The 144,179-nt window shown below is 46.1% G+C and overlaps 1 protein-coding gene across 2 annotated transcripts; it reads left to right on the forward strand.

Annotated features, from left to right (window-relative positions):
- The first annotated feature begins 6,997 nt into the window (after window positions 1–6,997).
- Window positions 6,998–97,824, forward strand: LOC111076371 (coiled-coil domain-containing protein 40). 2 transcript variants are annotated; one of them, XM_041596008.1, is made up of 6 exons: window positions 6,998–7,886; window positions 7,944–8,086; window positions 24,017–24,576; window positions 24,629–24,773; window positions 96,659–96,867; window positions 96,930–97,824. In XM_041596008.1, exons 1-6 carry the CDS (start codon window positions 7,072–7,074, stop codon window positions 97,731–97,733), a joined length of 2,676 nt encoding a protein of 891 aa, XP_041451942.1. In that variant the 5' UTR covers window positions 6,998–7,071; the 3' UTR covers window positions 97,734–97,824. The 2 variants fall into 2 exon arrangements, with proteins under 2 accessions (XP_041451942.1, XP_041451948.1); XM_041596014.1 differs by having other exon boundaries at window positions 7,953–8,086.
- Window positions 97,825–144,179: the final 46,355 nt, after the last annotated feature.

Raw genomic sequence — 144,179 nt, forward strand, 5'->3', positions numbered from 1 at the left:
GCGCACTTTTATGAGACAGACTCGTACTGGTTTTCAGGATGTCCGGAAGCAATTTATCGCTCTCAACGATAAGTTCTTGTCCCTGGAAACAAAATTCCATGGCCTCAAACTCGTGAGTGAATATCCTAGACTGAAAATCCCTTATACTGATAACAACAACCTCTTGCAACCTATTGGAGTTGGAACGCCTGCTTCTCATCTACATACATCGGAATTCTTTGCTACTCCGAGCGGTCATGCCTCGCCGTTAGTCAATCCGCCTTCAGTCGCTCCGGTGTTTCTCACACTGAATAGCAATTAAGCAGTTACTACGTCCATCATTGTCGGCTCCGCTGTGATTGCTCCCAGTGTGGATGTGCTGGCTGCTGATGATGTCCCCACCGTTCCTGTCACTGTTCCTGTTCCTTCCGTTGCTACCGACGCTGCCATCGTTTCTGCCACGAGTTATCTTTTGGGAGTGCCTCCACCTTCTCTCTCTCGCTCGGGACTTCAACTAAGAGCAGTGGTAACTCGAAAGGCTATCTTTGTCTCCCGTCTTATACCGGAGGCTACAATAGAGGATGTCAAACAACATCTTTGCTCTAGACTTAACGCCTCGCTTATTGATATAATTGTGACCAAATTCATTTTTAGACATAAGCGCAATATATCCTCCTTTAAGATTCTTCTTCCCGATTCTTTACTATGAACATACAATTATGCATGAGCTCTTACATAAAGACTCTAGAGTCCCAATATTACTGGCCCTGGTAGTTCAAAAAACTAAATAACCTTTTTATTATTCATTACCAGAACGTACGCAGTCTGTTAGGCAAATTGCGTCAAAAACATACGAATAGTGCCTCTTTTGACTTTGACGCTGTCGCTTTAACTGAAACCTGGCTTAACTCCTCCGTCTATGATCATGAAATTTTCGTTCCAAAGTTTATCACATATAGAATGGACCGTCCATCTTTTGCTGGTGGGGTTCTGATTGCTGTGAAAACGGATTTCTCATCTGAGTTGTTCCCATTCAACAATATCTATGGCATTGAATTCATTGCAGTCAAAATTTGTGTTGGATCGGTATCGATCTATTTGACTTGCTCTTACATTCCTCCCAAATCAGATGCTGAGGTTTACTCTTATCACCTTTCTGCAAATCAGACTATTGTATCTACTTTAGGTTGCAACGATCATATTATTGTCATGGGTGATTTTAACTTACCACTTCTTTCTTGGCCGCCTAGTGATGAGTCTAACCTGTTGCTACCAAATTACCACAACGATTTTATTGACGTGCTTACCGATGTCTCCCTTGTTCAAATAAATTCTATAAGAAATAGTAGGGACAGACTTCTTGACCTTATGTTTGTTTGTGATGCTGCTCTTGCTACGGTCTGCAGAGTAAGTCCATAATCACTTCCTGAAGACCCCTACCATCCAACTTTAGCCATATCCCTTGAGTGTGTCCGATCCAGTTGCGCTGCCAATCCCATGGCACCCAGCCGCATACAGTGTTTTCGGAAAACTAATTTTGCTGAGCTAAATCTTCACCTCTCGCACATTGACTGGTCTTTTCTCCACGTGTTCCCGAACATTGACGAAACAGTCAACTCGTTCTATGAAACTATTAACGACGCCCTTAATATATATGTTCCTGTCATCAAATCTGTGTCGTCAAAACCTCCTTGGTTCTCCAAGAATCTTTCTTATTTAAAGAATAGAAAAACTAGGCTCTAAAAAAAGTATCAGAATACTGGATCTATGATTGTCTTCGCGCAATATTCCTCCGCTCGTTCTCAATTCCTCACTGTTAATAGTCTTTGTTATAATCAATACCTCTCCCGATGTAGTAAACATTTCCGTAGTGATCCAAAAAAATTCTATTCGTTCGTTAATTCTAAACGTAAGTCCAATGCATTTCCTCCATCCCTCCATTATCAAACCAAATCTGAATCTTCTGCTGCTGGTATTGCAAATTTATTTGCCACCTTCTTCCAATCAACGTACTTGTCACATATCTACCACGCATCCCTACCATTTACCTTATGCCAACAAAGGGTTCAAGATCTCACATTGAGAACTACCGAGGTATTGCTAAGCTTTCCGCCATTCCAAAGCTGCTTGAGTTCCTTATTACCAGGCAATTGCAACACCTATGCAGTAGTCTGATATCTCCATCGCAACACGGTTTTTTTAAACATCGATCAACATTGACAAACCTTCTCGAGTTCTCTTCTGTCATTAACCGAGGATTTCAAAGCTCACTGCAAACAGACGTAATCACGGATTTTAGCAAGGCTTTCTACTCCGTGAACCATTATTTGCTCATTCACAAGCTTTCTTTAATTGGTTTCCCCACTAATCTTCTAAACTGGATTTCGTCATATCTTTCTAATCGCACACAACGTGTTTTGTTTACTTATGTGTTGTCGAATGTCGTTAATGTTACATCAAGAGTGCCACAAGCTAGTCATTTAGGTCCACTTCTGTTTATTTTATTTGTGAATGACCTTCCTCAAGTTATAACATACTCCTCTACACTAATGTACGCTGACGATGCTAAAATCTATCTCTCCTACTCTGATTGGTACCTGCACAAACGCCTTCAACTCGACCTAAGCGAGTTGCAACAAATCTCCTCTTTCTGAACCTTTCTAAATGCAAAACTTATGACTTTTTACCGTCGCGCTCCACATTTTGTCTCGTACGCTCTAGGAATTCATGCCCTCGAACGAATTTCGAGTTCTAATGACCTTTTCGATCATAGACTGTGTATTAATAGCCATATAGATGCAACTGTAAATAAAGCTAAGAGTGTTCTAGCGTTTATAAAGCGTTGGTCCAAGGAGTTTGATGACCCGTATGTCACCAAAAGACTGTACGTCCGATTCTGGAATATTGTTCTTGTGTGTGGAGTCCACAGTACAAGGAGCAACAGTCCATTCTCGAGTCGGTCCAAAAACAATTTTTAATTTTTGCTTTACGTAAATTTAACTGGGACTCGGATAGAATCTTGCCACCTTATCAATCGAGGCTACAACTTTTAGACCTCCCTTCATTGCGCCATCGCAGAATTTTTAACGGCGTTATGTTTGTACACAAGCTCCTAGTTGGGCTTGTTGACTCAGAAGCACTTCTTGGCCTGCTTGACTTTTCTGTTCCCCTTAGACCTACCCGTACCTTTCGTCCGTTTCGTTTACCCTTCTGTAGGTCTAATTACGCTCAACACTACCCTTTTCGAATCTTATGCTCTAATTATAATAATCTTTATCATACCCTATCCCCTGAATTATCCCTTAAAAATATAGCCAGTAAGATATACCTGTTCTTAAAATCCTCTAATTTTTAATTATTTCCTATATCCCCTTTTTTTCCTTTAATTTTAATCATAACTTATGTTAGCAGATAGTTGCTAATCTTCAATAAATAAATAAATAATGAATTGTTTCCAAATGTCATGGCTGCCGATTCAGAAATAAAAGTGCTAGCTTTGATATTGAAGCACTTGGAGCTAATAGCTGAAAAAAGTAGGATACACATATAAATGAACTGTTAAAAAATTACATCATTGCATAAGTGGAATCAGCTTTAATAAAAAAAACCTTGTCCTTAAAAGACATTTTTATTATTCAAATAAGAGAGATATTATATTTTATAGAAATAATTTAAAGTAATATATTAGGGCTTCTTTTTTTTCATGAAAGCTTATGAAGTTTTTTAGGTCAGTTTTAGAGAGTGGCCAATTCTTGACAGGCAGGCCTGCATTCGTTATGAGTATTTGAACAACAACAAAATTACTAAAATGATACAAAATTTAAGCTGTCGCCACAGTTTTGTCCAAAAAAGGTTTTGCCGTATATAGTACCACAGTTGTTCGACTAAATGCTAGTAGAAGTGTTTAGAGACAGCTCCGAACACTAATTTTGCAGCAAGGTTAGTAACGTCTAATTTCATAACATCATAACCAAAACATAAACCTACTCTTAACTACATATGTATGTACATATACATCTAAACACACTTACATACTAGAGATCTGCATGAATTATAAAAACAGGCATTCGAATTAAAAATGCTCAAAATGAATTGAGTGAATTCGAATGCTATGTCAACAGAGTTTGAGTGAGTTAGTGCGCTGACGTAAATCTCATACACACAACATTGAAACGACAAGGCACGAATTGAATGAGTGAGAGTGAGGGCAGTTTCCGAATTCAATCGAATGCATTCTATTTTTAAACCCGTACTCAAAAAAGAGTTAAGGGGTATATTAGATTTGTGGTAAAAGTGGATGTGTGTACCGCAGAGAAGGAAACGTTTCCGACCCCATAAAGTATATATATTCTTGATTTGCATCAATAGCCGAGTCGAGTGTCCGTCTGTCCGTCTGTCTGTCTGCCTGTCTATCTGTCTGTCTGTCCGTCTTGTTGAGCGCCTAGATCTCAGAGACTATAAGAGCTAGGGCAACCAAATTTGATTTCCAGACTCATGTGATATCACACTGCTACAAGTGTATTTCAAAATTTCGCCCCGCCCCCTTCCGCCCCCACAAAAAACGCAGTATTGTAGAGAATGACCATATCTACCAGATTGCCGAATCTGAATTAGATCGGATCATAATTATAGCCAGAATGAAGAAATTCATTTTAAGTTGCTTCCCCTGCCCCCTCCTGACAACGACAACGCAACTCATTTTCCTTCTCGCTCGCACACTCTGCCGCGTTCAGTGCGCGAGCAACCCCTAGCGGAGGAGCTGTAGAATCTAAATGGTACATGTTTAATCTACATGTTAGATGTATAATATACATTGTATATGTATATGTAGATAACATATGTAGCAAAAAAATGTAAAATGTAAAATTTTTTTTTTTCTAAAATTCTAAAAAATCATATGATCAAAAATGTATATACTGACTGAGTACGGGTATAAGTAGAGTCGCGTCCCCAGAAACGACTGACACGTTCCTTCTCGTTTTTGCTGTTTTTGAGTATACATATTTGTTTACGTAAGGGGAGCAAAAGAAGCAAGGATAATAAAGAAAATAAGGAAGAGCAATGTAGTTTTTGTACAGTTTTTATTTAAACTAAGTTGGCATGAAGAAAAATAATTTTGTTTATATTTTCTGGATTGGTAGATAATATGCAACGCTTTTCGGTGATCAAGTTTCTGGCATCTGAAAAAGGCTCTTTCAGAAGCCGCACTACTCGCTGGTATGCAAAATATTTTGCAGCTTGTTTTATGCAACAGGGGGAAAATATCTTTGTAAAAATTCCACCACGCTAAACAGTCAAAATCGGGTTTGAATATTACGTTAATGTTTCTATATCCTATGCATAAAGTGCACGGCAAAAATTCGAGTTATTCGAATTTCTGTCTCTGCCATTTCGTTTTGTGCACTACTTAATTCTAACTCATACAACCGAATGTTGAAAAGTGTGAAACACACACACACTCCCATTCGTATGAACTCAATTCATTGTGTGTGTGTCACTCACTCAACTCAATTCAATTCGAATGGATTCTACTGGAATTTTTTTTTGAATGGAGCTACGCAGATCTCTATTACATAACTAAGTTAACATATCTTCATCTTTTAAATAAAAATGTATTCTTTAAGAAAACATGAAAAATCATTTTCTGAGGTTTATTCTTATAGGCGAAGAAATAATAATTATCAAAACGAAACAAAACGAAAAGGAATGTGTAAGTCGCTTTTGTGGACGCGATATAAATTTTTGAGTTTATGATGTATGTAGAATTTTAAAATAGTTTACATTTATTTGCTACATCTGCTATCTATATCTCTAATATCGATTACACATCTAAAATGTAGATTATACATCTTTTCCGCAAAGGTCGTGCATTGCACAGAGCAGAGTCTGTGCGAGCGAGAAAGAGAATGAGTAGCGTGGTCTCGTGCTGGAGGAGGTGGGGGAAGACTTTGTCATGAGTGCTTCCAAAGACAATATAAGTATAAGATGCGTAACGCCATACGAAATTTCTGCACACGAATTTTGCATGCTGGCTCTAGAGCTGGCTCCAGGCTCTCTTGAAATTTTTTAGAGAGAGAGAGAGCGCTCTAGAGCCAGCCGCTCTCTTGTATGCATACAGCATACGAAGGCACACGAAGTTGGTTCTTTGCCGATGCGACAGCCGAGCCGAGTCGTCGCGACGACTGTATGTGTGCACATGCATACGTTTTTTACAGCGATGTCGAAATATACCCTTCACTTTATAAGTGTAAGTTAATTTTGCAAGACGCTTACCACCCCAATATTAAAAAACTGTTATATTGTATATATCCCTCCAACGATAATTTATTTTAAGATGGTATATTCGATAATAATGATCGGAAATACATAATATATTTATTACATGAAATTTCATGAATCACATTGGAATAATTGCCATTAGGGTATTCAGGATGCGACGTATTCAACGCCGGTATATAATTTCGTTTCTCAACTCATAAAAAGGTTTCCGTCTCGAAAATCGTCCGCTTCGCACAAGTACGCACACATACTCACTTGCTGTTCTGTGTGTACTCACACATGCAAGCGGATTCAATTTTTAGATTCGTACGCTCTCAAATTTGTGCGAGCGAGATGGCGCGAATTTCGTCGCTGGCCGAAAAATTGTCTTGCATATGGCAATTGAAATGTATGAGCGTTACGCATCTTATACTTATATTGTCTTTGGTGCTTCCATGTGCAAAGAACAATGTACATTTTTAATTTTATGAGTAGCCAGTTCCGAAACATTGGCGAAGTCGCACGAATCCAAGTCATCAGTGTCCGACATTCTTTTGAAACACAAAACACCATGACACCAGATTTTTATATATATAGAGAAACTTATTTATCACAAATAAAACAGTGGGAAAATATAAATCCAATATCTTTTATCGATACCAAGTTAGCACCAACCCTAAACTACCAAAAACCTTAGCAACCAACGTAGTTCGTTTTTTTGTTATTATATTTGTCAAACATTATTTAGGTGACAACATTTCATTTTAAATATTTACATATATATAAGCCTATATATATTTTTATCAGAAAAAATAATATAATTATTTTAAAAGAATGTCGGACACTGATGACTTGGATTCGTGCGACTTCGCCAATGTTTCGGAACTGGCTACTCATCTGGCTCCTGAACCGGAACAATTGGCTATTCTTTCTCCGAATCATCCGCTTCTGTACAAGTTTCAACGGTCATTAAAAGATCATCTGTTACGTACTAAGCAAAAGTTAGAAAATGAAATTGCCGAAATTAAGTACCAAGTTAAAGCAAAGGAGCAACGACGGGAAGAGCAGGGGCTAACATTATATGATATGCAGCATAAAATGGGTTTTCAAGAAGAACAAATTAAAGAAATATCTTTAGAAATCGATATGCACGTACAAAGCCGTCAAGTGGAAGAGTTTGGTGTGAATACTATTAAAAAAAAATACGAAGAAAAAGAAAAACTAACTAGATCTCAAAAAGCATTATATCATGAAAGGATGGTGGAACTGGAAGATCTGCAATGCTTAGGTAGTAATATAAAACAATGGGCTTTCGATGTAGAAGATGAAGTGAAAAATGCTAAACGCATTGTTAGCAGAGATGCTCAATTACAGAGACAGCTATCTCAGGAGAAACGAAAATCCGACATTCTATTTTATCGGCTAGAAATGGAAGTTAAAAAAAGAGAAAGTGAGCTACAGTCAATTTGTGAAGAGGAAACAGCAATAAAAGATATAGTAAGCATTTTAAATATGAGTATAGCAGATGCCAACACTGATCTAGAGGTATTACAAAATGAGCATAAGCGGCTTACTCAAGCATGGAGCGAAGTTATTATAGCAATACAACTAAGAGATAAAATATTATTTCAAGTTCAGGACAATATGAGGTAAGGTTAAAACAACTAATCTAACTAAAGAAGATGAAAATTAAAATATTTGATTAGAAAACATAGAGAGTCAATAAAACTAAATCTGGCCGGCATTGAAGCAATTAAGAAACAAATTGCAAAGGAAATGGAACTTAATAGAAAACTGGAATCATTTAAGCAAAGATTAACCGATGATACAAACTCTTTGCGGCGGGACTGTAAGTTATTTTAAAATCTACGCGCTTATGTTAAAGTTTTTTAAATGTCTTATATAATTACAAACTGGCGTGGTGGAATTTGGGTGTCAGGGTTTCGTTTGGTTTCGAAAAGAGAGATTAGAGTTAGAGTTAAAGATTCGTTTAAATACCCGCCTAAAACGCATTTCACTCATAGAAAGTGTTACAGTTTTGGAAAGGTTATTGAATTTCTGGTTTATCTGCATTAGCTTAATTTAAGATATAATTTATTTGAATCTCTTTATTTCAATAATACAAACTTCTATTCAAATATTTAGTAGTATTGCCATTCTGTTCCGGCGCACAAAACCAGATGGAGCTAAAAGTTGTTCACAATTCAATTTTGTTCGGATGTTTAAATTAGATCGATTTAATGCTGTTAAATTATAAATACTCTTGCTTGCTTGCTTCAAAATTGTAAGCCATGGTAAATTAAATGTGGAATCAATGAAAATTAAAATTTTGTAGAATTAGCTCTGGGAAATATTCAGACAGGCTCCGGTTTTCAATATCACAAAAATGTGTGATTTAGTTTTATAAACGAAAAGTTAGGCGCTCGCTCATTTGTAAAAAGCAAGACTTTTTCGTTTTCAAAACGGCAACATCTTTCTCGCCGAAATGAAAACTAAACGTCTTTTTATACAACAAATCGAATCTTAATTGCTAAAGAAAAAAAAAGATGACTTATTTGATGCATTTCATGAATTTGACACCATTACCAGGAAATTGTGCCCTTTTTATAAATAATAGTGAATAGAATAGTGAAGTAGTCCGAACAGTTGATTATTCTCTTTTAAACATAACATGGGCCTTTTTATATGAGCGGGCACCAACTCGTTATAACAGCAGTCAATTTTGCGCTTAACAGTGCAGGAGCAAATAAATCGGCTTTTGCGGATTTCAATTCGCCTGAAAAGTAAAACGCAAAGTGATTGTGAAAACGGCAACCTACCTGATTATGGTTAGGTTAGGTTACCTAATCTACCTGGTTATACTTTTTATAGTATGGTATGGTATTTGTGGTAAAAGTGGATACGTGTAACGCAGAGAAGGAAACGTTTCCGACCCCAGAAAGTAAATATAGATATAGATATATACATATACATTAGGCTGGGCCAAACATTTTTTTTTCGAAATTTAAACGGGACACCCCCTAGGTTTGTTACCTTGGATTTAATAGTAATTTACATGTTTTTATTTTTATTTTTTTTAATTTTTTAGAGGTTGCTACCGAATTTTACAAAAAATTTTAATCAAGCAAATTCAAACAACATTTTTTTGCTGAATGAGTTAGATAATTGGTGAAATCTATTGTATATATATTGATTCCATTCATATCGTCATTAATCAGTTATTGGCAGTAGAAAACCTTCTCAAGTTTTTGCGAAAAAGTTAACTAAATATATCAACCTAAGCTGTCTTTTTATACAACAAATCGAATCTTAATTGCTAAAGAAAAAAAAGATGACTTATTTGATGCATTTCATGAATTTGACACCATTACCAGGAAATTGTGCCCTTTTTATAAATAATAGTGAATAGAATAGTGAAGTAGTCCGAACAGTTGATTATTCTCTTTTAAACATAACATGGGCCTTTTTATATAAGCGGGCACCAACTCGTTATAACAGCAGTCAATTTTGCGCTTAACAGTGCAGGAGCAAATAAATCGGCTTTTGCGGATTTCAATTCGCCTGAAAAGTAAAACGCAAAGTGTATATACATATACATTAGGCTGGGCCAAACATTTTTTTTTTCGAAATTTAAACGGGACACCCCCTAGGTTTGTTACCTTGGATTTAATAGTAATTTACATGTTTTTATTTTTATTTTTTTTAATTTTTTAGAGGTTGCTACCGAATTTTACAAAAAATTTTAATCAAGCAAATTCAAACAACATTTTTTTGCTGAATGAGTTAGATAATTGGTGAAATCTATTGTATATATATTGATTCCATTCATATCGTCATTAATCAGTTATTGGCAGTAGAAAACCTTCTCAAGTTTTTGCGAAAAAGTTAACTAAATATATCAACCTAAGCTGTCTTTTTATACAACAAATCGAATCTTAATTGCTAAAGAAAAAAAAAGATGACTTATTTGATGCATTTCATGAATTTGACACCATTACCAGGAAATTGTGCCCTTTTTATAAATAATAGTGAATAGAATAGTGAAGTAGTCCGAACAGTTGATTATTCTCTTTTAAACATAACATGGGCCTTTTTATATGAGCGGGCACCAACTCGTTATAACAGCAGTCAATTTTGCGCTTAACAGTGCAGGAGCAAATAAATCGGCTTTTGCGGATTTCAATTCGCCTGAAAAGTAAAACGCAAAGTGATTGTGAAAACGGGAACCTACCTGATTATGGTTAGGTTAGGTTACCTAATCTACCTGGTTATACTTTTTATAGTATGGTATGGTATTTGTGGTAAAAGTGGATACGTGTAACGCAGAGAAGGAAACGTTTCCGACCCCAGAAAGTAAATATAGATATAGATATATACATATACATTAGGCTGGGCCAAACATTTTTTTTTTCGAAATTTAAACGGGACACCCCCTAGGTTTGTTACCTTGGATTTAATAGTAATTTACATGTTTTTATTTTTATTTTTTTTAATTTTTTAGAGGTTGGTACCGAATTTTACAAAAAATTTTAATCAAGCAAATTCAAACAACATTTTTTGCTGAATGAGTTAGATAATTGGTGAAAAATATTGTATATATATTGATTCCATTCATATCGTCATTAATCAGTTATTGGCAGTAGAAAACCTGCTCAAGTTTTTGCGAACAAGTTAACTAAATATATCAACCTAAGCTGAATTTCTTGATTTTCACCAATCGATAAATTTTTAACAGTAACTAAAAAAACATTAAAAAAACCTTATTATCAATATGAAATAGTTTCTGAGTTTCAATATTATTTGAAAAAACCGACGAATTAAATTTTTTTAATGTATATTTAACCATAAAAGCGTATTTTCTTTTCGTGGTAGCAACCCTCAAACTGTAAACTAACGAGAAGGAACGTGTGAGTCGCTTCTGGGGACGCGACTCTACTTATACCCGTGCTCAGTCAGTATATACATTTTTGAGTCTATAATTTTTTAGAATTTTGGTATTAAAAAAAAATTTTACATTTTTTACATTTTTTTGCTACATATGTTATCTACATATACATATACAATGTATATTATACATCTAACATGTAGATTAAACATGTACCATTTAGATTCTACATCTCCTCCGTTGCTCGCGCACTGAATGCAGCATAGTGTACGAGCGAAATGAGTTGCGTTGTCGTTGTCAGGAGGGGGCAGGGGAAGCGACTGAAAATGAATTTCTTCATTCTGGCTATAATTATGATCCGATCTAATTCAGATTCGGCAATCTGGTAGATATGGTCATTCTCTACAATACTGCGTTTTTTGTGGGGGCGGAAGGGGGCGGGGCGAAATTTTGAAATACACTTGTAGAAGTGTGATATCACATGAGTCTGGAAACCAAATTTGGTTGCCCTAGCTCTTATAGTCTCTGAGATCTAGGCGCTCAACAAGACGGACAGACGGACGGACAGACGGACATGGCTATATCGACTCGGCTATTGATGCTGATCAAGAATATATATACTTTATGTGGTCGGAAGCGTTTCCTTCTCTGCGTTACACACATCCACTTTTACCACAAATCTAATATACCCCTTAACTCTTTTTTGAGTACGGGTATAAAAATGGCTCATTTCAGTAAAACTTCCTTTACGTCAAACGTGTGCATGGTTAGGTTAGGTTTATAGGGCTGCTCGACTGAAGTCGAGGTCACTCGGAGGCAAGTCTGCCCATTGTGATGCCCACACTCGTCACGGGATATTGTCCGGTGCCTAGGGAGGTTTCGCGAACCATCCCGAGGCCTCTATAAAGAGCACCAGTTTCTCTAGAGGCATGTTTGCCAGGCTGTCCAGATCTTCGTAGAAGGCGCCACCGAGTATTCGGTGACGTCTCCCCATGAGTGCAGGACAGTTGCAGAGAAGGTGCTGGATGCTCTCTATTTCCTCCTCGTCTCCGCAGCTGCGGCAGAAGTCATGGTGGGGCAGTCTGTACCTTGTGGCCATGCGGCCGATGACACAGTGCCCCGTTATAACTCCCGTCAGTGTTCGCACCCGACTCTTCCTGAAGCTTAGGAGAGTCTTGGTGCGTTTAAGGTCGTAGTGCGGCCAGAGCGAGCGAGAGATCTCACAGTTTGGTGTGGTGTTCCACCTCCTGTCCGATCTCGTTCTGGCTCGGCCCATCATCTGCGAGATGATGTCTCGTAGTGGTCTCCTTATGTCGCTGACTGCGTCCGCCATTGGCTTGGCCGATCCATTTCTGGCACACTCGTCCGCACTCTCGTTGCCCGCTATGTCGGTGTGACCCGGAACCCACGTGAGTGTGATTGAGTGCGCGCTGATCTGGTTTAGTGCGTCCACCGTATCACGTACGAGTCTGCTTGTGGTCTTGCAGGATACCAGGGCTTTGATGGCAGCTTGACTGTCAACGCAGATTGCTATGTTCCTCGGAGGTATCTCCAAGGTGTATACCAACTTTGCCGCTTGCCATACTGCATATATCTCCGCCTGGAATACACTGCACCAGTCTGGTAGTCTTAGGGATATGTTGGTTGCTAGTTCTTCGGAGAAGATTCCAGCTCCTGTCCCTTCGGCCGTCTTTGACCCGTCGGTGAAAATGGAGAGCTCGTTCTGCCCCAGGACAGTGTTACTCTTCCATTTCTCCCTATCCGGTATGTGTCCTTTAAAGTTTCTTTTCCATGAGAACTCTGAGACACAGTAGTCACTCCACCTGGCCGTTCCACTATCTTCCATACGGAGTATAGTGGCGTGGCCATAAGGCGATGGCTTGAAGAACTGCGCGGCTAATAGCCTAGCGGCACTTGTCTCAGCCTTGCACTTAAGATGAAGGTCTATCGGTTCCAGGCCTAACATGGTGTCCAGAGCTGCCTGTGGGGTGGATTTGAGAGATCCGGTGACCCCAAGGCATGCTGTCCGTTGGACTTTACGGAGGTTCTCCAGGTGGGATTTGGTGTTAACCGCTTCCCACCATACCATGCCTCCGTATGTCAGGATGGGTCTTATTACCGCTGTATACATCCATTGGATGATGTGCGGCTGTAAGCCCCATGTTCGTCCAAAAGTCTTCCTACAGGTGTAGAAAGCTGCCATTGCCTTTTTCTTCCTTTCCTCCGTGTTTCTCTTCCAGGAGAGTTTGGAGTCAAGGATGACACCAAGATACTTGGCTTCGCTCGATAGCTCGAGTGTCGTTCCACCGATTGCTGGTAGTTTGAAACTCGGTATCTTATATCTTCGTGAGAACAGCACCAGTTCTGTTTTTTGAGGATTGACCCCCAAACCGTTCTGGTGTGCCCAGCTGGCGGTAGTGCCCAGTGCAGATTCCAGAAGGTCACTGATTGTGGGCGGAAATTTACCCGTTACCAGTATTACTAAATCGTCTGCATAGGCCGTAACCTTATATCCGCTCCTCCCCAGCTGAAGAAGGAGGTCGTTGAGGACCAGGTTCCACAGTAGAGGGGATATCACTCCCCCTTGCGGAGTACCTCGTGTGACCGTCTTTCTTGACGAGGAGGAGCCTAGATTGGCGCTTATCGTTCTGCTTCTGAGAACGCTGTCTAGCCATCCGGTTACCGTCGGGTGTGTGCCAATCTTGGCCAGTGCGGCCGTTATTGACTCGATCCTGACGTTGTTGAAGGCCCCTTCTATATCTAGAAAGGCCGCCAAGGCATATTCCTTATAGCTTAGACTCTTTTCGATATGCCCAACAACTTCGTGTAGTGCGGTCTCAACTGATCTACCTTTGAGGTAGGCGTGCTGAGCTCCACTGAACACTTGTTTGTCTAGCTTGGTTCTTATATATAGATCCATCAGTCGCTCCATCGTTTTAAGCAAAAATGACGACAGACTGATGGGTCTGTAGTCCTTTGGGGAGATGTGGTTTATCTTCCCGGCCTTGGGGATGAAGACCACTCTCACCTCCCTCCACCCATGGGGGACGTACCCAGTTAGGAGGCATCCTTCGAATATTTTCTTCAGCCATGGTAGTAGGTGCAGGCAAGTTGCTTGCAGCATGGCTGGTCGGATATCATCCGGTCCCGGTGACTTGTAGGGACTGAATGATTTAATGGCCCAGATAATCTTGTCTGGTGCCATTATATTTCGTATGAGATCCTCGATTTCCTCTCCTGGATGATCCTCAGTGTCGTTGGTGGCGTTGGATTCGTCACCGGTGACATCTGAGCAACCCGGGAAGTGAGTACTCATGAGGAGCTCCAGGGATTCTTGGCTGCTCTCTGCGAAGGTACCGTCCTGGCTGCGGAGCAGGCCTGGTGTGGTGGGTGCCTTCGACAGTACGCGTCGAAGCCTTGAGGCCTCAGTGGTACCATCTATGGCATCGCAGAAGGCTGCCCATGATTCCCTTTTCGCCCTCCTACAGGTGTTTTTGTAGGTATTGAAGCTGCGGCGATACTCGTCCCAACTTTCCTGTGTGTTTGTCACTTTTGCTTTATTGAAGAGTTTCCTCGATTCCTTTCTGACTTCGCTCAACTCCCGTGTCCACCACGGGTTGTGATTGGACTTTGGGGGTCGGCTGATCGGGCAGGATTTGAGAAACGCCATCTGTAGAGCATTAGTGACGGTCTGCGTAGCTTTCTCTAGTGCTTCCGTTTGAATTATGTCCCCTTCCGGTGGGTTAGGCAGCACCTTCTGTACGGTTGCGGAGAAGCGGTTCCAGTCTGTCCGCTTGGGGTTGCGGTAGGCCTTGGGCCTCTCCTTGTTCCATTTGATGCTGTACACTATCCTGTAGTGGTCCGAAAAGGAACACTCACTGGACACGTGCCAGTCATCGATGGTAAGGGAGTCGCTATTCGAGGCCAGTGTTATATCTATAACCTCTGCACGGTTCCTGTTGCGGAAGGTGGGGTGGTCTCCCCGGTTGCACACAACAAGATTTGTGGACAGAATGTATTCGAACAGCGACTCTCCTCTAGAATTTGTGCCCGTACTTCCCCAGAGGGAGTGATGGGCATTCGCGTCACAGCCTAAGACAATATCAAGTCCCTCCCTCCGCGCTTGGTGGATCAGGGCCCTGACATCCTCCGAGGGTGGGTCTTCCTCTTCGTACGGCAGGTATGCAGAGGCTAGGTATAGGTTTTTCCCGTCCTCCCTCTCACATAGTGCCACCGTTAGGTCCGGAGTGCTGTACCTGGAAGAAAACAGAACATTAAGCTCGTTCCTTACCACGATACAGGTTCTTGGCTTACCCGCGGGGTGTGGCGTGAGAAGGCGGTATCCGCGACCGTTCAGTCCCCGAACCCTTTCACTTACGATCCAGGGCTCTTGGATGAGGGCCACGTCCACCGCCTTCTCCTCCATAAACCGCAGCAGGTCCGCCGATGGTACACTTGAGTGATGCAGATTAATCTGCACCACCTTCATGCTGTTCAGCGGACCTGGGGTGTCGCGGTACTGCTACCGCCAGGGTGCCCATACCAAAGGATATGCGGCAGTCCGTTGCAAGGAGTTTGGCTAGGCTTTCTTGACCAATGCTGATCCAGAGTTCCTTGCCGTTCCCCTTGTCTCGCGCTATCGCTCTTGTGATGGTCCAGTCCGATGTCTCCAGGATCCGGTTCTGTGCCTTGATCAGAACGAGTGTGTCCTCATCCGTCCTCAATTTTTTTAATGTATATTTAACCATAAAAGCGTATTTTCTTTTCGTGGTAGCAACCCTCAAACTTTAAACTAACGAGAAGGAACGTGTGAGTCGCTTCTGGGGACGCGACTCTACTTATACCCGTGCTCAGTCAGTATATACATTTTTGAGTCTATAATTTTTTAGAATTTTGGTATTAAAAAAAAATTTTACATTTTACATTTTTTTGCTACATATGTTATCTACATATACATATACAATGTATATTATACATCTAACATGTAGATTAAACATGTACCATTTAGATTCTACAGCTCCTCCGCTAGGGGTTGCTCGCGCACTGAACGCGGCAGAGTGTGCGAGCGAGAAGGAAAATGAGTTGCGTTGTCGTTGTCAGGAGGGGGCAGGGGAAGCAACTGAAAATGAATTTCTTCATTCTGGCTATAATTATGATCCGATCTAATTCAGATTCGGCAATCTGGTAGATATGGTCATTCTCTACAATACTGCGTTTTTTGTGGGGGCGGAAGGGGGCGGGGCGAAATTTTGAAATACACTTGTAGCAGTGTGATATCACATGAGTCTGGAAACCAAATTTGGTTGCCCTAGCTCTTATAGTCTCTGAGATCTAGGCGCTCAACAAGACGGACAGACGGACGGACAGACGGACATGGCTATATCGACTCGGCTATTGATGCTGATCAAGAATATATATACTTTATGTGGTCGGAAGCGTTTCCTTCTCTGCGTTACACACATCCACTTTTACCACAAATCTAATATACCCCTTAACTCTTTTTTGAGTACGGGTATAAAAATGGCTCATTTCAGTAAAACTTCCTTTACGTCAAACGTGTGCATGGTTAGGTTAGGTTTATAGGGCTGCTCGACTGAAGTCGAGGTCACTCGGAGGCAAGTCTGCCCATTGTGATGCCCACACTCGTCACGGGATATTGTCCGGTGCCTAGGGAGGTTTCGCGAACCATCCCGAGGCCTCTATAAAGAGCACCAGTTTCTCTAGAGGCATGTTTGCCAGGCTGTCCAGATCTTCGTAGAAGGCGCCACCGAGTATTCGGTGACGTCTCCCCATGAGTGCAGGACAGTTGCAGAGAAGGTGCTGGATGCTCTCTATTTCCTCCTCGTCTCCGCAGCTGCGGCAGAAGTCATGGTGGGGCAGTCTGTACCTTGTGGCCATGCGGCCGATGATACAGTGCCCCGTTATAACTCCCGTCAGTGTTCGCACCCGACTCTTCCTGAAGCTTAGGAGAGTCTTGGTGCGTTTAAGGTCGTAGTGCGGCCAGAGCGAGCGAGAGATCTCACAGTTTGGTGTGGTGTTCCACCTCCTGTCCGATCTCGTTCTGGCTCGGCCCATCATCTGCGAGGTGATGTCTCGTAGTGGTCTCCTTATGTCGCTGCCTGCGTCCGCCATTGGCTTGGCCGATCCATTTCTGGCACACTCGTCCGCACTCTCGTTGCCCGCTATGTCGGTGTGACCCGGAACCCACGTGAGTGTGATTGAGTGCGCGCTGATCTGGTTTAGTGCGTCCACCGTATCACGTACGAGTCTGCTTGTGGTCTTGCAGGATACCAGGGCTTTGATGGCAGCTTGACTGTCAACGCAGATTGCTATGTTCCTCGGAGGTATCTCCAAGGTGTATACCAACTTTGCCGCTTGCCATACTGCATATATCTCCGCCTGGAATACACTGCACCAGTCTGGTAGTCTTAGGGATATGTTGGTTGCTAGTTCTTCGGAGAAGATTCCAGCTCCTGTCCCTTCGGCCGTCTTTGACCCGTCGGTGAAAATGGAGAGCTCGTTCTGCCCCAGGACAGTGTTACTCTTCCATTTCTCCCTATCCGGTATGTGTCCTTTAAAGTTTCTTTTCCATGAGAACTCTGAGACACAGTAGTCACTCCACCTGGCCGTTCCACTATCTTCCATACGGAGTATAGTGGCGTGGCCATAAGGCGATGGCTTGAAGAACTGCGCGGCTAATAGCCTAGCGGCACTTGTCTCAGCCTTGCACTTAAGATGAAGGTCTATCGGTTCCAGGCCTAACATGGTGTCCAGAGCTGCCTGTGGGGTGGATTTGAGAGATCCGGTGACCCCAAGGCATGCTGTCCGTTGGACTTTACGGAGGTTCTCCAGGTGGGATTTGGTGTTAACCGCTTCCCACCATACCATGCCTCCGTATGTCAGGATGGGTCTTATTACCGCTGTATACATCCATTGGATGATGTGCGGCTGTAAGCCCCATGTTCGTCCAAAAGTCTTCCTACAGGTGTAGAAAGCTGCCATTGCCTTTTTCTTCCTTTCCTCCGTGTTTCTCTTCCAGGAGAGTTTGGAGTCAAGGATGACACCAAGATACTTGGCTTCGCTCGATAGCTCGAGTGTCGTTCCACCGATTGCTGGTAGTTTGAAACTCGGTATCTTATATCTTCGTGAGAACAGCACCAGTTCTGTTTTTTGAGGATTGACCCCCAAACCGTTCTGGTGTGCCCAGCTGGCGGTAGTGCCCAGTGCAGATTCCAGAAGGTCACTGATTGTGGGCGGAAATTTACCCGTTACCAGTATTACTAAATCGTCTGCATAGGCCGTAACCTTATATCCGCTCCTCCCCAGCTGAAGAAGGAGGTCGTTGAGGACCAGGTTCCACAGTAGAGGGGATATCACTCCCCCTTGCGGAGTACCTCGTGTGACCGTCTTTCTTGACGAGGAGGAGCCTAGATTGGCGCTTATCGTTCTGCTTCTGAGAACGCTGTCTAGCCATCCGGTTACCGTCGGGTGTGTGCCAATCTTGGCCAGTGCGGCCGTTATTGACTCGATCCTGACGTTGTTGAAGGCCCCTTCTATATCTAGAAAGGCCGCCAAGGCATATTCCTTATAGCTTAGACTCTTTTCGATATGCCCAACAACTTCGTGTAGTGCGGTCTCAACTGATCTACCTTTGAGGTAGGCGTGCTGAGCTCCACTGAACACTTGTTTGTCTAGCTTGGTTCTTATATATAGATCCATCAGTCGCTCCATCGTTTTAAGCAAAAATGACGACAGACTGATGGGTCTGTAGTCCTTTGGGGAGATGTGGTTTATCTTCCCGGCCTTGGGGATGAAGACCACTCTCACCTCCCTCCACCCATGGGGGACGTACCCAGTTAGGAGGCATCCTTCGAATATTTTCTTCAGCCATGGTAGTAGGTGCAGGCAAGTTGCTTGCAGCATGGCTGGTCGGATATCCGGTCCCGGTGACTTGTAGGGACTGAATGATTTAATGGCCCAGATAATCTTGTCTGGTGCCATTATATTTCGTATGAGATCCTCGATTTCCTCTCCTGGATGATCCTCAGTGTCGTTGGTGGCGTTGGATTCGTCACCGGTGACATCTGAGCAACCCGGGAAGTGAGTACTCATGAGGAGCTCCAGGGATTCTTGGCTGCTCTCTGCGAAGGTACCGTCCTGGCTGCGGAGCAGGCCTGGTGTGGTGGGTGCCTTCGACAGTACGCGTCGAAGCCTTGAGGCCTCAGTGGTACCATCTATGGCATCGCAGAAGGCTGCCCATGATTCCCTTTTCGCCCTCCTACAGGTGTTTTTGTAGGTATTGAAGCTGCGGCGATACTCGTCCCAACTTTCCTGTGTGTTTGTCACTTTTGCTTTATTGAAGAGTTTCCTCGATTCCTTTCTGACTTCGCTCAACTCCCGTGTCCACCACGGGTTGTGATTGGACTTTGGGGGTCGGCTGATCGGGCAGGATTTGAGAAACGCCATCTGTAGAGCATTAGTGACGGTCTGCGTAGCTTTCTCTAGTGCTTCCGTTTGAATTATGTCCCCTTCCGGTGGGTTAGGCAGCACCTTCTGTACGGTTGCGGAGAAGCGGTTCCAGTCTGTCCGCCCGAACCCTTTCACTTACGATCCAGGGCTCTTGGATGAGGGCCACGTCCACCGCCTTCTCCTCCATAAACCGCAGCAGGTCCGCCGATGGTACACTTGAGTGATGCAGATTAATCTGCACCACCTTCATGCTATTCAGCGGACCTGGGGTGTCGCGGTTCTGCTACCGCCAGGGTGCCCATACCAAAGGATATGCGGCAGTCCGTTGCAAGGAGTTTGGCCAGGCTTTCTTGACCAATGCTGATCCAGAGTTCCTTGCCGTTCCCCTTGTCTCGCGCTATCGCTCTTGTGATGGTCCAGTCAGATGTCTCCAGGATCCGGTTCTGTGCCTTGATCAGAACGAGTATGTCCTCATCCGCCTTAATCGGGGGAGGAATCCATACCTTCATGATCGTTCTCCTGGGAATCTGATCCGTCGGGACCACGCGGAGTGCCGCTCCTGGCCAAAGTTCACCAAAACCTTGGACCGTGGTTTTGAGAAACTCAAGAGTTTCTGCATTGCCACAGGCCACTGCTTTGGCTCCCTTATACCACTTGATACCCTTGAACTCGCAGACAAACGGGTTATCTGCGCGCACAATGGCATCCTTCATGGCGGTCAGGATCTCCGATTCTGCCTTCAGCCAATTTACGTCCGATATCTTCCCCTCTGGGTGACTTTGGTCGATAATGGCTACCTGCAGCTCGGCTGGCGATCCTAGGCTGGCCAGAATGTCCTCTGGTTTCGCCTTCTTCGACTCGGAAGCTTTTGTGGAGTCGTCCGTTCTCTGTCGCTTGAACCTTGGCTCTCGACCAGTCGGTTCCACCGGTGCCTTCTGTACAGAGGGCGTTGGTGGTGCCTTGGCACTCGCCGTGTTCTGCGTCAGAGGTGTGGTCTTCCCCCTCTGCTTCCCGGACAACTTTTTCCCCTTTCTCCCTCGCGCGTTCGCAGACGATGACGTTGAGGGTTGGTCCACCTTAGTCTTCGTGCCAGCTGATGCTGACGCTGAAGTCGACGGTTTGGGGTCCTCAGTCACCGCCGCGTGTGCGCTTGGGGGGGCTTTGTCTCCGTTGGTAGGAGCGACTCCGTTAAGCCGCTCGTACCTCCGCACGTTTTGCTCGTGCTTCTTCTTGAGGCTCCTTTCCCTCGCCGTCAGCGTATCGGGGGGTCTTTGGCTAATACCACGGAGGTATTTTGCCGATGCCCTGTATCCCGACAGCCGTTTGCGTAGGGTCTCAGCCTCCGTCTTCTCATCCGTCACAGGTAGTGGACCCGAGTCGACCTGGATATTGGGAGCCGTGACTTGTGGCTCCGCCTTCTGCGGCTCCTCGTTGTATCCGAGTCGAGAGAAGGCGGTAGCCAACTCTGCCTCTGACACTGAGGGACCAGTGAAGACGAAGCTTCCGTCTGTGGTTCCCGGTTCCAGATCCTCTATCGTCCCTTTCTGCCTGCGGATCCTTCTGTTGCTTGTGGCATTACACGATTTGGCAGCCAAGCACTCCACTGCCATCTCGGGTTGCATATTTTTTGTGCAAATTGAGAAAACATTTGTAGTCATTTGTAGTTCTACCAGGTGGCATCGCTTCAAAATGTCATCGCTTCATTTATGTCAAAAACCGCTGTTCGGCTAAGTGCAGACCCATGGCAGCACAAATAGCATAACGATCATTATACAAAAAACTGTTAATTGTAATGAACTAAATTAGCATTAGTTTGAGAAGACAATAACAAAAACCACATACGTATCGTCTGAACGTGAAAACGAGTCCGATGCGCATCTGAGAATCCTGCGCTGCATGGTTTGTATTCTAATATGTTGCCTCCGTAGTTCTTCGAAGTCCAATAGTCCCGGTAAAAGCATTTTAATTAAGTTTACTGAAAAATTGAGATGTCTGTTTTTTTGAACAGCTGATTGCTGCCATGCACGGAGAGTTGCCAGACAACTGCTAGAGTAGTAGTACATTGTTTTGTTTGACTCGCACGATTTGGGATGTTTTCTTTTCTTCTTTATATCATAAAAAAAAAATATATAATCCAATTGTTTTGATATGATAAAATCAATAAAACTGCAAAATGAACCCCATTCGAATTGAATCTTGAAAGGTGTCAGCCCTAGCCTTAGATCGAATTTGGTTTGTGCAAATGATAAGAAAAAGGAAATCGCTCGGGATTCTGTGGCAAATGGCACTGCCATTTCACTAGTGATTTCTGTGTCACCCCTGATAGTCTCTAAAAAGCGCCAAGTAGCAGAACTTAATGTGGGACCAGTTATCTGTTACGAAAGAATTACTTGGCAGTTTCGGACTCCGAACCGAATTAGTACAACGACTAATTGATTTTGAGAAATCTGAAGACGTAGAGATGCCGCAAACAGCTGGAATCATAAGTCAAATTGAGGAGGAAACGCTGAGGTCACAAGCGGTGGCGATTTCACAAATGCAAAATGAAACGAGAAGGAATGTGTGAGTCGCTTCTATGGACGCTACTCTACTTTTATACCCGTACTCAGTCAGTATATTGATTTTTTAGGAATTCATCGAAATTAAACAACGATAACACAAGGGAACAAGGGTATTGTTGATTAAGAACTGAATGTTGTTTTTAAGGTAATCAGGGACGCCGAATCCAACCCAGTACTTGGTTTTTTCCTATCAGATCGAGTTTTCGCGATATACCGTTATATCCAAAATTAAGGCACTTCCCTTACATATAGTGGCATAACTTGAAAACGTTTAACCGTATTCAGCTAAAAAAAAAACAAAAACTGTTTCACAAAAAAAGGCTTAAAAAACAAAATCAATATTTTATTTTTGGGAAAACCTATTTATAGACGAGAAGGAACGTGTGAGTCGCTTCTGGGGACGTGACTCTACTTATTCCCGTACTCAGTCAGTACATACAATTTTGAGCTTATGATTTTTACAAATTTTAGAATTAAAACGAGAAGGAACGTGAGTCGCTTCTGGGGACGCGACTCTACTTATACCCGTACTCAGTCAGTATATACATTTTTGAGCATAAGATTTTTAAGAATTTTAGAATTAAAAAAAAAAATTTACATCTTACATTTTTTTGCTATATCTGCTATCTACATCTACAATGTATATTTCACATCTAACATGTAGATTAAAGATGTACCATTTAGATTCTACATCTCGTCCGCTAGGGGTTGCTCGCGCACTGAACGCGGCAGAGTGTGCGAGCGAGAAAGAGAATCAGTAGCGTCAGCAGCGCTGGAGAAGGAGAGGGAACCAACAGAAAATTAATTTCTTCATTCTGGCTATATTTATGATCCGATCTGATTCAGATTAGGCAATCTGGTAGATATGGGCATTTTCTACGATACTGCGTTTTTAGTTTTATCGTATCGTTAAAATTGTGCCTGCCACAGATTTTCGTCCTTTGTGGGGGCGGAAGGGGGCGGGGCGAAATTCTGAAATACACTTTTAGCAGTGTGATATCACATAAGTCTGGAAACCAAATTTGGTTTCTCTAGCTCTTATAGTCTCTAAAATCCAGGCGCTCATCGAGACGGACAGACGGACAGACGGACGGACGAACGGACGGACGGACGGACGGACAGACAGACATGGCTATATCGACTCGGCTATTGATGCTGATCAAGAATATATATACTTTATGGGGTCGGAAAATTTTCCTTCTCTGCGTTACACACATCCACTTTTACCACAAATCTAATATACCCCTTAACTCTTTTTTGAGTACGGGTATAAAAAAAATTTTACATTTTACATTTTTTTGCTACATCTGTTATCTAAATCTACAATGGTTATTCTACATCTAACATGTAGATTATGCATGTACCATTCAGATTCTACATCTTCGACGCTAGACTGCACTCGCGCACTTAACGAGGAAGAGTGTGCGAGCGAGAAAGAGAATGAGTAGTGGGTCTCTGGCTGAAGTAGGCGGGGAAAGCAACTGAAAATAAATTTCTTCAGTCTGGATATAATTATGATCCGATATGATTCAGATTCGGCAATCTGGTAGATATGTTTATTTTCTACGATACGGCGTTTTGCGTGTTATCGTATCTTGAAATTGTGGCTGCCACAGATTTTCGTCCATTGTGAGGTCGGAAATGGGCGGGGGCGAAATTTTGAAATACACATGAGTCTGGAAACAAAATTTGAATGCTCTAGCTCTTATAGTCTGATATCTAGGCGCTAATCAGGACGGACAGACGGACGGGCAGACGAACATGGCTATACTTGGCTGATTATATTATATCCCAATTATATTGAGTATCAAAGCTTACAAGTTACCCAGTGTTATTTTCATATCTAAAATAAAAATATTTTTAGGTCAAGAAGAAAACGAAACGCTTTTTCGGTTACAAGCAAAGCTGGATGAGTTACCAGACTTCTTAGCAAGCACTGAGGCCGATCTACAAGGTGCACTGCGTGATGGGACCAGATTATTATCGGAAATTCGGAAACTTGACTATACGTTGGACAAATATCACCAAAAAAAATTTCGAACTGAAGAAGCAATATTAAAGTTGGCGCAGGACCAACTTGTAGCGGATAAGTCTACTGCTTATAGATTGAAATTATTAAATAAGTCTCAAGAACGTCGTCGAAATATAGATTTATCATTATCAAAGGTACAAAGTCAATTGGCGTCTTCTATGCTCGACGTGGAAAAACTCAGAAGTGTAGTTTTAAAAACTAAAGCCCACAATGATGTAATTACACAGAGTCTCAACCAATCTGAGTTTAAATCTAGCAATCTTGAGACAGACCTAAAAAAAATGCACTGTAAAATTGAAGTAAAAATGAAATTGTTTGAAAAGGTCAGTAACAAAATAGAAATAATGCAAAAGTTATTTGGTGAAGCTTCCGGTAGTCCCACTGAACTGAAGGTAATATATAAAGGTGTACAAATTTCGTTCTTTAACAACTTACCAACTTCAGATAAAACAAATCGAAAAATCAATTCACACTGGTGAGCTGCAAATCCGAGAGCACCAACAATTTTGGATAATGCTGCAGAATCATTTTGTAAATTTATCGCAAAAAAGAAATGACCAGCTTAATGAAATTCAAGTCACTCGCAAACGTAAGTATAAATTGTACATAAATAATATCTTTGATATAAAAATCCCGTGTAACGACGCACAGTGGCACGTTTTCTCAAAACACGTTGCAAAATGAATAACTTTTAAGTCTAAAATTGAAAACATATATTTTTCATACTTAAAATTAAATTTAAAAATAAAAATTTAAGAAGGCGTGGGGCGGCAAAAGGCGAAGTTAAATTTTTACCCTAAAAACCATCATATAAAATATAAATAAAATTGAACAATAGGCAAATAGATTTTTTTACGACAAATTTTAATCTACACTATCAATTTGTAGAAAAAAATCTGTGGTAAGCGGCTATCTCCGCAACGCGTGAACCAAATTGCATGCTGTAAAACGATAGCCAGAGTATGTGGCACGGTTAGCACAAATAAATTTGTAGGGGGCGTGTCATAACGCCCACGGGCGTTATGACACTATTGAAAGTGTCTTAGCACGCACTCTCAAAGTGTCAAAGCGCCCGCGGTCGTTTAAAAACTTGTAAAGTGCATCAAGAATCAATGAGATTACAGATAAGAAAAATACCGTTCATTATTTTATCTCTCTAAGCATATTTCAAGTTTTCGGCACAATGACGAGCTTGGAAGAGTTAGTTTATCACTGATCTGTAAACAAGGTGCACGCGAAATGGAAGCTGTCGTTCCTTATGAATATAAAATTGTTGCTGGCTTTCGAAAAAATTCGAAGTTGTTGCTTCTTACAACCCAACAACAATTATTTAATATTAAGAGTGCATTAAAAACTAGTACGCGTTATCTTTGTTATGTAGAAGACTGTAGTGTCTACAAAACGTTGGAACAACGTTCCAAAAACTCGCTATTGCTCTGCCCGTATTGCAGACAAAGAGTTGATAGTCATATACAAATTTACCAATAAATTATAAATTCAATATTATTCAATCTCAACATTTATTTCCGAAAGATGCAGGCAAAATTTTTTTTCAAAAAAATCGTGCTCTTTTGTTTGGTCGAGGAGCGTTTTCCTCAATATCGTTGTTCAAGGATGGGGGTGTGTCAATCTCCAAGTGAGCTAATTAACTCGATGCGAAGAAATCTGCTGGAATCCAATAATAATCCGAAAAGTCGAGGGGGTTCAGTTGAGTGCTAGCCAATGACTATTTATTTGTTTTCTAAGTGCATGAGCACTGAGCATAAGCGGGCTTCTGTGTGGTGAATTCAATTACAAATTTAGTGCAAGAGCGTAACAAAGAGAGTAAAACATGAGCGTAAGGTACTACAAGGCGAGGGTCATTTAAGTGATTATTATATTATATTATGGCCTTAAGAGTTTGATCGAACATCCCGGCCCCGTTGAAAGGATTGCTTTCAAACTACCGGAAGAATTGCCAACTTGTGTACTGGCCTGCAGCAAGTTCCATTCGCGGTGCGAAGGTGCACCACGCGTACACGACCATCCCTTCCGAGCACTGTAGACTGCACTCGGCCTAGTTTCCAGCGTAGTGGGGGCAGGTTGTCCTCATGAATGATGACCATTGTGCCCTCAGTGAGATTCTTTGAGGGTGCTGTCCATTTCGTGCGAGATCGCAATTCGTTGACGTAATCCATCGACCATTGCTGCCAAAACCGTTGCTTGACGGCGGTGATCATGTCGTAGCGGTCCAAATTCGACAACTTGACGTTTTCGAGGGATCTCTCAGGCAACGAACGCAATGATTCGCCAACCAAGAGGTGACCAGCCGTAAGAGCGTTGAAGTCGTTCGGGTCTGACGAGAGTGGTGATATCGGGCGCGAGTTAAGGATGGCTTCTATCTCCACTACGACGGTGCTCAGTTCTTCAAACGTAAACCTTGTGTTTGCCAATGTTCGATTCAAGAGCCCTTTCGCACTCTTGACGGCCGCTTCCCAAAGGCCTCCGAAGTGAGGTGCCCTGGGAGGAATAAAGTGGAAATTAATAAAATCTGGCGCAAAATCTATAAATTTCATCTTGGGTCTCCTTTTTGAACATAAACCTTTTGAGTTCAAGCAGTTGATTTGATGCCCCGACAAAATTAGTGGCATTATCGCAGAAAATGTCTGCCGGAAATTTTCGACGACCTCCCATCCGCTTCAATGCATTCAAGAACGCCTTCGTTGATAAGTCCGAAACTACTTCAATGTGAACGGCTTTGGTGAGAAGGCAAACGAACACGGCCAAGTATGATTTTGTAGGCCCCTTTCCTCGAATCCGTAGATAGGTATTAATGGGTCCACAAAAATCCACTCCACAGCGTTCAAACGGTCGGGCAGGAGAGAGTCGAGATGGTGGTAATGAGCCCATAAGTTGGTGTAGCAGCTTTGGTCTGTAGCGAACACAGTGTACACAGGAGCGGACAATTGGACGTGCCAAGTCTCTGGCGTTAACGATCCAGAATTCCAAGCGAATGAGAGCGACTAAGGCCTTAGGGCCAGCGTGATAGTTGCGAATATGCAAGTGACGAATATAATTCCAAACAAGTTTAGACTGGCTGGGCAGCAGCAACGGATGTTTTTGACCGTCTGGTAGGTCTGAATATTCCAATCGTCCACCAACCTTGACGAGCTCGAATCCATTTACGAGTTCTAAAAAGGGAGTAAGAAACTTCAAACTACTCTTCAATGGTTTTTGCTTCTGAAGTAAACGAATATCTTCTGTGAAATGAGTTTGTTGAATGTTCCAAATAAGGCAGTGCGACGCAAAACGAAGCTCATTTGGTGTCGGTGAGGAAGTGGTAGGCGTCGATTGCTTCCGACATCTCTTTATGAACCTTACCATCCAGGCACTGAGACGAAGACTATGACTGTACGAGCTGACATTATCGACTATCTCGAGGATATAATTTCTCTCCTGTACCGCGGTGAACATGCTTTTCCGCTTCTCCGAGTTGACCACGTCCATGTCAATGACAAGCTGTTTACTGCTGGTGGGCCATTTCAACGAATCTTCCAGCAGAAATAAGGGACCAGAAAACCATGTCGATTTGATAAGCTCGCTAACGTTGCAGCCTCGCGACAGAAGATCAGCTGGATTTTGATATGTTGGGACGTAGCGCCACTTCCCACCAGACGTCATCTCCTGAATGTCAGAAACCCTATTCCCAACAAAGGTCGATAACGTGATTGAGTGTTGTTGCAGCCAATGCAATACGAGCTGTGAGTCGCTCCAAAAATATGACGTGATGTTGTGTTCAGAGAATATATCCTTGATTTTGTAGAACAGCTGAGACAGCAAATGTGCGCCGCACAGTTCAAGCTTCGGAAGAGACTGTTTCTTCACTGGTGCTACTCTCGACTTAGACGTGAACAATTTCACTGCGACCTGTCCTAGCGAATTCTCAGTGCGCACATAAATACAGCAGCCGTATGCCCGAATCGAGGCATCGCAAAATCCATGCAGTTGAATAGTCCTGGCGTCGGGCTGCAAACAAAACCGCTGTACCGATAGTGACGAGAGTGAATTCAATGACTCCAAACAGTTGCTCCATGCATTGCTTAGAGTCTGTGAAATAGACTCGTCCCAATCCAGTTTTAACAGCCACAACTCCTGAAGAATAATCTTAGCGACGATGACTAGCGGCGACAGCAGACCGATTGGATCGAATAGCGATGATGCAGTGGATAAGATTGTTCGTTTTGTGGTGGTGGCAAAGATTTCCTTGGGAGTGAAGGTAAAGCTAAATACATCAATTTGTTGATGCCACGTTACGCCGAGTGTGCTACTACTCTCATTCTCTGATGTGTTTAGTTTCTTAATAGAGTCATCTTCCATCACGCCTGGATGATTGGAATGCCATTTGCATAAGGGAAACTGACCATAAGCGAGGGTAGCTGTGATTTCTGTTTTGAGTTTGAGAAGAGTTTCTATTTCATCAGCCCCTCCCAGAAGATCATCAACATAAAACGCCTTTTTAACAGCCGCAGCTCCTAAGGGCCACATATCCTTACAATCATCCGCCAAGTGATGCAAACTACGAGTTGCGAGGTATGGGGCGGACGCGGTCCCATATGTTACGGTATTGAGTTGATAGGTTTGAAGCTCGGCATTTGGGGACGTTCGCCACAAAATATACTGGAATTTTCGATCCTTCTCCCCCACAAGCACCTGTCTATACATCTTAGTGACGTCAGCAGTGATGCCGAACCTATGCATGCGGAATCGTAGCAATTGCAGGTACAAATCATCCTGAATGGTCGGACCGACTAACAGAATATCGTTAAGTGACTTCTGCGATGTTGTACGGCAAGAAGCGTCAAATACGACTCTGAGCTTCGTCGAGGTGCTGCTTGGCTTGAGAACGAAATGGTGAGGAATGTAATAATGTGGTTCCTCTAAGTTTGGCTTCGGTACTATGGACATGTGACCAAGACTTTCATATTCCTGCATAAACGATAGATACTGCGAGCGAATCTCCGGTAAACGAGCAAGACGTCTCTCAATGGCATAAAATCGATTACGAGCTGTATCGACTGAATTTCCAAGACAGTTTGGGTCTTCTTGGAATGGCAAGCGCACGACAATTCGCCCACTGGCATCCTTCTGCGTTGTATCCCTATAGTGTTCCTCACAGCGACGATTAGTTGGGAGACTTTTAGCTCTTGAATCGCCGATTAAGTCAACCTTCCATAACTGCTGTAAGTTTTTGTCGATCGACTCTTCTACAGTCACCAAGCACAACGATGGCTGTATATTCTGCTGGCGTTGGTACCTCCCAGCAACAACCCAACCGAACAGAGTCTTCTGAAACGTGGGAAGATTGGGACCAATGCGAATCTGGCCAACAGCAAGAGCTCCATAGAAGGCTTCGGTTCCCAATAACAAATCAATGCGCTTAGACCTAAAGAACGATTCATCTGCCGGTAGAGTATTGGCAGGTAGGTTCCAATTTGATATATCGATCTCACTATATGGCTGGTAGGCAATGTGAGAAGTTATTCCGAACTGGAGAGTTAGCTGAGAGCCAGATGTGCGCGACTTAATAGAAGTCGTCGGACGAGCCTCAAGGTTAGTAAGGGACTCTCCGATACTGCGGATTCCGATGTGGTGTTTTTCACGACGAAGGCGAAGTTTTTGAGCGAAGTTCTCGGTTACAAAATTAACCTGCGAACACGAATCAAGCAATGCTCTACCAAGTTTGTATTCACCTGAGACATCCTTGACCAATACCATCGCTGTCGCTAACAGTATCTGATCCTCTGCTGCTACTTCCATGTGTGAATGAGACGCTGCTTGATGAGACTGACTAGCAGTAGGTGGCCAGGAGGGTAGCGATGATTGTGTTTCTTGTGCTGGAGTTGAGGTTTGTCCTTCTGACGATTGTGGTGTTTGTTGCGGCTGAGAGTGATGCAAGGTTGAATGATGATTCCGATTACAGGTACGGCAACGATGAGTCGATGAGCATTGTGCCACTCTATGGCCGTTTCCAAGACAATTGATGCAGAGACCGAGGCGTTTCACATTATCGAACCGTTGATTGCTGTTCATAGCCTTGAACTGCGAACAGTTCGTAATTTTATGACCAGAACTAGAACAAAGGGTACAAGACAAATTAGTAATGGCAAACGATGAGGTTGTATGGTGATTTGAATGACGATTAGACGAATTGGTTTCAGCCTTTCGTTGCGACGAAGTACCAGCCGAGGTTCCAGATGAATGGAGAAACTGACAGTGGCGTTCCAAACGCTGTGTGCATTTTAGCCAGGTCGGCAGAGTCTTGTAGTCCAGCGATTCCTTCCACTTAATCCGAGTTGGCTGATCACACTTCTCCATAACTATATATATGAGCATAGCTTGAGCAATATTCTCAGGTTTGCCGATGGATTCCAAAGAGCTGAAGATAGCGGAGGCTTTATCCACTAAACTACGAAGCTGCTGACTGTTAGCCCTTTCCACAGGTTGTAGTGCAAACAATGATTCGATTCCTTCTAGAAAAATAAGAGTAGAATTGTCATAACGTTCTTTGAGTTTTTCAAGAGCCTTCGGATAGTTTTCGCTGGTAACCTGGAATGCCTGAACTGTGTTTAACGCCGGCCCCTTTAGGCAGGTCAGCAAATAATTAAACCTTTCTATGTTAGACAGTCCAGACTCACGCACAATAAGTTGATCGAACGAATTTATGAAATTCTTATAATTCGCATAAGTGCCGTCAAACGTAGGCAGCGACAACCTCGGCAACGATGACCGCACTGGTGGCGGGTGGTGATCCGGCGTCAATATGCTAGCGTTCAGATCTCCTCCTAGTTTTTCCTTTATGGATAGCTTTATTGCTATGTAGGTATCTTCCAAGTCCGCACGTCCTTCATCGTTCGGACTAAGATCCTCGATGTCAGATTGAACGTTTAGAATTTTCTTGAAATACGTTTCCAAGATGCTCAAGCGATAGCGAAGCTCATCATTACAAATTGGGTTTTCCGATTTGCCTTCCACCACAGATTTGATACGAGAAATATTGCGCTTAATATTGCTCCGTTGGCGTTTCAAATCTTCGAGCGTCGTCATTTTGTTGTGTTGTGTAAATTACACGCACACAGAACTAGAGATTCCAAATTCAAATGCACGCAACAACAGCAAGCAGGCACCAGATCAGCAGCAGCAAGAGAACAAATTTAGAAGCGAGCGACGGCGACAAAAAAAAGGGTTGAGCGCAATTCCAGTCCAGAGAGTGAGCAAAAATTCCAACGACGGCAACGAAAGCGAAAGTGAAGCAGAGAAATTCGAAGAGATAGATGACTGCGTTGACCGATGGACCACAGCAGGTAGCAGCAATGCAAACGAAACGAGAGCGCAAGCGCCGTTAAATGCGATGTGGGTGATAAGCGAATGATAGAATTAAGCGAGAATGGCGAGAGCACAGTGAGAGGTTGATGAACCCGCGATCGATCAGTTCGCTTCTGATATGATTTTCAGAAATTTCGACGGCGACTGCGAGACGAAACGAAAGTGTAGTTGTTGCACTTGCAAATTATGTACCGACGAAGCTGTTTGATGGAATATACATAAAATGCGAGTTATTTAATTGTTCACAGAATTAACACACGTGCCCCACGTTGGGCGCCAAAATGTTTGGTCGAGGAGCGTTTTCCTCAATATCGTTGTTCAAGGATGGGGGTGTGTCAATCTCCAAGTGAGCTAATTAACTCGATGCGAAGAAATCTGCTGGAATCCAATAATAATCCGAAAAGTCGAGGGGGTTCAGTTGAGTGCTAGCCAATGACTATTTATTTGTTTTCTAAGTGCATGAGCACTGAGCATAAGCGGGCTTCTGTGTGGTGAATTCAATTACAAATTTAGTGCAAGAGCGTAACAAAGAGAGTAAAACATGAGCGTAAGGTACTACAAGGCGAGGGTCATTTAAGTGATTATTATATTATATTATGGCCTTAAGAGTTTGATCGAACACTTTCATACGGGAACACTTCTACTATTAGGATTTCGGCAGGTTACGAATTGGGGAGTGTTATAAGTGAAAATTGATTTTTATAATAAAAATATTTAATTTTTATTAGCTTCGGGCGTCCGTGGGCGTGGGCCCGTGGGCCCGTGGGCGTTATGACATGCACCCGTGGGAAAAGGCTATTACCCTATATTAATTATAACAAACTTATACAAAAAAAACAAGAAGGAACGTGTGAGTCGCATCTGGGGACGTGACTCTACTATACTCAGTCCGCATATACATTTTTGAGCATATGATTTTTTAGAAATTTAGAATTTAAAAACAATTTTACATTTTACTCAGTCAGCATTTACATTTTTGAGCAAATGATTTTTTAAAATTTTAGAATTAAAAAAAAATTGTACATTTTACATTTTTTGCTACATCTGTTATCTACATCTACTATGTATATTTTACATCAAACATGTAGATTTTGCATGCACCATTTAGATTCTACATCTCCTCCGCTAGGGGTTGCTCGCGCACTGAACGCGGCAGAGTGTGCGAGCGAGAAGGAAAATGAGTTGCGTGGTCGTTGGCTGGAGGGGGCGGGGGAAGCAACTGAAAATTAATTTCTTCTATAATTATGATCCGATGTTATTCAGATTTCACAATCTGGCAGATATGGTCATTCTCTACGATACTGCGTTTTAATTTTTATCGTATCTTTCCTTCCACAGAATTTCGTTCTTTGCGTAGGCGGAAGGGGGCGGGGCGAAATTTTGAAATACACTTGTAGCAGTGAGTCTGGAAACCAAATTTGGTTGCTCTAGCTCTTATAGTCTCTGAGATCTAGGCGCTCATCGAGACAGACAGACAGATAGACGGACATATAGACATGGCTTCATCGACTCGGCTATTGATGCTGATCAAGAATATATATACTTTATGGGGTCGGAAACGTTTCCTTCTCTGCGTTGCACACATCCACCTTTACCACAAATCTAATATACCCCTTAACTCTTTTTTGAGTACCGGTATAAAAACTTATTTTACGTTTAATTGTTCCAGGTTTTCACTTTCCGTTGCCTTTGCGTTAACTTTGCGTATTATCAGCTCAAGAAGTGCAAAATAAAAATTTTTTTTTCTGTTTTATAATTTAACTAGTAAAAATGTATAAAAAAAACTAGCAGACCCTCGCACTTCGCTGTTTACTAAATGAATTTAATGTTTTGGAATTCATCAAAACTAAACAATGAAAACACTAGTCGACACGACATTTCCGCTGTGGCCCAAAATAACTTTTTCTGATAGATTTCAGGAATTTACATTTTTTTAAGAATTATGGTTTTTCGTTTATATTAACATATATGTTTTTTTTTTAATTAAAAAAAATCTGTTTTTTTTCAGAGGTATTGCTTTTTATATCAAATAACTTAAGTATCTTATATCTGCATCACCTGTCCGCTTTAAAAACTGTTTCTTCCTCGCTATTAAATAAAGAACATATGGGCAGTTCCGCCAAAAGGTCCACCAGGCCAAAAATCATAAAAAGTCAATAAAAACCGATTTCTATTTAATTTTTTCCGGATATTTTTTTCTAAATTTATTGAAAGGTAACTAATTTACTTTATTCACATATAATTTCATTAACTTTCATCCTAAAACCTATGAAAATAAGCAAAAGTTCACGTTTTTGGTATTTTCTGGTATTTTTATAGACATGTTTTCTTTTACTATTATCTCCTAGGAAGAAGATGATTCTTGATAAAAGTTTCTCCTTAAAGTCTTTCTAATATATTAAACTACCTAAAACCATTATCAGAACGTTGGTCGGACCTTGGCTAACAGTATATATTTAGGCTTTTATAATCGCGGAATTTGGTAACGTAACGCCAGTAACGTTCGCCAGATGCCTCCGCGGATTTTTAACAAAAAAAGAGGAAAAGTTTTTACATTTAATAAGTTTGAAAATTAACTCTCAATACTTCATTTATTAGCACAAAAAATTTTATACAGATAGCCCTATCCAATTCGCAGAGTTTTGCCATTTTGTACCCCAACCTCGAAAACCACTTCTGTTTTATGTAACGCACTTTTAGGTCATACTTTGGCTTATATCTTGAAAACCGTACGCTCGACTATTTCCATTTTTCTGGAGAATATAGGTCTAACCAAATTATATTCAACGAGGATAATCTTTTTTTCAAATTTCAGCTTTTTGACTATTTTTTCCAACATTTTGTCGTACGAATGTAACGTAACGCCAGATAGGAACTGCCCATATGCTAGTTATTGGTGATATCAATTTGCCAGGTATTGTTTGGTCTTCGGTAATCGAGTCTAATAATCTTGTGCCCATGTCACGACATGACTTCATCGACGGCTTGCTAGACCTATCCCTGTCTGAAGACTCCTACCATCCTACATTCGAAGTGTTGGTCGATATTGGGCCTACTGTATTGGATCGAACGGGTAGGCTATCTGAACGTGTCCGCTACTTTCGTAAAGCCGAGCTTAGGGATTTTGATTGGTCCGCTCTGTACTTCTGCACTGACGTTATGAAAGGCACAAACATTTTTTACAATGTACTTGACACATTTTTTGATTCTTGTGTCTGTTTCTTGTCCGGTTAGATCTGGGAAGCATCCTTGGCTTACAAAAGAGTTATGCAGTCTAAAAAACTTAAAATCAAGACTTTATACAAAATTTCGAGAAGTTGGTTCTCTCTCTTCTCTCTCTCTCGCTATGTAATAGCTCGGTCAAATTTCTCCGTTCTTAACGATCAATGCTATAAAAATTACCTATCTCGATTCAGGATACGATTCTCACAGGACCCTAAACAGTTTAACAGCTTCGTAAATAGTAAGCGTAGAAAGTCCGCACATTCATCCTCGCTATCATTTCTCAATATGTCAGCAGACAATGATCAGGCAATTGCCGATCTTTTTGCCAAATTTTTCCTAACAAGCTATTGTGGGCAGCCGTATCCATACAGTTTACTAAGATCGAACGGCACTTCAGCCCCTTATTAAATTATAGCTTACTGCTTCACGATCTTCGACTAGCCGGTGTTTTCACCAGGTCCTGACGGAGTTCCCTGCTTAAACTATTCAAACTATCCATTAACTCTTCATGCTTCCCCCAATCTGGAAGGAATCTTTTATTATTCCGCTCCATAAGAAAGGTAGCAGGTCTGATGCTAATAATTATAGAGGTATATCTAAGTTATCCGCTATTCCTAAAATGTTTGAACAAATTTTTAACTCCGCATTTGCAACATCTCTGCAAATCACTTATATCTCCGTCTCAGCACGGATATATAAGGCGACGCTCAGCAACCACAAATTTATTAGAGTTTACCTCTTTTATCATTAAAGGCTTTCAAGGTAACTTGCAGACGGATGTCATTTACACTGATTTTAGTAAAGCATTCAATTATGTAAACCACTTCCTTTTAGCACAAAAACTTGACCGTTTAGGGTTTCCGCCTAATCTTTTGATTTGGATTTCTAGCTACCCTCTTTTTAGGTCTCAAAGAGCCCGTCTTCAAAAACTCCTTCTCTTCACCTATTAAGGTTACTTCTGGAGTAACACTGGGCAGCCATCTAGTCCCCCTACTTTTCACACTCTTTATTTATGAGCTGCCTTCAGTATTAACAAACTCTCGAGTTCTCATGTATGCGGATGATGTAAAACTCTGTATACAGTATAAAGACATTTCATTTCACTCTCGCTTGCAATCCGATCTCAATAACTTTCAGCAACAGCATGTGCAAATATGTTACACCTAAATGCCTCGAAATGCAAAGTAATGACATTTCATCGCTCTAGCCCCCTATTGGCTCCTTATAGCCTTTGCGGTGGTTCTCTTGAGAGAATAACCTTGGTTGATGATCTTGGTGTTAAACTAGACCCTGTTAATGTTTTTTTTTTTTTTTTTTTTTTTGTATTCAGGTTTTTTTTAATAACATACTCAACTATTTATCTAAACTATACTATACTACCAAGAAGGGGCGATGCTGTACGGTACCACCGCAAAGCATTGCTTCGCACAGCCGCTCCTCCTTAATCCACCGTCGCTCTCCTTTCTCTTTCTGCTCCTCGGAGCTCCCGCATGATGCCAGCAGCAAACTGCGCTGTGGCGTCCCATGCCTTAGGGTCCGAGACCATCAGGCGGACTAATCCCTCTGCGCTGACTCTGGTGCCTAGTGCCACCTCCAGCCTATGCCTCTCGTGCGTGAAGCGATGGCACTCGAAAAAGACGTGGTGGGCGTCCTTCTCTATGCCTCGGCCGCAAGCTGGGCACCAGTCTTCGGTTTCATGCCCAAAGCGCTTCAGGTATGACCGGAAGCAGCCGTGACCGCTGAGGATTTGGGTCAGGTATAAGTCAACCTGACCGTGCTTCCGATCTATCCACGCCTTAAGGTCGGGAATCAATTTATGGGTCCAGCGACCTTTCGTTGAGGAGTCCCACTTCGCCTGCCATCTGCGGATGCTCTCCTGCCTTCGTGCTTCCCTCGCCTCTCTCGTATCGACCTGTCTTGCTAGGGTGCATGAGCTGCGCCGCTGCTCTTTCCCTTGCCTGCTCCATAATCGCGATCAGTCCCGCAATGACAAGGGCTGCGTCGTCGGAGACCGTTTTAAACGCGCAGGCAATCCTGATGGCGCGGAGTCGATGCGTTGCCTCGGCACCTCGCATGTAGCTGGAGACGTTCGTCGCCTTAAGCCACGCCGGTGCAGCGTATAGCAGCTGGGATGAGATGACACTCGTGATGAGTTCCTCCTCTCCTGTTTGGGTCCCCTGGTGTTGAGCAGAATGCGCGATAAGGCTCGGCATGTCTGCGCTGCCTTTGCATTGGCGTACTCCATGTGCTCCCTGAAGGAGAGCCTGGTGTCCAGCATCACCCCTAAATACTTTAGGGCCCTTTGTCATGTGATTTGGTGGCCACCTACCATCACTTTGGCCGACTCCACCTTCTTCCTGCTGCTGAACAAGACGGCCTCCGTCTTGTGCGCTGCCAGCTGCAGTCCCGCTAGGCCGAGCCACGTCTCCACGGCTCGAATAGCCTCGTTGGCCGCTGCTTCCGTTGCTACGAGGTCCTTGGCCACTACTGCGATGGCCGCATCGTCGGCGAACCCTACTATCGTAGTGCCTTCTGGTAGGTTCAGTCGGAGGACTCCATCGTACATCGTGTTCCACAGGAGCGGCCCTAGCACTGATCCCTGGGGCACTCCAGCTGAGACTTCGTACCTCTTCGTTCCCTCGCTCGTCTCGTACGACAACACCCGGTCGCTGAGGTAGCTGTCTATCACGCAGAGGAGGTACTCCGGTATGCCTACCGTCCGTAGCGCCTCCAACGTTCTTGCCCAGCTTGCCGTGTTAAACGCATTCTTGATGTCCAGGGTGACCAGCAAGCAATACTGCTTACTGCCTCCTTTCCATCGTATGCCGCTGATGGCTCTTTCCGCTATGTCAACAATCTTGTCGATGGCTTCCAGCGTCGACCTGCCTTTGCGGAAGCCGTACTGGTTTGCCGATAGGCCTCCCGATTCTTCAATGGCTCGATTAAGCCTGCGTGCTATAAGTCTTTCGCACACCTTATCGACGCTGTCCAGGAGGCAGATTGGTCGGTATGACGAAGGCTCTCCTGGTGGCTTACCTGGCTTGTTTAGCAGCAGCAGTTTCTGTCTCTTCCACCTGGCTGGGAAGGTACCTTCTTCGAGGCACTTGTTAAAGACCACCACGAAGGCAGATGGCTGTAGTGCTAGTGCCACTTTCAGCGCTCGGTTTGGGATTGTGTCGGGGCCAGGGGCTTTTTTCCTGTGTAGGCTCCTCCCAGCTTCCAGCACCTCCTCTTCCGTGACCATCACTATGCCCGTGAACGGACCAGGGCGTATCCTAAGTCTTAGCCCCGTATGCTGCGCGCTTGGGAATAATGCGTGCACTATGGCCTCGAGCGCGTCGGGTTCAGTTGGCGCCTTGCTCCCTGCACAGAGCTTCTTCGCCACGAGCTTGTTGGCCCTGCCCCAGGGGTCTTTATCCGCCGAGTCGCAGAGCTTGAGGAAACATTCGCGGTTGCTGCTTCGTATCGCCTTTTGCAGGGCTTTTCTGGCGGACCCGTACTCTTCCAGTGCCGAGTCGAGTCGGGCCGTACGTCTCGCTCTCTGCATTGCTCGCCTGGCCTTCATGCACATTGTCCGGAGTCGTGCGATTTCCGGGGTCCACCAGGCACTCGGCTCGTGGTGCCTCGTGAACGGCTTACGCTGCCTCATGCTCGAGTCGCAGGCCTCCTCCATTCTCGTGGCGAGAAGGTTGGCTGCCTCGTTGGCGCTTGCATCGAGTGTGGCATGCCACGACTCCAGGCACCTGGCGATCGCTCTGGTGTCGAGCGTGTCCTCGATGTAGGCCTTGCTCCTGCAGTATGTTCTGCTGGGTCTGAGGCGCTCTCCGATGGTGCTCAGTATGGCTTCGTGGTCGCTTCCTGTGTACACATTTGCCATTTGCCACCTAGCTTCGCGTGAGAGCGACGGGCTCGAGAACGTGAGGTCTATGATGGAGCCTCCACTCGCCCTGCTGAATGTTTGCTGGGTGCCTTCGTTCAGCAAAGCTAGGTCCAGCGATGCAAACGCTTCCAATAGGGAACGGCCTCTTGCGTTGGTGGATTGGCAGCCCCACTCCTGTGCCCACGCATTGAAACCCCCGGCGATCAGTACGTTTGTGCGGCTCCGTGCATCGTCGACAATTTCCTCGATGATCCGGTTGAAGGAATCGAGGGGTAGACTGGGCGCTAGATAGCAGCTGTAGGTCCACAAGTTCCCAACTTTCGCACGCACGTACCCGTTTCCTGCCTTGATGTTGCAGAGCTTGGGGGGGTCGCTTCCGCAGGCCCACAGGGATGCCTTCCCAGACGAGTCTGAGGCCCAGTGCCCGGTGTCGCATGCTTTGTACGGTTCGCTAAGCATGGCCAGGTCCGATCCACATTCCCTCACCGTCTGCGCCAGGAGATCCTGCGCAGCTCTGTAGTGGTTCAGGTTCAGCTGGATTACCCGCATGTCGGTCTGGCGTTTCCGACCCCGCTACTTAGGGCTGGACAGCTTCTGCTGCCGGCCTGATGCCTGACCTCCTTCTTACCAGCTGTCGAGCAGATGAAGCACAATGGCTCATTGCTGCACTCTGCTGCCTTGTGTCCCTGTTGTCCGCATTTAATGCAGCATCCGCTCCTGTCAGCCGTGCTCTTGCAGTTGCTTGCAATATGCCCCGGCTCCAAGCATCTGAAGCACCTTGGGGGGCCTCCTCTTTCCCGTATCTTGCAGACGGTCCGGCCGATCCGCACCTCACCGCACTGTAGAACTGCTTTTCCCATGGAGAAGGGTAAGCTGATCACTGCCGTCTGTGACTCTACATAGCCACGGCGTAGTCTCCTCACTCTGACTCGTCCCTCGTCAATTCCAAACTGGCTCGCGAGGGCGGCGCAGATCTCACGCTTCGTCGCGAGGGAGTCGAGATCGCGTATCTCCAGTACGGCCACCTTGTTGTCCTCCGTCACCGCCCGCACTGACGCAGCGTCACCGAGGACCCGCGCGATGCTCTCTCTCATAGACTCAGCGCTCTCAGCACTGCCTTTAGCCACCTCCAGCAGAAGGTTGCCGTTTTGTGTACGGCGTACCTTTGTAACGCAGCTCCCCAGGTCCGACAGCTGCTTGTCCTCCCTCCTAGACACCATTGCCAGCGAATGCCAATGCGGCCTCCTCTGGCTCCCTATTCGGCAGTTGGCGTGGCGATCTTGCCAGTGCCGAACTACCCACGAAGGGGTTTCCTTCCTCCATTTCTCGCTTCTCGGTCTGCACTAGGAGGCTCCCGCTCAGGCCTCAGATTTCCCCTTGGCGTATTGATGATGGGGGATATACCGCCCCTCCACGGTCCCCGACGTTCCGTTGACCGGAACACCGCCTGAGCGGGGGATCGGAGAGTGGTCGGTTCCGTGACCTTTCCCTCGCGCCCCCTGTGCTGCCTTGATAAGCCTCGAAGTATGCACTCTTGTGCCTGCCTCGCGCTCAGCCTATGGGTATGCAAGACTCTGCAGGATCGTGCAAATCTTGCTCCCTGACAGCTGCTGCTTGCTACGATGAAGTGGTAGCCGATATTGCCAGCTGGAGGACTTGTGCGCTTTCCAACACTGACTGATCAGTCAGCTGCTTGTGCCGTCGCGAAGAGCAAACAATACAAAATTGCGCGTGGAAAATTGTGAATTGTTGTTGGCCCGGCTAAGAAAGAGCGAGGAGCTGTGTGTGGGTGACCCCTCCGCCCCTCTCCACAGGATGAAGCAACTTTTTTTAGCCTGGCAAATCCCTCAGAGCTTTCCCCTGGAGCGTATGCCTGACTCGGTACGTACCCCTTCCCTTTGGGCACCTGTTGATCACTTTTGCCCTATTTTTAGCTGGATCTTCGCTTCTAACTTTGCTTGGACACTGGAGGAAACTTATACGCGTCCGTTCACTTTCGACACTTGTACTCGTACCAGACCCTGTTAATGTGTGTTTGTGTGTGTGTGTGATTTGTATATTATGTAATATTATAGCCTTTTTACACTGGGCGCGTCTGCTATCGATATCGGAATAGACGCAATGAAGCAGAAAAGGCGTTTACATTGGCAGACGTGCGTCTTGAATTTTGTTTTGGGTGCTTGATGACAAGGAAAGTAAACAAATTTTGAGAAATCAACAGAATTATGCAAGACGACAAGAAAATGGACGAAAGAGAATTGATTCTTATATTTATTTATTATTTTCAGACATTTCTTTGTAGAGCTTGTGGGAGTTCTTCTTAAAATTATGAAAACCATCGAAGTTCGTCTTCAGCAGTGTCATAATGGCATCAGGGGAGCACAAAAATGTCGTATGATAGTAATACAATCAGTTTCAAGTATTTTATTTCATGATTTTATGTATATTTTCACCTTTTTGCACAACCATTCATTTTAGCGCCAAAATTTGATTTTTTAACTACAAGTTTTTGTTGTTCTTAGAGGTGATAGTTGCGCTGATAGGCAGAAAAGTGCAAAAATGTGCATTTAAGCGCAAAAGCAATCGAATATATCGAATAGACGCACATGAATCAGAGACCGACGCAACTTTTTGCCACCACTAGGGCCCTATGCTTAACCTATGTTAAAAAAACTGCGTCTTTGCCAAGACGCAAAGAAGCATGACGCAGTCCCAATGTAAGCAGCCTATTAATTAATGCATAAATATGCGACTGAACATTCTCCCGGCCGTTGAACTGGTGTTCAACCGTCGCCCAAGTCGACTGAAAAGCGGCGTGGAATGGGGATCGGGGGTGATGATCCGCGTGGCTCTGCTTGGTTGATTGTTGACGGCCTTGGGTTCCATGATTGATACTTCTTCCGGAGAATGAACGCAATAATCAATAGCATTGATATTGCTAGGGCAGCATAAGTAGCGATTTGATGATGCTGCACTGTGTTGAGATGGTGTGGCAGCCTTTGTTGATTGATTGCCACTAATTGCAGGCGTAAATCTTCCAATTCTTGAAGATAGTCTGATGTCTGGTTCTCCAATTGTACAGTTGCTGGCGAAGGGGGTGTCGTTGGTAAGCGTATGTCCCCAAATCGAGTGTAGGTTGATTTGACTTCACTGATTGTTGTGCTGAAGGTACTGATGCTTATTTCTGTATTGCGAGCAGTGCATCCAGGTGACAATGAGAGCAATCCAGTTCCTTCCAGTTGTATGGTTGACGGAGACCCGTTGCAAACTGCCTGAAGTCTCATTGTAGAGTGTGTTGCAAAAATCCATTTATTTGCTTGCTGAGTTTTGGACCACACCATGTCCGCTTCGTGTGGGTCACTTCACATAAAGGTGCTGTTTTATTGTTAAACAACTGAAACTCACAGCGATTGTCGACATTGAAGACTGTTTGATGATCAAAGCAGATGTATTCTGCGTTGAGTAGTTTAAAGCAGCGTCGAAATTCTTCTGGAGTAAATCCCATGAATTGATCTCGGTGAGTGTTTACAGTGATTATGGTCGTTTTGAGATTGAACAAGCTCCAACTTGTTGAGTCCCAGACCGGAATCGGCATGATACTGAAAACTTCGAGCTGAACTGTTGAAACTAACGGTCAGTATTCCTTCGGCTCGCATGAGCCTGTATAATTGTATCACATTTTGTGTTGTGACAGGCAGCCTTTGATCAGCTGGCAAGTGATCCCGGATTTGGTCTAGTTGCTCTCTTAATTGCTCAGCGTTGGGCTTATTGTCCGATGGTGAATGCCGATTAATACATCAGATATGTCAGACTGCATACGTTGAAGACTCGTTGCCAGCAGAGTTAGTTCTGCTGTGAGCCCTAGGTATGACTGAATTAGATGATCGCCGGGATATGTTCCTCTTTCTCGGCTGATGGTTGCCACTTGTTTGTTCCAATACCTTTAGGCGGTTGTCCATGGCTGACTTATCCTTCCTGATCACGTTCATTGTGGAGTCGACAATTGACGTTTGATTTCGTAGTAGATGTAGAAGAAAGTCTTCGTTGGTTTGTACCTTTTCGATTACTTTGGCCATTTTCTCAGCATATGTAGAGTCAAGTACACCGAAAAGCTGGTGTGCCACGTTTCCTACTATATCCAGCGGTTTGTAGTTCTTTTTAAAAATGTTGAAAGTGTTGAAATATGGAGTTGCAGGCTGGAACATTTTTTAGACGACTGATGGGGCGTTTGTATACACCGTACGATGTTTTGACATCAACCACTCGTAAATGGTTGTCTTGCCCAGGATAAGTTTTGATGATGCGACCCATTGGCCACTTCATTACTGGAAGGTTGTCTTCCTTCACCAAAACTAATAATCCTTCGGTCACGTTTGGAGCGGTGGTTTTCCATTTATGCCGAGTTTGTAGTTCGTGGAGGTATTCCGTAGACCATTGTTTCCAAAAAGCATGTTTTAAGCGTGAAACCAATTTCCAGCGCTTAACCAGAGGTTTCTCTTGACGATCGGTGTTGACGTCAGGTGTTGCGGTCAAAGGTTCACCGTTGAATCATTTGACATTGGAGTTATGGGTCGGGAGTTGAGAATTGCTTCAATTTCGATTATGACTGTGTTCAGCTCCTCAAACGTCAAGGATGCTGTTTCTATGGCTGTAACTAGCAGCATTTTCGCTGATTTTACCGCAGCTTCCCAGAGGCCACCAAACGATGGGGCCCGAGGAGGAATGAATTTAAAATCCACTTGTTATACCCGTACTCAAAAAAGAGTTAAGGGGTATATTAGATTTGTGGTAAAAGTGGATGTGTGCAACGCAGAGAAGGAAACGTTTCCGACCCCAAAAAGTATATATATTCTTGATCAGCATCAATAGCCGAGTCGATATAGCCATGTCCGTCTGTCCGTCCGTCCGTCCGTCTGTCCATCTGTCCGTCTTGATGAGCGCCTAGATCTGAGAGACTATAAGAGCTAGAGAAACCAAATTTGGTTTCCAGACTCATGTGATATCACACTGCTACAAGTGTATTTCAAAATTTCGCCCCGCCCCCTTCCGCCCCCACAAAGGACGAAAATCTGTGGCAGGCACATTTTTAAAGATACGATAAAACTAAAATCGCAGTATCGTAGAGAATGCCCATATCTACCAGATTGCCGAATCTGAATCAGATCGGATTATAATTATAGCCAGAATGAAGAAATTAATTTTCAGTTGCTTCCCCTCCCCCTCCACCATCAATCGACAACGCAACTCATTTTCCTTCTCGCTCGCACACTCTGCCGCGTTCAGTGCGCGAGCAACCCCTAGCGGAGGAGATGTAGAATATAAATGGTACATGTACAATCTACATGTTAGATGTGGAATATACATTGTAGATGTAGATGTAGATAACAGATGTAGCAAAAAAATGTAAAATGTAAAATTTTTTTTTAATTTTTAAATTCTAAAAAATCATAAGCTCAAAAATGTATATACTGACTGAGTACGGGTATAAGTAGAGTCGCGTCTCCAGAAGCGACTCACACGTTCCTTCTCGTTTTTTGTTGCAATGATTTGTGATCAGAGCATGTGCCTTTTCGCTAAATATTGCTTCTTTCAATTCCTTTAGCTTGTTATTTGCGCCGACGAAATTTGTTGCGTTGTCGCAATGAATAGTCTGACACTTCCCGCGTCTGCTAAGGAATCGCCGGAGTGCTGCCAAGAATGCATCTGTGGTTAAGTCACTTACTAACTCCAGATGTACAGCCTTTGTGGAGAAGCAGCAGAATACGGCAATGTATGCCTTATCTGGCCGTTTTCCTCGGATTTTATGGTGGATCATAATTGGTCCACAGTAGTCAACGCCTGCATTAAGGAATGGGGGTGCTTGCGTGACTCTTTGTGCTGGAAGATTGCCCATGATCTGGTGCATCAGCTTTGGTCTGGCTCTGGTGCATTTAATACAGCTATGTATGATGCTTCTAGCCATCGTCTTGTCGTTGATAATCCAATATTGTTGTCTTGCGATTGCCCTTAATGCTTGGGCACCGCAATGCAGATTTTCCTCATGAAGCTCTCGCATAATCATTTTGACTATTGGGTCGTTGTACGGTAGCAGGATTGGATGTTTTGCGTTGAACGGAATTTGAGCTTCTTCGAGTCTTCCGCCAACTCGGATGAGCTCATCATCTCCTAGTAAGGGAGATAACGAAATGATCGAACTCTTTTTATCCACTGTTTTATAGCGTTTTAACTGTTTTAAATCCGCTGTAAACTCAACTTGTTGAATCGTTCGTAGGATCATAGTGCGAGCACGCCTCAGTTATCCTGCGCAAAGTGTCGTTGTAGGTGCTCTATTAGTTTTGTAGCAGAAGCAAAACATGTACGCTACAATACGTTGTAGTTTGTTGAACGAGTTGCTATGTCTGCATGTGTATAACTCTTCTCCGAGAGAGCTAGATGCGATTGGCAAGCTGACATGCTTAGCCTTTCTCTCGAGATTGCTGGGCTCAATGATGGGTGGTTTTGTCCATTTATCTCCTGATCCGTGCAAGAATAATGGTCCGTATAGCCATAGACTATGATCCCTTAGCTTGCTTGCTAGGATTCCTCTTGAAAGGACATCTGCTGCGTTGTTGGCTGGTGAAACATGACGCCATTGTAATTGGTTAGTCAATGCCTGGATTTTGGCGATTCGATTTGCCACGAAGGTGTGGTATTTGGACGCCGATGCGTTCATCCAGGACAGTACAACGGTGGAATCAGTCCAGAAGTTTCCTGATACTGTGTCCAGATTCATATGGAGATCCCTTCTAACTCGATTGGTGAGTTCGGCACCTAAAACTGCAGCGCACAGTTCTAGACGTGGTAGGGATTGTTTGGCGGTGGGTGCTACTCGAGACTTTGAGCATAATAGTCGTACAGAGACCTGATTGTTTTTGTAGGTGGCTCGTACGTACACTGCCGCGCCATAGGCTCGTTCCGATGCGTCTACAAAGGTATGTAGATCCTGGGTGACTGGCACTTTTTCATCATATACGTACCGGGGAATCTCCATTGAGTTTAATGATTGTAGGTCCTCCCGGTACTCCTTCCATTCGTTTTGGAGTTGTAATGGTAGTTCATCGTCCCAATCGAGTTTAATTTCCCACAGCTGTTGCATAAATATTTTTGCCTTGACTATCATTGGGGCAAAGAGACCCAGTGGGTCAAAGATTTGGGCCAATTCTGAGTACGCGACCCTTTTGGTGATGCGTGTTGCTTGGCTTTTTGTGGTTCGTCCTCGCAGTTGGTCTTGTTTTGGCATCCAAATGAGACCCAGCGTTTTCACGCTGTATTGCTCTAATGTTTCACCTAGTTTGACGTCGTTGACAACGTCCTCTTTAGGGATTCCTTGCAAGAGCTGGTCGTTGTTGGAGCACCATTTGCGAAGTTTAAGGCCGAACGGTAGCAATATTTTATTAAGTTCTTGTTGAACTTGTATCGCTTCCTGAATGGTATCCGCGCCAGTGAGACAGTCGTCCACATAGAAATCGTTCTTCAATGCAGCATATCTAATAGGGAATCTGTTTTGGCTCCGAGTTACCAAATGATCCAGATATTTCGTTGCCAGGAATGGAGCAGATGTGGTCCCATATGTGACTGTTTTTAAGCGATAGTACCTGATATCTTCAGATGGATTGTTTCTCCAGACTATCATCTGATGAAATTGATCCTCGGGATTTGTCCACACTTGTCGGTACATTTTCTCGATGTCCGCTGTGAATACGTACTTATGTATACGAAAACGTAGTAGAATGGACATAAGTTCACTCTGAACTGTGGGTTCGGCATGCAGAATGTCGTTTAGAGACTTTCCGCTTGTTGATTTACATGATGCATCAAAAACGACCCGTAACTTTGTGCTGGTGCTCTCAGGTTTGAGTACACAGTGGTGTGGTATGAAGTAGTGTCTCTCCGGCACTTGAGTTGCTAGGACCATCTTCATGTGTCCAAGTCCTTCATATTCATTCATGAATTCCACATAGCCTTTCCAGGTGTCTGGTGAAATCCGTCGCTCTAATGCCAGGAATCTTTTCGTTGCAGTTTCTAAAGACCCCCCCATGGCTGAAGAGTGTTCGGAAAATGGGAGTTTTACTATCAACCTGCCATCCGATGCTGTTTGTAAGTTCTCTATAAGTGAGCTTCGCAATGTGCTTCGATTGGCGTGCGTTGTTTTTCTTCCGTCTCTAAGTTGTCCAGAATCCAGAAATTTTCCATTAGCTCGTTGAGTCCAATTGCACAAATGGATGCGGAGATGTGTGCAGACCTGATTTTTCCTGCCACAATCCATCCCAATTTTGTATTTTGCAACAACGGGCCTCCTGAATTTGGCTGTATTTGATCTGGTAGTAGTAGCGAATAATAGTGCTCTGCTCCGATGAGCATGTCGACTTTTCCCGATTTATAGAAATCCGGATCTGCCAGTGGGCAATTGCTTGGTATGTTCAAGTTCATTTCATTGAGTGCCTGCGCTGGTTGATCAGCAATTATCTGAGGTAGTACGAATGCTTCAATTCATTGCGTAAATCCGCCGTGAAGGGATTTTATTAGCATATTTACTCGTGCTCTGCTGGTCTTTGACTGACCTCCAATTCCTTCGATGCGTAATGTTGTATCATTAAGTTTTACTGACAACATTGATGCCATTCGTTCAGAGATCAGGTTGATCTGTAATCCTGAATCCAGCAAGGCTCTGAAACTGGCTCTCTGTCCATTGTTTGCTTCTACTGCTACTTTTGCTGTAGCTAACAGGTTGTAATTATTGTTACTTGCTGCGCCAACCGACGGTGCTCTTGGTTCTGTACTTCCGCCCGATGGTATGTCCAAGTGCAGCAGTGTATTGTGTTTTTTGTCGCACTTGAAACATGTCCGACCTGGGCATGCATTTGTTTTGTGGCTTGTTTTAAAACAGTTGACACAATTTCTGCTTCTGTACCCAATTTAGTCGTTCTGATGGTGATTTGGAGCGAAACTCATCGCATCCGTAGAGCCAATGACTTGGCTTCTTGCAGAATGAGCAGAAGGGCGTCTTCGATTTTCCAGTGTTTACTGTTGCACATGTTGTGCCTTTTGGCTCTTTCCTTGACATTTGTGTCTTTTTGCCTGTTCCTAGAACTCGAACTCTTTGTTCTAGGAACTGAAGCATTGTGTCCAAGGCCTGTATTTCCTTTGAGCTTCCCAATGATTGCTCGTACAAGGCTCTGTTAGTGACATCCAGCTTATTTTTGATGACGGCAATCAATATTGAATCCCATGTGGATATATTGATGCCCAATCCCTTTAGTGATGCCAGGGATTCGATAGTTGTAACGTACAACTCTTTTAATGACTTGGAGTCGTCATTAACTGTGTTATAATTTAGGAAGCGGTTCAGTACCGTGCTAGCGACGTCTCTGGGATTGTTGTATGTATTAATCAGATTGATATGTCGGATCAATCTTTCTGCCTCTCCAGTTACGGTTGTTTTTAGATACCACATCTTCCGAACTGTGGGCATGTTTGTTTCATGTATCATACATGAAAACAGGTCATAGAACTGGGACCATTTTAGTATGTCCCCATCAAACTTGGGAATGTTGATGCGTGGAAGCTGCACGTCATTATTGTTTGATGTGGCTGGTTTTGCCAATGCTCTTTGAACCAATTTTTCCAGGGTTTCCATGTTGTATCCTCCTTCTTCTGGGTTATCATATTCCTCGTGGATAGTAAAATGGACTTCTTGTGCTTGAGTCCATAGTGGTTTTATCAAATCACTTGATGTACGTCCTCCCGCCTCTGAGAATTGTCTCAGAATGCGTTTTATGGACTCTACTATGGCCTTTTGTCGGCGACATAGTGAAGGCAATTTGCTGTAAGCCTCCGTTGGTTGCTGGCTCCGATCATTCGATTGTGGTTCGACATTTTGACCCACATGAGCACTTGATGCCTGATTTAGCTTGTCCAAGCTTTCAGTAAACATCGCTACGTACGTTTTTAGTGTTTTACGCAAGTCCTCACGAAATTTAACATAATGTTCGGTTTTATATGCCTTTGATATCTTGGTGTCGACTTCGTTAAATCTATTCCATGCTGTAACGAACCACGGCTCTAGCCATATCTCGTTACAAACAGCTCGGGAACAGCAGTCAAACTGATAGCCGCAGAGACACCGAACCCTGGCTCTGGCCACGTCTCTCCTCACAAATAGCGGTGCGTCAGCACCCCGGAAATAAAATAGTCTTAAGCACACAATTAATTAAGAACTCTCGATCAACAACACCCCACCTCTTGGGACATTGCGCAATCGACGGCCTACATAAGAAATAATATTTGCGTTATTTTACAATAAGTCAAGCCAGCATAAAATTATCGACTTACCACTCAACTTCCGCGATGCAGAGTTAGCAAAAACTCATTTTTTTGAAACCAAATACCCAATTCCCAACTGCACCTTCCGGGATGCAGCATCAGCAAAACCACTCTGACCCACTAAAAATTGTCAACGAAGCACCAAGCTTCGACCTAGTTACCACACCCTACAATTATTATTATCCAATAACCTTAAGTCAGCAAGAATTAATTATTTCCGGGTCTCAGGTGCGATCGATAAAAGGGCCAAGATCGGCCGTAAGAGTAGGCAGTCCATCAGCCCAAACACAAGACACTGCACAAGGCAGTCCATCAGCCCAAACACAAGACACTGCACTAGGCAGTCCATCAACCCAAACACAAGACACTGCACAAGGCAGTCCATCAGCCCAAACACAAGACACTGCACTAGGCAGTCCATCAGCCCAAACACAAGACACTGCACAAGGCAGTCCCTCAGTCACACACCCAAGACACTGCACTAGGCAGTCCATCAGCCCGAACACGAGACACTGACTAAGCAGTCCACCAGCGCACCATATAACTACAAGCCAGAGTAACAACGTAAAAGAATTAAGTGAATGAATAAATACTGAATAATCCAAGAACAAAAAAAACTCTCGCATCATCATTTCTTGCTTGCCTACAACATTTTTCAAGCCAGCCCGACACCTGAAGTCACCTACAGTCTACAAATTTTCTTGTAGCGTACCCTGGACAGACTGATGCATACCTCAGCCTGAAATAGGACCTCACAAGTGGCGCCCGAGCAGGGACTTTTTGGTGACTTTAAGGAGACTAACAACTTAATACGGAGCTTTGTGGAGTAAAGACCCACGGCCACTGAAAAAAAACTAGGCTAGCAAGGACTTGTCCAGCACAAAACCGGCACCCTCGCAACATCCGGTCACAAGCAAAAGTGCTACAGTACAGAAGTACCACAAACAAAACGTAAGTCAGTGCTACTAACCGCAGAAACACACCATGGAAGCTCACGGAGACGGCCAATCCGATGAATTCTACCCGGAGGAACACCATACCAATCCAGGAGTCACCACCGGCTGGATCTACAAACTCCGTCGGGACAAGCTGGAAGCCCTTGCCGAGGAATTCGGATTTGGCAATGAAGGAACAGTCGAGGAGCGACGAAAGAGATTCGCCGCACTAGTCGCCGGAACACTCCCGCAGGACGCCTGGGTCCGACTAGGAGACCTCGAACGGCAATACGCCAAACCAGCAGGACGCTTCAGGTCACCCATGCCCACCACTCCTAGGACATCAGAGCAGCGGAAAACCGACCCAAAAGCCGGGTTACAAGTCCCCACCGCGTCCGAATACAGCACACCCGGCCCACCACGCATCGTAACGTTAGCCGATTTGCCCAGACCTGCAGTTACGGAGACCAGACGCTCGCACACACAGAGGATCGTGCCAGCCTTGGACTCTTCCATAGATGGACGCCACCACAGCCACACCGCCCACCTCGCGGAACAGATTCGGAACTGGGGAATCAGGTTCGACGGACAGGACGACCCACTTACATTTCTGGAACTACTCGAAGAACGTGCGCTCTCATATGGGGTTGACACAAATCAGCTACCTCGGGCCATGACAGAGCTTCTCACCGATCGGGCCAGCCGCTGGTACCGCACCAGCCAACTACAAGGCAGCTCATGGGAATGTTTCCGCCAAGAATTCTTGGTTTTCTTCTTGCCGCCACGGTATTTTGAACAATTGGAAGACCAGATCCGAGACCGCAAGCAAGCAGTAGGAGAATTGTTCAAGGATTACCTCATCGAGATACGTCTACTCATGCACCACGCCAGGTACGACGCAGCCAAGGAACTGAACAGGATCTACGAAAACGCCCTGCCAGCATACCAGATGTACGTGCGGCGACACGAACTACAAAGCTTAGCACAGCTCACAATGTTGGCCACCGAGTTCGAGAGCATCCAAGAGCGGACCATCCCGACCACTTTCGCACCCCCGCGTAACACGCCAAGATACGCAAGGCCGGCTTCAGAGCAGAGGAATTGCGACTCGCACCAGACGCCATTTCTGAGTCCCCATTGGGAATCGACAGATACACCAGGGAGACCACCAGCTCATCCAAACAGTACGGCGAATCCCGAAGTAGCCCATCACATGATCACGACCCCCATCACCAACCCACGCGCAGCCTGTCGCCGGTGTGGTGAAGCGGGGCATGCGGCATACGACTGCCATAATCCCTCCATCCTATTCTGCTGGGAATGTGGCAAACGCGGCACACGGACCGTAAATTGCTGCCGCCAAAACACGTCGGGAAACGACTCGCGTCTTCGACTGACACGGGATCAGCCGGGAACGACGCCTCCTCCAACCCGCGACTAAATAACTCTCTACACGTAAGCAACGGCCGGATAGTGGCGATGGTGACCATAGGAGGACACGCAACGGAAGCCACAATCGATACCGGGGCATCCAGAAGCTTCAACAGTGCAAACCTCGCCCGACAACTAGACAACAACACCAACCTGCAAGATGCATGCGTCCGCATATGACTGGCCGATGGCTCGGTCAGAGAGATCTCACAAGTTCTACTGGCGCACATCAAGCTGGATCAACGAGAGGTTCAAATCCCGGTCCTGGTCCTGCCAAACATGTTGGGACAAGTCATTGTCGGCATGGACTTCCTAGGTGCCACCGAAACGACGATCCAATGCGGATCCACGCTGCTACAGCTACGAGACCGTCACCCCATGCCCACTGAACCCGTGCTTACTACCATCCACGTACAAGACGCCGAACCCCGATGCCAGAAACCCCAACAAATCGCAAAGAACCTACGTCCACGACCTACCACAACGCACACGGCACCCAATAACGCAACGCAGCACTTAACACCCAAACCAATCGCAGCGAATACGAAGCAACGGCACACTACGGAGAACACGAATCCAAGGTCAGCACCAGCAAACTGCAATCAATCAATCGGGAAAACGAGTCCCACAGTCACTACGGAACAACCGCGTCCTAGGCCAACCACAGTGAACACGCATCCCAAACAAACCACGAGGATCTCAGACACGAGACAAACACACTTGAACCCGGCGCTCGACACAAGAAGCCCAGGTCCAAGACAAGCAACAGAACAAGCACGCACAAAAGCCACGATGGAAGAATTGAACGCACGGATACCCTCAAAACCAACCACCAGCATCGAAAAAGGACAATGGCAACCACCATCCGACAGCCCAGCAAGAGGGAAACAGCCACGCTAACCCCACGCTGGTCGGGGCCCATAATTGAACTGATATCCACAGAGCCCCTCAACGCGCTCCCGGAAACCAGGATGATGACCCCACGATACACCGACCGCAGCCCTGTCGTACCCGCGGCCGACGCCACACAGATTTTCCCCAACCCATTGGAGTACCTTCCGCGTACCGACATGATTCTTAGCGCCATGCGACATGTCCGAGATCTTCGTCGCCCAAACAAGTCGTTGTTGCGATACCAGATACCTGTTCACGTAGCAGTCTGGCTGTAGTATAACTCGAGTACTACACCCAGCATACCATAATGTCGTACCCATGGTCGATACCACACCCATTGTCGCCCACATCAGCGAACTCCCCCGCAGAATCAAACCACCCAGCGCGTTCGACACCACCATCCTACCCGAAGCCCCGAACCAACACTTTGACCCCGAGATCGAAGACGAGTCAGAACCAGCCCCGGATCCTTGGCCACCTCACATAGCGCCACAAATTCAAGCATTTCTGGACGAAGAGCTAACGAAGTTCGATACTCTCCATGGCACCTCAGACATCGCCGAGCATACCATCGTCATGAGGATATTCGACCCATCAAGCAACGATACTATCCTAAAAACCCAGCCATGATGCGAATCATCGACGTACTTGTTATCGCCAATTGGTAACGGAAGCCCTCCCGAAGCCCTCACAGCGCGCCAATCGTACTCCTGCGTAAAAAGAATGGGAAATGGCGCGTATGCGTGGATTTTCGACAGCTCAACGAACATTCCATCCCGGATGCGTACCCACTGCCCAGAATCAACTACATCTTGGAACGTCTACAAAATGCACGATTTATCACCACTCTCGATCTAAAGAATGGATACTGGCAGATACCAATGGCCAACGGAGGTCGAGAAGCAACAGCTTTCACAGTACCAGGCCGAGGCCTCTATCAATGGAAAGTGATGCCTTTCGGACTACATTCAGCGGCGGCAACTTTTCAGCGGGCCCTCGACAACTTAATTGGTGCCGATATGGAACCGTATATCCATATACGCATTCGCTTACATAGATGATACTATCGTCATTGGGTGAGATTTTAATGAACACCTACACAATATAAAAGTGGTCTTTTCTCGAATACGAAGAGCGAATCTACACATAAATTCGGAAAAATGCACTTTCTTTAAAAACCGGATCAAATATCTGGGCCACATGATCAGCGAAGAAGGAATACCGACCCCGACAAAATTGCCGTCGTTAAAGAACTCAGGCCTCCTACAAACCTGAAAAAACTTCGTCAATGCATCGGAATGGCTTCCAGGTACCGGAGATTGTTCTTCCTACTCAAGAAGGGAAAACCATGGATATGGACCGAAGCACAACAGGCTGCTTTTGACCTACTGAAGAAACATCTCACGAACGCCCCCGTCCTTGCGTGCCCCGATTTCAACGTTAAGTTCTCGCTGCAAACAGATGCGAGCAACCTAGGAGTTGGCGCAGTTCTCACCCAAGAAACCGAAGGCACAGAACGAGTCATAGCATATGTCAGCCGACGACTGAACCAGGCGGAAGAAAACTACTCCGCTACCGACAAGGTGTGCCTGGCGGTCATTTTGGCCACTCGAAAACTACGCTGTTACCTGGAAGGGTACCGACTCGATGTAATCACCGACTATCTCGCTCTAAAATGGCTAAATACGCTTGCCAGCCCATACTGTAGAGTGGCGAGATGGGCCCTCGAACTTCAGCAATACCAATATGACGTGCATTATCGAGCGGGCAAACAGAACGTAGTTGCAGATGCGCTATCCAGGCAACCATTGGGAACACTCGCACGGGTCGAAGAGGAGAAGACAGCCTGCCCCTAGCTCCAGCGCAGGGTACAACAAGTCCAGGATGAGCCTCAGAAATACCCCGACGACACTTACGCGACCGGGGAACTACAAAGACGTCTGAGCCATGGCACCGACGACGACGACTACGTATCATGGAAACTCTGCGTAGCAAAAGATCAACGAGCCAGAATCCTCCACGAATGCCACGACCAATCCACAGCCGGCCACCGAGGGGTTAGGAAAACCATCACCCGAATATCCCAACGGTACTATTGACCAGGTTTCTACCGGGACGTGAGGAAATATGTCCGTGGCTGCGTAAGCTGCCAGAAGTTCAAAGCTGAACAACCCAAGCCGGGTGGCCAGATGTTCACTCGCAAAGCCGTAGAGCCATTCGCAACTATATGCGCTGACTTCGTTGGACCACTACCTCGATCGAAGAAGGGAAACACGATGCTGCTCGTCTTCTTTGACACTTTCACGAAGTGGGTCGAAATGGTGCCACTCAAAAAGGCCACCACCGCTACCCTGGAACTGGCTTTTCGAGAACGAATACTGAGCCATTTCGGCATACCCAAACGCTTTGTGTGCGACAACAGCACGCAATTTACGAACCGATCGTTTCGGTCATTTCTACAGACAGCAGGAGTACAACTGCAACATAGCGCACCGTACTGCCCCCAGAAGAATCCAACGGAAAGGGCAAATCGGACGGTCAAGACCATGATTGCCCAGTTCGTAGGGGATCGCCAAAACACCTGGGACGAATTAATACCGGAAATATCACTAGCAATAAATTTCAGCGTCTCTGAGACAACGGGATTCAGCCCATGTTTCCTACTGCATGGAAGAGAGCCCCGAAGTCACGATAGACACAGGGAGCCCACCAGAGACCGCTCTAATCAAGGCAACCAAACTCAGCGAAGTATTCACCAATGTCAGAAATAACATCCAGAGGGCAAGTCAAGAACAGGGAAGGCATTTCAATCTCCGCCGCCAGCAATGGTGCCCCACGATTGGATCCCTAGTACTCCTACGACAACACCACCTCTCCAACGCGACCGACGGATTCGCCGCTAAGCTGGCACCAAAATACGATGGACCCTACCAAGTCAAAGGTTTTACATCACCGAACATTGTAAGACTGCAGCAGCTGGGCAGCCGAAAATCGAAGGTTGCTAACATCAACGACTTGAAGGAATTCCACGAGGACAGAGATTCAACCGACGAGGCAAACACTACTATTAGCCCCTCGTAACCTCCCTAGCCGCGACTTTTTTCCATACATTGGTAGCTGACCAGCCAAAGTCAACGAATTCAAAGACGCAGCGCAGGTCAAAAGACGCCGACCGAAGAAACACGAGAACGCAATACGCGCGCAGCCAATGACCGAAAACCCGCTGGCTCACCACCACGGCAAAACAGCAGCAGCGCGGTTAACAGCGCTCTGTTAGCTCGCGCGCTCTCCCATGCCCCTCGCTCTCGCGCGGCGTGGACGCGATCCACTCGGCGCTCCATCACGGGCGCTAGCCGTAGGCCGAGCGGGAGAGAACAGTCTCTCGACACCTACGCGCCTATCTACAACCAGCCCTCAGCTTTGTGCACGCCAAATACACCAGAATTATAGTTGACGCCCCCGCCTTTTTATTTATTTGGGAATCCGAACTGTGGGAACGACCAACATCCACCCTCCTACAAAACATTGGTCCTTCGAGCCGGATCTTCGCCTTCCCTATAAGGAGGAGTCCAACCTGCAAGCATCGGTGGATTACATCGCTACGTTCCGAAGATAAGTACGATTTCGTCTTCCCAAATCGCTTCTTAGTGCGTTTTTTGATTTATTCCCCACCACGTCCGAGTTCCGCGATATATGTATATATATTCTTATATACATATCTGTGCATACAGTGCTTCCTTCTCTTTCGCCAACGCCATATTATCGGCGATTCCGGCCGTTCTCCGTTCCGTCGCCTCCAACTACCAGTGCTACGGTAGTTCTTCCATTTCGTTTTGTCTGGGCCTGATTTGTGAAAAATTAAATATATTCGACAAAATCCAACTGCACCCCAGTTCACTAAAACATATGTGCATTCCAATTCGCAAGAGCGGCTCCGCATCTCCAAAATAACATACCAATATATATATACATCCATAAATACATACACATACATACATACATCCAAGTGCTAACATATTAAAAACCCACTCAACAATTATTAAGTGTTTTTTATTCCGACATCTATATACACATATTTATTTCCATAGTTGGCTGCAATATATCGATCTATATCTATATCGATGGATCCATATTACCAACTATATATGTACATAAAATAACATAACGCACATACAAAAAATACCACACTCTATATTTAAATACCGCGTCCCACACATACATTCCGCTCATATCCACATACATTTAACAATAAAAATCTGCGATTCCGAGCAGTTTACGCGTTCCAGCAATAACTTTGGTCGCCACAATACGTGATATTATCTCCAATTCCGTAACAAATTATCCTCCACCCAGGCACAGCGCATTTCCGCCGCGATTTCGCATTTTTTTTGGTGCCAATTGTCGAATTGTATGTCCGTGGGAAATTAGAGGTGACAAAAATAAAAAAACTATCGGTATCACAAACACCAAATTGAAGACAAGAAATAAATTCAAGCTGCCGAATTACCCAAAATACGCAAAATAGTCCAACACATATCCAGCAGTGGGTTCTTTTTTTGTGTGTTGAAGGGATTTAGTGCCTTCTCGTGTGGTGCCCAGCCCAGGCTTAGTTTTTTTTCTGTTCTTTCGCCAATCCGCGGATTCCGCATCCGACTTCGCATCCAACCTCTGCGTGTGCGAGTAGTATGCCAACGGGGGACAAGGACAGCAAAGGGTTCTTGGCTGCGACATCTCCACGTCGGCTACGCACCTCTTCCGCCTCAGGAACTACCCCCACTCAAAAGATCAAGTCGCCAGTCACTCCGAGAGCAGCCAGTAGCAGCCCAGCTGCGAGGACCAAGTCGGTTCTCTTCCCGTCTCCCGTCACTCTCAAGGTGCCAGCTCGGATCCAAGGCGATCCAACCAGCTCCTTTGGTAATAGTCCCGTCAGCTCGAGACCTTCCATCACAATGGCACAACCCGCCACCACTACTGCACGAGCAAAACTAGCCGCCGCCATTGGCCGGCTGGCTCATTTGGAAGCGCGCATCACTTCCGCTCCATCCGCATCTCTTTCCGAGGTTCGCCGAGGACAAATTCTGAGTATGTGGATGTGGATGGGCGGATGTCGAGGCGGAATATAAAGCTTGCTCCGCAGTGATGGTTGACGAGGACCCAAGGGTCCAAGAAGACATCCGAGAGAAGTACGGCGAGTGCTATGGGGTATTTGAGCAGTGCCTCGCCGACCTCAATGCTCAGCTGGCCCAAACAGCAGTCCGTCTGAACCGCAAACCTACCAGGGCGGCTGCCGACTGCCTCCCTGCGACATCGAGGTCTTCGCAGGAGATTACGTCCCTTGGCCTACTTTTCGAGATTTATTTACTGCAATTTACATAAATAATTCTAGGCTGTCTCCGGTAGAGAAGTTGTACCATCTCACCGCGAAGACAAGTGGCGATCCGAAGGCCATAGTCGAGAATTCCCCGCTCACAAACGATGGTTTCGAGTCGGCATGGTCGGCCCTCCGAAAACGTTATGAAAATAATCGGCTCCTGGTGACCAACCAGATAAATATTTTGCTCTTTTTGCCTCGCGTCGAGTCCGAGACCAGTCGAGCTTTAAAAGAGGTTCAAAGCACGATGCAAGGGGTCCTCACCGCCCTTGCTCACTCCAAGGTCTGCACCGACAACTGGGATAGCCTCCTCGTTACTATTTGTGCCTCCAAGTTGCCGAAGTTGACCCGGTCTTTGTCGGAAGCGTCCGTCACAGACAAGAAGGAGGTGCCTCCATGGACGGAAATCGATGCCTTCCTCACTCAGCGCTATTTGACGCTAGAGGCCATGGAGAGCGTCCACTTCCAAAGGCAATCCGACCCCACCATCGTCCAAAGGTTCCTTGAATCCGCAATCCTCCGGAAGCAACTCCAATCCGTTCCGGTCTCATGGTAGTCCCGTGCCAAGGAAGTTTCACTCCTTCCAGACACAAGTGAGTCCGAAGAGAAAAACGTGTGATCTCTGTTCCAAAGAGAACCATCCGATCCGACTGTGTCCGCACTTCCTACAAATGACTGTGGATGCACGAGCCAGCTGCATTAAAAAAAGGCAGCTGTGCTTGAACTTTTTCGCTAGAGGTCATCAGCTCCGTGAATGCCAAAGCGCCCACAGTTGCTTCAATTGTGGAGCCCGCCACCACACGCTCCTGCATCGGGGGACTCCAGCTCCCAGCGAGCTGACTTCCACAACAGCGGAGGATCCCGCTTCTTCCGTCGCTCCGCCCAACGTTCAGAACTATTTTGCTTCGGGAACAAGAGCGGTGCTTCTCGGTACGGCAATAATCAACATCTGCCACCGGGGGACAAATTTCCGTGCCCGCGCTCTGATCGACTCGGGCTCCGAGGCGACGTTCATTACGGAACGTCTCTTTAATATCATCCAGTTGCCATTCCGCCTTATTCAGGCCCAGGTTTCAGGCCTAAATCAGACTGTAGCAGCTCAATCCAAGAAGCTCTGTGATTTGTCCATTCGCTCCCTGATGACGCCGAGCGTACAGTTAAACGCCACGGCCTACGTCCTGCCCGACATAGCCGGCAATCTCCCTTCATATCCGATCCCGCAGAGCGCGTTGCGAGACTTGCCGAACCTGCCTTTAGCAGACCCTAAATTTTATGAGAGCTCACACATAGACGTTCTGATCGGAGCCGACATCCTTCCGTCCATACTGTTAAGCGGCTCACAGACCGACATCTGTGGTTCCCTCCTCGGACAGCAAACCATCTTTGGATGGGTGCTTACCGGTCCAGTGCCAAGTGCTGTTCGAGACCAGATTGCATCTTTCTCCACCCAAATTTCCCACGTCCGCGATGCTCCATTGGACAAACTTCTCACAAAGTTTTGGGAGGTGGAGGATCTACCTATCAAGGTAGCAGGAGAGTCGGACTCCTGTTGCGAAAGAAATTTTCTGCGAACCACGTCAACAACGTCAAATGGAAAGTACGTGGTAACACTGCCGTTTCGTGACCCCGATCATTGTGGATCAGGCCTGGGGCATTCAAGGTCCATTGCCCTAGCTCAGTTTCTCCGAAATGAGAATCGGCTAAAGAGAAACGTTCCATTTCAAGAACAGTATAACTCTATGATCCAGGAATACTTAGATCTCGATCATAAGACAGAGGTTCCGTCCACTAACGAGTCCGCCAACTATTATCTTCCGCACCATGCGGTAATCAAGCCGGAGAGCACTACCCTTCCAGCGAATATTATTTCGAAACCAGGAGGGTGAGATTCGGGACTATGAGCTGAAAACCGTGACCTTTGGTGTCAATTGCGCTCCGTTTCTAGCCATCCGGGTACTGCAACAGCTTGCCGACGACATCCAGTCGCGATTTCCAAAGGCAAGCCACATTGTACGGCATTTCATGTACGTCGACGACGTCCTAGCCGGGGCAGACTCCATCAAGGAGGCTCAGCTGGCTATCCACGAATTGCAGGCCGCCCTCAGCTCTGCAGGTTTTCCACTGCGCAAATGGACGTCCAACCAAAAGGAGATTTTGGCCGAGCTTCCGAGTGACCACCTCCTGCACACCGATTTTCTGGAAATCGATGCCGAGAGCACGGCAAAGACCCTCGGAGTTCGCTGGAAGGCGGCGTCAGACGAGTTCTTCTTTGTTTCTCCCGTGTTCACGCTTGAGTTATCCTACACCAAGCGAGAAGTTCTTTCCCAAATTGCGAAGCTGTTTGACCCCGCGGGGTGGCTAGCCCCATTCATCGTCCGGTCCAAGATTTTTATGCAGGAGATCTGGTTGCAAGATTTGGGATGGGACGAACCTCTTCCAAGTTCGTTGTACCAACGCTGGCTGGACTTTCTGCAAAGTTACGCATCACTACCCGAGATCAAGATTCCAAGATGGGTATGTTACCAGCCATCGGTAAAGATCGAACATCACGGTTTCTGCGATGCCTCCGAAAAGGCGTACGGTGCAGCGCTCTACGTGCGCGTCGAGTGTGACCAGCATATCACGGTGCATCTACTGTCGGCGAAAACACGAGTCGCTCCCGTGAAAACCGTTTCGCTTCCTCGACTAGAGCTGTGCGGTGCAGTGCTCCTTTCCGAAATGGCGACGGCTATCCTGCCAAGCATGCCGACGGGAAGTCATCAATGCTACTACTGGACCGATTCTACTATTGTACTGGCCTGGTTGAGCAAGCCCGCTTGCCATTGGACTACCTTTGTGGCCAATCGAGTGACGAAAATAGCTCAGACTACCGAAACCAGTCATTGGGCTCATGTTCGTTCCGAACATAACCCCGCTGACTTAGCCAGTCGAGGCGTAGCTTTACCAGAACTGGTGGGTAGCCAACTCTGGTGGCATGGACCAGCGTGGTTGCAATCTCCACGTGATCAATGGCCAGCCCAAGCCGCCGAAACTCCAGTTCAAACCCTAGAGCAGCGGGCCGTGAAGGTCCATCTCGTTTCCAGCCCACCCGAAGATTTCCTGGAGCGATTCTCCCAGCTTGAGAAGGCTCTTCGAGTGCGGGCATATGTTCTACGTTTTATTCAGTGTTGCCGGAAAGTAACACTCGCATGTAGGGACCACCTCACTAGTGGGGAAATTAACGAAGCGGAGCCAACTCTTATCCTAGAGGCTCAGCGCCGGGACTTCCCCCAAGAATCTCACTGCCTGAGTGGTAAACGTCCCGTGCCAAGTTCAAGCTCTATTTTGAATCTGAACCCCTTTCTAGACCGACAGGGGATCATGAGAGCCTGTGGCCGGATCACAGCTTCACAAGATCTGAAGTATGATGAGCGCCATCCAATCATCCTGTCCTATAGTGGCCGCCTGTCTCGCCTGCTCGCTCACTTCACGCACAGGATCACTCTCCATGGCGGCAATCAACTAATGACGCGCCTCATTCGCTGCAAATATTGGATCCCGAGAATCCGGAACCTGATGAAGGGCGTGGTGAACTCCTGCAAGGTCTGCATCATCCACAAGAAGAAGCTACAGACCCAACTGATGGGTCATCTCCCGACAGACCGAACTTCTTTCTCCAGACCGTCTACCCATACCGGTATTGACTATGCAGGTCCTTTCGACATAAGAAACTATTCCGGGAGATTCCTGATCACCAAGGGTTATGTGTGCGTATTTGTATGTTTTGCCACGAAGGCCATTCACTTGGAGGCTACTTCCGACCTGACCACCGAGAAGTTTCTAGCAGCTTTCGCTCGCTTCGTCGCTAGACGAGGTTGTCCGCAGCGTATCCATTCCGACAATGGAAAAACTTTCGTGGGAGCAGCAACTGTACTTTCTCGGGACTTTCTAGAGGCGTTCCAGGATTCGGTGACTGAGGCATACAGCCATCAACGGGTTGCATGGCGTTTCATCCCGCCAGGAGCTCCACATATGGGGGGCCTTTGGGAAGCCGGCGTAAAGAGTTTTAAAACGCTCTTCTACAAAGCCACGTCCACCCGGAAATATACCTTTGAGGAGCTCTCGACGCTGCTCGCTAAGATTGAAGCATGCCTAAATTCCAGGCCACTCTCACCTATGTCCGAAAGTCCGACAGAGTTGCTGGCCCTCACTCCAGGGCACTTCCTTATCGGAGGACCGTTAATGGCGACCGCAGAGCCCGAAATTAAAGAGAACCTCCAGTCGATCATTAATCGGTGGCAGCATTTGAAGGCCCTCAACCAGCAGTTCTGCCAGAGGTGGAAGGATGAGTACCTCAAGGAACTCCACAAGCGCAACAAGTGGCAGACGGATATGCCCAATCTTCAGATCTGCGATATGGTTATCGTGAAAGAAGATAACCTGCCTTCTAACGACTGGCGACTCGGAAGAGTACAGTCCGTGTATCCCGGCGCCGATAACAGTGTTCGGGTGGTAGACATTCTTACTGCCCGCGGTGTGCTCAAACGCCCGGTCGCAAAAGTCGTTCTCCTTCCGGGGGAACTCCCTCGTCCCGTACAACAATAACGGAAGGCGTCCTGTGCCTAGCCCGTTTAGTAATGCCTCTCCGTGTCTACTATTCCATTCAAGTTTCTTTTCGCCTCCAAAAAACCCTCGTTTGTTCTTCCAACAGTACTTAGAGAAGTGCCTGTCACCTGTTCCTAGAACGTTACTAATGCTTCTCCGATTCTTCTTTTCCGAACCAGTTCATTTTGCATCCAGATCCTGATGGCTCCACAACCCCGTGTCAATCACACCTCAGGGAGCAGACGCTCCCGAGTACAAGCTACCTACCGCTGCCGAGTCTGCTCCGGAAGCCATCCACTCCGAGACTGCCGTAGCTTCCTCAAGCTGAGCGTGGCGAAGAGGCTCCGAGCCCTGCTGGTCAACAAATACTGCCGGAACTGCCTGGCTCATCAGCACTCTGGCAAGGATTGCCGAAGTGGTGGCCGGTGCAAGGTGTGCCACAAGGACCATCACACGCTGCTCCACATGCGACCGTCCCAGCGCCCAGCCCGCTCGGAGTCGCCAGCTCCGTCTCCAGCTCCGTCTCCAGCTCCGGTGTCCCGAGCCGATCGCCGCCCCCGTTCTCCGGAAAGACGCCCCAAGCCGGGGCCCTCCCGGCGGCCAGCCCGCTCAAAGTCGTCGGCCGCGACTTCAGGTCCGTCTCCAGCTCCGGTGTCCCGAGCCGATCGCCGCCAACGGGTTCCCGCAAGACGCCCAAAGACGTGGTCCTCTCAGCGCCCAGCCCGCTCGGAGTCGTCAGCCGTGACTCCAGGTCCGTCTCCAGCTCCAGTGTCCCGAGCCGATCGGTCGATACGCTGCTCCAGCACCGAAGCACCAACTGCCTCCCGACAGCCCGAGTGGTCTTGGACACGGGAACGAAAACCCACGAGACAACGGCGCTCATCGACCCATGCACGCCTGTGAGCTGCATTGACGCTTCCTTGGCCGCCGACTTAAAGTTGCCCAGCACGCGCATCGGAGCGGAGAAGGTGGCCACAGCCATTATCCGCGCCAGGACCGGCGATGTCCAATTGGACGTGGTCCTCAAACTGGCGCCCCGCTTACGCGTCCGCACGCCGCTGCGACCCTTGAGCGAGGCGACTCGGGTCAGGTTCAACGACATCAGCCTTGCCAATGAGCATTTCCATCGCCCGGCCACCGTCTCTCTAGTATTGGGAGCGGATGTCTACCAGAAGGTGATCCAACCCGGGTTCCTTGCTCGAGGAGACGGCCTTCCAGTGGCCCAAAGCACCGTTTTCGGATGGATTTTGTCCGGGGCCTGTACGCAGCCATAGGAGGTGATGTTGCAGTCCTGAAAGGGGGGGGAGGATGTTTAGGGCAGCAGCGCGGTTAACAGCGCTCTGTTAGCTCGCGCGCTCTCCCATGCCCTTCGCTCTCGCGCGGCGTGGACGCGATCCACTCGGCGCTCCATCACGGGCGCTAGCCGTAGGCCGAGCGGGAGAGAACAGTCTCTCGACACCTACGCGCCTATCTACAACCAGCCCTCAGCTTTGTGCACGCCAAATACACCAGAATTATAGTTGACGCCCCCGCCTTTTTATTTATTTGGGAATCCGAACTGTGGGAACGACCAACATCCACCCTCCTACAAAACAGTAACGAACGCTCTCAAATGACGAGTTCAACACCCAACGAAATGAAAACTCAGCACACGCGCCACCAAAATCCACGAAAATGGGAACAGCAAGAGACAAAAATAAAAAAAAATAAATTATCAACCTCAGCATACGCGTGGCCAGCAGACAGGAAAACCGAAGACTCAGCACATGTGCCATCGAACGTCAAGGAAATGCGATCACCCCACGCATCAAAATACTACCAATAGCATGGAAAAGTGCCGATCAACCCGCAAAGCGAAACCCGAGCCCAGCTCAGAGCAATGGCCCATGCATAACAGCACTGCCCCTATCCACAAAAGGAAGGCACTATACATATCTGAGTTCTCCCTGTACTAAATCAGTTCGAGCTGCAATTCGATCGGAAGACGATTCTACAGCTACCCAATGCCAACTCGATGCTTCCGCCGAAATACCACCAACATCTACAAGAACAGCAGCCAGCAGCCAACCGTCAGCCTATCAACGCCAACGAATATCCCTCAACGAGCCGCAGCCAATACAATATTTACACCACCTGGATTTTTATCACCCTGATCACGTCGGTCCAGGCGCTCGTCAAACTATATGACTATACGAATGCCGATTACATCCCCATAGTGGCTGGAGATGCCGTCATCTGGGAAAGCTACGGATACCTACGCCACACGACAAACGTAACCTCTTACGAAGAATATGTGGTCCAAACAAAACAGGCCGCCGAACTATTCGCCGTCAATCGGATGACCGAAGTAATTACTACCGACTTCGGCCACATCTGCAACTTAATAGCTACGCTGAAAATCCACAATCGAGAACGGCGGAGCATCAACATCCTCGGGACGGCCCTTAAAGTCATCACCGGCAGACCCGATTTCAACGACTGGGAACAGGTACGCTTTAAACAAGGCCAACTGGTGGAAGCAAAGGCCAACCAGATGGAAATCAATACCAAGATCCAGGACCGTCTAAATGAGCTGACCCATTATATGAACACTATAAACAAATCCGACGACGCCGAGAGAAACCAACTGGTGGAGATAATTCTGGATAAAAACAGGATTATTATTACCAATCTGGAAAACCTCATCCTCGGACTAACTCTGGCATGGATCCATATAATCAGTCCATCCCTACTAGACGGCGCCTACATCCAAGAATTCGAGGCACAGCATCTAACCAACATCAGCTTGGTAGAACTTTTAGGAGTATCAAAAGTGAGCGTCTTCCAGAGCAGCGACCTACTCACGTTCCTGATAAAGTTCCCCCAACCCAAACGAGCGTGCCGAAACCGGAAAATACTGGACTTCGACGAGAAAAACATCGTAGCAGAATGTGGAACAGATGCCGTCAACGTTGGCGGCTGCGAAGCCACCGTCGGCGCAACATTCTGCCGGGAATATCAAGGGACCTGCGCATAGCAGATGGTGGCAGGGTCTGTCGCACATTGCGCAACGCTGTCAGGGCATCTAGAGCGAATCAGCCCCGTGGATCATGGAACCATCATCGTCAATGACGCCCAAATAACCATTCTGGAGGAGACCGGCACTCAACAGAACCTCTCTGGGACCTACTCCCACCGGATCGCGCTAAATGGGACCTGGCATGTAAACTATCTAGGGGACTCGAAACGAAAAGAGTTTGTGTCCGCCATGACAGGTGAATGTAACGTCGCATCGAGAACAACTGTGTCTACACTTCTTGAGGGAACTCAGCCTGAAGAATCTTAAACACATCGGCCACCTAAAAGAAGTGCTGACGGTGAGGAGCGTCACCGCATATATTAACAGGCCCCCCGAAGCTCGGAAGCAACCAGACGCGGCCACTGGGCCAGGGAACGCGGATCCCAACCCAACCAGTAGACGCGCCACCCAAAAATGCTGACCACGGCTTCTGCCCGCCGCTCGACTGACGGCAGGCATAAGACCGAGGTAACATCGGTATGCGAAACGGTAGTGCACATCAGTGCAACCGTACATACCAGCGAAGAAAGTCGCCAAGCAAAAAACATAGATCGCTTCAACAACGACGATATCATCATACTCTCATCTGACGAGAAGTCAGAACCCACCACCGCCAACGCTGGAGAAGACGAGGAGGAGCCGGCCTCGGACCCCAGGTACCCAAGATTCCGACGGGAGAATCTGTGGTCACCTCCACCGAGGTCAAGGACATCCAACGCCAACACCCCCCCAAGGCCGGCCACGCCTTCGTTCTCCCCAAGACCGCACAACGCCGAGGAATGGCCACCCGCCCCGACACCGGAGGCAACATCATCCGGGCGGTGGGCTGTTCACCGCTGTTCACCCGCAGGCCGGCGGGGCATCAACACCAAGGCGACCCCCGCACTCAGACCGGACCAGGTACACAAAAGAGGAAAACAGAACCGAAACAGGCCGACGAAGAAGAACCGTACGCCCGCCGCGTCTACAAAGAGATGGAGAAATACCACTATACCCGGACATCCTGGGGAATCCGAGTAACAAGAATCCGCCTAACCGCAGTGGATGTTCTCGTTCCCCCAGGACGGAGCGCGAGGAGCTACTGCCGGCTGTATAGGAAGCAATTCGGGACCTGCGAGTCGGATGAGGAGGCGCCCGACTCAAAGAAACGCTGGTTCCAGTGAGGACGACGCTCGCTTCAACACGACCACCCCATCCGGTAGAAAGGGGGGCGGGGTGTAACGAACCATGGATCCCATGGTTCGTCACAAACAGTGGAAGCAACCCACGCTACGCCAAAGCGAGGGGACCGAGACCCAGGAGTTATGTAATAAGTCTGGAAACAATATTCAATAAATAACTTCATAAGACAAAATATATAATTCAGCCAAATTCCTCTCCCACGGTACAGGCGCACACGGATTACCTTACCTGGGAGGTAAGGCCCCTACTGGGAGTCGAATGCGTTAGGTAACCACCTTTTTTTTTTTTTTGTATGTATAGGAGGGAAAAGCATTGAAAGCCGATAAGTGTGTGACTTGGAATTACCTCACCCACTAAAAACCCCCCTACTCTCCGTATCCCTCTCGCGGTACGACCGTTAAGTATTTCTTCGCGAGGGGGAGATGGCATGAAAGCCGTCACTAGATCCTATCTAGGATTTGAATTTCGATTGCGCTGTCTTTCAGCGCGACGCAAGGATTGGATGATCTCTGCAGCGTAGGTGCTCATGGCATCCCAATTGTTTTGCGAGCTAAGTAGGATATCCATCAAGTCATTGACTATAAATGGCCTCCCAATGTCTAAGCTTAGCTCTTCCCGGTCAGCAGAGAATCTTGGACAGACAAAAAATAACATGTTCAGCGTCTTCTATGGTCCGTGCACAGTGCGTGCAAAACGGATCCGACTCGCATTTAAATCTATGTAGGTAGAATTTAAAGCACCCATGTCCTGTTAAAAGCTGCGTTAGATAAAAGTTCGTCTCCCCAAAAGTTCTACTCACCCAGGGCCCTATGTCCGGGACTATGCGTCTAGTCCATATGCCGTTGGGTGTGTTACGCCATCGCTCTTGCCATCTACGTTGGGTCTCCGCCTCGCGGATGGCCTGGTCTTCGATGGTGGTTCCAGCGGCGAGAAGGTCAATTGGCGCCATGCCGGCCAATACTAGGGCCGCATCTTCGGAGACGGTGCGGTAAGCACTAAGAACTCTCAGTGCACATCTTCGGTAGGCCGCTTTGCAGGTGCGGCTGTACGTTGGGAGCTCCATAGCTGGTGCCCATATTTGAGCAGCGTACATGATGATGGCTCTGACGACAGAGCAGATGAGCAGTCTGCTCCTCTGTCTTGGACCGCCGATATTGGCCATTATGCCGGATAGCACGCTTGCTGCCCTGCCGGCTTTGACTCCGGTTGCTTCCAGGTGCTGCTTGAAGCTAAGCCTGTGGTCCAGCAGGACTCCCAGGTACTTGATAGCCGGAGACGACTCGATTTCGTCTGTTCCAACGACCACTCTGGCTGTCTCTACCTTTTTCCTGGTACTAATCAGGACCGATTCGGTTTTGTGCGCTGCTAGGCTGAGGCCGTTTTCCTGGAGCCAGCACATCACTCGTCTGACTGTCTCGTTCGTGTTCTCCTCTACTTCTGACAGGGTTTTATGTACCGCTACTACCGCGATGTCGTCTGCGAAGCCAACGATGCTGCAGCCGGTTGGTGTGTCCAGTCGTAGGATGCCATCGTACATGACGTTCCACAGAAGCGGGCCTAGAACAGACCCCTGTGGAACGCCTCCTGTAACTTGCCGTCGTTTTTGTCCCGTCGACGTGTCGAACAGCAACACTCTGTTTTTAAAATAGCTGACTACTATGCTCACCAGGTACTCCGATACACCAATTCTGGAGAGGGCGGCGATGATGCTTGGCCACCTTGCAGAGTTAAAGGCATTTTTTACATCTAGTGTAGTTACCAGGCAGTACTTCTTGGTGCCACCGTGCCATCTCTTCCCAGCTATGGCTTCGCGGGCTTTACCCACCACTGCTCTGATCGCGTCGGTGGTGCTTCTCCTCTTCCTAAAGCCGAATTGGAGATCGGATAGCCCCTGTAGGCTGTCAATTTTCGCTTCTATCCGATTCGCGATGATTCGCTCGAGCAGCTTCCCCGTTACGCTGATCATGCACAGAGGCCTGTATCCAGCCGGGTCTTCGGGGTCCTTCCCAGTCTTCGGTAGTAGCACGAGCCTCTGGAGCTTCCAGCCCGTGGGAAAGACTTGCTCCTGCAGGCATTGGTTGAACGTCTTCGCTATCGCTTCCGGGTCTGTTGTGGCTATCGTCCGGACTGCTATGGCGGGTATACCGTCGGGCCCTGGCGCTTTGCCGGTCTTCATGCTCTTAGCCGCATTTAGGAGCTCTTCCGTACCGATCTGTGGGGGTGTGGGGATCTCCCGGTGTCTGGGCACGTAGGCTAGTTCCTGTTGTGTGGGGAACAGTGCCTCCACGATCCTGGACAATAATTCCGGACAGGAGGGCATTACCTTGCGCGCCAGCTTGCCCATCACCATCTTGTAGGCTATGCCGAAGGGCTGCAGGTCTGCCTCCTTGCAGAGGTCCTTCCAGCAGTTTGCTTTGCTGCGTTTGATCTCCTTGGTGAGATGTGCCCGTTGTTGGTGGTAGATGGAGTGAGCTTCTGCCGCTTCCTGGGCTGCTTGGGGGTCTTGTGGTCTCCGCCTTGCCCTTTTCATGGTCCTCTGGTAGCAGCGTCTTGCTGCGTGGCTCCCTCTCCGCAGATCCGCTATTTCCTGCGACCACCAGTGCACTGGTTTTCGCATCCTTCCTCCCATTTGCTTTTTTACCATGGCAGCTTCGCATGCAATTTCCATTGCTGTACCTAGCGATTTAGCCTGCTGCTCTGCATTTCCGTGTATGCTTTCGCTGCTTAGCCGGAACATGAGGAGCAGGCACTGGGTGTCCATGTCCTCCGTGTTCCAAGCTGTGCGCCTTATGGTTGTGGTCCGTCTGGTGGGTCCGTCGTCGATACAGCACGTTATGGCCCGGTGGTCACTATGCGTATATACACTTGCGACTTTCCAGGTGGTACTCCGTGCAAGTTGGGGGCTGGCAAATGCGACGTCGATTACCGATCCACGGTCACCCTTTGCGTATGTTTGTGTGCTTCCTTTATTCAGGAGCACCACGCTCAGGGTCGCGAACACGTCGAGTAGGACGCTTCCGCGTGCGTTTGTCCTTGTGCTTCCCCACTCGGTCGCCCATGCGTTGAAATCGCCAGCAATGATCACTGGGGAACAACTGCGTGCATCTTCCGCTAGGTCTTCGAGTATGTTGGCGTACTCTTCCAGTTCTATGCTCGGGGCAATGTAGCAGCTATATATGTGGATTCCGGCAATCTTTGCTCTGACGTACCCCACTGACGTATGACGGGCGCTTAAGCCTTGTGGCGAGGTTCCACAGCTCCAGATAGCTGCTCCATAATTTGAGTTTGTATTCTGTAACCATACGTCTGGTTGCATCGCATGGTGTGGCTCACTCAAGATGGCGACGTCGACGTCCTCTTCTCTCACTGTCTGCATGAGCAGGTCCTGTGCCGCTCTGCAGTGGTTCAAATTAAGCTGCAGGAACTTAATTTTTCCCATTAGTGTGTGTGTTTGCTGCCTTGACATATATAGGGCATGCCCTACTGAGGGTGCCATGTGCCGTGTCTTCTAGTCCTGCGCTTGTGCATAAGATGCAGGCGGGCGTCTGTTTGCAGTCCCTCGAGTTGTGCTGCGTACCTCCACAATTAAAGCATTTGCTTGTTTCGTCGTGGCTACTCCTGCATCTTGCCGCGATATGTCCAAATGCTAGGCACTTGAAGCACCTCCTGGGTTCGTTCTTCTGCCGGATTCGGCATACCGACCATCCAATGCGAACTTTTCCCTCATAAAGCAGCTTGTCCGCTGCTTCTCTGTACGGTATGCTTTCCGGAGTTTCGGGACTGACTCGGTCGGCAAGTCTCCGTCTATCTTAGCGAAGATGGCTTCAAGCACTTCTTCCGGCGTTGTCCACTCCGATATGTCCCTGACCTCAATTAGAACCTTCTCGGAGATAGCCTTGACCTCAGCGATATTGCCCACCTTCGTCTGGACTGCCTTGAGGAGTTTTGCAGTGGCGCCGTCCCCGTGCTTCCCCATCTGCAGGAGGAGCTCCCCTGCAGCGGTTCGTCGAATTGCGGATACCGAGTCTCTGAACTCGAGGATCGCTTTATCGGACTTCACCGCCCTGAGTACCTCAGCATATGACTCCTGGTCTTTGCACTTAACAACCAGTGCATCTGGCCTCTGTGTTCTCCTGGGCTGATTCACCAGCCGCTTCCGCTCTGGGCTCTTTGTGCTTCTTTTTTTCCGTGTTCTCTGCTGGGGTGTTTCGGCCAGCCTTGGTCTGGCTTCCGCCACGCGTTTTTCTGCGGGGCCACGCTTGGGGGCGCTTGTCGGGCTTCGGCTGCTTCTCCTTCCGTGTGTCGGTGGCGTCGGGTTCCTTCCATTCCACGCGATTCCTTTCCAGGCATTTCGTAACCACCTGTTACCGGGCAATCGACTCAGCAAAATATATACTTAGGTAAGAGCCGTCGATCAAGGAGAAACAAGATAGCTGTAAGACATTGGTGGGAAAATCTATCGCAGCCGATCCATAAAAGGCACTGCCTAGAATGGGGACAGGGCAGTCGATCGGGAGAACATACACGTCGCGGACAATCAGTCTCGGCAAGCACACATAGTGTTCTTCTCGGCACGGCCATAATCCAGGTATGTTCTTTGGGAACAAAATATACAGCACGTGCATTGGTTGACTCGGGGTCAGAAGCGACCTTCATTTCTGAACGTCTGTTTAAATTGATACGACCCCAGTATCAGTCGGTTGACGCTCAAGTTTCGGGGCTCAATGGAGCCATTGCAGCCCAACCTCAACGTTTATGCCATTTCCATATTGGCTCTTCAATTAAGCCCAGAATTCAAATTGAAACTTCGGCTTTCGTCCTTCCAAAGTTGGCAGGGAACCTGCCTTCCTACACAATTCCACAAAGTTCTTTGGAAGGGCTTCCCAATCTACAACTGGCAGATCCACATTTTCACAAGAGTTCCCAGATAGATGTTTTACTGGGAGCTGACATCCTTCCATCTATACTACTAAAGGGGTCCTATACCAATATCTGTGGTACCCTTTTAGGTCAGGAAACGATTTTTGGCTGGACCATCACGGGTCCCATTTCCAACACTGGCAGCAAAGTCATCTCATCTTTCTCCACTCGAATTTCACTGAGTCAAGGCGTAAGGTTGGAGAAACTTCTCACAAAATTTTGGGAGGTGGAGGATATCCCAGTTACACTGGTAAAAGAATCCGACGCAGCTTGTGAGAAGTTGTTTCAGCAGACAACCACCAGGAGCGAAGATGGTAGATATGTTGTCACCCTCCCTTTTAAGAATCCTGAATCCATTAACTTGGGTCATTCAAGATCTATCGCACTGGCTCAGCTCCTTCGTAATGAGAATCGGTTAAATAAGAACTCATCCCTTAAAGAGCAGTACGATAAGGTCCTTCAGGAGTATTCGGACCTTGGTCATATGAGACCAGTCCCCCCTACAAACGGCCCAGACCATTTTTATTTCCCGCATCATGCTGTCTATAAGCCAGATAGCACCACCACAAAGCTTCGCGTTGTGTTTAACGCATCCAGTCCGTCTTCAAACGGCAAAAGCCTCAACGACGTCCTACATCCAGGACCCGTTCTCCAATCGGATCTGACGATGCAGATCCTAAAATGGCGGTTCTTTGAATATGTGTTTAACGCAGACATTACCAAAATGTATAGGCAAATCCTGGTGGATCCAAAACACACTCCATACCAAAGAATCCTTTTTCGAACAAAGGACAATGAGCTCCGAGATTTCGAACTGAACACAGTCACCTTTGGAGTAAACTGTGCCCCATTCCTAGCGATCAGAGTACTGCAGCAATTAGCTAAAGATGTGCAGTGTCGCTACCCCCTAGCTAGTGGCATTATATCCAACTACATGTATGTTGACGATGTGTTAGCAGGAGCTCACACTGAGAGTTGTGCAGTACAATGTATATCTGAGCTCCGTAATGCACTTGAATCCGCAGGGTTTCCATTAAGAAAGTGGACCTCTAATAAAAAGGACTTGCTCAAGGTCATCCCAGAACAGCACCGACTAAGATCCGACTTCCTCGAGATAGAGGAAGCCAGTGCTGCAAAGACGCTCGGAATCCGATGGAAAGCGGACTCCGATGAGTTCTTCTTTACACCTTCCCAGTTTCCGACCAAATCACTGGTGTCCAAACGAGAAGTTCTCTCGCAGATTGCGAAACTTTTCGATCCCGCCGGGTGGTTAGCGCCAGTCATAGTCCGCGCAAAGATTTTCATGCAGGAAACATGGCTCAGAGAACTAGGGTGGGATGATCCGCTACCCGATGACCTCACTTCAAAGTGGCAAGAGTTCCTCGACCACTTTGCAAGCCTCGGGGAGGTGCGCATTCCACGATGGGTGGAAACCCGGCCAAAGCTGCGACTGCAAATCCATGGGTTCTGTGATGCGTCTCAGCGCGCATACGGCGCCGCGCTTTATATCCGCACGGAAACTCTCGACAGAATCTCTGTCCACCTCCTTACCGCAAAAACTAGAGTCGCTCCCACGAAAACGGTGTCCATCCCACGGTTAGAATTGTCAGAGCCGTGTTGCTAGCCGAATTGTCAGCAACAGTAATTCCACAGCTACCCCTAAAAGAGTGTGAGTGTTACTACTGGACTGACTCGACAATAGTTTTAGCATGGCTGAATAAGCCTCCATGTGGTCAACGTTTGTGGCGAACAGGGTAACCAGAATTACCCAGACGACAGACGCCAAGCAGTGGCGCCACGTACGATCCGAGTCCAACCCAGCCGACCTTGCGAGCAGAGGAGTGTCAGCAGTTGAACTACTTGGCAGTTCGCTGTGGTGGCACGGACCAGAATGGTTGCAGGCTGCACAGCATCATTGGCCAGCTTCCACTGAACTTCATCTTTAAACGGAACTGGAACAACGTCCTATCAAGGTCAATGTGGCAACCGCCAGCTCTGCATATAGCTTTCTGGAACGATTTTCCAAGTTTGACAAGGCTATCCGCGTGTTTGCGTACGTACTACGCTTCGTAACGCGCTGCAAGGGAAGCTCAGATCCATGTTCAGCAGATCTGCATCATAAGGAGCTCTCTAAGGCTCAGGAGAAATTGGTCATCCTCACGCAACGAAGTGAGTACCCGATTGAATATAAGGGGTTGCTTCAAGGGAAATCCGTCCCGCGCACAAGCAATCTCCTTAACCTTAACCCTTTCTTGGACAAACACGGAGTTATCCGGGCCTGTGGTCGCATCCGATCCAGCGAGACTCTCAATTATGGTGAGCGGCATCCAATTATACTGCCCTACACGTGTTTATATTCTCGCCTGCTTGTAAGCTTCACGCATCAAATCTCGCTTCATGGGGGCAACCAGCTGATGATGCGCCCCATCCGAGCAAAGCACTGGATCCCTAAACTCAAGGTGTTGGTCAAATCCACGATCAATTCCTGCAAGGTTTGCGTAGTCCATCGCAAAAGGCTTCAGACCCAACTAATGGGAGAGCTACCTGCTCATCGTACTTCCTTTTCGCGCCCTTTCACACACACCGGTGTCGACTTTGCCGGCCCCTTTGACATTAAGAATTATACAGGCAGAGCCTGTTTGATAACCAAGGGGTACGTGTGCGTCTTTGTGTGTTTTAGCACCAAAGCGGTCCATTTGGAAGCGACCTCAGACCTCACGACCGAAAAATTCTTAGCGGCATTTGCGAGGTTTATAGCACGGCGTGGGTGTCCAGCGACAATGCACTCCGATAATGGGAAAACCTTTGTCGGAGCTGCCAAGGTCCTGTCGCGTGAGTTCTTGGAGGCAACAAGAAATCTTGTCCTTTCTAAATACAGCCATCAACAGCTATCCTGGCAGTTCAACCCTCCTAGTGCCCCACACATGGGTGGCTTATGGGAAGCTGGGGTGAAGAGTCTTAAAACTCTCTTCTATAAATCCACGGCCACGTTCAAGCATACCTTTGAGGAGCTGTCAACTCTACTGTCCAAGGTAGAGGCATGCTTGAATTCACGTCCGATTTCGCCAATGTCCGAAGACCCGACCGACCTGCTGGCGTTGAGCCCGGGTCACTTCCTTGTCGGGGGCCCACTCCTATCCAACACTGAGCCAGAAATTGGCGCCGACGCAGCATCTATTTTAAATCGCTGGCAGCGTCTTAAGTCCCTCCATCAACATTTCTGTCTCCGGTGGAAAGAGGAATACCTCAAGGAACTCCACAAAAGGAACAAATGGCAGGGCAAGGCGGACAGTTGGTGCAAAACACCGTTTTCGGCTGGATGGTGTCTGGCGTGTGCGCCCACCAATAATAATTGGTTCCGTGGCAAATTTCCGTTTTTTTTTGTTATCCTTGTTTGAAAATTCTATTCAAAGAAATTCTATTTCAGTTGCTGACAGAGTTCCTGGTTTCCCCAATAAAGTCTTCACGAATTATAAATAACTTGTAATTCAGGACCCAGGACAGACTGATGCCTATCCCAGCCTGAGATAGTTCCTTACAAATACATAATAGAAACCAAAATCCGTCTGTTCCCATCGCCCACTAGGTTAATATGAAGGAAACAAATCAAACAGTGGCTAAATTGTTTGAAAATATAAAATATAAAGAACACCAGTGGAAGGTCGCGTGTGACCTAAAAGTCGTAGCCATGTTAACGGGATTACCAAAAAGCTTTTTTTAGCTGTCACTAAACGTCCATTTCCTCGACTCCCACTTGGACTTTTTTACGACAAACCTAGGCGACGTTAGTGATGAACACGATGAGATATTTCATCAACAATTTAAAAAGGAAGACAGCCAGAAAACTTAAATTATTTTAAAAAATGTAAACAAGCATTAGCAAACCACGTGTATCACTTATGTTTACAAACTTGTAGCAACATAGCACCAAATGAAAAAGTTTGTATACCCTTAGAATTGACTGAAACGACTAAAAATTACTGATTGTTGTATGGGTTTAAGCATAGTATCCAGCACTGCGGAATCGAAAAATTCCTTTCAAACTCCATATAAAAAAAACTGTGACAGGAATGTTTCGTTTACGTATTCCTGGAGTCTGTATCCAGCAACACGAGCGGAATCCACAGATTTATATCATTAGTTGCATATCGGGACCGTGTGTGGACTGAGAGAACCGCTGATACCCAGCTCAGGAATATATACTTTACAATTCTTCATGAAGTGGATGGTGCAAGATGTAAGCAAAAACTGTCCGCAAAACCAAAAAGAGAGATACAAATTATACTTTTTTGTTTTGCAACAATATATGCCGCCACCAACACAATCACTTCATCATCAGAGTGCATTTTTCCCTTTTTTAATTTTAGCAGAATTTTACAGTTGCCTCTGTTTACAAAACACAGCTGATTCATCAACCCTGTTTTAGCTATGTTCCACACCCTCACGGAATAACTAGCAAATTCTTTGCCGCAATTTTCCGCGGTGCTGGAGACAGGCCTTTAAGAATGAAATCCCATATCTCAGGTATTTCGCTCTGGTTTTATTGATATGAATAGGTAGACGCGACAAGATCAAATTTGTGTGGACCTGCACTTTTGAGAATATAAAGGAAACATTTGACCTGAACAGGTATCCTTCCTGAGATTGAGTATAACGAAAAAATGAACTGTCAACAACATTTCATACCAAAGGAGCGCGATCAGGTACTAAATGTACAACCCTTTTTCGTTTGCTTTGTTCCCAATTAGCAGTTGGGCCTGCAACCTTCCAAAAGGTATTTTTTGTTCATTTTTTTTATACCCGTACTCAAAAAAGAGTTAAGGGGTATATTAGATTTGTGGTAAAAGTGGATGTGTGCAACGCAGAGAAGGAAACGTTTCCGACCCCATAAAGTATATATATTCTTGATCAGCATCAATAGCCGAGTCTATATAGCCATGTCCGTCTGTCCGTCCGTCTGTCCGTCTGTCCGTCCGTCCGTCTTGATGAGCGCCTGGATCTCAGAGACTATAAGAGCTAGAGAAACCAAATTTGGTTTCCAGACTCATGTGATATCACACTGCTACAAGTGTATTTCAAAATTTCGCCCCGCCCCCTTCCGCCCACACAAAGGACGAAAATCTGTGGCAGGCACAGTTTTAAAGATACGATAAAACTAAAACCATTTAGATTCTACATCTCCTCCGTTGCTCGCGCACTGAATGCAGCAGAGTGTACGAGCGAAATGAGTTGCGTTGTCGTTGGCTGGAGGGGGCAGAGGAAGCAACTGAAAATTAATTTCTTCATTCTGGCTATAATTATGATCCGATCTAATTCAGATTCGGCAATCTGCTAGATATGGGCATTCCCTACGATACTGACTTTTTAGTTTAATCGTAATTTTAAAAATGTGCCTGCCACAGATTTTCGTTCTTTGTGTGGGCGGAAGGGGGCGGGGCGAAATTTTGAAATACACTTGTAGCAGTGTGATATCACATGAGTCTGGAAACCAAGTTTGGTTGCCCTAGCTCTTATAGTCTCTGAGATCTAGGCGCTCAACAAGACGGACAGACAGACAGACAGAAGGACAGACAGACATGGCTCTATCGACTCGGCTATTGATGCTGATCAAGAATATATATACTTTATGGGGTCGGAAACGTTTCCTTCTCTGCGTTACACACATCCACTTTTACCACAAATCTAATATACCCCTTAACTCTTTTTTGAGTACAGGTATAAATATCGTCAATCCATTTCTAAGCCCCAAATCTTTAAGAAAAAGTTGGTTCTGTTCCTCAAGGAACAATCGTGTCGGGTAGTGTAATAGGAAAGGAGGATGTCAAAATGACAAAATTTGACCCAAAACAAAACTTGTTAGCTTTGACAAGATAACTGATAGTTGTCTTGTTGGTGAAGAGCAGAACGATTCTGAAACAAAATAGTCCGCAAGTTTGAAAGGGATGAATTACAGGAATTTCATCATATTTTAGCGGTATTTTTTTCACCAAAATTTTAACTTTAAAAATTCAGGAAAAGTAAAAAAAATATTTCTTGGAATGATAGACGCATTAATTAGGCGTTGTTTATGGTATTGTTCATTTAAATGTATGGAGAGACGGGGGGGCTATATTCCTTTAACCAAACCACTAACCATGCAGTATATAGATGTGCCAGTTCATACACCGAACGTGTCGCAGCTGAGTTTTCTGTCTCAGGTCCCCAGTTCTTCGCTTGTTGGACCTGAGACGTTCGGGTAGCGGACCTGAGACGTTTGGCATTTTTTCGACATGTTCGATTCATGACGAGATGCGAAAGCAAGCCGAGAATTGCAAATGTATGTGTGTACACAGGCACGACAAAATATTTATCAATTCTTATTTTCCGAAACCGTTCTGAGTTTGTTTTGAGTTTCGTTTCCAGGCTACGTAAATGTGTATGTGCCATGTATTCACACATACTATGCTTGTGTGTGGGCTCTACAATTTTTTTCCGCTTGAACTGAATTTCGGTTTTTATACCCGTACTCAAAAAAGAGTTAAGGGGTATATTAGATTTGTGGTAAAAGTGGGTGTGTGCAACGCAGAGAAGAACACGTTTCCGACCCCATAAAGTATATATATTCTTGATCAGCCTTAATAGCCGAGTCGATAGAGCCATGTCCGTCCGTCTGTCCGTCCGTCCGTCTGTCCGTCTTGATGAGCGCCTAGATCTGAGAGACTATAAGAGCTAGAGAAACCAAATTTGGTTTCCAGACTCATGTGATATCACACTGCTACAAGTGTATTTCAAAATTTCGCCCCGCCCCCTTCCGCCCACACAAAGGACGAAAATCTGTGGCAGGCACAGTTTTAAAGATACGATAAAACTAAAAAACGCAGTACGTAGAGAATGCCCATACCTACCAGACTGCCGAATCTGAATCAGATCGGATCATAATTATAGCCAAAATGAAGAAATTAATTTTCAGTTGCTTCCCCTCCCCATCCAACCGACAACAACGCAACTCATTTTCCTTCTCGCTCGCACACTCTGCCGCGTTCAGTGCGCGAGCAACCCCTAGCGGAGGAGATGTAGAATCTAAATGTTACTTGTATAAACTACATGCTAGATGTAGAATAGACATTGTAGATGAGATGTAGATAACAAATGTAGCAAAAAAATGTAAAATGTAAAATTTTTTTTTTAATTCTAAAAAATCATGCTCAAAAATGTATATACTGACTGAGTACGGGTATAAGTAGAGTCGTTTCCCCAGAAACGACTCACACGTTCCTTCTCGTTTTCTTTCATTTTTTAGGTTTTGTTAAAGAATTTTAGCTCCAAAGTTTCTCCATAGATTTTTATGAGCAATACCTTAAACGACGCCTAATTAATGCACCTATACACAACAAAAATAGAGGACACAGGATATACTTTTTTTTTCGACTTTTCCTTAGTTTTTAAAAATTTCATTTTGGCATTTCCCAAACTATTAGCTGAAATCACAATGTGTTTAGGCTTAACTTCTAGATGTTTTAATTGTATTTTCAAAACAGCAAAGTTCTTTACAACGTAAGATACTAGAGTTATGTGAAAAAAGCACTACCTTTGAAAAAACGAGAAGGAACGTGCGAGTCGCTTCTGAGGACGCGACTCTACTTATACCCGTACTCAGTCAGTATATACATTTTTGAGCTAATGATTTTTTAAAATTTTAGAATAAAAAAAAAAATTTACATTTTACATTTTTTTGCTACATCTGTTATGTACATCTACATATATTATATATATTCTACATCTAACATGTAGATTAAACATGTACCATTTAGATTCTACATCTCCTCCGTTGCTCGCGCACTGAATGCAGCATAGTGTACGAGCGAAATGAGTTGCGTTGTCGTTGGCTGGAGGGGGCAGAGGAAGCAACTGAAAATTAATTTCTTCATTCTGGCTATAATTATGATCCGATCTGATTCAGATTCGGCAGTCTGGTAGGTATGGGCATTCTCTACGATACTGACTTTTTAGTTTAATCGTAATTTTAAAAATGTGCCTGCCACAGATTTTCGTTCTTTGTGTGGGCGGAAGGGGGCGGGGCGAAATTTTGAAATACACTTGTAGCAGTGTGATATCACATGAGTCTGGAAACCAAGTTTGGTTGCCCTAGCTCTTATAGTCTCTGAGATCTAGGCGCTCAACAAGACGGACAGACAGACAGACAGAAGGACAGACAGACATGGCTCTATCGACTCGGCTATTGATGCTGATCAAGAATATATATACTTTATGGGGTCGGAAACGTTTCCTTCTCTGCGTTACACACATCCACTTTTACCACAAATCTAATATACCCCTTAACTCTTTTTTGAGTACAGGTATAAATATCGTCAATCCATTTCTAAGCCCCAAATCTTTAAGAAAAAGTTGGTTCTGTTCCTTAAGGAACAATCGTGTCGGGTAGTGTAATAGGAAAGGAGGATGTCAAAATGACAAAATTTGACCCAAAACAAAACATGTTAGCTTTGACAAGATAACTGATAGTTGTCTTGTTGGTGAAGAGCAGAACGATTCTGAAACAAAATAGTCCGCAAGTTTGAAAGGGATGAATTACAGGAATTTCATCATATTTTTGCGGTATTTTTTTCACCAAAATTTTAACTTTAAAAATTCAGGAAAAGTAAAAAAAATATTTCTTGGAATGATAGACGCATTAATTAGGCGTTGTTTATGGTATTGTTCATTTAAATGTATGGTGAGACGGGGGGGGCTATATTCCTTTAACCAAACCACTAACCATGCAGTATATAGATGTGCCAGTTCATACACCGAACGTGTCGCAGCTGAGTTTTCTGTCTCAGGTCCCCAGGTCTTCGCTTGTTGGACCTGAGACGTTCGGGTAGCGGACCTGAGACGTTCGGCATTTTTTCGACATGTTCGATTCATGACGAGATGCGAAAGCAAGCCGAGAATTGCAAATGTATGTGTGTACACAGGCACGACAAAATATTTATCAATTCTTATTTTCCGAAACCGTTCTGAGTTTGTTTTGAGTTTCGTTTCCAGGCTACGTAAATGTGTATGTGCCATGTATTCACACATACTATGCTTGTGTGTGGGCTCTACAATTTTTTTCCGCTTGAACTGAATTTCGGTTTTTATACCCGTACTCAAAAAAGAGTTAAGGGGTATATTAGATTTGTGGTAAAAGTGGGTGTGTGCAACGCAGAGAAGAACACGTTTCCGACCCCATAAAGTATATATATTCTTGATCAGCCTTAATAGCCGAGTCGATAGAGCCATGTCCGTCCGTCTGTCCGTCCGTCCGTCTGTCCGTCTTGATGAGCGCCTAGATCTGAGAGACTATAAGAGCTAGAGAAACCAAATTTGGTTTCCAGACTCATGTGATATCACACTGCTACAAGTGTATTTCAAAATTTCGCCCCGCCCCCAAAAAGGACGAAAATCTGTGGCAGGCACATTTTTAAAGATACGATAAAACTAAAAACGTAGAGAATGCTCATATCTAACAGATTGCTGAATCTGAACTAGATCGGATCATAATTATAGCCAGAATGAAGAAATTAATTTTCTGTTGGTTCCATCTCCTTCTCCAGCGCTGCTGACGCCACTGATTCTCTTTCTCGCTCGCACACTTTGCCGCGTTCAGTGCAACCCCTAGCGGAGGAGATGTAGATCTAAATGGTACATGTACAATCTACATGTTAGATGTGGAATATACATTGTAGATGTAGATAACAGATGTAGCAAAAAAATGTAATATGTAAAATTTTTTTTTTTTAATTTTTTAATTCTAAAAAATTATAAGCTCAGAAATGTATATACTGACTGAGTACGGGTATAAGTAGAGTCGCGTCCCCAGAAGCGACTCACACGTTCCTTCTCGTTAGTTTTGCTTTGATGGCTGATGTTGCGTCGGGCGCGAGAGGTATTTCTTCCATTCTCTTTTGGGTTAGCCTTTGCCTCTGCTTTTGGCTTCGTAAATGCCTCGGCCCGCGTCGAGTCGAGCGACAGAATACGCCAACAAAATATGAAGTCTGACGACGGGAATAGGTCCAGGGCCGGACTAGCAGTGGCCGAGTCCCCCCTAGGGCTAACAGAAAAATTTGTTGAAGAAACAAAACTCCAAATAATGGATAAAAAATATAATAGCCACTGATAAACATACAAATGAATTAAACAAACATTAAATTTATAAGTTTTTATTTCAAATGAAAAAAGAAGGAACTGGCGTGAAAAAATGGAGGGCCCCAGATTGATGGTTGCCAGGGCCCGGTTGAGGGTTGATGCGGCCCTGAATAGGTCAATTTTGGTTCTTAACTTTAAAATTTATAGTTGTTATTTGTTTGTACTGTGTGTATTTACAGTGAGGAATCAGCCGAAAAGAGGTGGCAAAATTAAAAATTTGTTTATAAACGCTTTGAATAAAATAAATGCATACATCTAGTAGAAATTTTTCCAGAGCTTTATCGAATCTAATTTTCAAGATAGTTATACCCGTACTCAAAAAGAGTTAAGGGGTATATTAGATTTGTGGTAAAAGTGGATGTGTGTAACGCAGAGAAGGAAACGTTTCCGACCCCATAAAGTATATATATTCTTGATCAGCATCAATAGCCGAGTCGATAGAGCCATGTCTGTCTGTCCTTCTGTCTGTCTGTCTGTCCGTCTTGTTGAGCGCCTAGATCTCAGAGACTATAAGAGCTAGGGCAACCAAATTTTGTTTCCAGACTCATGTGATATCACACTGCTACAAGTGTATTTCAAAATTTCGCCCCGCCCCCTTCCGCCCACACAAAGAACGAAAATCTGTGGCAGGCACATTTTTAAAATTACGATTAAACTAAAAAGTCAGTATCGTAGGGAATGCCCATATCTAGCAGATTGCCGAATCTGAATTAGATCGGATCATAATTATAGCCAATATGAAGAAATTAATTTTCAGTTGCTTCCTCTGCCCCCTCCAGCCAACGACAACGCAACTCATTTCGCTCGTACACTCTGCTGCATTCAGTGCGCGAGCAACGGAGGAGATGTAGAATCTAAATGGTACATGTTTAATCTACATGTTAGATGTAGAATATATATAATATATGTAGATGTACATAACAGATGTAGCAAAAAAATGTAAAATGTAAATATTTTTTTATTCTAAAATTTTAAAAAATCATAAGCTCAAAAATGTATATACTGACTGAGTACGGGTATAAGTAGAGTCGCGTCCTCAGAAGCGACTCGCACGTTCCTTCTCGTTTTTTCAAAGGTAGTGCTTTTTTCACATAACTCTAGTATCTTACGTTGTAAAGAACTTTGCTGTTTTGAAAATACAATTAAAACATCTAGAAGTTAAGCCTAAACACATTGTAATCTCAGCTAATAGTTTGGGAAATGCCAAAATGAAATTTTTAAAAACTAAGGAAAAGTCGAAAAAAAAAAGTATATCCTGTGTCCTCTATTTTTGTTGTGTATAGGTGCATTAATTAGGCGTCGTTTAAGGTATTGCTCATAAAAATCTATGGAGAAACTTTGGAGCTAAAATTCTTTAACAAAACCTAAAAAATGAAAGAAAACGAGAAGGAACGTGTGAGTCGTTTCTGGGGACACGACTCTACTTATACCCGTACTCAGTCAGTATATACATTTTTGAGCATGATTTTTTAGAATTAAAAAAAAAATTTTACATTTTACATTTTTTTGCTACATTTGTTATCTACATCTCATCTACAATGTCTATTCTACATCTAACATGTAGTTTGTACAAGTACCATTTAGATTCTACATCTCCTCCGCTAGGGGTTGCTCGCGCACTGAACGCGGCAGAGTGTGCGAGCGAGAAGGAAAATGAGTTGCGTTGTTGTCGGTTGGATGGGGAGGGGAAGCAACTGAAAATTAATTTCTTCATTCTGGCTATAATTATGATCCGATCTGATTCAGATTCGGCAGTCTGGTAGGTATGGGCATTCTCTACGATACTGCGTTTTTAGTTTTATCGTATCTTTAAAACTGTGCCTGCCACAGATTTTCGTCCTTTGTGTGGGCGGAAGGGGGCGGGGCGAAATTTTGAAATACACTTGTAGCAGTGTGATATCACATGAGTCTGGAAACCAAATTTGGTTTCTCTAGCTCTTATAGTCTCTGAGATCCAGGCGCTCATCAAGACGGACGGACGGACAGACGGACATGGCTATATAGACTCGGCTATTGATGCTGATCAAGAATATATATACTTTATGGGGTCGGAAACGTTTCCTTCTCTGCGTTGCACACATCCACTTTTACCACAAATAATAATATGAGTTGCGTTGTTGTCGGTTGGATGGGGGGAAGCAACTGAAAATTAATTTCTTCATTCTGGCTATAATTATGATCCGATCTGATTCAGATTCGGCAGTCTGGTAGGTATGGGCATTCTCCGATACTGCGTTTTTAGTTTTATCGTATCTTTAAAACTGTGCCTGCCACAGATTTTCGTCCTTTGTGTGGGCGGAAGGGGGCGGGGCGAAATTTTGAAATACACTTGTAGCAGTGTGATATCACATGAGTCTGGAAACCAAATTTGGTTTCTCTAGCTCTTATAGTCTCTGAGATCCAGGCGCTCATCAAGACGGACGGACGGACAGACGGACATGGCTATATAGACTCGGCTATTGATGCTGATCAAGAATATATATACTTTATGGGGTCGGAAACGTTTCCTTCTCTGCGTTGCACACATCCACTTTTACCACAAATCTAATATACCCCTTAACTCTTTTTTGAGTACGGGTATAAAAAAATGAACAAAAAATACCTTTTGGAAGGTTGCAGGCCCAACTGCCAATTGGGAACAAAGCAAACGAAAAAGGGTTGTACATTTGGTACCTGATCGCGCTCCTTTGGTATGAAATGTTGTTGACAGTTCATTTTTTCGTTATACTCAATCTCAGGAAGGATACCTGTTCAGGTCAAATGTTTCCTTTATATTCTCAAAAGTGCAGGTCCACACAAATTTGATCTTGTCGCGTCTACCTATTCATATTTCAATAAAACCAGAGCGAAATACCTGAGATATGGGATTTCATTCCTAAAGGCCTGTCTCCAGCACCGCGGAAAATTGCGGCAAAGAATTTGCTAGTTATTCCGTGAGGGTGTGGAACATAGCTAAAACAGGGTTGATGAATCAGCTGTGTTTTGTAAACAGAGGCAACTGTAAAATTCTGCTAAAATTAAAAAAGGGAAAAATGCACTCTGATGATGAAGTGATTGTGTTGGTGGCGGCATATATTGTTGCAAAACAAAAAAGTATAATTTGTATCTCTCTTTTTGGTTTTGCGGACAGTTTTTGCTTACATCTTGCACCATCCACTTCATGAAGAATTGTAAAGTATATATTCCTGAGCTGGGTATCAGCGGTTCTCTCAGTCCACACACGGTCCCGATAGGCAACTAATGATATAAATCTGTGGATTCCGCTCGTGTTGCTGGATACAGACTCCAGGAATACGTAAACGAAACATTCCTGTCACAGTTTTTTTTATATGGAGTTTGAAAGGAATTTTTCGATTCCGCAGTGCTGGATACTATGCTTAAACCCATACAACAATCAGTAATTTTTAGTCGTTTCAGTCAATTCTAAGGGTATACAAACTTTTTCATTTGGTGCTATGTTGCTACAAGTTTTTAAACATAAGTGATACATTTGGTTTGCTAATGCTTGTTTACATTTTTTAAAATAATTTAAGTTTTCTGGCTGTCTTCCTTTTTAAATTGTTGATGAAATATCTCATCGTGTTCATCACTAACGTCGCCTAGGTTTGTCGTAAAAAAGTCCAAGTGGGAGTCGAGGAAATGGACGTTTAGTGACAGCTAAAAAAAGCTTTTTGGTAATCCCGTTAACATGGCTACGACTTTTAGGTCACACGCGACCTTCCACTGGTGTTCTTTATATTTTATATTTTCAAACAATTTAGCCACTGTTTGATTTGTTTCCTTCATATTAACCTAGTGGGCGATGGGAACAGACGGATTTTGGTTTCTATTATGTATTTGTAAGGAACTATCTCAGGCTGGGATAGGCATCAGTCTGTCCTGGGTCCTGAATTACAAGTTATTTATAATTCGTGAAGACTTTATTGGGGAAACCAGGAACTCTGTCAGCAACTGAAATAGAATTTCTTTGAATAGAATTTTCAAACAAGGATAACAAAAAAAAACGGAAATTTGCCACGGAACCAATTATTATTGGTGGGCGCATACGCCAGACACCATCCAGCCGAAAACGGTGTTTTGCACCAACTGTCCGCCTTGCCCTGCCATTTGTTCCTTTTGTGGAGTTCCTTGAGGTATTCCTCTTTCCACAGGAGACAGAAATGTTGATGGAGGGACTTAAGACGCTAAAATAGATGCTGCGTCGGCGCCAATTTCTGGCTCAGTGTTGGATAGGAGTGGGCCCCCGACAAGGAAGTGACCCGGGCTCAACGCCAGCAGGTCGGTCGGGTCTGCGGACATTGGCGAAATCGGACGTGAATTCAAGCATGCCTCTACCTTGGACAGTAGAGTTGACAGCTCCTCAAAGGTATGCTTGAACGTGGCCGTGGATTTATAGAAGAGAGTTTTAAAACTCTTCACCCCAGCTTCCCATAAGCCACCCATGTGTGGGGCACTAGGAGGGTTGAACTGCCAGGATAGCTGTTGATGGCTGTATTTAGAAAGGACAAGATTTCTTGTTGCCTCCAAGAACTCACGCGACAGGACCTTGGCAGCTCCGACAAAGGTTTTCCCATTATCGGAGTGCATTGTCGCTGGACACCCACGCCGTGCTATAAACCTCGCAAATGCCGCTAAGAATTTTTCGGTCGTGAGGTCTGAGGTCGCTTCCAAATGGACCGCTTTGGTGCTAAAACACACAAAGACGCACACGTACCCCTTGGTTATCAAACAGGCTCTGCCTGTATAATTCTTAATGTCAAAGGGGCCGGCAAAGTCGACACCGGTGTGTGTGAAAGGGCGCGAAAAGGAAGTACGATGAGCAGGTAGCTCTCCCATTAGTTGGGTCTGAAGCCTTTTGCGATGGACTACGCAAACCTTGCAGGAATTGATCGTGGATTTGACCAACACCTTGAGTTTAGGGATCCAGTGCTTTGCTCGGATGAGGCGCATCATCAGCTGGTTGCCCCCATGAAGCGAGATTTGATGCGTGAAGCTTACAAGCAGGCGAGAATATAAACACGTGTAGGGCAGTATAATTGGATGCCGCTCACCATAATTGAGAGTCTCGCTGGATCGGATGCGACCACAGGCCCGGATAACTCCGTGTTTGTCCAAGAAAGGGTTAAGGTTAAGGAGATTGCTTGTGCGCGGGACGGATTTCCCTTGAAGCAACCCCTTATATTCAATCGGGTACTCACTTCGTTGCGTGAGGATGACCAATTTCTCCTGAGCCTTAGAGAGCTCCTTATGATGCAGATCTGCTGAACATGGATCTGAGCTTCGCTTGCAGCGCGTTACGAAGCGTAGTACGTACGCAAACACGCGGATAGCCTTGTCAAACTTGGAAAATCGTTCCAGAAAGCTATATGCAGAGCTGGCGGTTGCCACATTGACCTTGATAGGACGTTGTTCCAGTTCCGTTTAAAGATGAAGTTCAGTGGAAGCTGGCCAATGATGCTGTGCAGCCTGCAACCATTCTGGTCCGTGCCACCACAGCGAACTGCCAAGTAGTTCAACTGCTGACACTCCTCTGCTCGCAAGGTCGGCTGGGTTGGACTCGGATCGTACGTGGCGCCACTGCTTGGCGTCTGTCGTCTGGGTAATTCTGGTTACCCTGTTCGCCACAAACGTTGACCACGCACATGGAGGCTTATTCAGCCATGCTAAAACTATTGTCGGAGGAGATGTAGATCTAAATGGTACATGTACAATCTACATGTTAGATGTGGAATATACATTGTAGATGTAGATAACAGATGTAGCAAAAAAATGTAATATGTAAAATTTTTTTTTTTAATTTTTTAATTCTAAAAATTATAAGCTCAGAAATGTATATACTGACTGAGTACGGGTATAAGTAGAGTCGCGTCCCCAGAAGCGACTCACACGTTCCTTCTCGTTAGTTTTGCTTTGATGGCTGATGTTGCGTCGGGCGCGAGAGGTATTTCTTCCATTCTCTTTTAGGTTAGCCTTTTCCTCTGCTTTTGGCTTCGTAAATGCCTCGGCCCGCGTCAAGTCGAGCGACAGAATACGCCAACAAAATATGAAGTCTGACGACGGGAATAGGTCCAGGGCCGGACTAGCAGTGGCCGAGTCCCCCCTAGGGCTAACAGAAAAATTTGTTGAAGAAACAAAACTCCAAATAATGGATAAAAAATATAATAGCCACTGATAAACATACAAATTAATTAAACAAACATTAAATTTATAAGTTTTTATTTCAAATGAAAAAAGAAGGAACTGGCGTGAAAAAATGGAGGGCCCCAGATTGATGGTTGCCAGGGCCCGGTTGAGGGTTGATGCGGCCCTGAATAGGTCAATTTTGGTTCTTAACTTTAAAATTTATAGTTGTTATTTGTTTGTACTGTGTGTATTTACAGTGAGGAATCAGCCGAAAAGAGGTGGCAAAATTAAAAATTTGTTTATAAACGCTTTGAATAAAATAAATGCATACATCTAGTAGAAATTTTTCCAGAGCTTTAGCGAATCTAATTTTCAAGATAGTTATACCCGTACTCAAAAAGAGTTAAGGGGTATATTAGATTTGTGGTAAAAGTGGAAGTGTGTTACACAGAGAAGGAAACGTTTCCGACCCCATAAAGTATATATAGTCTTGATCAGCATCAATAGCCGAGTCGATATAGCCATGTCTGTCAGTCCGTCTGTCTGTCTGTCTGTCTCGATGAGCGCCTAGATCTCAGAGACTATCAGAGCTAGGGCAACCAAATTTGGTTTCCAGACTCATGTGATATCACACTGCTACAAGTGTATTTCAAAAATTCGCCCCGCCCCCTTCCGCCCACACAAAAGACGAAAATCTGTGGCAGGCACAATTTTAAAGATGTGATAAAACTAAAAACACAGTTTCGTAGAAAATGCCTATTTCTATCAGATTGCCGAATCTGAATAAGATCGGATTATAATTATAGCCAGAATGAAGAAATTAATTTTCAGTTGGTTCCCTCGCCCCCTCCGGCCAACGACCAAACTACTCATTCTCTTTCTCGCTCGCACACTCTGCCGCGTTCAGCGAGCGAGCAACCCCTAGCGGAGATGTAGAATCTAAATGGTACATGTACAATCTACATGTGAGATGTATAATATACATTGTAGATGTAGATTTAGAAAACAGATGTAGCAAAAAAATCTAAAATGTAAAATTTTTTTTTTTAATTCTAAAAAATCATAAGCTCAAAAATTTATATACTGACTGAGTATGGGTAGAGTCGTGTCCCCAGAAGCGACTCACACATTCCTTCTCGTTTTAGTTTAGGAGATATGAGAAGAGATATCATCCTTTATTTTTATATATTGTATTTATATCCCACCCCCACCCACTCTGCCCAAACATCATTTATGTTGCGGCAGGTAAGCTCAGGCCTCATCAGCCCTCAAAACAAAACGAAAAACCGAAATTCAGTTCAAGCGGAAAAAAATTGTTGAGCCCACACACAAGCACAGTATGTGTGAATACATGGCACACACACATTTACGTAGCCTGGAAACGAAACTCAAAACAATTCCTTTGGCATTAAATATTGCTGACAGTTGTTTATTTTCGTGGTGTTTTTCGTTTTTTATTTGGTGTTATGTTGCTACAAGTTTTTAAACTTATGTGATAAATTTGGTTTTCTACTGCCTGTTACTGTTCTTAAAATAATTTGAGTTTTGTGGCTGTCTTCCTTTGTCATTCGAATCAGATTCCCTTATGAGAGTCCACACATAGTCGCCCAACATATTCTAATTCCAAACACCTTGATACCGTCGTTCCATAGCTTTTAATTTTTGTTGAAATCTCTCTCCGTGTTCATCACTAACGTCCCCTAGGTTTGTCGGAAAAAAGTCTAAGGATTTTTAGTGCCATGTTGGCTCCAATTTTTTCATAATTCTTAATTAGGTCTTGAACGATTTTAACGTAATTATCACTCTTGCTGTTACCAAGAAAATTTGTTGTAACCAGTCGGAATGAGTTCCAGGCTGCTTTTTCATTCGTAGATAAAATATTTTCAAATCCATCATCTTTTAGTAGTTTTCGAATTTGGGGTCCATCAAATACGCCTTCTTTAACTTCTGCCAGTGACAGCCGTGGAAAAACAGTTTTTAGTTCACAGTTCATCGATTCACCTTCCTTATCCTAGTGCTTAGTAGCTAGTAAAATAACGTCTTCAAACTTCACGAGAGCTACATTTTGTATGTTGTAATTTTCCAATGTAGTTTCCTCCCGTTTTGGCCAGAGTTTTCTTGAGTAATGCTCAGTTCTAGCTATACTATCCCATAGGCACAGGAAGCAGCAGTATTTTGTTGGCTACGACTTTTAAGTCACACGCGACCTTCCACTGGTGTTCTTTATATTTTATATTTTCAAATTTTATTTTATTTTATTTTTTAAAGAATTTTTTGAAGTTTTGTATTTGCTTCATGTTTTTTTGCCTGAAAAATACAGTACGGTACGTTGCTGGTCCAACTGCCAAATGGGATTGAAGGAAACAAAAAAGTACCTGTAAATTTGGTTTTACCGAGTCCTAGGTATGGAGAGTTACTTTTACTCCAATGCTGTGGAGAAAACCAGAGATTCACGGCTCTTTTGTTCATTCAAAATAACTGGAATCGGGAGATCCATGAAATGGGGTTACCCGAAACAATCTGGTCATGGCTTTACGCTTCCTGCTCCTTTAGAGGAAATACTGCCACTAAAGAATATAAATATTGCAAGCCTCTTTCACAGGAACAATTGAACGATTTGGTGGGGGTTGACAGCAGTAAGGAAAGTTTAAAGGCTGTTTTGTTACACAATGGATACCAAAACCAAAAACCAAAACCGAAACCATCTATTTCCATATGAAGGAAACATATTAAAAAATGGCTACATTTTTTGAAAATATAAAATATAAAGAACACCAGTGGAAGGTCGCGTGTGACTTAAAAGTCGTAGCCAAAAAAATACTGCTGCTTCCTGTGCCTATGGGATAGTAGAGCTAGAACTGAGCATTACTCAAGAAAACTCTGGCCAAAACGGGAGGAAACTACATTGGAAAATTACAACATACAAAATGTAGCTCTCGTGATAACGCCCACGGGCGTTATGACATAAAAAAAAGTGTCATAACGCCCGTAGGGCTTTATGTCACTTTTTTGTGGGCCTTATGACACTATAACGCCCGAAGCTAATAAAAATTAAATATTTTTATTATAAAAATAAATTTTAACTTATAACACTCCCCAATTCGTAACCTGCCGAAATCCTAATAGTAGAAGTGTTCCCGCGCGCGATTTTTTTGAAAAAAAAATTTGCCTGCATCTTTTGGAAATAAATGTTGAGATTGAATAATATTGAATTTATAATTTATTGGTAAATTTGTATATGACTATCAACTATTTGTCTGCAATACGGGCAGAGCAATAGCGAGTTTTTGGAACGTTGTTCCAACGTTTTGTAGACACTACAGTCTTCTACATAACAAACATAACGCGTACTAGTTTTTAATGCACTCTTAATTTTAAATAATTGTTGTTGGGTTGTGAGAAGCAACAACTTCGAATATTTTCGAAAGTCAGCAACAATTTTATATTCATAAGGAACGACAGCTTCCATTTCGCGTGCATTTTGTTACAGATCAGTGATAAACTAACTCTTCCAAACTCGTCATTGGGCCGAAAACTTGAAAAATGCTTAGAGAGATAAAATAATGAACGGTATTTTTCTTATCTGTAATCTCATTGATTTTTGATGCACTTTACAAGTTTTTAAAAGCTGAGGGCGTTATGACTCTGGGCGTTATGACACGCCCCTCTCGGAACGCTCAGTCTATTTGGATAGACTTGCGATTACATTCAACAGTTGCAAACGAAGCTAGGCGCAAAGTAGAATTGAAGAATAAAACACCAACAATGTACATATGTAAATACATATATTGTTGGTCGTCAACAGTGTCTCTCCCGCACACACTTTTAAGTTCAGTTTTCTGCATAGAAGTCACTTTTAAGTCGGTGTATTGTTTTACCATTTAGTTTTTGGCATCTTTCTACATCTGTCGGTGTAGACACGTTTTCCTGATGCTCCCGAGTGGACGGCAAGTTTGTCGAGAGGCCTGCAGGAAGGGAGCCCAAATGGTTGTAGGGAGCGTGAGACCGGTACACAACGAGTGAGCCTCCAAATCTTGTACGGCGCAGCCTCGTCAACCCCAAGACGGCGAACAAGGCGGAGCGCAGGACGATGGCCAGAGGGGTGGGGTGAGATTGTCCTCCTTTAGGCACAGCCATAGCGAGCCGCTGCTGGTCGCAAAAGGCGACAAAAACGGCATCAAGGCCGAGACCAGTACAGCCTGGATTAGAATACTGGACACTCCCATGGAATTCGACGACGCGAGTCAGTCATATTCTGTTGTAAACTACCGACAGATATGACAAGGGGATTTCTCTGCAAGGAAAGGTGCCTCTAGCAGGCGGAAAGACTCTGATTACCGCTAACTTGGTAGCGGTCAGGTCGATTCCTTTCTGAAGCAGTAAATGCAACCCCGTGAAGGCAAGAGTCAACCCTAGCATGGCCTCACTGCTTGCAAAGACGACCATGGGATCAGCAACCTGACTGCACGAACGAAGGGGAACAATGACCCGGGAGTTGGGACCCAGCAGAATGGATACATTTTTAAAACCACAAACAGAGACGGAGGCAGAAAAGGCATTCGCGAAGAGTGCAAGACTGGCGAGATCACCGGATGAGGTGAGACCAGCAGCTACAGTAGGCAGAGGAGCCCAGGAAAGGAGTCAAATGGAGCGACCACAAAAGGAGCAGAGCAGCACGGCTCTACACGACCTTGGCCAGGAGATCGCTAATCTGGAGGAAATGCTGGAGGCCGGAATGAGGCGCTCCATCCACCAGCCAATGAGGAACTCTATAGAGAGCATCCGGGTGATCTACGAGCTCGTGGCTATCCAGCTCCACGATGACAAGGCGAAGGCGGTCATACGCACCCACCAGTCCTTCCAAGCCTCGCCGTTGTTCCGGACAGCGGTGGAGACGAACGCGAACACTCCAGGCAACAAGAGGAGCAAAGGGGCTGTTACCCAGACGGCAACCTGCTCTGTCGCAGTAGAAACAAAGACACACGAAGCAGCCAACATGGAGACTCCAACGGCACCTCCAGCGAACACGGGGTGGAAAAAGGTGACGGGAAAGACGAGGTCTAGAAAACCTAAGCCTACTCGTGAGCCTACCGAAAGGGCACGCCCTGATGCCATCATCATAGAGGCGAAAGACCCGAGTATCTACGCAGATATTCTGTGCAAGCTTAAGCTGGACGAGAAGCTTCAGGGGCTAGTCGAAGCTGTGGCAAGAAATTGCCGTACCCAGAAGGGTGAACTCCTTCTCCAGCTAAACAAGTCTGAAAAGGAAACCTCATCCTTCCAGAACTTGGTTGGCGAGTAACTGGGAGAGGTAGCAGGTGTCCGCACCACCAAAGAGGATATAAGGGAGGCCATCATGTCCCAAGTGCAGCTGCCAAATGTGGCACTGGACGACATAAGCCTCAGGAAGAGGTACGGACAGACGCAGATTGCGACGATCCGACTTTCGACAGAGGACGACCGCAGGGCCTTGAAAGTAGGCGCGCTTAAGGCGCACTGGCCAGGCAGTGCAGGAGCGAGACTGACCGATTAAATATGTGCCGAAGATGCGTCAAGGAGGACCACCTCGCAAAGGATTGCGAACAGGATCCTCAGTGCATGCTCTGCAAGCGCAAGTATGGAGACTGGAGGCATGTCGCAGGCAGTGGCAGGTGTCCTCTCTTTAAGAAGGTACTTGCTAAACGGCTAGCATGAGGTACACACAAGGAGAGGAGACCTGGTATGTGAACCCTACAAACCCGTACCAGGCAGTGGATGGATACAGAGCAAGTGTAGGAAGGCCGCGATCTGGGGCGTACTGACCCCGCCCCTGGATACTGACGTGTCCAGGGAGAGCTTCGTGCGAGCCAGACTCAGCGGCGTAACTTTCTACAGCTGCTGCGAGTGGAGCCCAGCTGGCAACTCAGCGGAGTACGTAGCAAGGGAACTGACGTAGCGAATCGTTGACGCATGCAACGTATCTATGGCTAAAAGGAAGCCGTATCTACGTGGAACACCCTGCTACTGGTGGACGCAGGAGATTGCTGAAATCAGGACCGCCTGCCTCAGAGCGACACGTCGCGCCCAACGAGCGAGAGGCCGCCAGGACTTCGACAATAGGCAAGCAGAATCCTGCATGGCGAAACAGGAGCTGAAAGTGGCCATCAAAAGGAGCAAGAGCGACAACTTCGGCCGCATCTGCGACGAAGCAGACGTAGATCCTTGGGGCACTGCATACAAGTTAGTCACCAAGAGGATCAGAGGGGTAAGCGCGCCAACACCCACATGCCTTGAGATGCTGCGAACTTTAGTGACAGCGCTGTTTCCCAGGCATCCATAGAGGGAAGAATCAAACCCATCACAGGAGGAGGCTCCCTACGATCCAGTATCCACCAGGGAGGTAACCGACGCTACCAAAGCTACCCGGAGGGTCGGGGACAGGAAAGCGCCAGGGCTAGATGGAATTCCCAACAGGGCCCTAAAGCTCGCAGGGGCCATCCGACATTAACTCTTTGTCGACGCCTTTAACTGCTGTCTGGGTGAGGGAAATTTCCCGAAACGGTGGAAGCGGCAACGGATCATCCTGCTGCCTAAAGGCAACAAGCCACCAGACGAACCGTCTGGGTACTGGCCAATATTCCTGTTGGACACAGTGGGAGAGCTGCTAGAGAGAGTTCTCTACAACAGGCTCCTAGAGTTCATAGAGAAGACAGAAGCTCTATCCGAGGCACAATACGGCTTCCGGAAAGCTCACTCGAGAGTGGACGCCATTATGGCGGTGGTCAACATCGCGACGAAAGCCATAGAGGGGAAAATATGGAGGTGGGGTACGAAGGAGAACTGCGTCGTAGTGACGCTCGAAATCCGAAACGCTTTTAACTCGGCCAGTTGGTGAAACATTGAGTTTGCACTGCGCCGGATCGGAGTACCAGGGTATCTGCTGAGGATAATCTCCAGCTACCTCTCGGATAGGATGCTAGGGTACGAGACGGAGGAAGGAGAGACAGAGTACGAGGTCACGGCAGGAGTTCCGCAAGGATCGGTTCTTGGAACGCTCCTGTGGAACTTAATGTACGACGGCGTGCCTAGACTGCAGCTACCAGCAGGATGCCAGCTAATTGGCTTCGCCGACGACCTGGCACTAGTCGTTGTAGCCATCGAGATCAGGGGAATCGAGTCCGCAGCCAACACAGCTATCTAAGCATTTGCCAGTTGGATACGAGAAGCTGGTCTAGACTTGGCCAGTCATAAGACAGAAGCGATCCTGATCACGAGCAGGAAGACCCTGGAGTATGCTATAGTGCGAGTAGGAGCGGACCTAATAAAGTCGCAAGACGCGATCAAGTACCTGGGCGTGATGCTGGACAACCTTTTAAACTTCCGCTCGCATGTAGAGTATGCCCGTCAAAAAGAAGCGAAAATGCAGGGAGCCCTTTCTCGCATTCTGTCCAACGTAGGTGGTCCCATGGCTGGACGCCGAAGGCTTATAGCAAGCGTAGTGTCCTCCATCTTTCTCTACGCAGCGCCAGTGTGGGCGACAACAGTGGTCCACAACAAGAGCCTGAGGAGAAAGCTGGCTGCACCATACAGGCTAGACGTTCTGATAGTCATATCCGGTTTTAGGACTGTGTCCGAGGATGCAGCACTCGTACTGGCGGGAATGCTGCCAGTGGACATACTGGCCAGGGAGATGCAGGCCATATACGCAAGGCGCTCGGAACAGGAAAGCGAAGGCGGTGCGGATGTTAACCCTGACATGGAGAGACAACGTTTCATCGAAACATGGCAAGAATGGTGGAACCAAAGCAGCAAAGGGAGATGGACGCACAGACTGATCGGCAACGTCAAGAATTGGACCGACAGTAGCAGAGGCATGGTGGACTACCACACAACCCAGTTCCTTACAGGACATGGTGGTTATCGTGGCTACCTATTCAAATTCAAGCACGATACGAGTCCCTACTGCCCTACGTGCCCAACCGCAGTCGAAGATCCGGAGCCTGTCCTCTACAGCTGTCGTCGATATGCAGCATGGACGGGAAATGTTCCCCCGCCGCGGGTGATCCCGCGGGGGAGAGGTGTGTTGTTGTGTGGGGGTGAATCGACTTGACTTGAGCAAGGAATCGTTCATGCCAATAGCACGGGCCATTGGTAACTTCAGGAAGATTTCCATCCCCATTGGCGTATCCATGAGAAAAAAAAACACCTATAGGAAGACTTTTGGACAAACATGTGGCTCACAGCCGCACATCATCCATTGGATGTATACAGCGGTAATAAGACCAATCCTGACATACGGAGGCATGGTATGGTGGGAAGCGGCTAACACCAAATCACACCTGCTGAACCTCCGTAGAGTCCAACGGACAGCAACCCACAGCCAGCTCTGGACACCATTCTAGACCTAGAACCGAAAGACCTCCACCTAAAGTGCAAGGCTGATACAAGTGACGTTAGGTTATTAGCCGCACAGTTCTTTAAGCCATCGCCTTATGGTCACACCACTATACTCCGTGGGGAGGAAAGTGGAACGGCCGGGGGGAGTGACTACTGTATTTCAGAGTTCTCATGGAAAAGAAACTTCAAAGGAGACAACCAGACTGGAGGTGAAACACCACCAGGCGTCACCGAATACTCGGTCTTCTACGAAGACCTGGACAGCCTGGCAAACATGCCTCAAGGGAAACTGGTGCTCTTTATAGAGGCCTCGGGATGGTTCGCGAAACCTCCCTACGCACCGGACAATATCCGATGACGAGTGTGAGCATCACAAGTGGTAGACTTGTCTCGACTTCGGTCGAGCAGCCCTATAAACCTAAACTAACCTAGCTCAATATTCGAACGTGTTCTGAAAATTAACAGTCTTAATCTTAATGTAAATTTAAAGTGAGTTTTACACATTTAATAGTCACTGAAGTAAAAAAATTATATAAATTTCGGCGCACCGAAGTTCGCTCTCTTGAAATATTTATTTTATTACAATAATATTTTTATTTTGCAGAATTGTCTATTATAAAACAGAAGTCTCTAAAAATTGACCAGGAGCTGGAAATTTCTGAAAATAAGACTAAAGATTTGTGTATGTATATACAGAAATATACATCGAAGCTAGAAATGCTTAACGAAAAAATGTATAAGAAGAGAATACACCATGATTTGGAGGAGACTGAGTTTGAACACGAGCAGACTGAGCTCAGTCAAAAACTAAAGGTATGCCTATGCTCCCAAATTTAATCATATATTACAAAAATGTATCATTTGCTTTTCATCAGGATGCCGAGCTTGGAATATTAAAGTTGGAGGGAGTGATCTCTGAATTACGAAACGGAATTGAACTTCATAAAGACTTAGTGATAGAGAACCATAGAGAAGCATTATCTTGGGAATCAAAATTTAAATTACTTGAAGAAACAATTCGATGGTCAAAGACAGAGCGCTCATTGAATAGTGAAATAGGCTCAATGAAAACGGAAATTCATCGTATGAATATAAGATATAGTCAACTCAAGCGAGCGCAGGAAAGACTGGTTCAAGACTTAGAACATTGTGTTATGCACCGTGAACAAATTTTTGTTAATGCAACTATTAAAGAACATGTAAGGGCAAAAATATTAAAACTTCAAACTGCTTCTCAAACTCAGGTACGACTTGATGAAGTTCACAATAGAGCAATGCTAATACATAATGAAATAGCATTTCTATCAGACAATCGTTTAACAGAAGATGTCAATAAGATTGAACGCATGATTTATATGTTAAGAAGAATTCAATCAGACCTGAATAATATTATTGAAGATGATGTCAAGATCAGACGACAAATAGAGAATGCTTATTTGTCTAAACATGCCAATTTAGAACAAATTATTCGGAAACAGACGCGTGCTAAGGCATATCGAAGGCTTAAACTGATAAAGTCACACCAAAGAATAGTTCGCTCAGAGATGACAGTAGATCAGCTCTCCCAAAAACAATCCGATATGAACAGCAAACTTATGAATATAATTCAAAATCTGATGATTGACTACCCCGAAAAAAAAATATTCTTTACAAAAATTATTCATATCCTGAAGGAATAATAGGACGTCTTCCTTGTGCTCGCCATACTACAAAAGATTAAGTGCACTTGAAACGGACTTGATTAAAATCAAAACAAAATAAAATATACCACAATGTAATTATTTCTCGAGCAGCATAGATGGCAAGAAGAGATAGATAGTCGCGCCCCTAAGTTCGAAATCGTAATTATAGGAGATCACGAGTTCCTCTATACCCACCCTTCCTTCGGCAATTCATGGAACCAAATTGGCATTGCCTCTAACACAACTACCACCTTGTAACGAACCATGGTTCTAGCCATGGCTCGTCACAAACGGCGGAGGGTCAGCGCATCTACGCTGGCGGGAGACAATAATCTAACTGATATACACAGAGCTAACGAACCATGGCTCTAGCCACGGTTCTCCACAAATAGCGGTGTGTCAGCAACTCCGGGAAATAAAATAGTCTTAAGCAACGCTCACAATTAATTAAGAACTCTCGACCAACAACTCTACACATTCTTGTCCACACAATAATTTAAAACACCCCACCTCTTGGGACATTTCGCAATCGACGGCCTACATAGGAAATATCATTGGCGTTATTTCACAATAAGTCAAGCTAGCATAAAATTATCGACCTACCGACCCAAATTCAGATATCACCTTTCCCAACTGCAGCCCGCACCTTCCGGGATGCAGCCTCAGCAAAACCACCCTGACCCACTAAAAATTGTCAACGAAGCACCAAGCTTCGACCCACTTACCACGCTCCACAATTATTGTTATCCAATAACCTTAAGTCAGCAAGAATTAAGTATATCCGGGTCTCAGGTGCGATCGCCAGCTGCATAAAAGGGCCAAGATCGGCCGAAAGAGCAGGCAATCCATCAGCCCAAACACAAGACACTGCACAAGGCAGTCCGTCAGTCATACACCCAAGAAACTGTACTACGCAGTCCCTCAGTCACACACCCAAGACACTGCTGGTTTTTCGCTGGTCAGATGGCCCAGGAGTGGTGGGCATGGGCGACTTGGAGCGTCCTGCTGGTCTGGCGTATTGCCGTTCGAGGTCTGCCAGTTGAACCCAGGCATCCTGCGAGAGTGTTCCGGCGACTAGTGCGGCGAATCGCTTTCGTCGTTCCTCGACTGTTCCGTCGTTTCCGAATCCGAATTCCTCGGCCAGGACTTCCAGCTCATCCCGCCGGAGTTTGTAGATCCAGCCGGTGGTGACTCCTGGATTGGTATGGAGTCCCTCCGGGCAAAATTCGTCGGGTTGGCCGGCTCCGTGGGCTTCCATGGTGTGTTTCTGCGGTTAGTAGCACTAACTTACGGGTTGTTTGTGGTACTTTTGTACTGTAGCACTTTTGCTTGCGACTGGATGTTGCGTTTTTGTGCTGGACGGCTATTGATCCTTGCTAGCCTAGTTTCCTTCGGTGGCCGTGGGTCTTTACTCCACAAAGCTCCGTATTAAGGTGTTAGTCTCCTTAAAGTCACCAAAAATTCCCTGCTCGGGCGCCACTTGTGAGGTCCTATTTCAGGCTGAGGTATGCATCAGTCTGTCCAGGGTCCGCTACAAGAAAATTTGTAGTTTGTAGGTGACTTCGGGTGTCGGGCTGGCTTGCAAAAGAATGTAGTAGGCAGCGAGAAATGATGATGCGACGGTTTTTTTTTTGTGTTGGATTTTTCTTGGTTTTTATTTAGTATTCGGTTTTCTTCATTCACTTAAATTCTGCTACTTTAACTCGTAGTTGAATGGTGCGCTGGTGGACTGCGTAGTGCAGTGTCTTGGGTGTGTGACTGAGGGACTGCCTAGTGCAGTGTCTTGGGTGTGTGACTGAGGGACTGCGTAGTACAGTGTCTTGGGTGTGTGACTGAGGGACTGCCTTGTGCAGTGTCTTGTGTTTGGGCTGAGGGATTGCCTGCTCTTTCGGCCGATCTTGGCCCTTTTATTCCGGGTTACAAGTCCCCACCGCGGCCGAATACAGCACACCCTGCCCACCACGCATCGTAACGCCCGCCGATTTGCCCAGACCTCCAGTTACGGAGACCAGTCGCTCGCCCACACAGAGGATCGTGCCAGCCATGGACTCTTCCACCGCCCACATCGCGGAACAGATTCGGAAATGGGGGATCAGGTTCGACGGACAGGACGATCCACTCGCATTTCTGGAACTAATCGAAGAACGTGCTCTCTCATCTGGGGTGGACACGAATCAGCTGCCCCTGGCCATGACAGAGCTTCTCACCGATCGGGCCAGTCGCTGGTACCGCACCAGCCAACTACAAGGCAGCTCATGGGCATATTTCCGCCAAGAATTCTTGATTTTCTTCTTGCCGCCACGGTACTTCGAACAATTGGAAGACCGAATCCGGGCCCGCAAGCAAGCGAGAGGAGAATTGTTCAAGGATTACCTCATCAAAATACGGCTACTCATGCACCACGTCGGGTACGACGCCGCCAAGGAGTTGAACAGGATCTACGACAACGCCCTGCCAGCATACCAGATGTTTTTGCGGCGTCACGAACTCCAAAGCTTGGCACAGCTCACAATGTTGGCTACCTAGTTCGAGAGCATCCAAGAGCAGACCATCCCGACCACTTTCGCACCCCCGCGTAACACTCCAAGATACGCAAGGCCGGCTTCAGAGCAGAGGAATTGCGACTCGCACCAGACGCTATTTCTGAGTCCCCATTGGGAATCGACAGACACACCAGGGAGACCACCAGCTCATCCAAACAGTCCGGCGAATCCAGAAGTAGCCCATCACATGATCACGACCCCCATCACCAACCCACGCGCAGCCTGTCGCCGGTGTGGTGAAGCGGGGCATGCGGCATACGACTGCCATAATCCCTCCATCCTATTCTGCTGGGAATGTGGCAAACGCGGCACACGGACCGTAAATTGCTGCCGCCAAAACACGTCGGGAAACGACATGCGATCAGCCGGGAACGACGCCTCCTCCAACCCGCGACTAAATAACTCTCTAGACGTAAGCAACGGCCGGATAGTGGCGATGGTGACCATAGGAGGACACGCAACGGAAGCCACAATCGATACCGGGGCATCCAGAAGCTTCAACAGTGCAAACCTCGCCCGACAACTGACAACAACACCAACCTGCAAGTGCATGCGTCCCATATGACTGGCCGATGGCTCGGTCAGAGGACTACAAGTTCTATGGCGCACATCAAGCTGGATCAACGAGAGGTTCAAATCCCGCTCCTGGTCCTGCCAAACATGTTGAAACAAGTTATTGTCGGCATGGACTTCCTAGGTGCCACCGAAACGACGATCCAATGCGGCTCCACGCTGCTACAGCTACGAGACCATCGCCCCATGCCCACTGAACCCGTACTTACTACCATCCACGTACAAGACGCCGAACCTCGATACCAGAAACCCCAACCAATCGCAAAGAACCTACGTCCACGACCTACCACGCACAGAAGCCACGACGGAAGAATTGAACGCACGGACACCCTCAAAACCAACCACCAGCATCGAAAAAGGACAACGGCAACCACCATCCGACAGCCCAGCAAGACGGGAAACAGCCACGCTAACCCCACGCTGGTCGGGGCCCATAATTGAACTGATATCCACAGAGCCACTCAACGCGGGCCCGGAAACCAGGACGATACCCCCACGATGCCCAGACCGCCGCCCTGTCCCCCCCACGGCCGACGCCACACCGATCCTCGCCAACACAATGGAGTACCTTCCGCGTACTGACATGATTCTTAGCGCCATGCAGCGAGCCATGCCTAGAGCCGTGTCCGAGATCTTCGTCGCCCACACAAGTCGTTGCTGCGATACCAAAGGTGTCATCGCGACTCACCTGTTCACGTACCAGTCTGGCTGTAGTATAGCACGAGTACTACACCCGGCGTACCAAAACATCGTACCCATGGCCAACGCCACCCCGATCGTCGCCCACATAAGCGACTACCAACGGAGGATCGAAACGCCCAGCGCCTTTGACACAACCCTCTTACCCGAAGACCCCAGCCAGCCATTTGACTCCGAAGCCGCCGATCCAACCGAACATGAGCCCGAACCAGTCCCGGAGCCGTGGCCGCCGGACTTGGCCCCGCAGATCCAAGCATTTACATTTGACAGACCCATCCTACCGAAAGACCCGAATCAAACCTTTGACCCCGGAGCCACCGAACCCACCGAAGACGACCCAGAACTACCGACGGATCCTTGGCCACCCGACATAGCACCGCCGATCCAAGAATGCCTGGACAAAGAACTACCAAAGAAAACTGCCGAGAAAACCATCGTCATATGGGATAAGCGACCCACCAAGCAGAGACCAACTACAAAGCATCCAGACAAGCAGAAAGATCACGATCAGAGCAGCAGTAGAAAATATAACGTTACCGACGCCACGGTAAAGGGACGAGATTAACAGTGACGAATCCGGAGACTCGGCACAAGCCAAAGGACAGGAAAAGGCGAACTTCACCACCCGCCAAGCGACGCCACTAATCTCTCCATCACCCACCCGGAAGAAAGGGGGGGTTCTAGCCATGGCTTGTCACAAACGGCGGAGGGTCAGCGCATCTACGCTGGCGGGAGACAATAATCTAACTGATATACACAGAGCTAACGAACCATGGCTCTAGCCACGGTTCTCCACAAATAGCGGTGTGTCAGCAACTCCGGGAAATAAAATAGTCTTAAGCAACGCTCACAATTAATTAAGAACTCTCGACCAACAACTCTACACATTCTTGTCCACACAATAATTTAAAACACCCCACCTCTTGGGACATTTCGCAATCGACGGCCTACATAGGAAATATCATTGGCGTTATTTCACAATAAGTCAAGCTAGCATAAAATTATCGACCTACCGACCCAAATTCAGATATCACCTTTCCCAACTGCAGCCCGCACCTTCCGGGATGCAGCCTCAGCAAAACCACCCTGACCCACTAACAATTGTCAACGAAGCACCAAGCTTCGACCCACTTAACACGCTCCACAATTATTGTTATCCAATAACCTTAAGTCAGCAGGAATTAATTATTTCCGGGTCTCAGGTGCGATCGCCAGCTGCATAAAAGGGCCAAGATCGGCCGAAAGAGCAGGCAGTCCATCAGCCCAAACACAAGACACTGCACAAGTTAGTCCCTCAGTCACACACCCAAGACACTGTACTACGCAGTCCCTCAGTCACACACCCAAGATACTGCACTAGGCAGTCCCTCAGTCACACACCCAAGACACTGCACTACGCAGTCCACCAGCGCACCATTCAACTACGAGTCAAAGTAGCAGAATTTAAGTGAATGAAGAAAACCGAATACTAAATAAAAACCAAGAAAAATCCAACACAAAAAAAAACCGTCGCATCATCATTTCTCGCTGTCTACTACATTCTTTTGCAAGCCAGCCCGACACCTGAAGTCACCTACAAACTACAAATTTTCTTGTAGCGGACCCTGGACAGACTGATGCATACCTCAGCCTGAAATAGGACCTCACAACCTCAACATTACCCTCGATGTATCACTGGCATTATTTAATTCGAGAGAAATTAACTTTTTTTTTTTCGAAATTCATTTTGATACACTAAATATATGATTATTTAAAAATTACTTTTAACATTGCTTTTAACAACAATTTCAATGGATTCATTAATACAAATTTTCCTTGTAAAACACAACCATTTCAATGGATTCATTAATACAAATTTTCCTTAATTTAAGTTGTAAAACATAATTCAGCGTAAAGCTGAGACTTCCTACTCAATAATGTCAACTCAATTTTACTCAATTCTGCACTAAAATAATGGATCATTACAAAATTCATACACACTTTCCTTAACGAGCACGTTGGGTCCAATTAACTGCTTCGGTAGCTGTAGAACAAGATTAATTTTTCATACAAATGATATTAAATGAGTTGATGGAAAAATTACATTGAAAGAGCTAATCCGGCTTAACATTAAACAGTTTGTGAGATTAATCTTCTTAACATATGAAAGGGAATGACACTTTACTTCACTTCAAGTGGATCTCTGTTCGGAGATTGACAAATTTTATGCATAATAATAATAATAATGATTTTCTTTAGATATTCATGGTCATATGTAGGTCCAAATTAAATTAAAAACGCAAAATAAAAGAAAAATTGAGAATTAAATGCAAAAGCACGCGATGAAATTGTGCACGTTTGTAGGTATGTATATGCGTACATATGTTCAGTCACACATTCTCTTCTTACGAAAGCTCCCTGAAATTTTAGAAGAGTTATTCTAAATTTAAAATTTACAAACAAAACCAAGTTTTGGTGGCTGAAAATCTGTATATTTAACGATGACGAATAAGGGATACGACGAATGGGCCTCCTGTATACCGCTCCGCTGCTCGTCCGTGGGTCGACCACCCTTTCCGTCCAGCCACCACCTGCGGTGGTTGCGATGACCCTTCCGAAGAGCCACTGTTGTGGCGGAAGGTTGTCCTCTGCGACGATGACGAGGTCACCTTCCTCGACGTTGGGCTGCTCCTGGTGCCACATGCATCGAATTTACAAGCCCAGCACATACATACTCCCGGGACCATCGCTGCCAGCACATTTGCCTACCTGACGAGAGAAGCCGTCATCGCCTTAAGAAACTCAGACCCTCCTGATCCGGGGTGCTGGGGGTGCGAATAGCGGCCCGCCTGTCAGCAAGTGCCCGGGAGTCAGAGCGTCTCCGTCGCTTGGGTCTGGGCTTAGTAGTCCGAGCGGGCCCGAGCTTAGTACTGCATCGATCCCCACCATCACGGTCTCCAGTTCCAGTTCTGCGGTGAGGAAAGCGCTTCCGGCCGACCTTAGAAGAAGGTGTTTTGCCGACTTCACCTGTGCCTCTCACTGTCCACCCATGTGCGGTGTTCGCGGTGGCAGGAAGGCAAACTAGCACCCGCTTCTGCCTCCATCGTCCTCCTCAGCTCGTCGAATTTGCTCCGACGAAATTTGTCGCGTTGTCGCATTTCACGCGGAGCGGACATCCTCGACGACTAGCGAACCTTTAAAAAACCAAGACTGCCTTGGACGCAAAACAGACAAATAACTCTATGTAAGACTTGTTGAAAATTACCATTACTATCAATGCACGCATGTATTGACACACATATGTATATTTACATGTATGGGTGAGAGACGTGTCGAAGCAACGTCTTCTCATCTTCTCTTTATTTTTTGTTTTCCTTTTTGGTTTTCCATCTGCCTGCGAGCAGAACTTCTCAGTCAGTCACAAATAAACATTGCAAATGAACGAACGCAACGGCTACGTTTTTTCGGTTAAAATATAATTTCCACGGCATTGGTAAAACTCTGTTCAACAGGTTATGGGCCCAGGATCGGATATTTAGATCGGAAAATTAAAGAGATTGTTGTAGTTAGGAACTAAAAACATCGGTGTGACTCAGAAAGAAAACGATAATCAGCTATGAGCGGAATTTATCAAATAGACAAATTGGAGGAGGGAAACTATGACTCATGGTCCATTCAAATGCGGTCTGTGTTGGTGCACTCGGAGTTGTGGAGTGTGGCATCTGGTGAAGCATCTGGTGATGTCACAGCATCGGATGTCCCTGAAGGTGCAAGGGCCAAGGATGAGAAGGCACTGGCAATGATCACGCTATGTGTGAAAACTTCACAATTGGGATACATCAAGAACTGCAAAAAGTCGGCTGAGGCATGGAAAAAATTAAAAGATGTCCATCAACCAAGTGGACCAGTACGAAAGGTTCAACTGTACAAGAAATTGCTAAGCAAGCGCATGGACCAGAGGCAAAGCATTTCAAGCTACATAAACGAATTTATTGATATTCTCGATGGCCTTAGTTCGGTAGGAATCGACCTAAATGATGAACTTCGCACAATTGTTTTGTTGTCGAGCCTTCCAGAACATTATGCAAATTTTGTAGTCGCCATAGAGACGCGCGACAGTCTCCCATCATTCGACGTTCTATGTATAAAACTGAAAGAAGAAGGCGAGAGAAAGGGAAATTCAGAAGAACAAAAGGAATGCGCAAAAGCATTTGCTGCGACGCAGAAGCCGGCCGTTCAGAGAGCGCAAAAGAAGAGAAACAAAACAATTATATGTTTCAAGTGTGGTGAGCACGGGCATATGAAGGCTCAGTGTAAGAAAGAGAGCTCAAACGAAGGAAAATCAGCAAGAGGAGAGAACAAGCAGTGCAGCCTATTAAATGCGATGGACGCAGATAATTTGAAAAATAGTATGTGGTGTTTGGATAGTGGTGCGACAAGCCATATGTGTTGTGATAAGCAGTTATTCACAAAGTTAGAAAAACACACAGAACTGATTGGCCTGGCTGACTCCGGTTTTCTAAAAGCTGAAGGGAAAGGAGAGGTTCAGCTGAAGACAGATATATGTACGCTGTCGTTAAAAGATGTTCTCTATGTTCCCAAAATGAATGGAAATTTTTTCTCCGTGAGCAGCGCAGTAAAACATAAATGTTTTGTCACTTTTGGGCAAGAATATGCGAAAGTAGTCCAGGACGGTGACTGTATTATAAAGGCAAACAAGGTTGGAAACTTATATATGCTTCAAGGAACACAAAACAGCTGTTTTGCTGCGATTAAGGCTGATGGTGCTTTGTGGCATGAAAGGTATGGCCATTTGAATATCAGCAGTATGAAAGAGTTACAAACCAAAGGAATGGTGCGTGGCATTGAAAATATGGTTTTCCCAGCAAGTATGAGTTGTAAAACTTGCATGCTCAGCAAGATTCATGCGCAGCCATTTCCTGTTGCATCCACCAACAGAGCGCAAGACATTTTGGAATTAATTCATGCAGATGTGTGCGGACCATTTGGCACACAATCACTTGCTGGATCGAAGTACTTTCTAAGCTTCATCGATGATAAATCAAGACGTATATTTGTGTACTTTCTACGGCGGAAGGATGAAGTCTTCAATAAGTTTGTCGAGTTTAAAACACTGGTTGAACGGCAAACGGGAAAAAACCTTAAATGTATCCGGAGCGACAATGGCGGTGAATTTGTCAACAAATCGTTTGATGAATTTTTGAAGAACCATGGGATCGAGAGGCAGCTGACAGTTGCTTACACTCCACAACAAAACGGCGTTGCTGAGAGAGCAAACCGCACCCTGGTAGAGATGTCAAGGTGTATGCTGGTCCAGTCAGGATTAGGCGAATCCTTGTGGGCTGAGGCAGTCAACGCAGCTGTGTATGTACGGAATCGATCACCAACAAGTGCGCTGACCAGTATGACGCCTATGGAAGCGTGGACTGGTAAGAAACCTTTTGTTGGTCATCTAAAAGTTTTTGGCTCCATTGCAGTTGCCTTGGACAAGGGTCCAAGGAAGAGTAAGCTTCAACCAAAAGGCAAAGAATATCGCATGATTGGGTATTCGGTAGCGGCTAAAGGCTATCGACTGTATGATCCGGTGTCCCATCAGGTGATTGAGAGGCGAGATGTCCTCTTTAACGAGCTTCAAGGCGACAGGGATGCAGTCGCAATCGAGTTTCCTATGAAGGAAGTTGCCGTGAAGTCGGAAGGTACTGAAGGAAACGCTGATGAGGGTGACAGCGACGACCCTGATGAGAATGACAGCAGCGATGGAGGAAGCAATGTCGACGACAATACCAGTAGCAGCGACTCTAACGCCTACGAGAGCGCAACTGAGAAAGCAGACTCAGATGATACGGTTCCTCGAGTTGGACCTGGCAGACCAAGGCTGATTCGAACAGGCAAACCTGGCCGCCCGAGAAAGGAGTACAACATCCTTGGTTCTCTGGTTGCCAGCAACGTGAAGATTCCATTATCCTATGAGGAGGCATTGAAAAGCACTCAAGCATCACAGTGGTCCGAAGCGATGCCACGTGAATATGATTCACTACTGGCGAACCAGACATGGCAGTTGGCAGACCTACCAACAGATCATCGGGCAGTTGGATGCAAATGGGTGTATAGCCTGAAACGCGGTAAAGATGGCCAGATTGAGCGGTTCAAAGCACGGTTGGTACCAAAAGGTTGCTCCCAGCAGTATGGCATAAACTATGCCGAAACATTTTCACCAGTTTGCAGACTGGAGAGCGTGCGATTTATTCTCGCTCTAGCAGCAGAATTGAAATTGTTTGTCAACCAAATGGATGTGTGCACGGCATACCTCAACAGTGACCTGAGTGATACGGTGTACATGAAGCAACCACAAGGGTACATTGAACGATCTCATCCAACTAAGGCGTTGTTGCTTAAAAAGGCAATATATGGATTGAAGCAATCAGGAAGGGAATGGAATGCTAAACTAAATGGCGTCCTTATTAAATTGGGATTTGTTGCCTGCGATAATGAGCCTTGTCTCTACCAGCAAATAGGGAAAGGTAACTTATCGTTAATCCTGGTATATGTTGACGATTTACTTATAGCATGCCAATCCAAAGAAGACTTGCTCAGTATTAAATCGGCTATTTCCAATTCGTTCGAATGCGTTGACAAAGGTGTTCCAGAGCTGTTTTTGAGTATGGAGGTGCACCGTGAAGGTGAGCTTGGGCCTATCACCATAGGCCATTCGCAATATATCAAGGAACTATTGCAAGCTCACGGCATGGAGAAATGTAGACCAGTGGCTACTCCGTTGGATGCGGGTTTCCAGGTAGATTGTACTGATGGGCAGTGTCAAAGAGTTGAAAAGAGTGTCATCAGCCTCTGACTGGATATGTGGATGCGGATTGGGGCGGAGACCGAACTAACCGGAAGTCCTATACGGGCTACGTTTATTTTTTGGCAGGTGGTCCGATTTCTTGGCGATCCGAGAAACAACGAAGCGTGGCACTTAGCAGCACAGAAGCAGAATACATGGCACTGTCGGCTGCATGTAAGGAATCCATATTCTTACGGCGCTTGATTATCGAAATCGGTTGTGGAGATAAAACTACAGCAACTACCCTCTATGGCGATAATCTGAGCGCGCAAAAAGTCGGCTGAGGCATGGAAAAAATTAAAAGATGTCCATCAACCAAGTGGACCAGTACGAAAGGTTCAACTGTACAAGAAATTGCTAAGCAAGCGCATGGACCAGAGGCAAAGCATTTCAAGCTACATAAACGAATTTATTGATATTCTCGATGGCCTTAGTTCGGTAGGAATCGACCTAAATGATGAACTTCGCACAATTGTTTTGTTGTCGAGCCTTCCAGAACATTATGAAAATTTTGTAGTCGCCATAGAGACGCGCGACAGTCTCCCATCATTCGACGTTCTATGTATAAAACTGAAAGAAGAAGGCGAGAGAAAGGGAAATTCAGAAGAACAAAAGGAATGCGCAAAAGCATTTGCTGCGACGCAGAAGCCGGCCGTTCAGAGAGCGCAAAAGAAGAGAAACAAAACAATTATATGTTTCAAGTGTGGTGAGCACGGGCATATGAAGGCTCAGTGTAAGAAAGAGAGCTCAAACGAAGGAAAATCAGCAAGAGGAGAGAACAAGCAGTGCAGCCTATTAAATGCGATGGACGCAGATAATTTGAAAAATAGTATGTGGTGTTTGGATAGTGGTGCGACAAGCCATATGTGTTGTGATAAGCAGTTATTCACAAAGTTAGAAAAACACACAGAACTGATTGGCCTGGCTGACTCCGGTTTTCTAAAAGCTGAAGGGAAAGGAGAGGTTCGGCTGAAGACAGATATATGTACGCTGTCTTTAAAAGATGTTCTCTATGTTCCCAAAATGAATGGAAATTTTTTCTCCGTGAGCAGCGCAGTAAAACATAAATGTTTTGTCACTTTTGGGCAAGAATATGCGAAAGTAGTCCAGGACGGTGACTGTATTATAAAGGCAAACAAGGTTGGAAACTTATATATGCTTCAAGGAACACAAAACAGCTGTTTTGCTGCGATTAAGGCTGATGGTGCTTTGTGGCATGAAAGGTATGGCCATTTGAATATCAGCAGTATGAAAGAGTTACAAACCAAAGGAATGGTGCGTGGCATTGAAAATATGGTTTTCCCAGCAAGTATGAGTTGTAAAACTTGCATGCTCAGCAAGATTCATGCGCAGCCATTTCCTGTTGCATCCACCAACAGAGCGCAAGACATTTTGGAATTAATTCATGCAGATGTGTGCGGACCATTTGGCACACAATCACTTGCTGGATCGAAGTACTTTCTAAGCTTCATCGATGATAAATCAAGACGTATATTTGTGTACTTTCTACGGCGGAAGGATGAAGTCTTCAATAAGTTTGTCGAGTTTAAAACACTGGTTGAACGGCAAACGGGAAAAAACCTTAAATGTATCCGGAGCGACAATGGCGGTGAATTTGTCAACAAATCGTTTGATGAATTTTTGAAGAACCATGGGATCGAGAGGCAGCTGACAGTTGCTTACACTCCACAACAAAACGGCGTTGCTGAGAGAGCAAACCGCACCCTGGTAGAGATGTCAAGGTGTATGCTGGTCCAGTCAGGATTAGGCGAATCCTTGTGGGCTGAGGCAGTCAACGCAGCTGTGTATGTACGGAATCGATCACCAACAAGTGCGCTGACCAGTATGACGCCTATGGAAGCGTGGACTGGTAAGAAACCTTTTGTTGGTCATCTAAAAGTTTTTGGCTCCATTGCAGTTGCCTTGGACAAGGGTCCAAGGAAGAGTAAGCTTCAACCAAAAGGCAAAGAATATCGCATGATTGGGTATTCGGTAGCGGCTAAAGGCTATCGACTGTATGATCCGGTGTCCCATCAGGTGATTGAGAGGCGAGATGTCCTCTTTAACGAGCTTCAAGGCGACAGGGATGCAGTCGCAATCGAGTTTCCTATGAAGGAAGTTGCCGTGAAGTCGGAAGGTACTGAAGGAAACGCTGATGAGGGTGACAGCGACGACCCTGATGAGAATGACAGCAGCGATGGAGGAAGCAATGTCGACGACAATACCAGTAGCAGCGACTCTAACGCCTACGAGAGCGCAACTGAGAAAGCAGACTCAGATGATACGGTTCCTCGAGTTGGACCTGGCAGACCAAGGCTGATTCGAACAGGCAAACCTGGCCGCCCGAGAAAGGAGTACAACATCCTTGGTTCTCTGGTTGCCAGCAACGTGAAGATTCCATTATCCTATGAGGAGGCATTGAAAAGCACTCAAGCATCACAGTGGTCCGAAGCGATGCAACGTGAATATGATTCACTACTGGCGAACCAGACATGGCAGTTGGCAGACCTACCAACAGATCATCGGGCAGTTGGATGCAAATGGGTGTATAGCCTGAAACGCGGTAAAGATGGCCAGATTGAGCGGTTCAAAGCACGGTTGGTACCAAAAGGTTGCTCCCAGCAGTATGGCATAAACTATGCCGAAACATTTTCACCAGTTTGCAGACTGGAGAGCGTGCGATTTATTCTCGCTCTAGCAGCAGAATTGAAATTGTTTGTCAACCAAATGGATGTGTGCACGGCATACCTCAACAGTGACCTGAGTGATACGGTGTACATGAAGCAACCACAAGGGTACATTGAACGATCTCATCCAACTAAGGCGTTGTTGCTTAAAAAGGCAATATATGGATTGAAGCAATCAGGAAGGGAATGGAATGCTAAACTAAATGGCGTCCTTATTAAATTGGGATTTGTTGCCTGCGATAATGAGCCTTGTCTCTACCAGCAAATAGGGAAAGGTAACTTATCGTTAATCCTGGTATATGTTGACGATTTACTTATAGCATGCCAATCCAAAGAAGACTTGCTCAGTATTAAATCGGCTATTTCCAATTCGTTCGAATGCGTTGACAAAGGTGTTCCAGAGCTGTTTTTGAGTATGGAGGTGCACCGTGAAGGTGAGCTTGGGCCTATCACCATAGGCCATTCGCAATATATCAAGGAACTATTGCAAGCTCACGGCATGGAGAAATGTAGACCAGTGGCTACTCCGTTGGATGCGGGTTTCCAGGTAGATTGTACTGATGGGCAGTGTCAAAGAGTTGATCCTGTCAAGTATCAATCCATGATTGGTGAGCTGATGTGGCTGGCACTCACAACCAGACCAGACATTTTGCATTCAGTTGCAAAGTTGGCTCAGAGAAATCAAGATCCGCACGCTGAGCATCTGGCTGGTGTAAAACACATTCTAAGGTACCTAGGAGCAACGGTCAATTTCAAATTACACTACAAAGAGTGTCATCAGCCTCTGACTGGATATGTGGATGCGGATTGGGGCGGAGACCGAACTAACCGGAAGTCCTATACGGGCTACGTTTATTTTTTGGCAGGTGGTCCGATTTCTTGGCGATCCGAGAAACAACGAAGCGTGGCACTTAGCAGCACAGAAGCAGAATACATGGCACTGTCGGCTGCATGTAAGGAATCCATATTCTTACGGCGCTTGATTATCGAAATCGGTTGTGGAGATAAAACTACAGCAACTACCCTCTATGGCGATAATCTGAGCGCGCAGGAGCTGGCTAAGAACCCAGTTTATCACTCAAGGACCAAGCATATTGATATAAGATACCATTTCGTTCGTCAGGTTGTAGAAGAGGGTCATGTTAACTTAAAGTATGCTAGTACAAACGATATGATTGCTGATGTCTTGACCAAGAATCTCCCTAAGAGAAAGCATGTTGAATTTACTAAAATGTTAAGTTTAAATTGAACCAAATGAATTTGTAAGCATGCTCGCATTGAGGAAGGGTGTTGAAAATTACCATTACTATCAATGCACGCATGTATTGACACACATATGTATATTTACATGTATGGGTGAGAGACGTGTCGAAGCAACGTCTTCTCATCTTCTCTTTATTTTTTGTTTTCCTTTTTGGTTTTCCATCTGCCTGCGAGCAGAACTTCTCAGTCAGTCACAAATAAACATTGCAAATGAACGAACGCAACGGCTACGTTTTTTCGGTTAAAATATAATTTCCACGGCATTGGTAAAACTCTGTTCAACAAGACTTATAAGGGGGCCTTCCACGAATTTGTAGCGTCGTATAGACTGGGACACAAAAATCAACGCCACATACTGCGAATGGGCGGAGAGCACGGAGCCGTCTGCGGGTAGATTTCCCATCATTTGGGTCTGGAGTCGAGGCATTTAAAGCAGCGAACGACCTGAACGTCGCCCTGCAGACCTCCTGAGCGTTTACTATCCAAACACGCTGCCTAAGGATGCTCACAAGTGCTCGTGGGCCGGCATGAAAATTCGTTTGATGCAGATAGAGAACATAGGTCTGCAAAAACTGCGAACGTTTTGTCAATAGCACCGGAAACTTGGCATTGTATGACGCATTTTTCTGGATCAGCTCGACAATTTTGTGAAAAGTCTTATCGTACTCTACTGGTGACGGAGTGACTCCAAATTTAAGATTTTTATACCCGTTCTCAAAAAAAGAGTTAAGGGGTATATTAGATTTGTGGTAAAAGTGGATGTGTGTAATGCAGAGAAGGAAACGTTTCCGACCCCATAAAGTATATATATTCTTGATCAGCATCAATAGCCGAGTCGATAGAGAAATGTCTGTATGTCCGTCTGTCCGTCTTGTTTGACGCCTGGATCTCAGAACAAGTGTATTTCAAAATTTCGCCTCGCCCCCTTCCGCCCCCGCAAAGGACGAAAATCTGTGGCAGCCACAATTTTAAAGATACGATAAAACTAAAGACGCATTATCGTAGAGAATGACCATATCTACCAGACTGCCGAATCTGAATCAGATCGGATCATAATTATAGCCAGAATGAAGAAATTAATTTTCAGGCGCTTCCCCTGCCCCCTCCCGCAAAACGAAAACGCAACTCATTTTCCTTCTCGCTCGCACACTCTGCCGCGTTCAGTGCGCGAGCAACCCCTAGCGGAGGAGATGTAGAATCTAAATCGTACATGTAGAATCTACATGTTAGATGTAGAATATACATAATATATGTAGATGTAGATAACAGATGTAGCAAAAAAATGTAATATGTAAAATTTTTTTTTTTTAATTCTAAAATTCTAAAAAATCATATGCTCAAAAATTTTTATAGTGACTGAGTACGGGTATAAGTAGAGTCGCGTCTTTAGAAGCGACTAGCACGTTCCTTCTCGTTTTCTTTGCATTTTCGGAAGAAGCGGAACATGAAAACGAACACTCTTAGCAGCTTTAGGTGTGACGAGTATCCCGGTCAGTCCGACCGCTGTCTTCCTGGATTCCAGCTTCAGCTCTTCTTCAGAAAGCTCGAAGTGGGGGTTTCTGGGCCAGTTCTCTTCTTCTTCCTTCAAAAACGCTGGTCCACTAAACCAGATCGAATGCAATAATTCCTGAACGTCACAACCTCTCAAAACTATGTCTGTTGGGTTCTGTTTAGTTGCCCATGCCGCCACTTAGCGTCACCTGACCACTCCTGAATCTTCGCTACTCGGTTCGCAAGGAAGGTTGATAACGACAAAGGGTGGGATCGGATCCAGTGAAGAGTCACTTCAGAATCCGACCAATAAATTCATTCTATCGGCACCTTGAGTAGAGATTTGAGTCGGTGACAGAGATATGCGAGAAGGTGAGCGGCGGATAACTCAAGCCTTGTACTTTCGACTTTGCAGTCAACAACGAGACCTTGAAACCTTCTGCAGTGTTACTACGGATATAGACGCATGCTCCATATGCTCTCATGGAGGCGTCGGCAAAGGAATGTACTTGATCGGTGACATGGGACCAGTATGCACAAATCGAGGTATGGCTATTTTCTCCAGCTGACCCAAGGATACTTTTAATAAGTTCCATGCTGTTTCCAGATTCATTGGAATTGACTCATCCCAATTAGATCCCAGTCCCATGAATTCCAATTAGACATCACTGACTCTTCTCGACAACTCTGACAGTTCCTCGCTTCCTGGGTGACAGTCACCTTCGGACTGTATCTTCCAGATACAATCCAACCAAGGAGTGTTTTCTGCAGAGTTGGATAGTCAGGACCTTGTCTAATTTGACCAACCGATAAGAGTTCGAAAAATGACTCTGCACCTATTAACATATCTATTCGTTGTGGCTTCTAGAAATATAAGTCCAGTCACTCACACTAAGTGCGTGATCAGGGTAATATCCCGAGACTTCTGACTTCAGAATCCAGAAATCGACCGAAAACGCACTACCATTGATTCGCGACTTCACCACCGTGTGTATCTTTTTCTTGACTTGTGAATTAGAATCGCTAATTCCAAGCAAGTTCATGCACGACTCCTCCCTACGGAGGACTACGGACTTCAGTTATGAAGTTAGTTTCAGAGTCAAGCAATGCTCTGGCCATTTTTTGTTGAGACGCTTACGATCGACGTCGCCAGAATTACTCTATCCAAAGCTGTCGCAGGAGTGTATGCAAAGTGGAAGGGTTGTTCTGATTTGGAGGTGGAGAAGATGTCTCTCGGGGTGATGGTAACGCTAAACTTGTATCCACAACTGTGTACATATGCAATAAGTCATGATGTGAGCGTCCACACACTCGAAACTTTGATCGTACCACAGTGTGTCCTTGTTGCGGACAGTTGATGCAGAGCGATGCCGATCTGACAAATCTTTTGCATTGCTGTTACTGCAATTGTTGGTTTTTAGCATTCCCAGTAGTTCACGTGAATGAACTCCGATTGTGAGGCTTGCTTGGCACAGCTTTCTGCTCCTGCTATGGTTTTGCCGATTCTTCGGCCGACAGATGCTGATACCTGCGCTTAAGCATTTTTTCGCAGTCAGCCCAAAGTGGCAGCTTTTCATAATCAAACTGTTCTTCCCATTTTTGTTTTTTCACAGGATCGACTCTGTTCAACACGTCGCAGGAGTGTTCAAGATTGCATTTGTGATCTTTTGGTCATCGCCTATCGACAACAAGGAACCCTATATCGATGAGGTGGTATCGGTTATGTTCCTTAAAGACGATGCATATTGCTGGGTCATTTTGGAAAGACTAAATAGGGTAGCAATATGGTTCATAAAGATCAGAAATTCGTTATCAATGACCCGTCTTAAGCTGATCATGACATTCTCATTATTACTCTCGGTTACTTGGAACGCCCTAACAAGAGTCTCAAATAAACTAATAAAGCTTTTGAATTCCGAATATTTGCCACTGAACTTTTCCAGAGCTTACTTCGGAAGTCGAGCACGAGTTGGGGCAACAGAAGCTGATACTGAAGGCATCGTATCGATGGCTGTCTTCAAGGCGTCGATAAGCGACATTATCTTTGCCTTGGTTACAATCGAGAGTTCTTCCAACTCGGCTCCAAACTCATCGTCACTATCTGTTCCTTCGATTGATTCTTGATCTTGGCTTGCCTTGGCTGTGGTTGCTTTCAGTACGTCGAGTCTGCACTCGAGCTCTGTCAACTGCAGCGGAATCTCCCCAGCTTCCAGCCGGTCCGCTAATCGGCGAATGCCTATGACATGGGTCCTGAGCTTCTTTTTCAGATCTTCAAGAATATACTTCTGATCTGATTTTGGATTCATCTTGACTCTCGATACTTAGGTGAATCACTAATCAGAGCTATTCTCACGATAAAATTATTTGCTGCGGCACAGATTGTTGAAACAGGAAGATGTACCCAAATGAGGTCGAAAACGATATACTCGACGACTAGAGGGTATCGCACCACTTGGCGATCGGTTTAATACGGACCTAGGGTGTTGAAGCCAAATGAGGCGAAAAATCGATATACCGGACCATTAGGCACTTGCCGATCGTTGGCGCAAGCGCGCTAACGAAAAGAACACAAGAACAACAACGAAGAGCAACGGTGACAAGCGAAAAACGAAAATTATGCACTGCAGTTATGCACTTATGTATTTAAGTGTATGTGTGTTTGCTGTTGTGTTTTTGCTAGACCAACCTTCCGACAAATATACACCCAATTTGAATGGCGAGGCACGCTTCGTCAAATTCACAGATGGATCTTACTGGCACCCAATAGATACAGTGTAGCGTGTCACTTGGCGAACGGTTGTCTCAAACGCGCCAAACAAAAAGAACACAACAACAACGACGGTCAGCAACGGTGATGAGCGAAAACGAAAATTCATCGCTGCAGCTACTATGTTGGTATGTATGTGAGCGCTTGGCCAATGACCCAACTATATATGAACATTGAAAACGATAAAGGGTGGAAAGGGGTTACAGTGATTGCAGTTATGAGTTATGCATATTTTTGCATATTTGGTCACGTCAACCGTCAACGACATCAGACGTATTTTTGTATCACTCCACCGCAAAAATCAATTAATCGCAATTAATCGCAAATTAATTCGCGAAAAAGCGCTCGGGGTAGTCATGGGTACTAGTGATCGTGCTGCCCATGAATACCATCCAATCTTGTAATAAACAATAATAGAAATAATATAAAAGAACAAATGTCAACGTATAAGAGCACCAGCTCGGTAAAGAGCACAAGCACTGTAACCAAAGCCAAAATAAGCCAGGCCCGGCAACAGCAACAAGACGAGCGTCGGCTCTCGCAAGCAAAAAACAACGCGTACTTCTCTATACGCTCGCCAAAGGCAGCAGTACCAACAAAAACTGCATCACTGCAAGTTAACGAGGAGAGAGCACGCTCTCTCTCCCCTGCAGTGCTCAGTGCCCATCCCCCCACTCGTACTGCCTAACCAACGATTTGCTAATATCGACAACAACTAGTACAATGCCCTCGCTCAAAACTGTGTCTTCGACCACAACAACGACAACAACCACTGCAATTGCTCAGCGCCCGATACTGTCGACAAGCCCCACCTCTCCCAACCAATAAGTTCGAAAAAAGCTAACGGAGCGTTAATTCAGACTGGGCTCGATCGCTATGTGCAAATCAAAAGAATTGAGCCCACAAAATGTGAAGAACAACAATGCAGCTAAAATAACTAAAATAACCGAGAACACTGTGCCTCATAAGGCACTAGCAAACAATAGATTTGCGATACTAAGTGTCCCAAATGAAGATGAGATCACCCAAACACCCAAGGCCAAAAAATTAAGACCGCCACCTATTTATGCTCGACAGGCAAATTGTGCTGAACTAGTCAAAAAAATAACTAATACAATTGGCGCAAACACATTCTATGTCACGTCCATAGAAAGGGGTTACATAAATCAAACAAAAATACAAGTCAATGACGAACAAAACTATCGATCAGTTGCGAAATACCTCGAAAATGAAACAATGAATTACTACACCTACCAACTTAAAAGTAGCAAAGTATTACAAGTGGTTATCAAAGGAATCGAACCAACAATCCCAATTAATGAGATAAAAGATGGACTTAACGATAATGGCTTCGAAATCAAATTGGCTATGAACATAGTAAATAGAAATAAAATTCCCCAGCCAATGTGCAAAGTAGAACTGACACCTGAAAGTATGCATATAAGTAAAAATGTAGTTCACCCTATATACCATCTTCAATATCTACTGCACCGTAGGATCACCGTTGAGGAACCACCCAAACGAAATGGACCTGTGCAATGCACAAATTGCCAGGAATATGGACACACGAAAACCTATTGTACTCTACGGGCAGTCTGCGTTGCCTGTGGTGATGTTCATCTCACTGAGGCCTGCCCCGTTAATAAGAAGGACCCATCTGCCAAAAAATGTAGCAACTGTGGGGGATACCATACTGCCAACTATAGAGGTTGTCCTGTCTATAAAGAATTGAAAAATCGCCTAAACCAACAAATAACTGCAGCTCGAAACCCGGTCGTCCGACAAAACTTACCATATATACCATCAACTACGACTCCAGGAGTTTCTTTTGCTCGGGCGTTAAGTTACAACAACGGGTCGTACGCCTCAGTCTCTAAGCCGACACTTCAACCAACCACAGCTGGAATAATGCAGAATCAGTCATCAAATCAGATCCCAGAAATCTCTACCCAACATACCCCTGCTAATCCATCCCAATTGCCTAGTGGAAGCATTGAGTCAATGCTGGTAACTATAACTAACACAATGGTAGCAATACAACAAACGATGCAGGAGCTTATGCGCAACCAAAATCTCCTCCTGGAGCTCCTAATCAAACAGAAATCTGTTTAAATGGCCTGTCTGAATATATGTTTCTGGAATGCAAATGGCATTTCGCAGCACAAATGCGAGCTCTTACAGTTCCTCGCTCAACACGACAATGACGCCATGCTCATATCAGAGACTCACCTAACAAATAAAAACTATTTTCACCTCGATGGCTATAACATCTATGCAACAAATCATCCCGATGGTAAGGCACATGGAGGTACTGGCGTTCTGATCAAGAATCGCATCAGGCATTTTCCATTGCCTTCATTTGCTACACCTTATCTACAGGCAACATCAATTCATATTGAAATTTAGAGCGGCTACCTAAGCCTAGCTGCCCACCGCGCTTCTGCATTTCCGAAACAGAATTTTTAACATTCTTCGACCTACTAGGTGACCGTTTTATAGCAGCTGGTGACTACAATGCCAAGCACACCCGTTGGGGATCTAGACTTACCAACCCGAAAGGAAGACAACTATATAACGCTATAATAACGCCACGAAGCAAGCTAGACTTTATCTCTCCGGGCAAGCCTACATATTGGCCCACAGATCCAAACAAGCAACCCGACTTGATTGATTTTGTAGTTACATGAAGGGTGCTGCAAGCTCAGATTCATGTAGATCACTTAACAGATCTATCATCGGATCACTCGCCCATTCTACTTCACCTTTACGACCATCCACAGCTTTCGGAACTCCCACACTCTCTAACTTCCAGCAAAACAGATTGGCTCAAATACAGGAAGTACATAAGTTCTCATATTGACAGCTGCCCAACCATTTATTGTAAATATTGTAAGGGAGTGCCCTTACAAGGGGGCATGTATGTTCGGTCAAACTCTTAATATCATAATATCATATAATAATCACTTAAATAACCCTCGCATTGTAGTATCTTACGCTCATTCTTACTCTCTTTGTTACGCTCTTGCATTGGACTTGCAATTGAATTCACCACACTAGAAGCCCGCTTATGCTCAGTGCTCATGCACTTGGAAACCGAATAAATAGTTATTGGCTAGTACTCAAGTGAACTCCCTCGACTTTCCCATTATTCTTGAATTACAGCAATTTTATTCGCATCGAGTATAATTAGCTCACTGGAGATTGACAAACCCCCATCCTTGAACAACTATATTGAGGAAAACGCTCCTCGATCAAACAACAACGGCACCGTTGAAAGGATTGCTTTCAAAACTACCGGAAGAATTGCCACCTTGTGTACTGGCCTGCAGAATGTTCCATTCGCGGTGCGGAGGTGCACCACGCGTACACGACCATCCCTTCCGAGCACTGTAGACTGCAATCGTCCTAGTTTCCAGCGTAGTGGGGGCAGGTTGTCCTCATGAATGATGCCCATTGTGCCCTCAGTAAGATTCGTTGAGGGTGCTGTCCATTTCGTGCGAGATCGTTGATGTAATCCATACACCATTGCTGCCAAAACCGTTGCTTGACGGCGGTGATCATGTCGTAGCGGTCCAAATTTGACAACTTGACGTTTTCGAGGGACCTCTCAGGCATCGAACGCAATGATTCGCCAACCAAGAGGTGACCAACCGTAAGAGCGTTGAAGTCGTTAGGATCTGACGAGAGTGGCGATATCGGGCGCGAGTTAAGGATCGCTTCTATCTCCACTACGATGGTGCTCAGTTCTTCAAACGTAAACCTTGTGTTTGCCAATGTTCGATTCAAGAGTCCCTTCGCACTCTTGACGGCCGCTTCCCAAAGGCCTCCGAAGTGAGTTGCCCTGGGAGGAATAAAGTGGAAATTAATCAAATCTGTGGCGCAAAATTTATAAATTTCATCTTGGGTCTCCTTTTTGAACATAAACCTTTTGAGTTCAAGCAGTTGATTTGATGCCCCGACAAAATTAGTGGCATTATTGCAGAAAATGTCTGCCGGAAACTTGCGACGACCTCCCATCCGCTTCAATGCATTCAAGAACGCCTTCGTTGATAAGTCCGAAACTACTTCACAGTGAACGGCCTTGGTGAGAAGGCAAACGAACACGGCCCAGTACGATTTTGTAGGCCCCTTTCCTCGAATGCGTAGATAGGTATTAATGGGTCCACAAAAATCCACTCCACAGCGTTCAAACGGTCGGGCAGGAGAGAGTCGAGACGGTGGTAATGAACCCTTAAGTTGGTGTAGCAGCTTTGGTCTGTAGCGAACACAGTGTACACAGGAGCGGACAATTCGACGTGCCAGTCTCTGGCGTTAACGATCCAGTATTCCAAACGAATGAGAGCGACTAAGGCCTTAGGTCCAGCATAATAGTTGCGAATATGCAAGTGACGAATATAATTCCAAATAAGTTTAGACTGGCTAGGCAGCAGCAACGGATGTTTTTGACCGCCTGGTAGGTCTGAATATTCCAATCGTCCACCAACCTTGACGAGCTCGAATCCATTTACGAGTTCTAAAAAGGGAGTAAGAAACTTCAAGATACTCTTCAATGGTTTTTGCTTCTGAAGTAAACGAATATCTTCTGTGAAATGAGTTTGTTGAATGTTCGAAATAAGGCAGTGCGAAGCAAAACGAAGCTCATCTGGTGTCGGTGAGGATGTGGTAGGCGTCGATTGCTTCCGACATCTCCTTATGAACCTTACCATCCAGACAATGAGACGAAGACTATGACTGTACGAGCTGACATTATCGACTATCTCGAGGATATAATTTTTCTCCTGTACCGCGGTGAACATACTTTTCCGCTTCTCCGAATTGACCACGTCCATGTCAATGACAAGCTGTTGACTGCTGGTGGGCCATTTCAACGAATCTTCCAGCAGAAATGAGGGACCAGAAAACCATGTCGATTTGATAAGCTCGCTAGCGTTGCAGCCTCGCGACAGAAGATAAGCTGGATTTTGATATGTTGGTACGTAGCGCCACTTCCCACCAGACGTCATCTCCTGAATGTCAGAAACCCAACAAAGGTCGATAAAGTGATTGAGTGTTGTTGCAGCCAATGCAATACGAGCTATGAGTCGCTCCAAAAATATGACGTGATGTTGTGTTCAGAGAATATATTCTTGATTTTGTAGAAAAGCTGAGACAGCAAATGTGCCCCGCACAGTTCAAGCTTCGGAAGAGACTGTTTCTTCACTGGTGCTACTCTCGACTTAGACGTGAACAATTTCACTGCAACCTGTCCTAGCGAATTCTCAGTGCGCACATAAATACAGCAGCCGTATGCCCGAATCGAGGCGTCGCAAAATCCATGCAGTTGAATAGTCCTGGCGTTGGGCTGCAAACAAAACCGCGGTACCGATAGTGACGAGAGTGAATTCAATGACTCCAAACAGTTGCTCCATGCATTGCTTAGAATTTGCGGAATAGACTCGTCCCAATCCAGCTTTAACAGCCACAACTCCTGAAGAATAATCTTAGCGACGATGACTAGAGGCGACAGCAGACCGATTGGATCGAATAACGATGATGCAGTGGTTCTTTACTAGTTCTTTACTAGACTCATCTTCCATCACGCCTGGATGATTGGAATGCCATTTGCATCTGTTTTGAGTTTGAGAACAGCAGATCATCAACATAAAACGTCTTTTTAACAGCCGCAGCTCCTAAGGGCCACTTATCCTTACAATCATTTATGTCTGGACGTTGATTTGCAATGACTGCACCATCAAGTGGCCCATGCTACACCAAGCCAAAGCCTGTTACGCGCGGAACCCAGGCAGAAATGCAGCCCTCCTCCCGCTCAACTGACCGAGGGGCGCTGCCGCATGACGCGCGACGAGTCTTACCGAACCGATCGCGAGCATGCAGGAAAGATAGGTGTTAGACTAAAATTCGAGCAAAATTAGAGCTAAACACAACTCAAAGAGCTAAGCATGCAAAGATAGCTAAAAAATATAACTAGTGGAATTAGTAGTGGATATTATGTGGTAGAGGGAATTGAAGTCCGAGCAAAGGACCCTAAATGGTTCGTGCAAGGAATAATTCGATCTACAAAGCGGAAGAAACAAAGGAATGAAGTTTCTAGTAGATCTAATAGGAATCGTAAAGCTTATGCGGCTCAATAAGTCAGGGCTATCTACGTCATTCTTGATCAGGTTGTGCATAAAAATCACACCAAGCATTTTTCTACGACTAACTAAGGTTGAAAGGTTTATTAAAAGCAATCTACGAGGGTAAGATGGCACACCTGCATCACACCTGCATCCCAGTTAAGGCCACGCAGAGAAAAAAGTAAACAGTGTTTCTGGACTGATTCTATATGGTCCTGGTGTACTTTGTAATGGGGGCACCATACACAAGAGCCATACTCTAAGATCGGACGAACAAGCTAGATGTAAAGAGTCTTCGTTATATAGGGGTCGTCAAATTCCTTTGACCACCTCTTTATAAACCCAAGCACACCCATGGCCTTATTTACCATGGTAGAAATGTGTTCAGAAAACTTTAACTTTGGGTCTAATTTTACCCCAAGATCATAAACCAAGGTAATTCTCTCAAGAGAACCACCGCAGAGGCTATAAGGAGCCAAAAGGGGGCTGGAGCGATGAAATGTCATTACTTTGCATTTCGAGGCATTTAGGTGTAACATATTTGCACAACACCATGACTGAAAGTTATTGAGATCGGATTGCAAGCGAGAGTGAAATGAAATGTCATTATACTGGACACTAAGTTTAACATCATCCGCATACATGAGTACTCGAGAGTTTGTTAATATTTAAGGCAGATCATTAATAAAGAGTGTGAATAGTAGGGGGCCTAGATGGCTGCCCTGTGGTACTCCAGAAGAAACCTTAACAGGTGAACAGAAGGAGTTTTTGAAGAGGACTTTTTGAGACCTATAACGAAGGTGGCTAGAAATCCATCTCAAAAGATTAGGCGGAAACCCTAAAAGGTCAAGTTTTTGTGCTAAAAGGGAATGGTTTACAGAATCGAATGCTTTACTAAAATCAGTGTAAATGGCATCCGTCTGCAAGTTACCTTGAAAGTCTTTAATGATAAAAGAGGTAAACTTTAATAAATTTGTGGCTGTTGATCGTCGCCTTATATATATATAAGTGATTTGCAGAGATGTTGCAAATGCGGAGTTAAAATTGTTTCAAACATTTTAGGAATAGCGGATAACTTAGATATACCTCTATAATTATTTGCATCAGACTTGCTACCTTTCTTATGGAGCGGAATAATAAAAGATTCCTTCCAGATGGGGGGAAGCATGAAGAGTTAATGGATAGGGTGAATAGTTTAAGCAAGGGTCCACACATAGCGTCGGCACAGTACCTAAGTACACAGCCGGGAACTCCGTCGGGACCTGGTGAAAACACCGGCTTAACTAGTCGAAGATCATGAAGCAGTGAGCTTTCATTTAACAAAGGGCTGAAGATGCCATTCGACCTTGGTAAACTGTATGGATACGGCTGACCAGAGTAGCTTTCATGAGAATAGGTTGTTTGGAAAAATTTGGCAAAAAGATCGGCAATTGCCTGATCATTGTTTGCTGACATATTGAGAAAAGATAACGAGGATGGATGTGCGGACGTTCTACGCTTACTATTTACGAAGCTGTAAAACTGTGAAAATCGTATCCTGCATCGAGATAGGTAGTTTTTATAGCATTGAGCGTTAAGAACGGAGAAATTTGACCGAGCTATTACATAGTGAGAAAGAGAAGAGGGAGAACCAACTTCACGAAATTTTTTATAAAGTCTTGATTTAAAAATTTTTAGACTGTATAACTCTTTGGTAAACCAAGGAGGCTTTCCAGATCTAACCGGACAAGAAAGTGGGACACAAGAATCAAAAAATGTGTCAAGTACATTGTTGAGCTATTGAGATTTTTCAATAGCGTAGAGTTAAATCGACAATTTGTACTTTGATTAATTCCCAACACAGTTTGTTTGATTATGTTAGTTTCTTTATTTGCCATGCAAGGCGAGTTGGAATAGTATGGGCAAGAGTTAGCAACAGGCGGACCCGTGGTGGACCGTGTTGAAGCGAGAACAATAATGGGTTTTTGTATAAAAGGTAGTAGCGATGTAGCAGGTCACTGTGCCAACCGACGATATGTTGTACTTTTGATGATGCTAGATTTCGAAGTGTCTCTGCTGCGCAGACGAGCCTCCCTCACAGCCTTCGTCGGCTGACGATTTTCGGGAAGGGCAAAATGACTCAAGAACGCAGAGTCAGGTAGGCAATGTTGTGCATAAGAGCTTAGCTCTGCTCTCTTTGCGCTGCAATGGGCCGGCGCTTAGCCGAACATACATTGTAAAAAATGTTTGTGCCTTTCATACCGTCAGTGCACAAGTACAGAGCGGACCAATCAAAATCCCTAATAAGGTTATTAAGCTTCGTAAACTTGGCTTTACGAAAGCAGCGGACACGTTCAGATAGCCTATCCATTCGATCCAATACAGTAGGGCCAATATCGACTGACACTTCGAATGTAGGATGGTAGGAGTCTTCAGGTATACTGAGTGGAAGGGCTCGGGTTAACAACGCCATGGTCGGATCCGAGACAAAGCACAGATAAAGCAATCGACCCAAGGAATTTTTCACATGGTTGACCTGAGGCAGGGATAGGTCTAGCAAGCCATCGATAAAGTCATGTCGTGATATGGGCACAAGGTTATTAGACCGAAGACCAAACAGTACCTGGCAAATTGAAATCACCAAGAACTATCATATGGTTTTTATCTGATAGCGAGGAAGAAACAGTTTATAAAGCGGACAGGTGATGCTCGTATATTAAGATATCCGAGGAAGGTTGAATGTACGAGCAACATCATCCGCCAAGTGATGCAAACTACGAGTTGCGAGGTATGGGGTGGACGCGGTCCCATATGTTACGGTATTGAGTTGATAGGTTTGAAGCTTGTCATTTGGGGACGTTCGCCACAAAATATATTGGAATTTTCTATCCTTCTCCCCCACAAGCACCTGTCTATACATCTTAGTGACGTCAGCAATGATGCCGAACCTATGCATGCGGAATCGTAGCAATTGCAGGTACAACGCATCCTGAATGGTCGGACCGACTAAAAGAAGATCGTTAAGTGACTTCTGCGATGTTGTACGGCAAGAAGCATCAAATACGACTCTGAGCTTCGTCGAGGTGCTGCTTGGCTTGAGAACGAAATGGTGAGGAATATAATAATGTGGTTCCTCCAAGTTTGGCTTCGGTACTATGGACATGTGACCAAGACTTTCATATTCCTGCATAAACGATAGATATTGCGAGCGAATCTCCGGTAAACGAGCAAGACGTCTCTCAATGGCAAAAAATCGATTATGAGCTGTATCGACTGAATTTCCAAGACAGTTTGGGTCTTCTTGGAACGGCAAGCGCACGACAATTCGCCCACTGGCATCCTTCTGTGTTGTTTCCCTATAGAGTTCCTCACAGCGACGATGACTTGGGAGAATTTTAGCTCTTGAATCGCCGATTGAGTCAACCTTCCATAACTGCTGTAAGTTCTTGTCGATCGACTCTTCTACAGTCACCAAGCACAACGATGGCTGTATATTCTGTTGGCGCTGGTACCTCCCAGCAACAACCCAACCGAACAGAGTCTTCTGAAACGTGGGAAGATTGGGACCAATGCGAATCTGGCCAACAGCAAGAGCTCCATAGAAGGCTTCGGTTCCCAATAACAAATCAATGCGCTTAGACCTAAAGAACGATTCATCTGCCGGTAGAGTATTGGCAGGTAGGTTCCAATTTGATATATCGATCTCACTATATGGTATGGCTGGTAGGCAATGTGAGAAGTTATTCCGAACTGGAGAGTTAGCTGAGAGCCAGATGTGCGCGACTTAATAGAAGTCGTCGGACGAGCCTCAAGGTTAGTAAGGGACTCTCCGATACTGCGGATTCCGATGTGGTGTTTTTCACGACGAAGGCGAAGTTTTTGAGCGAAGTTCTCGGTTACAAAATTAACCTGCGAACACGAATCAAGCAATGCTCTACCAAGTTTGTATTCACCTGAGACATCCTTGACCAATACCATCGCTGTCGCTAACAGTATCTGATCCTCTGCTGCTACTTCCATGTGTGAATGAGACGCTGCTTGATGAGACTGACTAGCAGTAGGTGGCCAGGAGGGTAGCGATGATTGTGTTTCTTGTGCTGGAGTTGAGGTTTGTCCTTCTGACGATTGTGGTGTTTGTTGCGGCTGAGAGTGATGCAAGGTTGAATGATGATTCCGATTACAGGTACGGCAACGATGAGTCGATGAGCATTGTGCCACTCTATGGCCGTTTCCAAGACAATTGATGCAGAGACCGAGGCGTTTCACATTATCGAACCGTTGATTGCTGTTCATAGCCTTGAACTGCGAACAGTTCGTAATTTTATGACCAGAACTAGAACAAAGGGTACAAGACAAATTAGTAATGGCAAACGATGAGGTTGTATGGTGATTTGAATGACGATTAGACGAATTGGTTTCAGCCTTTCGTTGCGACGAAGTACCAGCCGAGGTTCCAGATGAATGGAGAAACTGACAGTGGCGTTCCAAACGCTGTGTGCATTTTAGCCAGGTCGGCAGAGTCTTGTAGTCCAGCGATTCCTTCCACTTAATCCGAGTTGGCTGATCACACTTCTCCATAACGATATATATGAGCATAGCTTCAGCAATATTTTCAGGTTTGCCGATGGATTCCAAAGAGCTGAAGATAGCTCTAAATAGCCACTAAACTGCGAAGCTGCTGACTGTTAGCCCTTTCCACAGGTTGTAATGCAAACAATGACTCGATTCCTTCTAGAAAAATAAGAGTAGAATTATCATAACGTTCTTTGAGTTTTTCTAGAGCCTTCGGATAGTTTTCGCTGGTAACCTGGAATGCCAGAACTGTGTCTAACGCCGGCCCCTTTAGGCAGGTCAGCAAATAATTAAACCTTTCTATGTTAGACAGTCCAGACTCACGCACAATAAGTTGATCGAACGAATTTATGAAATTCTTATACTTCGCATAAGTGCCGTCAAACGTAGGCAGCGACAACCTCGGCAACGATGACCGCACTGGCGGTGGGTGGTGATCCGGCGGCAATATGCTAGCGTTCAGATCTCCTCCTAGTTTTTCCTTTATGGATAGCTTTATTGCTAAGATACCTTTCCAAGTCCGCACTTCCTTCATCGTTCGGACTAAGATCCTCGATGTCAGATTGAACGTTTAGAATTTTCTTGAAATACGTTTCCAAGATGCTCAAGCGATAGCGAAGCTCATCATTACAAATTGGGTTTTCCGATTTGCCTTCCACCACAGATTTGATACGAGAAATATTGCGCTTTATATTGCTCCGTTGGCGTTACAAATCTTCGAGCGTCGTCATTTTGTTGTGTAGTGTAAATTACACGCACACAGAACTAGAGATTCCACAGGCAATGCACGCAACAACAGCAAGAAGGCACCAAATCAGCAGCAGCAGCAAGAGAACAAATTTAGAAGGGTTGAGCGCAATTCCAGTCCAGAGAGTAAGCGAAAATTCCAACGACGGCAACGAAAGTGAAGCGGAGAAATTCCAAGAGATAGATAACTGCGTTGACCGATGGACCAAAGCAGGTAGCAGCAATGCAAACGAAACGAGATCGCAAGCGCCGTTAAATGCGATGTGGGTGCTAAGCGAATGATAGAATTAAGCGAGAATGGCGAGAGCACAGTGAGAGGTTGATGAACCAGCGATCGATCAGTTCGCTTCTGATATGATTTTCAGCAATTTCCATGGCAACTGCGAGACGAAACAAAAGTGTAGTTGTACTTGCAAATTATGTACCGACGAAACTGTTTGATTGAATATACATAAATGCGAGTAATTTAATTGTTCACAGAATTAACACACGTCCCCACGTTGGGCTCCAAGTGACGTCACACCTGACAAACGAGCACAGCAGGCCACGATCTACGGTAGAGAGCAACACATACGTCACATACGTCACGGTCCGAAACGACGCACCACAACAGAGAGATCGACTTCGCTCAAAATGCAGCCCAGCGACAGAACGCAGTGGCAGAGCAGCAAGCAGAGGAACGAAGGCTGAGCAGCGCCTCCCAGCAGAGACTCTCAGCAGAGGGTGGACTCACCCCCACACATGGAAAAGAGGGAGACAGCATGATCCCGATGGACGATCGGGAAACGGCCCGAGTACCTCTGCCAAGACGCTGCCTGGAAAAATAATGATTCGATCCCGCGTCGAATAGTGCGGCTAATTAATTAAATTAGAATAGAACACAGAACGAATGAAGCAAATTTATCCGGTTTATTCTCCTGGGAGGGAACTGGGAGCTCATACTAGTAACCCCGATCCCTTTCCACCACGATTGTGGACCACTTGATTCATCAAAATCCCTCAACTTACAGAAGCTGGACGTGGAAACACGGCAGTTGTAAGTAATCCTTCCCCCTTCTCCTTGTAGCTCTTTCCCTTTAGTTTGGAGAGTCAACCTGCGGCGCTGGACGTGGAAACACGGTGCCCGTAGGTCTGATCTACCCTTTCCCCGTTGTAATAGCCCCTCTCCACACGTCCGCCCTCGCATTCCAATGCGAGGTCCCGCAACAAATAAAAATCTTGCTGTAGTGAATCGGGCCCTGGCCAGACTGAGAGGCTATACCCCAGCGGAACTTCCTTGCAGATGGCGCCCGCGCAGGGACCGTCGAGTTGGAGATCAAATACCGATTGTGGAGTATTTTAGGGAGCGCAGTGAGTGAAATGGGGGAAACAGCAGTAGCGGCGGATACAGAAGTGTGACGGAGGGGGTGAGTCAGAGACCACCACATTTATGGGAGCAACTGCTTCAAAAATCTTCGTCGGGAGCTACGCCAGGCCCGGGAGGAATCAAGAAACCGCACCAACAGCTAGACGGCGTGGGAAGCCGGCAGCAGCAGCCACTTCCAGTGGATGCGGAAAAATCTAGTTCAGGACCCCGAAACTGTACGTCGCAGGAAACTACGCAGTAGCCAACGGTAGCAGGTAGCAGCAGGCAAAGCTAGGCACAACAAAACACACCGCTAAATTGAACCCCGAATCATGTACAGTTGAGGCTGGTTTTACCAATATTCCTAGCACAGCGCCTCCGCATTTTTGGTCAAAACGCGCGGCCCACGCGCCAGAAAATCGACAACCGCGCCTCCGCATAGTTTTCCGTCGCATCGCCCCGTACGACCCACGCGCCTGAAAATTGGCAACAGCGCGCCTGCTGAGCCACGCGACAGAAAGGGACAGCAAGTGACGCCAGAAAATCGGCAACTGCGCCTCCGCATTGTTTTGTTAGTACATCGCAAAGTACAGCCGCGGCTGCGAGATCAACATCAGCGACACGGCGACAAGGAAAGAGCGCCAAGAACCCGATCGGGGGTAGTGGCTACAAGGGTGGATCGGGTGGAGCAGCGCGGGTGGCAGAGCCCTCTGCCCCGAAACCCGACTGACGGCCAATAGAAGGCGGAGCCAAAGCTCGAGCAGAGCAATCAAGCTCCAGCCTTCATCAGAGATACACCAAAATTCGAGCCGCGAACCGGATTACTTTAAAAATAGCTATACTCCTGGTAGTCTTTTGTGCCAAATCGCAAGTATCCTTCCGCGAGATCCTTTACTTACCGCGAATCCTTACCAAGGAACATAACTATTCCGTGCGCAACCAAGCATCCTTCCGCAGGATCGTTCGCTTAGCATCGCGCCGTGCAACTTTCTGCAGAACCAACCGATTGGTAGCGCGCCGTGTATTCGGACCAAGGACCCCGATCCCCAGGGCAGCCCAGTGTATCCGCCTTAAGGACCACCGACCCCCAGGGCAATGCCGTATATCCGTGCCAATAGCACTGATCCCTAGTACCAAGTCAGCCATCCTTCAACGCCACGACCCCAAAGGAGAAACATAGGCTCGCGTTGGATATCTTACCGCCGGAAGGACGAGCTTCAAGGACTGGCCCAAGAATTCGGACTCGACTCTACCGGAACAGTGGATGAGCTCCGCAGCCGAATCGCAGGATTCATTTCACGTGGCAACCACTCCGAGGAAGTACAGGCCAGGATAGCTGAGTTGGATACCCACTTCGGCAGTATTCTTAGTCCCAGGGACCCATGGAGCCCCGCCACGTCTCCGGGACTAGAAATGCGAGCAAAGGAGGAAGGAAGCAGGGATAGGAAGCAACTCCTGCTGTTGATCCCTGAGCCAGCCAGCACAATCCGACCAGCAAAGCCAAAATCTCCAGGTCGCTCCAGGACCCTCAGGACACCCCCAGGACGAGGAACTGAGGCCTCGGAGCCCCTGGCCATCGACAGAAACCTCCAGCAGGGCCCTGTTCTGGATCCGCCACAACGGGTAATCCCCGAGTTGCCCAGCACGAGCACCTCAAAGAACAGAACCCAGCACCACAGGACACCGCCCCATCGCGATCGAACAACCAATCATCGGGGCTCACTGCCAAACTGGTCTGTCCAAGGGACAACGGGCCTACCGCCCAGGAGGAGAAATCTCATATTCCCTGCTGGCCGACAAGCTAAGGCAGCGGAGATTGACCTTCAACGGTCACACGGACCCTCTAGCCTTCATCGAGCGCCAGTTCAAAAAGTCCCTTTTCACTCGTGATTCATTCGGTGAATCACTTATGGCATATCCTTAGCCACTGGTGACTCACTGGTGAAAGTCCAGATGAAATTTGTATGGACATGTCCGCATTCGTCACTCGTGAATCTTCATATGAAATTGTCACTGAATTTTCTAGTGATTTCACTGGTGGCTTATACGTATAAGCCGTGGGTGAAATCACACAAGACATGCCACGAGTGATTTCACTCGTGACATGCCACTAGTGAAATCACTCAGGACTCTTCCTATATGAAATCACCTGTGAAACTTCTCATGAAATTAAAAGGAATTTCACGGATAATTTCATATGAAAAAGCCACCTACAACATTTTTGTACACCGATTTCTAGATTTTTTGTTGATTTAAATATTTTTAATTATCTGTAGGGCCTGATCGGGTTAAGAAGCAGTAATGCTCCTGAAATGAAATAGTCGGGCGGGACATTTTAAACATTTTTTTGCCGCAAATCCCGTTTAGGTTGTAACCTTGGACTACTGTTTCCTCCAGCACACTTTTGAGGCACCTAGGGTCCTTCTCCAGCAACTTCCGAACTTTTTTGATCTGTAAATAAATAAGTCAAATTGCATATATATTTTTTATTAAATTAAAAATCCAGTATTTACAGTTACATGAGTTTTCTCGAACAGAGACACACTCGGTTAACCACGCGGCTAGAATGTTCTAGAATCTAGACATATGTTTTCTAGCCATGTAACAATTTAGTTTAACTAACAACGCACACTGTAATCACTGAATCACCTTACCTGACTTTAGAAACACTGAAAAACTACTTTTAAAAGAAATAAACATCTAAAAAGACGCACAACAACAAAAAATCACAGGCTCTCGCAACAAAAGATTGCACCAATTGAACGGTTTTTCTCCCGTGATCCCTTTGAGGAGACGAAATGAGCGAGAGTAGAAGAGTTAGGGTCGAATGCAGGTAGAGAAAACTAGAAATATGAGAGAGAGGGAAATCTATGGATGCTTCACCTTCTTATGTGTCCGCTTCGATCTGCAGCAGTTGAAGCTGGACAGAATTTCATGCTGACGTCGACGTCGCTGCCTTTGTCGAACAATTTTTCCTATGACACTTTCATGCCGTGACAGCCAGAACTGCAGGGATGGTTTAGGACGTTCAAAATGCAGGGGAAGAGCTGGGTGGAATTCCGAAAGGAGTTCTTAGACTTTTTCCTGCCACCTCGATACTTTCAACGCCTGGAGGACACCATCAGAGGCCGGAACCAAAAGACGAGGGAATCCTTCAGGGACTACCTGATTGAGCTGAGGTTAATGATGCACCGAGCTCGGTGCACACAGGAGCGAGAATTGAATTGCGTCTACGAAAATCTCCGTCCGGAGTACCAGCTGTACACCCGAAGACAAGACTTTCACACTTTGACGGAGCTAAAATAGCTGTGCATGGCATTCGAGACAGCCAGGGACCGCGAGGTCACTCGTACTACGGGAGCCACGCACGGTAACCGCCCGAAAGCACCGCCCTACTCGGAAAACAAGGCACTAACACCACGGACCCCAGGGTCGGGAAACGACTCGAGTCTCCGACCGACTGGGACGCGGACAGAAGACACGACAGCAGGACCCCCAGGAATCACTCACCCACTAAGTCTGGATTGAGGAAGGATCGCCGCTCTTGTCACCATCGAAGGGCAGGCACTGTTGGCCACCCTCGACACTGGAGCGACCCGATCTTTCATCAGTTAACAGATGGTCCGGAAATTAGGGATGGAGACGAATCTGCGCGAGGTGAGAACGAGGATTACTGGCGGATAGATCCAAGAAAAAGATAACTCAAGCAATGCTGGAAACGGTAAGACTCGATCAACACACAGTACTTGATGACGTCATCTTGGGTCTCGACTTCCTGTGCGGGATCCGAGCCAGGATCCACTGCGGACGTGCCTATCTACAGCTGAGGGTAAGAGGTGACCATCCAGGTACGACATCACTGGTCCCATCGGTGCCTCGGTTACGAACGGTGACCTTCGCCAGTCCACTCACTACCAGCCCAGCAAAGCCGACCATGCCCATGACTGGACCCATACCTCACGAACGAGCCTCGCCCAACAACAGGATCATCAGGAAAACTTTGGCAGAGGCAGTTGCGACACCGCTGGACAACTCCAGGGCCAGCTCGCCTAACCGAGAGTTCCACAACAGGAGCAGGAAAACTTCAGGAACGACAGTGGCAGCCCAACCGGACACCACCCGGACCAGGTTTCCCAACCTGAAGCCGACCCCACCCAGCACGACCAGGACAAAGTGAACGCCACGCATCGAACAGGATAGACCCAGAAGCTCAACGAGGACAACGCCACCGAACCAAACAACCACGAAGGAACACAGCATAACACCGCAGGACAAAGACATGTCTCGCCCCAACCCCACTGCCCCCGCCGAGAGCAGACGGATCAATCATGCAACCAAGTCCCAGGCACGGAACAAGAGAGACGACGTCAAACAGAAGACACTGATAGCCTACCAGCTGGAGCCATTAGACGACGCCGACATTGCAAGGTATCGAAATCCCTTCCGCACTGCAGGCCCGAATACTCATGACACCGTGACCTTGGCCAACATCCTGAAGGATGAGCTGCCGCTATTGCCGGCAGCAGAGCCCAAACCTCCGCCCACACCAGAGGCAGCAGAGTTTCTAGAGCAGGAACTTGCCAAGTTCGAGAGACTCGCAAATCGCCGAGCATACGATCATTATGCGGGACGACCGACCCGTGAAACAACGATACATCCCCAAAAAAAACCGCAATGCAGAAGATTATTTACGAACAAGTAGAGGAGCTCCTACGCGACGGACGGATCGAGCCCTCAAAGAGTCCCCACAGCGCGCCCATCGTATTGGTAGACAAAAAGACGGCCGAGATGCGAATGTGCGTGGACTATCGGCAACTCAACGCTCGATCGGTGCCAGACGCGCAGACGTTGCCCCGGATCAATCATATCCTGGAGAGGCTTCGCAACGCCCGCTACATATCGAAGTTGGACCTCAAGAATGGCTATTGGCAGATTCCAATGGCAAAGGGTAGCAGGGAAGCCACGGCATTTACCGTGCCGGGACGAGGACTTTTCCACTGGAAAGTCATGCCATTCGGCTTTCATTCAGACCCAGCAACATTTCAACGCGCTCTGGACAGCGTCATGGAGCCTACCTCGATGACATTATCGTCATTTGAGAAACACTGGAGGAGCACATCGACAACCTACGCGAAGTTTTCAGAAGACTGAGCGAAGCGAACCTCCGACTGAACCGCAAGAAATGCAGCTTCTTCCAGAAGAACATAGTTTACCTGTGCCACGTCATTAACGAGCAGGGGACTCACACCGACCCGGAAAAGGTCATAGCAGTACGGAAGTTAGCACCGCCAGTCACGCTGAAGGAGTTGAGACGCTGTCTCGGGATGGCCTCGTGGTACAGAAGATTTGTGCCAAACTTCGCCACGGTGGTTCAGCCTATGACTAGCCTTTTGAGGAAGGACCACAAGTGGAACTGGACTGAGGAACACCAAGCTTCATTTGAGAACCTGAAGGAAAAGCTGACCCAAGCGCCGGTACTGGAATGCCCAGACTTCACGCAGAGGTTTATCCTACAAACCGATGCCAGTGCTTACGGCCTCGGGGCAGTAGTAACGCAACAAATCGACGGAGCAGAACGAGTCATCGGCTACGCAAGCCGACGGCTTCTAAGAGCGGAGGACAACTACTCCGCCACCAAAAAGGAGTGTCTAGCTATCGTCTGGGCGATCCGGAATGCTATCTGGAAGGGTATCACTTCGACGTAATCACAGACCACTTGGCTTTAAAATGGCTGAATACCATTGACAACCCAACAGGCCGCATCACTCGCTGGGCTTTAGAGCTCCAGCAGTACCAGTTTGATGTTTACTACCGGCGTGGTAGTCAGAATGTCGTGGTCGACGCCCTCTCACTGCAACCAGTCGAGACACTGCAACGAGCCGAGGAAGAAGAGAACACCTGCTCATGGATACAGCGACTACGCTGACGCATACAAGGGGAACCGGAAAAACACCGCGACTTTATCATGGAAAATGACCAGATCTACAAGCGGACGGGATTTCGGTCAGCGGAGGAAGACCCCATACAGTCAAAGCTATGCGTCGCTAAGGACCACAGGCGCCGGGTGCTTAAGGAGTGCCACGATCACCCGACGGCAGGACACCTGGGAATCAGGAAGACAGCGACACGCGTCTCTCAACGGTACTGCTGGCCTGGATTCCATCAAGATGTGGCCCGGTACGTCAACAAATGTACCAGCTGCCAGCAGTTCAAGGTGAGCCAATTAAAACCAGCCGGACAGATGCACACACGTCAGCCCCAGGGTCCACTCGACATTCTGTGCGCAGATTTTGTCGGACCACTTCCCCGGTCAAAGAATGGCAATACGATGATATTGGTTTTCTTCGACGTGTTCAGCAAATGGGTGGAATTGGTGCCATTTCGTAAAGCCACCACGGCACAGTTGGAGAAGGCGTTCCGTGAAAGGATACTCAGTCGCTTTGGAGTCCCAAGAAGGTTCGTCTGCGACAACTGCTTCTGCAAGCAAGCTGGAATGGAACTGGAGCACGCGGCCCCATATACGCCACAAAAGAATCCTACCGAGAGGGCAAATCGGACGATCAAAACCATGATCGCCCAATACGTCGACGGGGACCAACGGACATGGGATGATCTACTTCCCGAGCTCAGCTTGGCCATTAACAGCAGCGTCTCTGACACCACAGGATTCAGCACGGCGTTCATTGTATTCGGCCGAGAGCCGCGGTTAACAGGAGCCCTATATGAGGAAACAACCGCAGGATTAGGAGAGACCAACGAAGCACCTTCGTTCGTTCTCTTTCGTAGTGACCAGACGTGATTTTGTTTTGCGCTCCGCATTTTCCTTTTGTTTAACTTAAACAGCTGGTGTTTTTTATCTATAATTTAACTTTCAAACTAACTTACATTAAAATCATACTTTTACCGCGTGTGCATGCCTGATAATTGTGTAAAAACAAAACTTATTTAATAAATTTTGTGCGTCGGTTAGTCGTGTGTTTGTGTTGTTGCTTTTCGTAAGTACGCCCTCTCATTACATTTAGCCGCTCTTTGTCGTAGTTATTGCCATCTATCACTCTCTCTATCACCTAACTCTCAATAACTGTTCTTTCGCTTTCGGTCTTGTAACTTTTTGTGCAGTAACGCTCTCACTTATAAGCTGTTGCTGCAACCACTCTCCTCTCTCATCTTTTACCGATTTCGCTTTAAGCATTGCTCTAAGCATTTGCATATGAGCATCACATGTCCGCTTTAAAAACTTTTTCTTCCTCGCTAACAGATAAAACCCATATGATAGTTCTTGGTGATTTCAATTTGCCAGGTACTGTTTGGTCTTCGGTAAACGAGTCTAATAACCTTGTGCCCATGTCACGACATGACTTTATCGACGGCTTGCTTGACCTATCCCTGTCTCAAGTCAACCATGTGAAAAATTCCTTGGGTCGATTGCTTGATCTGTGCTTTGTCTCGGATCCGACCATAGCGTTGTTTACCCGAGCCCTTCCGCTCAGTATACCTGAAGACTCCTACCATCCTACATTCGAAGTGTCAGTCGATATTGGCCCTACTGTATTGGATCGAATGGGTAGGCTATCTGAAAGTGTCCGCTGCTTTCGTAAAGCCGAGTATATGAAGCTTAATAACCTTATTAGGGATTTTGATTGGTCCGTTCTGTACTTGTGCACTGACGTTATGAAAGGCACACACATTTTTTACAATGTACTTGACACATTTTTTGATTCTTGTGTCCCTCTTTCTTGTCCGGTTAGATCTGGAAAGCCTCTTTGGTTTACCAAGGAGTTATCCAGTCTAAAAAATTTAAAATCAAGACTTTATAAAAAATTTCAAGAAGTTGGTTCTCCCTCTTCTCTTTCTCACTAAGTAATAGCTCGGTCTATAAAAACTACCTATCTCGATGCAGGATACGATTTTCACAGGACCCTAAACAGTTTTACAGCTTCGTAAATAGTAAGCGTAGAACGTCCGTACATCCATCCTCGTTATCTTTTCTCAATATGTCAGCAAACAATGATCAGGCAATTGCCGATCTTTTTGCCAAATTTTTCCAAACAACCTATTCTCATGAAAGCTACTCTGGTCAGCCGTATCCATACAGTTTACCAAGGTCGAATGGCATCTTCAGCCCCTTGTTAAATGAAAGCTCACTGCTTCATGATCTTCGACTAGTTAAGCCGGTGTTTTCACCAGGTCCCGACGGAGTTCCCGGCTGTGTACTCAGGTACTGTGCCGACGCTCTGTGTGGACCCTTGCTTAAACTATTCACCCTATCCATTAACTCTTCATGCTTCCCCCCATCTGGAAGGAATCTTTTATTATTCCGCTCCATAAGAAAGGTAGCAAGTCTGATGCAAATAATTATATAGGTATATCTAAGTTATCCGCTATTCCTAAAATGTTTGAAAAAATTTTAACTCCGCACTTGCAACATCTCTGCAAATCACTTATATCTCCGTCCCAGCACGGATTTATAAGGCGACGATCAACAACCACAAATTTATTAGAGTTTACCTCTTTTATCATTAAGGGCTTTCAAGGTAACTTGCAGACGGATGTCATTTACACTGATTTTAGTAAAGCATTTGATTCTGTAAACCATTCTCTTTTAGCACAAAAACTTGACCTTTTAGGGTTTCCGCCTAATCTTTTGAGATGGATTTTTAGCTACCTTCGTTCTAGGTCTCAAAGAGTCCTCTTCAAAAACTCCTTCTCTTCACCTGTTAAGGTTACTTCTGGAGTACCACAGGGCAGCCATCTAGGCCCCCTACTATTCACACTCTTTATTAATGACCTGCCTTTAGTATTAACAAACTCTCGAGTACTCATGTATGCGGATGATGTTAAACTTAGTGTCCAGGATAAGGACATTTCATTTCACTCTCGTTTGCAATCCGAGCTCAATAACTTTCAGTCATGGTGTTGTGCAAATATGTTACACCTGAATGCCTCGAAATGCAAAGTAATGACATTTCATCGCTCCAGCCCCCTTTTGGCTCCTTATAGCCTTTGCGGTGGTTCTCTTCAGAGAATTACCTTGGTTGATGATCTTGGTGTTAAATTAGACCCAAAGTTAAAGTTTTCTGAACACATTTCTACCATGGTAAATAAGGCCATGGATGTGCTTGGGTTTATAAAGAGGTGGTCAAAGGAATTTTACGACCCCTATATAACGAAGACTCTCTACATCTCGCTTGTTCGTCCGACTTTAGAGAACGGCTCTTGTGTATGGTGCCCCCCGTACAAAATACACCAGGACCGTATAGAATCAGTCCAGAAAAACTTTTTACTTTTTGCTCTGCGTGGCCTTAACTGGGATGCAGGTGTGAGACTGTCATCTTACCCTCGTAGATTGCTTTTAATAAACCTTCCAACCTTAGTCGTAGAAAAATGCTTCGTGTGATTTTTATGCACAACCTGATCAAGGGTGACGTAGATAGCCCTGACTGGTTGAGCCGCATAAACTTTACGATTCCTATTAGATCTACTAGAAACTTCATTCCTTTGTTTCTTCCGCTTTGTAGATCGAATTATTAATTGCACGAACCATTTAGGGTACTTTGCTCGGACTTCAATTCCCTCTACCACATAAAATCAACTACTAATTCCCTTCCTCTTCTTAAATCACTAATACTAACATACCTTTCCCGTAATTAGTTATATTTTTTAGCTATCTTTGCATGTTTAGCTCTTTGAGTTGTGTTTAGCTCTCATTTTCCTCGAATTTTAGTCTAACACCTATCTTTCCTGCATGCTCGCGATCGGTTCGGTAACACGCGTCGAGCGTCATGCGGCAGCGCACCTCGGTCGGTACTGCGTTTCTGCCTGGGTTCCGCGCGTAACAGGCTTCGGCTTGGTGTCGCAGGGGCCACTTGATGGTGCAGTCATTGCATATCAACGTACAGACGAGAAAAGGCCACCCGACTCCTAGACATATTCCAGTTGGTTCAGGATAACATACAGAAAGCATCGCATGAGCAAAGCAGGGCTTATAATCTTCGACGACTCGAGTGGCGGCCCATAGTAGGCTCACTGGTAATGTTGCGCCAACACCACCTATCCAAGGCAGCCAAAAGCTTTGCAGCGAAGTTGGCGCCTAAATACAAGGGACCATACCAGGTGGAAAAGTTTCTCGCGCCGAACATCGTGCGTCTTAAACTGCAAGCAGGACGACAACGCAACACCGCCGGAATAGCGGATCTCAAGCCATTCAACGACCATCGACGAAGATGACGACGACGCCGAACCTGCAGGACCCGCCGAGCCGGCAAAGGAACACTAATGCCGACGACCAGACCAGCAGCAGCGATCATGAGGGCCACTTATGGCAGTGCGCTACCAGAACGTCCTCGCCCCGAAAGGGGCATCGCCAAAGGCGCCGCAAGCTATGTATAGACCCCCTTAAGGGGATAAATTAAGCCAGGGACCCCAGAAATATTGTAAATTGCACCGCTCAGGCAGGACAGGGTCATAACAGCAAAGTAGGTAGGATCTAACCACCCGAGATTTTCTTCCCCCACAGGATCTCCAATGCGACGACGACGAGCGAGTGACAGACGGCCCCCAGGGGCAGAATATGACACATCGGGGCATCCTGGGAGGGCACTACCGCTCGCAGACCCACGTCCACGGCGTCGCTACCCCTACGCCAACGTACGACCAGCTCACGCCAATCCAGCCAACGGTAGTCCCACCGACATACGAACAGCCCCCATCAGCCCAGCTCATCCCAGCCGCACCGACCCGACGTCGGCCAGCGAGACCAGCGGACCCTCAACGTCCCGGAGCGCCACCAAGCGCAAGAGGACAGACGAACCGGAGCCTCGCCGACAAGGCGGAAACCCACAAAGGCAACCGACATCGCCACCACCACCACCCTCCTCGACACGACGAGTCGAGGCCTCAGACGGCCTCCGCCGGCTGGGCCAAGAGCGGGATGACGGTCGACTAGGCGCGCCATTCCAGACGAGCAACGTGGACGCCGAGATTAGGTGGGGAGACACCGCCATGGCCGAGGAGAGCGACGAGGAAGTCCTCAATGCCGGACGCTTTGGGAAAAATTCCCAGCGGGCCCCTCTACGACACGATATTGAGACGCTCAATCGGTGGCTGAATACAACGGCCCAAGGCTCGCAATACTCCGACGTCAGCGAGGACGAGACGGAGGAGACACCGGGTGAGCGATGCCAGGACCCGGTAGCGACCAGCCTAGGCAGGCAGGCCATTGTCGAGGAGGAAAACCGGCGAGCGCCATCAAGCCCCGAGGAGACTGGAGCACCGCCCGCTTACGGGTCGTGGCTAGCAGCAGGGACACCATGGCCACAGCCCGCATCCTTCAACCAAGTTCCCCGGAATCCCACCCCAACGGATGCGCCACAGTGCGACCCGGCACTAAGGACACCTTGGCCTGACTCTGCGCACTCGTTGCAAAGCATCCTAGAACAGCGCGCCAGTCCACGACCCCTACAGGGAGTGGACGGACAGCGAGGCAGAGACAGAAGAATGGGATGGGGGTGAGTACCGCCCAGAGTCCAGTTCGGGGGATGGGTTGGCAGAGGATGCTGCCGACAACGAAACAGCCGTGGAGAGGCCCCAGGAGGCAGACGAGACTGAGGAGGAATAGGCTGAGGTAGAGGAGGAAGAGGCTGAGAAAAAAGAGGCTGAGGAAGAAGCAGCTGAGGAAGAAGAGGTTGAGGAGGAAAAGGCTGAAGAACAGAAAACCTCCGACGAGAGGCACAGGGAGGACGACCGCCTAACCATAAGCTTTTTCCCTCTCCCCGAACCCCATCTTACTCCCCTGTACCCAACCAAGACAAACACGGGGAGGCAGCAGCGCTGATACCCTTCCACGAGGGGGACTCCTACTTGGAGCTCGACGCCTTTGATGACGCCGATCTCCAGGCCCTCTTTGACGGGCTTCCAGGGTTGGGCGCAGTCCAGGGGGAAGAGGAGTGGCCGGAGGCACCCGCAGGATGGCAGGTCGATACCCCGATGCGCCGAGTACCTCAGACCCTCATCGAAGCCGTGCAGAGAAGGCTGGACGCGGAAAGCACGCCGCGAACACGAACATTGGAGGTCCTTGGCGGCCAGCGGTTCCGGATCTCGGTGAACCGAAACAGGGAGGTGCGGGTGATTTTACGACCCCCCCGAAGTGAGGAGGGAATGTAAGGGAGTGCCGTGGCCGGCAGCTAAGGGCTCGCGGTTGGGAAGCTTAGAGTTCTTAAGTTAGTTTTTAATAATCAGCCAAGTGGCGATGACATGTAACGTCTCGCCTTGCGAGCATTAATCACTCTTTACATTCTTTTGCTAAATACATTAAATAAATAACACCCGTGTTATATTTAAATATTACTGGCGCCCAACGCGATCGAACAACCACCCCCGAGAGAGTAAATTAGTGCGGAGACAAAGCCCGCTGAGTGAAAGTCGCCAAAAAGTGCAAAGAAGGGTCAAACCAAAAGACCAAAGAACATCGAGTGCGGAGACAAAGCCCGCTAGAGAACAAATAAAAAGAAAGTGGAAACAGTGGAGCGCGGAGACAACGCCCACTCCAAAACACGAATATTAAAAGTGCATGGAACTCAAAAGCTCGTAGCCTCGAGTGTAAATAAAAGGCATTTAATCAACCCCGAATTGTTACACCAGAGCGGAAAGCTCTGGGTAGCGGCGACGATAGACGAGAGGGGAGAACAACGCAGAGGAATACAAAATATAATATACCAAGTGGAGGAGAATAAAAGAGGAACATGTAAGTGAAACTTTTCTTCAATTATCGCCCAAAAAGTAAAAATTAGAAAACAAAACTATACTTTTCGTTAATGTGTTGCGCCTGTGCGGCGTCTTGTAACATGATTTTTATTTTTATATTTTTATATTCAGAAATATTCGGCCGTCATTGTTCTCAGGCCCCCGAGGCCAAGCCCTACGAGGCGGTCACCTTGGACCGAACGGTGAGTTGCGATGAAGCTCTGGATGCGGTAAAAAATCTGCCGGAATTCAACGGGGCCCAGGAGCAGTATGTTTCCTGGCGCTGCCTATAAGCTGTACGAGGGTTTTGTAGGAAGTTCAAAGCACTACCAAGCGGTCTTAATAATCAGGAACAAGATTAGAGGGCCCGCTGACTCACTCTTAGCGTCGTTCAACACAGTGTTGAACTTTGAGGCAATCATCAATCGCCTCGATTTTACATATTCGGACAAGCGTCCGATACACTTGCTAGAGCAAGAGCTTGTCACACTTCGGCAGGGTGGACTGTCCATCACTCAGTTCTTCGAAGAGGTCGAGAAGAAGTTCACCCTTCTCACAAATAAGACGATATTGTCACAAGACGCCGCACAGGCGCAACACATTAACGAAAAGTATAGGGCTGACGCACTCCGAGTCTTCGTTTCAGGCTTAAGAAGAGGCCTCACGGATACACTATTTGCGGCACAGCCTGCGGACTTGCCGTCAGCCTTGACCATGGCACAAGAAATTCAGGCCAACCATGATAGGCACGACTTGTGAGGTCTTATTCAGGCTGAGGTATGCATCAGTCTGTCCAGGGTCCAATATAAGAAAATTTGTAAATCGCAGGTGACTTCAGGTGTCGGGCTGGCTTGAAAATGCAGTAGGCAAGGGAGAAATGATGACGCGAGAGTTTGTTTGTTTCTTGGTTTATTCAGTACTTTTCAATCACTTAGTTCGTTACGTGGTTTCCCTTGCTTTTGGCTGTGTGCTTTTGCGCTAGTGGACTGCGTAGTGCAGTGTCTTGGGTGTGTGACTGAGGGACTGCGTAGTGCAGTGTCTTGTGTTTGGGCTGATGGACTGCCTACTCTTTCGGCTGATCTTGGCCCTTTTATGCAGTTGGTGATCGCACCTGAGACCCGGAAATAATTAGTTCTTGCTGACTTAAGGTTATTGGATAACAATAATTGTAAGGTGTGGTAACTAGGCCGAAGCTTTGTGCTTCGTTGACAATTTGGTAGTGGGTCAGTATAGTTTATTATTATTGGGCGACAATAATTGTGGGTCAGTGGGGTTTTGATGAGACTGCATCCCGGAAGGTGCGGGCTGCAGTTGGGAATTGGGTTTAGAATTGATTTTCCTAACTCGGCATAGCGGAAGGTGATAGCTGAATTTGGGCCTGTAGGTCGATAATTTTATGCTGGCTTGACTAGAGCCATGGTTCGCTAGCTCTGTGTATATCAGTTTGATTGTTGTTCCCGAACGGCGTAGATCCGTTGACACTACACTGTTTGTGACGAGCCATGGCTAGGACCATGGTTCGTTACAAAGCAAACCACAGAACCGAAGAAAATATAGGCAGGGCTTACAGAATGAGCCCGATCACTATAAGAGACAATCAAAGAACCCGTTCTACACGAACAATCAGGGGAACCATCAAACAGGTGGTATCCGTAGCCAAGACAAAGTAGAGATGATGGATGTTGATCCATCTTCCTCTAAATTCCGTCAGCCAACTGCCTTTCGAAAGCAACAGGAGCATGATTCTCCGAACAGCGCAGGCAGAGGATCAATCAACTCGCTCAGGTGGACCCGGACGAACAACAATACGAACAGTTAGCATCGGAAGCAGTGGCGGATATTGATGAGGACAATAGTGCAGGATACGACAGTGATACTGTCAATTTTTTAGGGGAGAGTCCCTGCTCCCGTTCGTCAGACGAACAGTAGCAGGGAAAACGCTAAACCTTTTAATAGACACTGGGGCCGTGAAAAATTATATCAAACCACTAAAAGAACTTAAGGGAATTGTCGCTGTAGAGGCCCCATTTGTTGTAAAATCCCTGCACGGCTTCAATAAAGTAGAGCAAAAATGTTTCC

This window comes from Drosophila obscura, unplaced genomic scaffold, assembly GCF_018151105.1.
Source record: "Drosophila obscura isolate BZ-5 IFL unplaced genomic scaffold, ASM1815110v1 contig_139, whole genome shotgun sequence".
Lineage (NCBI taxonomy): Eukaryota > Metazoa > Arthropoda > Insecta > Diptera > Drosophilidae > Drosophila > Drosophila obscura.

What these genes read in the sequence shown, in the direction of transcription:
- LOC111076371 (XM_041596008.1), top strand. Translation starts at nt 7,072, where the DNA reads ATGTCGGACACTGATGACTTGGATTCGTGCGACTTCGCCAATGTTTCG. An exon ending in CAAGTTCAGGACAATATGAG is followed by an intron (nt 7,887 to 7,943) that starts GTAAGGTTAAAA and finishes ATATTTGATTAG; the next exon opens with AAAACATAGAGAGTCAATAA. An exon ending in GTAGTCCCACTGAACTGAAG is followed by an intron (nt 24,577 to 24,628) that starts GTAATATATAAA and finishes TACCAACTTCAG; the next exon opens with ATAAAACAAATCGAAAAATC.